The sequence below is a fragment of the Schistocerca nitens genome, chromosome 1 (genome assembly GCF_023898315.1).
Source record: "Schistocerca nitens isolate TAMUIC-IGC-003100 chromosome 1, iqSchNite1.1, whole genome shotgun sequence".
Classification (NCBI taxonomy): Eukaryota; Metazoa; Arthropoda; class Insecta; order Orthoptera; family Acrididae; genus Schistocerca; species Schistocerca nitens.
Window position 1 is genome coordinate 454,753,700 of NC_064614.1, and position 144,179 is coordinate 454,897,878.

Here is a 144,179-nt window from a genome sequence, read left to right on the forward strand (position 1 = left end):
ATCAACAACACATGGCAGTGAAAAAAGTATTTGCACAAGCTTATTATGTTTAGAAAAAACAATTATTTAGAGTAGCATCTTAAGGCAAAAGTTTGGTATTCTAATGCACTATCAGTTTGACAGTAGGAAGATGTGGTCCAATTGGTTCAGCGTGCTTAAAGCTCTAAAGAAAGACTACAAGAAAGTGAACAATGTTCATCCAGTGAAATATTTATTAATACAGACAATAAAGTAATTCATACATAATTTTATTTGTTTAGTTAAAAACATAAATGTTATTTTACAATGTGGAATTGTGCAACAGCAACAAAGTTACATCAGGTACATTATAGTTGAGCAAATTTTAACAGTCACGACACTTTCAATTCTGAATACCATTTTTCCATTACAATAATGAACATTTTTAACCATCAAATGTTCAGATTTCTTAAGCAGTGTGGTGTGGTCAACACATTTGCACACTCAAAAATAATACTTCTTAGCAAATATTAATAAAATAGATAAAAAAATTCAAAATGAGAGATTAGGCACTGGCATTGAACGTGAGATCATATATGGTTCACTGAATAACTTAAATATGGAAAAAGAAAGTACTCCATAAGTATCACTGCAGATTACAATCTTGGATGGATTTTTTCCAGGAGTTTGTACTATTAAGGAAATTTACTAATGCATAATTAGAAGTTTCTGTAATTTAGACATTCCAAAGCAACACTGAAAACTTCTAATGATCATTTGTAAGCCAAAATGTTGCGGAAGTATATCCCAATGAAAAAAATTCACTTTAAAGGAACTTTACTTTTTTTTGTACAATAATACTTAATTTTCAGCATAAGTGATACATAGTACATATAGAAGCTAAGCTATTTTGATGTTGAAAACAAAGTCCATCCCCCCACATAAAAACTGTGCCATAAAATTTTCATACCTCGTTTAAAGTTCCTCCACAGGAGGCACAAACAAGGGACTATATTAAATAAAACTGCAATGGTAAAAAATCACTGCTGAATTTAAGCCAAATGGCAAGAACTGAAGCACAAAACAAATTAAAAATTTGTACTAACATGACACTGTATGAACAGGTGTACATTATTATTTCAGAAATAGTTCACTATACAACATTCTAGTCAGAGTTATGCTTAAAAGGAATAATTCTACTAATTTATTACAATCTCCAATAGTTACAAAACAATTTCTGGCACTACAAGTTAGTTTAATCTTAATAGTAACTAAATGTTGAAAAATATGTACATATTCAGATAGCACTATAAGGAAAATTACAGGTGATGCAAGATTGTTTTTCCAAGACAGTCAGATGCTACTGAAGAACATAAAATATATACAAGCAATAGCACAGAAGAGAGACAGTAGGAAGAAGTATCTGGATAAAATTTATAGTACAATAAACCTTATGTCTTACTGTAACATTCCCGTTAAAAACTTAAGATATTCCAGATTGCAGTTGCATTCCGCAGTTACTAAATGTTCATTTATCACAGACGATTGAGGTATTTGAAGCCCCCTGAAACAAATAAACTCCTTCAAGAACAGATATATTTTTTTAATGAAAAATGATTCTGATTAAAACATCCACTGAAAGTATTAGAAAAATGAACTGCAAGCTTTTAATATACAATGAAAATTAGAAGTCATTAAACATGGCAATTATCACTTGCCACTGTCAACATTGTTTATATATTGCAAGTGCAGTTTTGAATATTGTTCATTTTCAAGCAAAACTCAACTGCAAATACGCACATAAAAACAATCACCTTTCCAAAATTTAAGCTAGTATGGACAGTATCCAGGGCTCTAAGATCAATATAAAATTATGTCAAAACTGCAATATCATTTTCATTGTAAAGTCTGCTTGATAGTTTCATTTAAACATACGAAAAATGGTGTCACAGTAAACTCTGTTAAAATAAACTACTTTGCACTTCATAATGTACTGCCACTTTTTCCATGTTGGAGTGTGATCAGCCTAAAATTACTCCACTTAGTGTCTTTAAGCAATCTTTGACTAGAAGGATAACAACCCATTTACTGCTTTCAGCCCCCCCCCCCCCCCCCTCCAAACGCACTCCCTTAATTTAAGTAGTAGTACCAGCAGCAGCAAACTTCCAGGGTAGCCTAATCCAGAAGATTTTACTTTTCAAAGCCCTTTCAGATCATAATCTTCCATCAATAGGAAGCACAAATAAAAATTGGTGACTTACTTCCACAAGGGGAAGCAGCAGTTATTAGAGAGATAAACTGTGTCAAAACATTTTGTTGCAGTAGTTAAAAGTGAGGGCTGTAATCCTATCACTAAGTAATTACTCATAGGATTAGCAAGTAAGGACTATTGAATGTTAGTGAGACCGTATGAATATTTACCAAACATATATAAAATAACACGTACGACGTGATGTACATCAAAACTTGACTATTAATGAGAAGAGACTGGGCACTGAATAAACCTGACAAGCCTATTACCTTACATTTTGCTCTCCACAACTGTTTCTTTTAGGAATCCAAATTCATCAGAATAAAATGTGTCTACAGATTTGGATACATTACAGTTTCTACAGCCTCCTTAAACATAACTGGGCATGGTGAATTTAAATGTCACAAAGACCAACTCAAAACAACATTTTTAACTGTCTGAAATCACTATAGTAAGACCACAAGTAATATTCTAATTCTCTACAAGTTCCATACTTACGCTCAAAGTAACAGCTTCCGCAGATTCCTGCGACTGGCGGCACTACCAATACCGTTTCTCATTCTTCTGCAGTGGCTTTGCAACACTGGCAATACTGCTCTACAAGGTTTACCCATATGAGGAGCAGAGTGACAGTGTATGCAGAATTCAAACAAGCAGCCAGGCCTTGAGCAGCGTCCATACCCCTCAGAGCTACTTATGTGAGATGGCAACGAGCATCGAGGGCAGGGCATTAAGTGTTCTCCTTGACTTAGCTTTCCACCCTCCTACAATTATAATCAAATATTTTTATGTTAGATTAATACAAATTATTGCATGGCACATTATCATATTTAGTATATTTATTACTATTTGGCGCAAAGTTAGCACAGTATTGTCAGTTTCAAGTTAAATTTTTTGGAACTTTAATCTGCAATTGCTTAGCTAGAACTTCAATGTTGGGCTTGTCACATCAAACAGTGAGCAGATACAGAAAATTGAACATACACATTTGAGTCCAACAACAATTAGAGAAGTAGAAGTACTGAGATCAAGAGAGTGGAATGAATGTTGTCATTCTATATTAACCCCTTTAAACCCCGAGTTATCTTCTATTTTATATTTTGACAGAAACTTAAAATCCCGAATATACTCTGGCAACTTAAGAATATACCTCCGGAAAAACAAAACCTTGCTTATATCTGTCTCAGGAGGAATAAGTAAGTGTTCAGCCTATGGAGAGCTTTCGGTCCTGCATTTGTAGCCTGGCTTTTGTGTTTTGGTTGATGTGGTTGCCATTAAATACCGTCTTTACTGTGGGCAACTTTGGATACTTGAAAACAAAACACACATCTTCAGCTTCTTTCTTGTTTGTTGTTTATCCTTATGGGCAAGGCTGGCTGTAGTGATCCTGAGTTTGACACTGAAATTAGCAACTCAAAGTGAAGAAGAATGTGATTTTACTTCACTAATGATGAAGTGACAACAGTTGATCAATGGTGTGACAAGTGCTCACTATTGGTACGAGATAAAAACACCCACTGTGCTCCAGGCAGCTACTCTAAGATTTATGTTCACAAGAAGCCATTGTGAAATATGTGGTCAGATTTCAGAGCTGCACAGCAACTAAAAGATGACTTCAAGTTTCAGGATATTTTAGACCAAGCCATATGCACAATTATACTAGGGATTTTATTAAAGCCAATATGCAAAAATTTGTAGTTCATTGTTTTGAGCTTTAAAAGCTCATCTCTCTACATTTGTATGTAATGTCATTCAATAATTAAAAAATATTTTTGGAGCATAATTTGAAAAAAATTAATGTTAATGGGTTGAAGAAAGCTTAGCTCTGAGCATAACCAGCTCTCCAGACAAAGCTCAAATGTTCAGGAAATAAACTTAGCATAAGCAAACTACTATTTGCAAACTTTTTTACTATACATTACATTTAATTAGAAAACTTTGTTTATTTATCATTCCTGTCGGTGATGCTCCACGACATCACCACTTCAATTAAGTCACAATCACAAAACCTCTTAGCTTTTAATTGCAGTGCCCTTACTGAGAAAACAGTGTTTTTTAGAATTAACTAGGAGAGCACGGTATTATACATGCATCATATATTAACTGTAAGTGACCAGCAGTAAGGCTAGACATCAAACAAAAATCAAAGGTTGATTCTTGGTTTGGCAAAAATATGAAACCATCACATTAACTAAAATGGATTGATATTTCATAAACCAAACATATTCTTCAAGATCTCAAATTGTACACGATGAACCTGGAGGAAAGTTACATGCTTTGAGGGTGATAATGAGTCCAAACAAAAAGCTTAATATGGATATATGCCCTATTCCGAATTGTTTCTGAGATAGAACACATCACTTTTGTACACTTTTTCCCTTTCTGCAACCTCTAGTGAAAACTTGTTGCAGCACAAAATTACACACACACACACACACACACACACACACACACGCGCGCACGCACGCACGAGAGAGAGAGAGAGAGAGAGAGAGAGAGAGAGAGAGAGAGAGAGAGAGAGAGAGAGAGATCCTACACCACCAATGTACACTGTAAACAATGACAACAGAAAATAAATAATTTACATTAAATGTATTTTATCTTGGTAACAATTCAGAGTAGGGCTTATGGATATGAGGTTTTTATTTAGAATCACTAATACTATTACCCCTGCAACCAAGAAACTTTCCTCTTTACTCGCCCTGTATCTGGTGAAACAGATTATAAAGATAAACCATCTTTTTGGAACATGAACTTGGAACTGCACTTTTGTGAACAGTTAATTATATCTGAGATATTCGATTCAGCCACTGTTACAACAAAATTAAATTCTTTTAGAGACTTACACATTATGTAATTAAGGCCTGTCAAGTTCAACATCACAATACAAACAAAACCCAGAGAAATAAAAGAACTTAAAAATACGGTGTACTAGAACAGAATTGAAGAACAACTTCGTAAATTATATAAACTAAACAATGCAAGTTTAAAACAACATTTTGTTTGCTAAATGAAATTTAAAACCTGCTATAAAATGCAAGTGCATTTTATTAACAGCATGAGAGGAATACTGAACTGCCCATTTCACATTGTAAAGCATCAGAGATTGAAATTTAGCCTATTATGAAGTGTACAATGCCCAGCGAATATTGTATCATACAATACTGCTTCTGGATTAGTATTCTGTGATACATATTTGGCTACCCAGGGTAAAGACTATAGTTACAATTAGTAGTGTTTAATATAAGCATTGCTGTTGGCTATTGTTTCACATGTAAACATTATCTCATTTTGAAACTGCAAGCAGTAGTAATAATAATAATAATAATAATAATAATAATAATAAAACTACTGGCAGCAACCAATCAACAACTCAACCAATTACTAAAGATAACAGAAGGATTCAGCAATGATATAAGTATGGCTTTTGGAACAGACAAATGTAAGAAAAATAGCATAGTCAAGGGAAAACACACTAAACAAGAAGATTACATATTGGATAACCACAGCGACTGCATAGAAGCGATGGAAAAAACGGATGCCTATAAATATCTAGGATACAGACAAAAAATAGGAATAGATAATACAAATATTAAAGAAGAACTAAAAGAAAAATATAGACAAAGACTAACAAAAATACTGAAAACAGAATTGACAGCAAGAAACAAGACCAAAGCTATAAATACTTATGCCATACCAATATTGACCTACTCATTTGGAGTAGTGAAATGGAGTAACACAGACCTAGAAGCACTCAATACACTTACACGATCACAATGCCATAAATATAGAATACATCACATACATTCAGCAACAGAAAGATTCACATTAAGCAGAAAGGAAGGAGGAAGGGGATTTATCGATATAAAAAACCTACATTATGGACAGGTAGACAATTTAAGAAAATTCTTTATAGAACGAGCAGAAACTAGCAAAATACACAAAGCAATCACTCATATAAATACATCGGCTACACCACTACAATTTCATAACCACCTCTACAACCCTTTAGACCACATAACATCAACAGATACGAAGAAAGTAAATTGGAAAAAGAAAACACTTCATGGCAAGCACCCGAATCATCTAACACAGCCACACATCGATCAAGACGCATCCAACACATGGCTAAGAAAAGGCAATATATACAGTGAGACAGAAGGATTCATGATTGCAATACAGGATCAAACAATAAACACCAGGTATTACAGCAAGCATATTATTAAAGATCCCAATACCACAACAGATAAATGCAGACTTTGTAAACAACAAATAGAAACAGTAGATCACATCACAAGCGGATGTACAATACTAGCAAATACAGAATACCCCAGAAGACATGACAATGTCGCAAAAATAATACATCAACAGCTTGCCTTACAACATAAACTTATAAAACAACACGTTCCTACATACAAGTATGCACCACAAAATGTACTGGAGAATGATGAATACAAATTATACTGGAACAGAACCATTATAACAGATAAAACAACGCCACATAACAAACCTGACATCATACTCACCAATAAAAAGAAGAAATTAACACAATTAATCGAAATATCCATACCCAATACAACAAATATACAAAAGAAAACAGGAGAAAAAATTGAAAAATACATCCAACTGGCTGAGGAAGTCAAAGACATGTGGCATCAGGATAAAGTTGACATCATACCAATTATACTATCAACTACAGGAGTCATACCACACAATATCCACCAATACATCAATGCAATACAGCTACATCCAAACATATATATACAATTACAGAAATCCGTAATTATTGATACATGTTCAATTACCCGAAAGTTCCTAAATGCAATATAACATGTACCGTACAGCAAAAAGGAAGTGACGCTTGATAAAGGTCCGCGTCACTCCATTCTTAACCAGACTTAAAAAAAGTCTGAGAAAGTAAAGAAATAATAATAATAATACCCGTGGAGGCCCGGGAAAAGAATAGGCCTCCGGTATGTTCTGCCAGTCGTAAAAGGCGACGAAAAGAACAAACCACTAATAGGGCTAACCCCCTTTAGTGTGATTAGTTGGTTCAGGACAGAACTAAAGAAGCCTCGGACAAGCGCCGTCATGGTCGGGGACGACGCTTTAACCCTATGCCCGCCCACAATGGTAACGACACTGCTAGCCAACTGGAAAATGATTTAAATCCAAATAGCGGTGTTTTGCAGGATATGCTTCCTGCAACCACCCTAGAAGGAAAATAAAGACAGAGGATGAGATGGTCAGATGAAGTTAATCGACACCTCATGTTCTGTTATTACCAAGCAACAAACCTAGGAACCAACACAACTGGATACAGATCACAAGTATACACAACATTTATTACCAGATACCCAGAATTAAAATTTTTAACAGAACAATGACTAGCTGATCAGATCCGTGTAATAATCAAAAATAACAGGATACCCCAGTCAGAATTAGAAAACATCAAACAACAAGTACAATAAATACTGGAACAAAATAATGTGCAATCAGAAGAACAAGAAAATACAGTAATGGACTCAAACATCCCAGAGCAAACAAACAAAGAACAACACGCATCAATTAAACAATCACAGGAAAACGAAATCTTAAGACAGCCACCAGAACAAGCACAAATAGAACACGAAGTGACACACATGTTAGATATAGAAGAAAAATTTCAGCTGACATATATAAAATACAAAGACACAAATACAGACATTAGACCATTCTTGCATAGACCGCCAAATAACCCACAAGTTGAAACAACAATAAAAACTGTCAACACAATCATACACAACAAAATAAATGAAAATACAACTATGGAAGAGTTACAACTACTGGTTTATGTAGGAGCACTCACTACACTAAATATACACACTAGACAGAGATCAGAAACAACCAACACACAGAAGAAACCCACAAAACCAGTATGGCAACACAGGCTACAGATCAGAATAGAAAAACTGAGAAAAGACATCGGACAGCTAACACAATTTATAAGAAATGAAATCTCAGACAAAAAACGAAAAATGTTAGGTAAAATCTCACAACAAGAAGCGATAGAGCAATTAGATGAAAAGAAGCAGAAATTACAAGCATTGGCCAAACGACTTAGAAGATACAAAAAAAGTGAAAATAGAAGGAAACAAAACCAAACATTCAACACAAACCAAAAGAAATTTTACCAGACAATAGATAACACACACATTAAAATAGACAATCCACCAAACATAAGACATGGAACACTTCTGGAGCAACATATGGTCAAACCCGGTACAACATAACAGGCTTGCACGGTGGATACAAGCAGAAACAGACACATACAAAATGATACCACAAATGCCTGAAGTGATAATTTTGCAACATGAAGTCACCCAAGCAATTAATTCTACTCACAATTGGAAAGCCCCTGGAAAAGATAAAATAGCAAATTTCTGGCTAAAGAAGTTCACCTCAACACATTCACATCTAACTAAATTATTTAACAGTTACATTGCAGACCCATACACATTCCCTGATACCCTTACACATGGAATAACTTATCTGAAACCTAAAGATCAAGCAGACACAGCAAACCCAGCTAAATATCGCCCCATAACATGCCTACCAACAATATACAAAATATTAACTTCAGTCATTACACAGAAATTAATGACACATACAACACAGAACAAAATTATAAATGAAGAACAAAAAGGATGCTGCAAAGGAGCAAGAGGATGTAAAGAGCAACTGATAATAGATACAGAGGTGACATATCAAGCTAAAACTAAACAAAGGTCGCTGCACTATGCATTCATTGATTACCTAAAAGCTTTTGATAGTGTACCCCACTCATGGTTGCTACAAATATTGGAAATATATAAAGTAGATCCTAAATTGATACAGTTCCTAAACATAGTAATGAAAAATTGGAAAACCACACTTAATATCCAAACAAATTCAAAAAATATCACATCACAGCCAATACAGATTAAGCGTGGAATATACCAAGGAGACTCATTAAGTCCTTTCTGGTTCTGCCTTGCTCTGAACCCACTATCCAACATGCTAAATAATACAAATTATGGATACAATATTACTGGAACATACCCACACAAAATCACACATTTGCTATACATGGATGATCTAAAACTACTCGCAGCAACAAATCGACAACTCAACCAATTACTAAAGATAACAGAAGTATTCAGCAATGATATAAATATGGCTTTTGGATCAGACAAATGTACAAAAAATAGCATAGTCAAGAGAAAACACACTAAACAAGATGATTACATATTGGATAACCACAGTGACTGCATAGAAGCAATGGAAAAAACAGATGCCTATAAATATCTACGATACAGACAAAAAATAGGAATAGGTAATACAAATATTAAAGAAGAACTAAAAGAAAAATATAGACAAAGACTAACAAAAATACTGAAAACAGAATTGACAGCAAGAAACAAGACAAAAGCTATAAATACTTATGCTACACCAATATTGACCTACTCATTTGGAGAAGTGAAATGGAGTAACACAGACCTAGAAGCACTAAATACACTTACACGTTCACAATGCCACAAATATAGAATACATCACATACATTCAGCAACAGAAAGATTCACATTAAGCAGAAAGGAAGGAGGAAGGGGATTCATCGACATAAAAAACCTACATTATGGACAGGTAGACAATTTAAGAAAATTCTTTCTAGAACGAGCAGAAACTAGCAAAATACACAAAGCAATCACTCATATAAATACATCTACTGCAATTTCATAACCACTTCTACAGCCCTTTAGATCACATAACATCAACAGATACGAAGAAAGTAAATTGGAAAAAGAAACCCTTCGTCTAGTCAGGTGGTGCCACAAATTTCTTTTCCTCCTCATTTCTAATTAGTGCCTCTGCATTAGTACCCATCTAATATCCAGTATTCTTCTGTAGCACCACATTTCAAAGGCTTGTGTTCTTTTCTTGTCTAATCTTTGTATCGTCTATATTTCACTTCCATACAAATACTTACAGAAAAGACTTTCTAACACTCAACATTAAATTTCTATTCTTCAGAAACACTTCTTGCTATTGCCAGTCTTCATTATATATCTTCTCTACTTTGGCCATCAGTAATTTTACTGCCTGAACAGTGAAACTATTTTACTACTTTTAGCATTTTGTTTCATAAACTGATTCCCACAGCATCACCTGATTTAATTTGACTACATTCCATTATCCTTGTTTTGCTTTTGTTGATGTTCATTTTATACCCACCTTTCAAGACAATGTCCATTTTTTCAGCTGCTCTTCAAAGCCCTTTGCTCTTTCTGACAGAATTACAAGCTCATTGGCAGACCTCAGTTCTTCTCCCTGAACTTTATTTCCATCTCCAAATTTTTCTTTTGTTTCCTTTAATGCTCACTCAGTGTACAGATTTAATAACATCAGGGGTAGGCCGCAACCTTGTCTCACTCCCTGCTCTATCACTTCTTCCGCTTTATACCCCTCCACTCATTAACTGCTCTCTGTACAAACTGTAAATAGCCTTTCGCTCACTAAGTCATAGGATTAAGTACTGCCTCATGTGAGCTCACATTCCACAGGAATCCGAACTGATCTTACCCAAGGTCCACTTCTAATCATTTTTTCCATCATTCTGTAAGGAATTCGTGTTAGTATTTTGCAACCACGACTTATTACACTGACAGTTTAATAATATTCAAACCTATTGGCAACTGCTTTCTTTGGAATTGGAATTATTACATTCTTCAAGAAATCTGAGGGTATTTTGCCTGTCTCACACATATTGCATATCAAATGGAAGATGTTTTGTCATGGCTAGCTCTCCCAAGGCTATCAGTAGGTCTGGCAGAATTTTTTTCTACTCCCAGGGCCTCGTTTTGACTTAGGTCTTTCAATGTGCTGTCCAATTATTCTTACAATATTGTATCTCCCATCTCCTCTTCATCTACATCCTCTTCCATTTCTATAACATGCCTGCAAAGTTCATATCCATTGTGTAGACACTCTGCTTTTCAGCTTTCCCTTCTTTGCTTATGACTGATTTTCCATATGAGCTCTTGCTATCCATATAGCTTCTTCTCTTTTCTCCAAAGGCTTATTTAATTTTCTTGTAGGCAGTATCAATCTGAAACTTTCTGGCAGATTAAAACTGTGTGACAGACCGACTCAAAATCGGGAGCTTTGCCTTCCGCAGGCAAGTGCTCTACCGTCTGAGCTTCCCAAGCATGACTCATGACCTGTCCCTACAGTTTTAATTAAAGTTCACAGGAGAGCTTCTGGGAAGCCTAGCAGAATTAAAGGTTTGGGATTGGGTTGTGAGACATGCTTGGGTGGCTCAGTTGGTAGAGCACTTACCTGTGAAAGGCAAGGATCCTAGTTCGAGTCTTCATCTGGCACACAATTTTAAATGTGCCAGGAAGTTTCATATCAGCGCAAATTCCACTGCAAAACGAAAATTTCATTCTGGAGTATTTATTTGTCCCTAGTGACGTATGCCTCTAAAGCCTTAGATTTGTCCTCTAGCCATTCCTGCTTAGCCATTTTCCACTTCCTGTCAATCTAATTTTTTGGACATTTTTATTCCCTTCCACTTGTTTCATTTACTACATACTTATATTTTCTCCTTTCATCAAATAAATTTAATATCACCTGTGTTATCCAAGAATTTCACTAGGCTTTGTCTTTTTACCTGTTTGAGCCTATGCTGCCTTCGTACTTAATCTCTTGAAGAGTCTTCCACTCTTGTTCTTTCAACTTATCGAAGTCCCATCTCCTTAATTTCCTACCCTTTTTGCAGTTTCTGTATTTTTAATCTAGAGTTCATAACTAATAACTTGTGGTCAGAATCAAAATCTGCCACTGGAAATGTCTTTCAATTTAAAATTTTATTCTGAAATCTCTGTTTTAGCATTATATAATCAGTCAGAAACTTTCCACTGTCTCCAGGTCACTTCCACATACACAACTTTCTTTCATGAGTTAAACCAAGTGTTAGTCATGATTAAACCCTGCTCTGTGCAAAATTCTAAGTGGCTTTCTCTTTCATTCCTTATCACCAGTCCATATTCACCTACTACTTTTCCTTCTCTTCCTTTTCCTACTATTGAATTCCAGTTCCCCCGACTATTAAATTGTCTTCTCCATTAATTATTTGAATAATTCCTTTTATCGCATCATACATTTCTTCAATCTCTTCGTCTGCAAAGCTAGTTGGCATATAAATTTCCTATTGTGGTATAGTCTGTCTGTAAACTCAAGAGCAAGCAGCGCTTTTGGTGGGGAAGTGGCCTTTCCCGGAGGAATGCTGCCACCGGACTACAGGGGCACCCCTAAATCTGTTGCCTGTTACCTGTCTAGCGGTGTAGATCTGAGTGCAGTGATATACGTCGTTTCTGTTCGTGGTATCAGTTGCCAGTGTCAGTTAACTTTGTATACTTACTGATATACTTCGATACCTGGACGTGATGGATAATCATCTAGCATTGCAAGAAAATGTGCAGAATACGAAGAAGAGGAGGTATATGCTAAGCAACGAGCGTTCGATCGTCTCTAAGGTTAGTACAGTGTATGTTAAAGAGGCGACGCAAAAAGAATTGTTGGCTAATATTACCAATCCCAATCAAAAGGTTGCAATTTATGAAAACGTCGGCCTCGCCCAGTGGGACGCATAATGAAGGAACGTGAAAATAAGCCGCATGGTTTACTGGTATCGCCACGAAGGAGATCTAATAATTTTGGAAGGAAACCCATTGTGGAGATCTAATAATTTTGGAAGGAAACCCATTGTTATAGACAGTTTCAAGATCACGTAAAACCTTTGATGCTTATGGAACACTAAATCTCTCTCTCTCTCTCTCTCTCTCTCTCTCTCTCTGCCACTATTCACCTGATTCTACGACATATTGCTGAAAACATGTGCGCAATAGCTATTATAAACACTGCTGAAATTTCCTTCGAAACAAAGCCCAACTCTGGACTTCTAAGCAGAAAGCTTGACATGCGAGGTGCGTTTACACATTAATTTTTATTTTTGGTAAGAACTTTGTTAATCTACAGCAACGTTACACTCTTCAAAATAATCCACATTACATACTATACACTTATGCCAGTGCATTTCCCAGTCCCCGAAACACTTTAGGAACTGTTTCTTCGGGATAGTTTACACGTCTTTTAACTGTGCATTTTTAATCTCATCCATACTTGTAAAACCACTGCCCTTTAAGACCTGCTTTGAAATGTTTCTACCACTTGTATGCCCTTTGTTTTTCATAACAGGCTCACCAAAAGCAATATTTAACAATTCTAAAAATTTCACACACTTTATTCCCTTCTTACAACAAAATTTAATACAGATTCTCTCATCTATTTTTATAGAAAACAAATAATCTTTGATGCTAGCAAAACACATGTAACCTTTTTGACAGATCACAACAGAGTGAATACCCAATATGCATAACATTGTACACATACTTTTGAGACATGTTTACGAAGACAGTGACAAAAAGTAGAGCAAATCTGACTACAACACACAAAATTATAAATTTCTGCTTACTTTTTAAACACTCTCCATGTTGCAAGAATTGTTAAGTTTCAATACAGTCCTTCAAAGAAAACTTCTACCTTTCAGTAGAAACACAAAGTAAGAACAAGCCTTAAATTCTACAGATTGATTGCATTACATGGGGTTCGTATTACGAATAGTAATGGAGGAACATACATTTGCATGAACAGGCATTCGGTTCTGTTTGTAGTAGAATCCTGATTTCCGTTCTTATGTTAATATTTTTACTCTATAATGTTGTGTTTCGGAAGAACATATCATGTTTTGTATTCTTTATGGACTTAATGCATTTGTCTAAAAATAAACGCAGCATAGACGTATCTGTACACAGCGTCGCCACAGGTTTAAAGCGCGCGTCGCGGCAGAGCCGGCACAACATTGCGAAACGGCCTGTAGAAGCACCTTGTGACGTAGCTGGGTTGGCAGAGTGGGGACTCGCTCGCTCGCTCTTCAGTTTACCGATAGACTGAAGGTGTGGGCTTTGTATCTATCTTTGCTACAATAAAGCATTCATTCACTATGTTGTTCACAGCCGATTGCACACATTCCTATTTTCTTATTCATTATTAAACCTATTCCTGCATTACCATTATTTGATTTCGTATTTATAACCCTGAATTCACCTGACCAGAAGCCCTGCTCCTGCTGCCACTAAACTCCATTAATTCCCACTTAAAAGAACCATTACAGCTTAGTACTGACATGTTACAAGAGTATATAATCATTACAGACAATTCTTTGTTGTGGTCAAATGCTGTACAATTACCTGATCACATGAATATCTTTAAACATACTGATGTAGTTGCCCAAACTTTTGTTACATTTCAGAATAAAAACTTTTACATACACAATGTGATACAGACACACACATGGGAGTAATTATTTCATTAAGCACTTGTTATAATCAATAGAAGCATTTCTTTTCAGTTATTGTTGAGTGCAATGTATTAAATATGTTTTGTATGTTTAACATGCACTGTTTTATCAGAAGTATCCATACACCTATTACGTGACATTAATACAATTATTATGGGGTGTGTCAACCCTCCACCTTTGTGACGGCTAGAAATTTACTAAGAACACTGTAAAGTGAGGTGTCAATGTATAGAGGAATAGCACTCCATTCTTTCTGAGCCAAAAGCACAGTAGATAATGATGTAAGATGTATAGTACGATTCATTACTCCACAGAATTCTTTTTCAGACATCCACTGCCCATCATTCTTTACACCCCCTGAAGCATCGCTTAGCATTTACCTCAACGAGAAGCTGCTCAACCACTGCGCCCCATTCTTTTTAACTCCCTACACACATCCAGTGTGTGCTGAACTAGTCGTAGCACTTTGGAACTCCTGAGTGATTCCTTCCACCAAAGTCATCCAATATTTTAACCCCCCCCCCCCCTTTACAGAAGGTCTTCCTGGTCTTAATCTACCTGTGGTTGTTCCTTTACCTTCACAATAACGTGAACAGTCAATTTTCACAGCTTTAGAAAAGTTTAAATGTTCTTGTTAAATTTTTTACTCAGGTAATATCCAATAATTAGCCCATGTTTGAAGTCACTGAGCTCTCTTGACTGGCCTGTCCTGCTGTCATTGCTTCTCAGCTAACAACACAATACTTCTCCTCACCTCCAATTACACTGGCAGGTTTGCTTCTCATGACCTCCAGTGATCAATTTCACTTTAAATACGGGTGTCCAGGTACTTTTGATAAGATAGTGTATAGCAATAAACGATCATCATCCTATTTATTTTGTAATAGAGGAGGCACTTTGAAAAATACATGGTTCAATGTTTTTCTTTCAAACTATTTTCTCTTATTCAGTTTATTAATACATAATGAGTGATATACAAATTTCAGAAGTTATTAAAAGACTTTTTCGGATTGAAACTTATTGTGTATTTAGTCATCAATATTTTGAATGTAAAAATGCATTAAGTTTCGCTAAAAATATTTTCTTTAAAATGAAATTATGAACTTGCTGTGTAAAGACCATTAATGCATAAAATTTGTACACAGATACAGGTTAATTTTATTAAAATTAATATACCCAGTTTGAAACATTTTTTACTGGAGTTAAGACAGTTTTTTCCCCAGTGATATTTTGTTTATAAAATTATGCGCAATAGAAAGCATTATAAATCTGAAAATAATTTAAAAAACAAAAATTTTTATAAAATTAAAATACATTGTAGTAACTTGCAAACCTATTTACTTTTGTCAAGATTCATGTCCCAATAAGAATATTGTAGAGAGAGAGAGAGAGAGAGAGAGAGAGAGAGAGAGAGAGAGAGAGAGAGAGAGAGAGAGAGAGAGAGAGAGGGGGGGGGGGGGGGGGGAGGGGGGGGGGGAGTTTATTTTTCGAGAAGGTCTGGACACCATCTGCAGTCTTATGTTCAGTAACTTCCAAGTTCTGTTCAATTGAAATCTATCTATGTCAATATATCACTCTCAGTTTTGTAATATGTTGCGTTGAATCTATCTAATATTTTTCTGATGTGTAAACATAATGCACAGTGCTGTGAGAAATGTCAGAAAAATTGACTGGCAGACAAGTGTTTCAATTATTACAAAAACAAATCTGCCCTGTAGACATCAACATGAAAGGGGAAAAAAAGGCAAGTAAATATTTTATAATTTGTAATTATTTCTTCCCGTTTGTAATTACTCAATGCAAGGCTGGAATTATAATTAATCACAAATAAATCTACGTTGATTATTGTTAAACTCTATGGTTACTGCTGTTTGGGAAGACAGATATCCCAATTGTATTTGCTCATTCGGGTTGAAGTATGAATGAATCTAGTCTAGGAAGGAATATTGCAACTTCTACTGTTTACAGTCAGCACATTCATCACTCACCTCTGCCGCATAAATTGATTGTTCCATTTCCGCAAACAATAAAGAGAAATTTTATTATACTGCAGAACATTTTTTTAGTTTTATTAATTACCAGTTGACCTAGTTATCACAGACAACTTTTTCAATATTGTTTCAAGAAACTTTAATTATGTAGCCACACTACATTTTCATGTTCCAAATAGGTATCAAAAACACATACACTCACTGAATGTTACAGCATGAATACAATACTAACCTTATAAAAAAGGTGAAAACGCACTTTGCTCGGACTGACAGGTGGACTAACTGGCTCTTTTTTACGAGGTGATGGCATACAGAGATTCTGCAGCTCGGAGCAGGCTCCACGCCTTAAGTATCTTCTACTGTGTTGTTGTGCCTTTACATAAGGACTGTACTGTGGCGAATAAATACACTACATTACATTACAGTTCTGCCAACAAATTTCAAGTGTTATTAACAACTAAGACACTCAACAAACTAACCAGAAATGTACAAGGGGCAATCACAAGGAGAGAAATGGAAAAGAAAGAAAATTTTATCATTTCAAAAGTAATTGGTGTAATTGTTAATACGTTTATCCTACTGTGGGACAAAACAATCAATGCCACATGGAAAAATGTTTGCAGTTGCCTACAGAACCACAATTGTACCCAGGTGTGCACCTCTGCGAATTGACGGCAATGAGTGCATTTCTTCAGGGCTCCAAAATATTGAAACCATATGGGGACAGAATAGGTTGCATTGAGGGTGTGTCAGGGCTTTTCACCACAATTTCTGCAGTTTAGTCTGAAAAACTGCAGCAGGCCTGCCCTGCGACAGAATTATGCCGTCTGTCAACTTTCCTGTGTGTTTGGGTGTTAGGGCACACTTCAATTTAGGCAAATTGTCTACATACCACTGTGCATTAATTGTGGTACCATGTTCCAGAAAGTCAATGAACAGCAGACCCTTGCAGTTAAAGAAAAATGTCACTACAAGTTTCCCCAGAGCTGGCGAGCCTGTTTCGACTATGCTGCAGATGTGTCAATGGGAAACCCTTACACATTGTCCATACAGTCCTGATCTCTCCCCACGTGATTTCCGTATTTTTGGAGCAAAGACATTTGTGCCCATCAGTTTGCTTCAGACAAGGAGGTGCAAACCTGGGTATGAATGTGGTTCTGTAGACAACCACAAACATTCTCCCATGAAGGCATTTACCATCTTGTCTCACAGTGGGACAGATGTATTAACAGTTATGGTGATTGGTTACTTTTCAAACAACGATCAGTTTACTAACTTTTTCCATCTGTCTCATTTTAATCTGACTGGTCCTTGTAATTCATTATGTTATTTAATGATCTGCAGTAGCTAAAATGTCTGACGAGGGGAAAAAAAAGTGTTACCATGTATTACATATTTGCAATCAGGCACTTTAAAAACAAATGTCTAAGAAATACTGGAGCTATTGATCAACAACTGTACAGTAAAATGAAGTAAACCTATGAGCTACAAAGAATAACCGAGTTGGTATCTAATATAATCTCTGAATTAGATTCAATCAAAAATCGTAAATGACCAAGCTTGCAACATACAGGGTAAACATCACCTTTAACACAATGCACAAAACTGACACAATGCTCTCTCTCTCTCTCTCTCTCTCTCTCTCTCTCTCTCTCTCTTTTTCTTTTAACTTAGCAAACTGTGCAACTGACAGCAGTTAATGGATTACAAGGTCCAAAGGAAATACTAATTGATTGGACCCATCCTCTACAATATTTCAAAATGCCACAATATTCCCCTAAATAAAACTTGCCATTAGAAAATAAACTTCCAAATAAGAAAGGTCATTTTGATTATATGTTTTCCAGTTCCTAGCCAATTATATAATTCCATTATTTTAACATCCGATCCAATTCTTTCCTTAAGGTGCTCCAAGAGGTCTTGTGTGTGTTCACTACCTAGACTCCAACAGAAGTGTTTTAGGTACAACACCCTTACTTAAAAGTGTACAATGAAGTGTAGGATGGAGTAACAAAAATACGGACAGGGTTGCTACTCACCATATAAAAGACATGCTGAGTCGTAGACAAGCACAATGAAAAATACAGTTACAATATTAAAGCTTTTGGACAAAGTGCTCCTCCTGCAGTAGACAACTCCAACACATGGCCATGTCTCCAAGTGCTTTAGTCTAGTCTAGGTTCTAGTACCCCCAGACATCTGCTCCCCCATCTCGCCCTTGCGTACAGGTGTCTTTTCTACTGCAGAAGAAAGACTGTTCAAAAGTAGCTGTGTCTGCCATTGCCACTGTCGGGTGATGATGATGATTTTGTGGGGCACTCAACTGCGAAGTCATCAGCACCTGTACAAAGTCCCTATCTTTACACAGACCAATATAGTCACTTCCACGAGTGACAATGAAATAAGGAGGACAACACAAACACCAAGTCCCCGGGCAGAGAAAAATCTCAACTCAGCTGGGAATCTAACCCAGGACCCTGTGATTCAGAGGTAGCAACGCTAGCCACCAGACCACGAGCTGCGGACTCCTTGTCATTGTGCCTTCCTGCAACTCAATGCCTCTAAGTATTTCCACATTATTGTTACTGTTAACCGAGTCTGATGCCCTACATTTTATTGCTCAAACCAACACTTAACACAAAAGACGCTGAACAAGGAAAAATTTGCAATTAAGATACTATATACATTTGTGATGCCAAGAAATAATGACATAGCTGCATTGCCTGGGATTTCATTTCCTGGTTATCTCCACTCATGCTCTGTTGTTGGAGAGACGTCTGAGGAAAACACATCAAAGTTTTTAATAGTCGTATGCACTGTTAGAGCAAATGTTCAGTTATTGACAAATCAGACTATGCAACATGGCAGTGTCAACAGTGACTGCACAAAGTTGGCATGATCCAGAAAATGATCCTTCAAAAGACTCTATACCCATTAGAGATACTAAAATTTAAATATTGTTCAACAACACAAAATGTGGCATCTTCCCCTCCCTCCCCCTTTTTCCATGTTTTCCCTCCAGCCTTGACATTCTGGTAGTGCAAATGGAACAATATCACAAAGAATGCACTTGCTGCCCCCCCCCTCCCTCCCACGCAACATATCAGCTCCCCCCCCCCTCCCCCCCCCCCCCCAAAAAAAAGTCTCTCTCCTAATTTGTCCTTGCTGCACAAACCTACCTCCCATACTCAACTGTTGTTCTACATTCAGCCAACTTTTTTTTCCCCACTTCATGAATTTACCATCTTTCCAATATTTCATTACCATTTCATGCCTTCAAATGTAATATGTGACTTCTTTCTAGTCGTTAGCATATCAACAAGCAATTATTGAAAATTGCACACACCCCTTCTCCTTGTGTTTAATCTTATTTTTTTTTCTTTTTTTTCCTACTCAGTAAATGTCCAGGTTCCTGAAAATTGTCCATTCTCATGTTACTGTCAGGTTTTATTACAAGCTTGTGGGACAAATATTACTTATAGGTGTTTTCTGACCTGAATCTTGTTTGTGTATTTTCACTCTAATTTCTCCCAGTGTACCAGTTTATACATCATATTGCAATCCAGTCAGTGCCCAACATTATCTGAATAATGCTGTTTTTCTTCAGAGATTCAATGACATTTATAGTGCCACAGTCATCTATTATTCACACAATTCCACATTTTCTGCAGTACATGTACAGATCAGTAACTACGGTATCCTAAAAGAATTTCTGTAGAGGGTGTTTCGTTACTGTATGCTAACCACCCATGATCACATTATTTTGGACCATTAATTATCAACAGCAATTTTTGAAGAATGTTAAATATAACCACTCACCTACAGTGGACTGACATGCAGAGCATAGAAAGATGTAACTGTAGCAACAAGAGTATAGGTTTTGGTGTCAGTTGTTGCATATGCATGTGCATGTGAAGCTAGTGTGAATTGTTTTCTACTATGCATTTCTATGCCACACTTACCAGTCCGCTGTAGGCAAGTGGCTGCGTTTCCATGATGTTACATGTTGTTCCATCCAGGAATTTCCATTACTGCTTAACTTTAAATGTATTTATTCAATAATAAAGTGGGAACTAGATGCAATAAAGCAACATAAAATGCCATGCTGGTAAATGTTCGCAAGAGAAGTTATCATTAAACAAGGCATTGCCAAGACTATATACCTTCACACACTGGTTGAGCTCCCAACCTAAATTAATTTAGAATTTCACTGCTGTGAAGTTTCTGGAAATTCACAAAACATTAGGAAGTATTATACAAAAAGAAATCATAGTAAGCGCTAACCCTCAGTGTAAACATAGCAATCACATATTTAATGTGATATCTGTCATTGAATAGTTAAGTCACACTCTGGAGAGAGTGTACACTAAACTGTTTGGATGATACAAGGTACCAGAGTTTCAAGAATTCTGATAGAGTATTCACATAACCAGAGGTACTGTCTTCATAAAACTTCATTGTATTTACCCCTTTCCATCCAGAGCGAAAACATTTTAAGCCTTTATCTGAACTGTACCCATTTCCATACATTATGAGCTGCAGGATCAATTAAAGACACTAACAAATTCTCATGATAGATGTTATACATATTTGTAGTCACTTTTTCAACAAACTACCAAGTGGCACTTATTGCCTCTGTTCAGACATCTTATACATGTTAAGTGAAACATTCCCAGTTTAAATTAATGCAGGAATTGCCTTAAACTAACAAAATGCATGAAAATAAATTGCTTTTCTCCCAGGGATGCATGCCTCTGTCTTATTCTTGAATTTTGATATTAATTCTGATTCTCTCTCTCTCTCTCTCTCTCTCTCTCTCTCTCTCTCTCTCTCTCTCTCTCTCTCTCTCTCTCTCACACACACACACACACACACACACACACACACACACACACACACACACACACACAGACAGAGAGAGAGAGAGAGAGAGAGACAGAGAGAGACACACACACACACACACACACACACACACACACACACACACACACACACAACACAGAGAGAGAGAGAGAGAGAGAGAGAGAGAGAGAGAGAGAGAGAGAGAGACAGAGAGAGACACCACACACACACACACACACACACACACAGACAGGCAGACACAGACAGGCAGACAGACAGACAGGCAGACACACACAGACAGGCAGACAGACAGACAGACACACACAGACAGGCAGACAGACAGACAGACACACACACAGACAGGCAGACAGACAGACAGACACACACACAGACAGGCAGACAGACAGACAGACACACACAGACAGGCAGACAGACAGACAGACACACACAGACAGGCAGACACACACAGACAGGCAGACAGGCAGACAGACAGACAGACACACGCAGACAGGCAGACAGGCAGACAGACAGACAGGCAGACACACACACACACAGACAGGCAGACAGACAGACACACACACACACAGACAGGCAGACAGACAGACAGACACACACACACACACACACAGACAGACACACACACACACACACAGGCAGACAGACACACACACACACACAGACAGGCAGACAGGCAGACAGACACACACAGACAGACAGGCAGACAGGCAGACAGGCAGACAGACAGACAGACAGACAGACAGACACACACAGACAGGCAGACAGACAGACAGGCAGACAGGCAGACAGACAGACACACACAGACACACACACACACACACACAGACAGGCAGACAGACAGACACACACACACAGACAGGCAGACAGGCAGACAGACACACACACACACAGACAGACAGGCAGGCAGGCAGACAGACACACACACAGACAGGCAGGCAGACAGACAGACACACACAGACAGACAGACAGGCAGACAGACAGACACACACAGACAGACAGACAGACAGACAGGCAGACAGACAGACACACACAGACAGACAGACAGGCAGACAGACAGACACACACAGACAGACAGACAGGCAGACAGACAGACAGACAGACAGACACACACAGACAGACAGACAGGCAGACAGACAGACACACACAGACAGACAGACAGACAGGCAGACAGACAGACAGACAGACAGACACACACAGACACAGACAGGCAGACAGACAGACAGACAGACACACACACACACACACACACAGGCAGACAGGCAGACAGACAGACAGACAGACACACACACAGAGAGAGAGAGAGAGAGAGAGAGAGAGAGAGAGAGACAGACAGACAGACAGACAGACACACACACACACACACACACAGAGACAGACAGACAGACAGGCAGGCAGGCAGGCAGACACACACAGACAGGCAGACAGACAGACACACACAGACAGGCAGACAGACAGACACACACAGACAGGCAGACAGACAGACAGACAGACACACACAGACAGACACACACAGACACACACAGACACAGACACAGACACAGACACACAGAGAGAGAGAGAGAGAGAGAGAGAGAGAGAGAGAGAGAGAGAGAGAGAGAGAGAGACACTCTCTCTCTCTCTCTCTCTCTCTCTCTCTCTCTCTCTCTCTCCAGTCTCAGGCAGCTGAAACCACACTGCGAGCAGCAGCATCAGAGCATGATATGGGAGTGGCGACTTGGTGGGGTTAAGGAGGAGACTGGGACAGGGAGGGCGAGGGATAGTGTGGTAGGGGGTGGTGGACAGTGAAGTACTGAAGGTTAGACGGAGGGCAGCATAAAATGATGGAAGTAAAAAGATAGGATGTGATGGTGGAATGATGGCCGTTTAGTGCTGGAATGGGAACATGGAAGGGGACTGGATGAGTGAGGACAGTGACTAACAAAGGTTGAGGCCAGGAAGGTGATGGGAATTAGGATATATTGCAGGGAAGTTCCCACCTGCACAATTCAGAAAAGTTGCTTTTGGTGTGAAGGATCCATATGGCACAGGCTGTGAAGCAGTCACTGAAATGAAGGATGTCATGTTTGGCAGTGTGCTCAGCAACAGGATGATCCACTTCGTTCTTGGCCACAGTGCGTCAGTGGCCACTCATGCCAACAGACAGCTTGTTGGTTGTCATGTCAACATAGAATGCAGCACAGTGGTTGCAGCACAGTGGTTGCAGCTTAGCTTGTAGAATGCATGACTAGTTTCACATCTAGCCCTGCCTTTGATGGGATAGGTGATGTTTGTGACTAGACTGGAGTAGGTAGTGGTGGGAGGATGTATGGGAGAGGTCTCGCATCCAGGTCTATTACAGGGGTAGAAGCCATGAGGTAAGAGGCTGGTTGTAGGGTTTGTGTAAGGACGGACAAGTATTTTGTGTAGGTTCAATGGACGGCGGAATACCACTGTGGGAGGGGTGGGGAGGATAGTGGGCAGTAAATTTCGCATTACAGGGCACAATGAGAGGTAGTCAGAACCCTGACATAGAATGTAATTCAGTTGCTCCAGTCCTGGGTGGTACTGAGTTACAAGGGGAAAGCTCCTCTGTGGCCCGACAGTGGGACTTTGGGAGGTGGTGATGAGCAGTCCCTCTCAAAATATACCAAGGGGGGACACTAAAGCCTTCACAGACTGTCATTATCCTCCCAACCTTGTACAAAAACAAATCTCCCATGCCTTATCTTTCCAGTATCCCATTGCACTGTAGCTGTGTTCCAAGAAACAGTTTTGGAATACACTTTTGCATCAAATGTGCCTAATGATCATTCTGCCCCACCTCCCCCATACATACCGGTACTTCCATAAAAAATTGTTAATGTCTCACAATAGCTTGAATGTTTTATTTATTTCAATGACATCTTTTTAATTTACAGTAACAGGACAAGGTTCATTACCACATTTGTGCATCCAAGATATCTTAATTCTCTGCACTGAAAATACATTTAACAGCAAAATACAACATACACATTAAGAAATTTACAGATGTGACCTATAGGCAAACAACAAATATTTTAGGAACAATTTTTCCAAGGAACACACATGGCTTTTATTTCCCAATTCCCTGTAGAGCTGAATGTGGATGGCATGTGTAAGTTGTATTTTTATTTTATTCTTTGCCAATGAACAACTAGAGCTAGGATACTTTTTTGCACATATGATTCAGGTAATGCTCATTTCACAACAATTCCCACGAGCATAATGTCACAGTGACTGGATGTTCGGTTATTGCTTTGTGCCAACAAAAAATATGAATGTTATTCCTCCTTGATTCACTTGCAGCAATTTAAGCTCTCCTCTTAGGGTTCCACCTATCCACACACTCTGAAATCACCACATATTCAGAAATAAAGAGCCAAATATTAGTGAAAAGGCAGAGTATGAATTATGTTGCTGCTCGTTTCACTCACACCAATTAAAGCTGTACTCTTAGGATTCTGCACAACTGCACCCTTGGAAAGCGCCACACATTCGTAAATAAAGAGCAAAATACACTGAAGTGCCAAAGAAATTGGTATAGGCTTGTGTATTCAAACAGGATTTAAGTGAATTTGAACGTGGTGTTATAGTCGGCGCATGAATGATGGGACTCGGCATCTTCAAGGTAGAGATGAAGTGTGGATTTTCCTGTATCACCATTTCACGAGTTTACTGTGAATATCAGGAATCCGGTAAAACATCAAATTTCTGGCATCGCTGTGGCCGGAAAAAGATCCTGCAAGTACGGGAGCAATGATAACTGAAGAGAATCATTCAACGTGATAAGTGCAGTCCTTTTGCAGATTTCAATGCTGGGCCATCAACAAGTATCAGCACACAAACCACTGAACCAAACATCGATTTGTGCTTTTGGAGCCGAAGGTCCATTCATCACCGACATTGGACTGTTGATGACTGGCAAAATGTTGCCTGGTATGGATGAGTATCATTTCAAATTGTATCAAGCAGATGTGCATGTACGGGCATGGAGACACCCTCATGAATCCATGGACCCTCCATGTCAGCAGGGGATAGTTCAAGCTCATGGAGGCTCTATAATGGTGTGGGGTGAGTGCAGCTGAAATGATACTGGACCCCTGATATGTCTAGATACGACTAGGGATGGAAAGTTGGCTGAAACCAGATGTAAAGAGTAATGAAATTCTAAACTCAGATTGGAATGTATACCGCAGAGACAGACAGGGGGGAGGGGGGGGCGGGGGGAGGCATGTTTATAGAGACAAAAATTGCAATAGTAGCAAAGAAAATTGACGGAGATCCAAAATGTGAAATAATTTGGATGAAGGTCATGGTTAAAGCAGGCTCAAACATGGTAACTGAATGTCTCTATAGGCCCCCTTGCTCAGCAGCTGTTATGGCAGAAGACCTGAAGGAAAATTTGGAAAATATTTCAAGTAGATTTCTCGACCAGGTTATAGTTTTGGGTGGAGATTTTAATTTACCAGATATAGACTGGGAGACTCAAATTTTTATAACGGGTGGCAGGGACAAAGAATCCAGTGACTTTTTTTAAAAAAGGATTATCTGAAAACTACCTTGAGCAGTTAAACAGAGAACCGACTCGTGGCGATAACATATTTGACCTTCTGGTGACAAACAGACCCGAACTATTTGAAACAGTAAATGAAGAACAGGGAATCAGCGATCAAAGCGGTTACAGCATTGGTGATTTCAGCCATAAATAGAAATATTAAAAAAAGGAGGAAGATTTTTCTGTTTAGCAAAAGTGACAAAAAGCAGATTTCAGAGTACTTTATGGTCAACACAAAAGTTTTATCTCAAGTACAGATAGTGTTGAGGATCAGTGGACAAAGTTCAAAACCATCGTACAATATGCATTAGATGAGTGTGTGCCAAGCAAGATCGTAAGAGACGGAAAATAGCCATCATGGTACAACAACCGAGTTAGAAAACTGCTGCGGAAGCAAAGGGAACTTCATAGCAAACATAAATATAGCCAAAGCCTTGCAGACAAACAAAAACTACACGAAGCGAAATGTAGTGTGAAGATGGCATTCGAGAGGTGTTCAATGAATTCTAAAGTAAAGTTCTATGTACTGACTTGGCAGAAAATCCTAAGAAATTTTGATCTTGTGTCAAAGCAGTAGGTGGATCAAAACAAAATGTCCAGACACACTGACCAAAATCATACTGAAACAGATGACAGACTAAAGGCCAAAATACTAAATGTCTTTTCCAAAGCTGTTTCACAGAGGAAGACGGCACTGTAGTACCTTCTCTAGATTGTTACACAGATGACACAATGGTAGATATCGAAACAGATGACAGAGGAATAGAAAAACAATTAAAATCGCTCAAAAGAGGAAAGGCCGCTGGACCTGATGGGATACCAGTTCGAGTGTAGACAGAGTACGCGAAGGAACTTGCCCCCCTTCTTGCAGCGGTGTTCTGTAGGTCTCTAGAAAAGGGCACAGGTCATCCCCATTTTCAAGAAGGGACATCAAACAGATGTGCAGAACTATAGACCTATATCTCTAACATCGATCAGTTTTAGAATTTTAGAACACATATTATGTTCAAGTATAATGACTTTTCTGGAGAATAGAAATCTACTCTGTAGAAATCAGCATGGGTTTCGAAAAAGACGATCGTGTGAAATCCAGCTCGTGCTATTCGTCCACGAGACTCAGAGGGCCATAGACACGGGTTCCCAGGTAGATGCCGTGTTTCTTGACTTCCTCAAGACGTTTGATACAGTTCCCCACAGTCGTTTAATGAAAAAAAAAGTAAGAGCATATGGACTATCAGACCAACAATTGTGTGATTTGATTGAAGAGTTCCTAGACAACAGAACACAGCATGTCATTCTCAATGGAGAGAAGTCTTCTGAAGCAAGAGCGATTTCAGGTGTGCCGCAGGGGAGTGTCGTAGGACCGTTGCTGTTCACTATATATACTACCTTGTGGATAACATCAGAAGTTCACTGAGGCTTTTTGCGGATGATGCTGTAGTATATCGAGAGGTTGTAACAATGGAAAATTGTAATGAAATGCAGGAGGATCTGCAACAAACTGACGCATTGTGCAGGGAATGGCAATTGAATCTCAATGTAGACAAATGTAATGTGCTGCGAATACATAGAAAGATAGATCCCTTATCATTTAGCTACAATATAGCAGGTCAGCAACTGGAAGCAGTTAATTCCATAAATTATCTGGGAGTAGGCATCAGGAGTGATTTAAAATGGAATGACCATATAAAATTAATCGTCGGTAAATCAGATGCCAGACAGATTCATTGGAAGAATCCGAAGGAAATGCAATCCGAAAACAAAGGAAGTAGGTTACAGTATGCTTATTCGCCCACTGCTTGAATACTTCTCAGCAGTGTGGGCTCCGTACCAGATAGGGTTGATAGAAGAGAGAGAGAAGATCCAACGGAGAGCAACGCGCTTCGTTACAGGATCATTTAGTAATAGTGAAAGCGTTACGGAGATGATAGATAAACCCCAGTGGAAGACTCTGCAAGAGAGACGCTCAGTAGGGCCTTTTGTTGAAGTTTCGAGAACATACCTTCACCGAGGAGTCAAGCAGTATATTGCTCCCTCCTACGTGTATCTCGCGAACAGACCGTGACGATAAAATCAGAGATATTAGAGCCCACACAGAGGCATACCGACAACCTTTCTTTCCATGAACAATACGAGACTGGAATAGAAGGGAGAACCGATAGAGGTACTCAAGGTACCCTCCCCACCACACAGAGTATGGCTTGCAGAGTATGGATGTAGATGTAGACTCACAGGTGACACATATGTAAGCGTCTTGCCTGATCACCTGCATCCATTCTTGTCTATTGTGCATTCCAATGGACTTGGGCATTACCAGCAGGACAAGGCGACACCCCAGACGCACGACATCTCACATCTCAGCAGGATTCTTGGTGATTAGGTTAAGTCCATGTGACGTTGTGTTGCAGTGTTTCAACGTACTCATGGGCACCCAGTACAAAATTAGGCAGGAGTATCAGTTTCTTTGGCTCTTCAGTGAATTTGTGATAAGGAAGAATATGAATGTTAATTCTCCTCGTTTCACTTGCAGCAGTTTAAACTATCCTCTTAGGTTCCTCCCAAACCACATACTCTGAAATCACTAAATACTTGTGCACAGCAACACAAAGTATAAAGTCATAAGGTCTTATTCAAAGTGATAGGAAGACCTTATGACTTTGTACTTCCAGTTTCACTCTTTGAAACTAATTCAATTTTCACTATTTTATTTCCACTTTTATTTAATCCCCTTTTACAGTTTATGCATCCATTTTGGTAGTTAACAGAAGGTTTTTTACATAATTGACTTTTTGCAACTTTAATAGGAGACCCTCTCTTGTAAAACCCATCACATCCCCGCAACTATCCTTCCTCCTGCCTTCTTTGCCTACTCAATTCCCCCTTCCCCAATTCGTTTTATAATTTCACTATTTTAACTGTTTACATTTTACATACCCATTTTTCTATACTAGTAATGTTTCAAACAGAATTTTTACATAATTATACAGTCCATAATTTAAGCACAATCACTCTTTTTAAACTCTTGGCATCCTCACCACCTACTCCGTGCTTCCTTTCCCGCTCTCCAACCAACCTCACTTCATTTCTCTTCCCTCCCCACTCTCTCCTCTCAGACCTCATATATATAATTGTCTCTTGTGACAGCATGTAGAATGTGGACAGCATGTTATGTCCAATCCCTACGAGTCTTTGGAAATTAGGCAGAAAGTAAGTAAATTCAACATGGAAGACTATATTGCATGAATAAATATGTCAGGAAATAAAATAGCAGGTACTAAATATATTGTTAGGAATAATTATAGAACACCCCCCCTCCCAATTAAGTAATTGCAAACCTTAGCTTACCTCTTTATTTTCTTTCAGCTGAATTTTTGCACGAAGGTAAATTTGGCGACGTCGATTTGCCTGCTTGTCATTTTTACAGATGTTACGCCATGTGTGTGAAACTGCAGCTACTGCTACAAGGTCTTCAGGCCGTAGGAACTGTAAAATCCTTGACACTACTGGCCGATAACTGGCCAGTGCAGCCAACACATCTACACGAGGTTTGCCCAATTTACTGCTCCATGAATATGGTACAGTTGACTTACTTATTATACTTGACTCATATAGTGACTCGTTTTCATTGCCACAATGTGTAAAGAAGCACTTTGGAAACGACTGTTCACATGGATTTAAATCTATTTTTTCTGGTGTCTGGGAGTCAGAAATGCCAGAAGCAGTTTGTAATGAAATACTTCTATCAGAAGTCGGCGTAGAATACTGAGATGATTTTAAGAAAGAATAACTTTTACTTCCTGCCAATCTTGGCAAGTTATCTTCTCTGCAAGAAGCTGCCAGCAGCTTGTTTTGCAGAGAGACTGATTCTTTACAGCAACCAATATCATTGAGCAAAACTGAATCACAATGAGCTCCCTCAGTCTTCTGTAAACAGTCCAATTGTCCATTAGTATAGCAGTTCTGCTGGAAGGCTGCTGTTGATGGTATTATGTTATGGCAGTAGCCAACTGGGGACCTACTGTTATATGGACTGCTGCAACTACTCCGTCTCAAGCGGACACAGTTACTTTCTGACCCTGAGCTCCCTGGGTTACTCAAGTAACCACTATCATCTGGAAAATATTGACTGGTATTTGGGGTACCAACTTCCTCGCCATTCCATGGTGATGAGCAGCTGTCCATCTGAAAAAAATAAATTGGATACATTCACTGTTTGATTATCAGTGTAGCTGCGAAAGTCAAGGACAAACAAATATAAAAATTTGCCATTTTGTGTCCTGTAAGATAAATGTGACAAGTCAATCAAAGTGTTTTTATAGCTTTTTTTAGTTATAGGGGACAAAGCTGGTCAATGCCTAAAAAGATATTGTTCAAATGTTGCAACAAATGCTGAAATGACTTTGAAAATGTGGAATTTAACACAGCCATTAAACTGAATTTACGAATGCAGGATTCAGAATGTAATTTTTTATTTACGGGTAGCATCAAAAACATTTCTTCGTAAATTCTATTCAACATACTGCATTTCAAAAATTTTGATGTGAAGTATTAATTACTTGTAAACAACATGTCAAAAATTAGTATCTGGACTAAATTTAAGGAGTAAGCTATGGTACCAAAGATTGGAAATGAATATTCCAAGCAGTATGAGCTCTTTAATGAGCAATGCATAAGAGGCATGTAATTATGTTTGGACATTTTGGGGAGAGGAGGGGGGGGGGGGGGGGGGGGGAGAGAGAGAGAGAGAGAGAGAGAGAGAGAGAGAGAGAGAGAGAGAGAGAGAGAGAGACACTTTGTGTGTGTTACTAATTAAATACTGACAAAAATGCCATTTTTCTGAATCTTATCTGTACCAAATACAAATACAATGTGATATACAACTATAGAAATTTAGTTTAGAACACTAAACACAGTATTACAACGAGTTCAATCATTTGAGATAAAACCTAAGTTTGAAGCCGATTTCCCATACAGGAATTAATCCACTTACCCGAATCTAAAATTGAGAGCAGGTTTTTGACATGGTTAGACACAGTTTAGAGATCTATACTGTACGTGAAATTCAGAAGAGTTTTTCAGTGATTTTTCTTAGTGATATAAACTTTAAATCAATTTACACACATGTATTCAACTGTTTAGAATTCAAACAAATAAGCTTGAACCAGGCTAATATCAAGTCTACTTGCAACTTTTGTCAATATAAGAACATCGTTATCGGAGATGTATGTCGCACATACATTTCTGAAGGGACACTTACACACTTCTTTTTTAAATATCTAGTTCTGTCAGTATCTAATTTCAGAGGAACAAACTGGGCAGTTGGCTATCACCACTATTTTAAATACTTTTCCAGTATTACAGACACAAAATTCAACATTTCCAACTTCAAAAATCACGCCATTAAAATTCTCATAATCACATTAGTGTAATGCGTAGATGTACTAATGGAGGACTGTTCTCATATCAGATGTCAATGAAGCAAAATGCTAGTTTAGCATACAACAGATTGTTGTAAAATTATGACCATATTATAATTTTTTACTTCAATCCAAATTTTTCATTCTTCACCTTTTGCAATTTGTTAATACGGGGAGCAATTCTCACTGCTGTTGGCACAACTTCTGAATTCTCACATTATCTTGTAAATATCACAATCAATACGATCAAAGCTCTGTTTCAGTCTCAGAAACCTGAGACTGCATTTAGGAACTTGCAACAAACTTTTCTCAAAATAGAGACTGAATCTGTGGTACAATGTTTCCTTTTTATTAACAAAATTGTTTACACACCGAGAGTAAAAAAAATCTATAGGACACATTTTCTCAGTACTATGGAAAATTTGGTGTTAAGGTGGAGTTAGCTACACAGCAACACCGTAAAAACTGAACTACAGTTTGTTTATAGTTTTATCAACAAGTCCAAATGTTACAAGTCTTTCCCCTATCAATGCCCACCATCATTCCATACCACACCAGAACACTATATGACAATATTAAACAAATTATTAATCCCTACAGCAGCAGGACTCAAATTGATGTCACTGAACTGAAAATTAAAAGACATTGGCAGCCAATGACCGAGTAAGATTCAATCCAGACACACATACCACCAAGATTATTTTGCAGATGCGCGCGCGCATATCAGATTCAAGTGTGTTGCAGCCAGAAGTTTTTTGATCAGTCAGGAAATTCATAACACTAAAAGCAACAAGGCTAAAAACATAACAAACGTCTTTTGTATCATCAATAATAAAAGCAGGATGAAGGAAATTAGCAAGTGGGTGCCTCCCGAGGCTCTGCGCGCGCGCGCGTGTACACACACACACACACACACACACACACACACACACACACACACACACACACAAAGAAAAATAATTGTATGACAAGGAACTCACAAATGTGGGAAAGTTTAATGTGCATGTTGCACTCTTAGTAAAGCAATGTTGCTTATACATGGAAGCCCCAGAACCTATCAACAATAATAAAGTCCCAAGTTGCATGTGAACTAAGTGGGCACAATGGTACAACTAACAAATTAAAGGAAGATTCTACAACCAGCTGCTCTGCAAACTACAATCTCAGGCAACTCATGACAAAAGGAATCCATATCTTTCAAGTACAACAGTTTAAAGTCTCCTTCAATTCTTGGAATGGAAGGTCAAAATATTCTTTGTAAACTGTACACAAAATAAAACAAACTGGGAAAGAATAAACCTGATCAGGATGTTGGATGTACTCTACTTTGACAATTTTCAATATTTGACATAAATAATAAAGAACAATCTTCAATCAAAATGACATTTGTAGAAGGAAGTTCAGCTGTATAAAGTTTGCTGCTAAAGCAGCACCATTAGCTGAAAATGAGGAGGAAATAGTAACTTCAGAGATTAGCAGAGCTGTAAATATAGTATGAATACAGAAATAATGTGCCAGGACGATCAATTCATGTTTGGAACGTAACTAACAGTTAGGCTAGCAGAGAAATAACATTTTGCAATGGCTCTAACTACAATTCCAAAGGATTAGTGAAATACTATTTAAAACAGGCATTGCCAAGACTATAGACATCAACGATTGAGCAGAACAGACTTTGCCACCTATATAACTTCTTCCCCAATCTAACAGTGGGCCCTCAAGGACAAACATCCCAATTCAACTATGAACTTAAAATCTCTACAGGTTTCAAGTTCAATTTACCCCAGGTTCATATACTCAAGTTCCCTTCAGAACATGCTACTATTCTCATCTTAGTCTTACATTACCCATAATGCTTGTTTACATTGGATTCATTTACAACAGTCCTCCATACAGGTAGTAGTAGTAGTAGTAGTAGTAGTAGTAGTAGTAGTAGTTCCTTCCACATTAGAGGCTTCATAGCCTCTGTACCTGCAGTTTTAAAAGTTCTTCTCTAAATACCCCAAACACCACTTTCCATTGTTAAGAAAATTTTTGTCTAAATACACTGAAGGACCCTTTCAATTTAATTACCAGAACCAGCAGCAACATTTTATCTATTCACTTACATCCTCCACTCAGAAAATGTTTCATTTGTAAGAAAGGAAGATTAAATCTCAATATTAAGTCACTGGAAGTGAACATTGACAAAAGGGAATGGCAGACCTGTAGGCCCTCAATTACAGGACAAGTTAGGGGAGGACCATCACATTGAGTTGATTGGGAGGGGAGAGAGGGGGGGAGGTGTCAGCGATCAAACAAGGTCATCAGTCCCTTGATTCAAGTGTGTTGCAGCCAGAAGTTTTTTGATCAGTCAGGAAATTCATAACACTAAAAGCAACAAGGCTAAAAACATAAATGTCTTTTGTATCATCAATAATAAAAGCAGGATGAAGGAAATAAGGAAATTAGCAAGTGGGTGCCTCCCGAGGCTCTGCGTACAACAGGAAATGTCCCACCCATAGCTCTCCCACCCCTGATCCATTACAGTCAAGAGCACCCACTATTCACACCCATCAGGGAAGTGGCAGGCAGTATGAAGTTAAGCTGCTGGAGGAAGAGCCAAAAGCAAGCTCCAGGAGGTTACAGAAGAGGGATACACCCCATACTGGCGATCACGAGAGTCACTTAAGAAGAAGGCATACGAATGGTGGCCATGCATGGCACACAAACGGCATACGTATCTGCTGGGGACAAAATCACGGCAATACGACAGCAGCAGCTCGGCAGCTTCAGCATACAGACTCAACTGGCTAGTGTAAAAGGCACCAGTGGCTGAATGGATGCTCGATGGTGGATTGTACTGAGATGGTGTTCGAGAGACGGACATGCAATTGCATAAACTGAACAGTGTACTTTTGAATGGATAAGGTACCGATACAAACAGATGAGGGAGGTCCTATCTGCTCCCCACCACAAAATACAAATGAGGACACATAAGGCATCAACAGAATAGAAGGAGTGACCCCATGAGGAAACTCTTCAGTTTCAGTTTGAAAGCACGTGGATTATTGCTAAGATTTTTGAATTCGAGTGGTAGATTATTGAAAACGGATGCAGCAGTATACTGCACATCTTTCTGTACAAGACTCAAGGAAGTCCGATCCAAATGCAGGTTTGATTTCTGATTAGTCCTAACTGAGTGAAAGCTGCTTATTCTTGGGAATAAGCTAATACTGTTAACAGGAAATGACAGTAAGGAATATATATATATTGAGAGGCCAATGTCAAAATACCCAGCTTGCGAACAGGGTTCGTTAAGAGGTTCATGAACTTACACCACTTATTGCCCGAATTGCCTGTTTCTGAGCCAAAAATATCGTTTTAGAATGGGAAGAGTTACCCCAAAATACAATAGTAGACAACATAAGTGAACTAAAATAAGCAAAGTAAACTCATTTCAGAAACCATTCAAATACTAAAAATGGCAGCATTAAGTTTTTGAATAAGATCCTGAGTGTGGGCTTTCCACAACAGTTTACAATCTATCTGAACAGCTAGAAATTTGAACTGTGAAATTAAAACATCAGGTATTGTTGAATTGTATCTTAGAAATTGTAAAAACAGAGTCTTACTGTGATTTAGCAATAGTTTCTTTTCTATAAGACATTAACTTATGTCATGAACTGCACTATTTCAAACTGGGCCAATGTTACACACAACATCTTTTACTACCAAGCTAGTGTCATCAGCAGACAGAAATATTTTAGAGTTACCCATAATGCTAGTGAGCATATCATTTATATAAATAAGGAACAGGAGTGTACCCAACACTGAAACCCCCCCACGTGACTGTATCCCACTCAGATCCCACATCACATTGTTAATAATGACCTTTTCTGTCTGTTGCCAAAAATTAAGAGGTGAACCAATTGTGAGCTACTCCTTGTATTCCATCTTGGTCCACCTCCATGGTGTACACCTAGGCCACAGATTCTTCTGGACCTTTCGCATGGCCCTAAAGCTCTCCGCTATTGCTTCGTCTCTATTCTTGACATGTACTCAGGCCATGAGAAGTGGTTTACACCGACGACTCGATGGCTGAAGGTCTCTTAGACTTTGCATACGTTCATGGAGGACATATGGAACAGCACTCCTTGCCAGATGGCTGCAGTGTTTTCACTGCAGGGCTGACAGCCATATCTCGTGCTCTTGAGCACATCTGCTCATGCCCGGGCAAGTCAGTTTCTTCTCTGTACTGACTCCTTGAGCAGCCTACAAGCTATCTACCAGTGCTACCCTCTCCATCCTTTGGTAGCATGCATTCAGGAGTCCATTTACACCTTGGAATGGTCCCATTGTTCAGTGGTGTTTGTGTGGACCCCAGGACATGTCAGAATCCCAGGCAACGAACTTATCAACAGGCTGGCCAAACACTCTACGCCGAGACCGCTTCTGGAGATGGACATCTTTGAAACTGACTTGCGTTCTGTCTTGCGCTGCAGCGTTTTTTGGCTTTGGGAGACAGAATGGCATAACAGTACACACAACAAACTGTGTGTCATTAAGGAGACTATGACAGTGTGGAAGTGTTCCATGCAGTCCTCTCGTAGGGAATCAGTTGTACTCTACTGGCTCTGCATTCGCCATACATGCCTAAAGCATGGTTACCCGCCTCGGTGTCGCTGTGGCTCACCAATGACGGTTGTCCACCTCTTGCTGGATGCCCACTTTTAGCTCCTCTGCAGCAGACTTAACTTTCCCAGCACCCTACCTTCGGTGTTGGGTGATAATGCCTCAACAGCAGCTTTAGTTTTATGTTTCATTCGTGAGGATGGATTTTATCATTTGATTAAAGTGTCAGCGCATGTCCTTTGTCCCTCTGTATCCTCCACCCAGTTCTTTTAGGGAGGAGGTTTTAATGTGTTGCAGAATTGCTGGCTGCTCCTTTTTATTCTCATGGTCAGCCAGCCATGGTAATCTGCTCTCTTGTTTTGATCTCTTCTACATGTTTATTGCATCTCTCTGTGGTTTTCTAGTCTGATTTTGGCCACTTTAGTGTTTGTTGCCCTTCTGTCATTCTTGTGCTTTTCTCCTTTCTTCCTGCTGTGTTTTGTATGTCTTGATTATTTTACTCCCACCCTTGTGGAATTATTTTAATCGGAACAAGGGACCAATGACCTAGCAGTTTGGTCCCTCCTCACCTCTTTTAAACCAAAACCAACCAACCAAAATCAACCATTGATTTGCTGGGTATGGGCTTGGGGACCCTGGCGTTCCTGAGCTGGGGACTGGTAAGCACTGCCTGTCCCAGCACTAAGACCTGGGCATGCTTCAGCGACCACCGCATGTCAGTGGAACATTGTGTCTCAGGGAACGGGGATCTTGCCTTGACCACCCAGATCGCGAGAATGGGATAAACCTCTATAAAAAAACCTCAGTCCCAAGGTGTGCTGCATGATGATGGGACGCATGACTGTTGAGGTGGAACAGTCGTTAGCAAGCAACCTCTGGGGAACCTGCCGCACCTCAGTTTTATAACACCTACTCAGGCATGTGGGGCTCCATAGCTGCTTATGGAACCGAGGTGGAACCCTCGAAATCATCATCTCCTACCAGTGGGAGTATTCACACCCATTCATCCAAGAAAATTAGGGAGGCTAGTCCTCCTGATAATAAGAATACTTTGGACTGCAGTAACAGCTCATGGAATCATGAACAACAATGAGTTTATGGTGATAAAGAGGAAGGAGTGGACATTTGAAAAAGTGTACCACTTTTATATCCACAATGGTTTGGAAGGCCTTGCTGGAACATTAAAATCTATACAACGATTGTGTAATAGCTCATTGTTCGTCGAAACAAACAGGTCAAAGTATGTACACCTTCTTAAGAAATTGCAGGAACTGGGTAACTATATCATTGTTGAGATGCACACCTCTCAACTGCAGTAAGGGCACTGTCACATGCTGAGATATGATGGACACAGCAGAACTGAAGCAAGAATGGGCATCCCAGGAAATAAACCTATTTATCTGTAACAGAAATATTTTTACTACGAATTGACTTCATATCATGGATCTTGTGCTGCTGACCAGACACTTTCTTCACAACTGACCATATAGTTTTCATTTTATCCTGTGAATTAGCTATTCTATTTGCATACCACATACTCTTTGCCTTCCTAATAACATTTTTAAGCACCTTACAGTACTGCTTGTAATGGTCTACACTAGCTTGAGTGTGACTATTTCTAATATTTTGATATAATTCCCACTTTGTTCTACATGATATCCTTACCCCACTATTCAGTCACCCGGGCTGCCTATTATTGCTAGTGCCCGATTTAGAATTTTCTAATTTTTTTTATTTATTTATTGTTCCATGGGACCAAATTAAGGAGAAGTCTCCATGGTCATGGAATGAGTCAGTACATGAAATTATAACATAATATTAGAAACAGATAAAATGAAATATAAAAAAACATATTCAGGTGACAAGTCTTAAGTTTAAATAAAGAAAATCTACATCTACATGACTACTCTGCAATTCACATTTAAGTGCTTGGCAGAGGGTTCGTCGAACCACAATCATACTATCTCTCTACCATTCCACTCCCGAACAGCGCGCGGGAAAAACGAACACCTAAACCTTTCTGTTCGAGCTCTGATTTCTATTATTTTATTTTGATGATCATTCCTACTTATGTAGGTTGGGCTCAACAAAATATTTTCACATTTGGAAGAGTAAGTTGGTGACCGAAATTTCGTAAATAGATCTCGCTGCGACGAAAGTCTTTGCTGTAATGACTTCCATCCCAATTCGCGTATCTTATCTGCCACACTCTCTCCCCTACTACGTGATAATACAAAATGAGCTGCCCTTTTTCGCACCCTTTCGATGTCGTCCGTCAATCCCACCTGGTAAGGATCCCACACCGCGCAGCAATATTCTAACGGAGGACGAACGGGTGTAGTGTAAGCTGTTTCTTTAGTGGACTTGTTGCATCTTCGAAGTGTCCTGCCAATGAAACGCAATCATTGGCTCGCCTTCCCCACAATATTATCTATGTGGTCTTTCCAACTGAAGTTGTTCGTAATTTTTACACCCAGGTACTTAGTTGAAGTGACAGCCTTGAGAATTTTACTATTTATCGAGTAATCGAATTCCAACAGATTTCTTTTGGAACTCATGTGGATCACCTCACACTTTTCATTATTTCGCGTCAACTGCCACCTGCCACCTGCCACACCATACAGCAATCTTTTCTAAACCGCTTTGCAACTGATACTGGTCTTCAGATAACCTTACTAGACGGTAAATTACAGCATCATCTGCAAACAACCTAAGAGAACTGCTCAGATTGTCACCCAGGTCACTTATATAGATCAGGAACAGCAGAGGTCCCAGGACGCTTCCCTGGGGAACACCTGATATCATTTCAGTTTTACTCGATGATTTGCTGTCTATTACTACGAACTGCGACCTTCCCGACAGGAAATCACAAATCCAGTCGCACAACTGAGACGATACCCCATAAGCCTGCAGCTTGATTAGAAGTCGCTTGTGAGGAACAGTGTCAAAAGCTTTCCGGAAATCTAGAAATACGGAATCAACTTGAGATCCCCTGTCGATAGCAGCCATTACTTCGTGCGAATAAAGAGCTAGCTGCGTTGCACAAGAACGATGTTTTCTGAAACCATGCTGATTACGTATCAATAGATCGTTCCCTTCGAAGTGATTCATAATGTTTGAATACAGTATATGCTCCAAAACCCTACTGCAAACCGACGTCAATGATATAGGTCTGTAGTTCGATGGATTACTCTTACTACCCTTCTTAAACACTGGTGCGACCTGCGCAATTTTCCAATCTGTAGGTACAGATATAAGATGAACATCAACAAAAGCAAAACGAGGATAATGGAATGTACTCAAATTAAATCGGGTGATGCTGAGGGAATTAGATTAGGAAATGAGACACTTAAAGTAGTAAAGGAGTTTTGCTATTTAGGGAGTAAAATAACTGATGATGGTCGAAGTAGAGAGGATATAAAATGTAGACTGGCAATGGCAAGGAAATCATTTCTGAAGAAGAGAAATTTGTTAACATCGAGTATAGATTTAAGTGTCAGGAAGTCGTTTCTGAAAGTATTTGTATGGAGTGTAGCCATGTATGGAAGTGAAACATGGACGATAACTAGTATGGACAAGAAGAGAACAGAAGCTTTCGAAATGTGGTGCTACAGAAGAATGCTGAAGATAAGGTGGGTAGATCACTTAACTAATGAGGAGGTATTGAATAGGATTGGGGAGAAGAGAAGTTTGTGGCACAACTTGACTAGAAGAAGGGATCGGTTGGTAGGACATGTCCTGAGGCATCAAGGGATCACAAATTTAGCATTGGAGGGCAGCGTGGAGGGTAAAAATCGTAGAGGGAGACCAAGAGATGGATACACTAAGCAGATTCAGAAGGATGTAGGCTGCAGTAGGTACTGGGAGATGAAGAAGCTTGCACAGGATAGAGTAGCATGGAGGGCTGCATCAAACCAGTCTCAGGACTGAAGACCACAACAACAACAACAACAACAACAACAACAGGTACAGATCTATCGGTGAGCGAGCGGTTGTATATGATTGTTAAGTAGGGAGCTATTGTATCAGCGTAATCCGAAATAAACCTAATTGGAATACAATCTGGACCTGAAGACTTGCCCGTATCAAGCGATTTGAGTTGTTTCGCAATCCGTAAGGTATCTACTTCTAAGAAACTCATGCTAGCAGCTGTTCGTGTTTCAAATTCTGGAATATTCCATTCATCTTCCCTGGTGAAGGAATTTCGGAAAACTGCGGTCAATAACTCCGCTTTAGCGGCACAGTCGTCGGTAACAGTACGATCGGCACTGCGCAGCGAAGGTATTGACTGCGTCTTGCCGCTTGTGTACTTTACATACGACCAGAATTCCTTCGGTTTTTCTACCAAATTTCGAGACAATGTTTCGTTGTGGAACCTATTAAAGGCATCTCGCATTGAAGTCCGTGCCAAATTCCGCGCGTCTGTAAATTTTAGCCAATCTTCGGGATTTTGCATTCTTCTGAACTTCGCATGCTTTTTCCGTTGCCTCTGCAACAGAGTTCGGACCTGTTTTGTGTACCACGGGGGATCAGTTCCACCTCTTACCAATTTATGAGGTATGAATCTCTCAGTTGCTGTTGCTACTATATCTTTGAATTTGAGCCACATCTCGTCTACATCTGCATAGTCAGTTCGGAAGGAATGGAGATTGTCTCTTAGGAAGGCTTCTAGTGACACTTTATCCGCTTTTTTAAATAAAATTATTTTGCGTTTGTTTCTGGTGGATTTGGAAGAAACGGTATTGAGCCTAGCTACAACGACCTTGTGATCACTGATCCCTGTATCAGTCATGATGCTCTGTATCAGCTCTGGATTGTTTGTGGCTAAGAGGTCAAGTGTGTTTTCGCAACCATTTACAATTCGCGTGGGTTCGTGGACTAACTGCTCGAAATAATTTTCGGAGAAAGCATTTAGGACAATCTCTGAAGATGTTTTCTGCCTACCACCGGTTTTGAACAAGTATTTTTGCCAACATATCGAGGGAAGGTTGAAGTCCCCACCAACTATAACCGTATGAGTGGGGTATTTACTTGTTACAAGACTCAAATTTTCTCTGAACTGTTCTGCAACTATATCATCGGAGTCTGGGGGTCGGTAGAAGGAACCAATTATTAACTTAGTTCGGCTGTTAAGTATAACCTCCACCCATACCAATTCGCACGGAGTATCTACTTCAACTTCACTACAAGATAAACCACTACTGACAAACACAAACACTCCACCACCAATTCTGCCTAATCTATCTTTCCTGAACACTGTCTGAGACTACGTAAAAATTTCTGCAGAACTTATTTCAGGCTTTAGCCAGCTTTCTGTACCTGTAATGATTTCAGCTTCTGAGCTTTCTATTAGCGCTTGAAGCTCAGGGACTTTCCCAGCACAACTAAAACAATTTACAACTACAATTCCGACTGTTCCTTGATCCAAGAACGTCCTTTATTCCATGCACCCTTTGAGATTGCAGCCCACCCTCTACTTTTTTCGAGGCCTTCTAACCTAAAAAACCGCCCAGTCCACACCACACAGCCTCCGCTACCCGTGTAGCCGCCAGCTGAGTGTAGTGAACTCCTGACCTATTCAGCGGAACCCGAAACCCCACCACCCTATGGCGCAAGTCAAGGAATCTGCAGCCAACACGGTCGCAAAACCGTCTGAGCCTCTGATTCATACCCTCCACCCGGCTCTGCACCAAAGGTCCGCAGTCGGTTCTGTCAACGATGCTGCAGATGGTGAGCTCTGCCTTCATCTCGTAAGTAAGACCGGCAGCCTTCACCAAATCAGATAGCCGCTGGAATCCAGAGAGAATTTCCTCAGATCCAAAGCGACACACGCCATTAGTGCCGACATGTGCCACCACCTGCAGCTGGCTGCACCCTGTGCTCTTCATGGCATCCGGAAGGACCCTTTCCACATCAGGAATGACTCCACCCGGAATGCACACTGGATTTCTTCCCCTCCTTAGCCGCCATATCCCTAAGGGGCCCCATTACGCACCTAACATTGGAGCTTCCAACTACCAATAAGCCCACCCTCTGTGATTGCCCGGACCTTGAAGACTGAGAATCATCCTCTGAAACAGGGCAGGCAGCTGCATCTGACTCAGCCAGAGACAGTGCCTGAAACCTGTTTGTCAGACGCACCGGGGAGGCTTTCTGATCAGCCTCCGGGGACGTCTTTCGCTGCCTGCCACGCCTTGGAATCAACAATGTAACAGTGAAATTTGCTTAATTTTTTAGCTCTTCCAGGAGCTCCTCGACAGAATAGAAGGAGTGAGCCATGAGGAAACTCTTCAGTTTACACTTAAAAGCTTTTGGGCTACTGCTAAGATTTTTGAGTTCTTGTGGTAGCTTATTGAAAATGGATGCAGCAGAATAGTGCGCTCCTTTCTGCACAAGAGTCAAGGAAGTGCAATCCACATACAGATTGGATTTCTGCCTAGTATTAACTGAGTGAAAGCTGCTAACTCTTGGGAATAGGCTAATATTGCTAACAACAACGACATTAAAGAAAATATATACTGTGAGGGCAATGTCAGAATTCCCAGACTATTGAATAGGGGTCGACAAGAGGTTCTCGAACTTACACCACATATAGCTCAAACAGCCCGGTTTTGAGCCAAAATTACCCTTTTTTAATCAGAAGAATTACCCCAAACATAAGCGTATGAAAATATGCGAAGTAGACTACTTCTCGTGTCGAAGTGTCACTTATTTCAGATACTGTTCTAGTGGTAAATAAAGCAGCATTTAGTTTCTGAACAAGATCCTGGACATGAGCTTTCCACAACAGCTTACTATCTATCCGAACACCTAGGGACTTGAACTGTTCTGTATCGCTTATAATATGCCCATTCTGTCTGATCAAAATATCGGTTCTTGTTGAATTGTGAGTTAGAAACTGTAAAAACTGAGTCTTACTGTGATTTAGCATCAAATTATTTTCCACAAGCCACGAACTTATTTCATGAACTACATTATTTGATAATGTTTCAATATTACACACAAGATCCTTCACTACCAAGCTGGTGTCATCAGCAAACAGAAATATTTTTGAATCACCTGTAATACTAGAAAGCATATCATTTATATAAATAAGAAATACCAGTGGCCCCAGCACCGACCCTTGGGGAACGCCCCACTTAACAGAGCCCCATTGGGACTGAACACCACTACCACTCTCAATATTGCGGATAATTACCTTCTGTTTTCTGTTCTTAAAGTAAGAGGCGAACCAATTGTAAGCTACTCCCCTTACTCCATAATGGTCCAACTTCTGCAGTAATATTTTGTGGTCAACACAGTCAAAAGCCTTCGTTAAATCAAAGAAAACACTTAGCGTTCGCAACCTTTTATTTAATCCGTCCAAAACCTCACAGAGAAAAGAAAATATAGCATTATCAGTTGTTAAACCATTTCTAAAACCAAACTGAACATTTGACAGCAAATTATGTGAATTTAAATGCTCCAGTAACCTTGTACATACAACCTTCTCGATAACTTTAGCAAACACCGATGGCATAGAAATAGGTCTAAAATTGTCAACATTATCAATGTCTCCCTTTTTATAAAGTGGCTTCACTACCGAGTACTTTAATTGGTCAGGAAACTGACCACTCCTAAAGGAAAAGTTACAGATATGGCTAAGTACTGGGTTAACCTACATAGAACAATACTTCAGTATTCTGCTAGATACCCCGTCATATCCATGAGAGTTCTTGGTCTTTAGTGATTTAATTATTAACTCAATCTCCCTCTTGTCAGTATCATGGAGGAGCATTTTAGGTAACAGTCTCAGAACACTTTTTTCTAGGAGCGCTATATGATTCCCTGTTGGGACTAGGTTACTATTTAGTTCACCTGCTATATTCAGAAAGTGATTATTAAATACTGTACATATATGCAACTTATCAGTAACACGGACATTCCCACTACGCACTGATTCTATATCCTCGACCTGTCTCTGCAGACCAGCCACTTCCTTTACGACTGACCATATGGTTTTAATTTTATCCTGAGACTTAGCTATTCTATCTGTATACCACATACTTTTTGCCTTCCTAATAACATTTTTAAGCACCTTACAATACTGTTTGTAACGGGCTGCTGCATTTAGATTTTGACTGCTTCTAACGTTTTGATATAATTGCCACTTTGTTCTACAAGATATTCTTATCCATCTAGTCAGCCACCCAGGCTGCCTGTTTGTGCTAGTACCCTGTTTTGAACGTTCTTACGGAAAGCAACTTTCAAAGAGCACGAGAAAAGTCTTGAGGAAAGCATTATATTTATCATCTACTGTATCAGCACTATAAACATCTTGCCACTCTTGTTCCTTGATAAGGTTTACAAAGGTCTCTACAGCAACTGGATCAGCTTTCCTAAGCAGCTGATGACTATATTTAACACGCGTTGCGGTACAAAAATCTTTTAGAGTTAAAATTTGTGGATCATGATCTGAAAGGCCTTTCACCTTTTTGCTAACAGAATGCCATTCTAGTAATGAGAACTGAACAAAAATATTGTCTATGGTTGTTCTACTGTTCCCTTGCACTCTCGTTGGAAATAATACCGTTTGCATAAGATTATATGAATTAAGGAGTTCTATCAGCATCCTCTACCTTGCACAATCACCTATACAATTAATATTGAAATCACCACATATAACTAACTTTTTGTATTTGCTATAAAGTGAACCAAGAACCTCCTCTAGCTTTAGCAAAAATGTTGTGAAATCTGAGTCTGGGGATCTATAAATAACAACAGTTAGAAGTTTAACTCCACGAAATTTAACCACACCTGCACAACATTCAAACACCTTTTCAGTGCAGTACTTTGAAACATCAATGGACTCAAATGGGATGCTGTTTTTCACATACATGGCTACTCCCCCACACCGCAAAGAGCTCCTCGAAAAGCTGCCAGCCAACATGTATCCTGGTAAAGGAAGCCTCTGAATTATCTCCTTATTTAAGAAGTGTTCAGATATACCAATAATTTCAGAGTCAACATCTATAAGCAGCTCACTAACTTTATCTTTAATACCTTGTATATTTTGATGAAATATACTAATTCCCTCATTACTCTGATACCTAAGCTTTGTCAAAAGTGGTTCCTTTGTTAGAGAGACTTCCCTTGAGCAGGAATGGAAAGCAATCTCAAGGGTCATGAGAATGTGTTAAGAAGAGCATTATATTTGGCATCTATGTTATCAGCACTATAAACATCCTGCCACTCTTGTTCCTTGACGAGGTTTAAAAACTCCCTAATGCTGTTGGATTAACTTTCCTACATAGCTTGTAATTATATGTGACAAAAGCCTTTTAGTGTTAAAATTTGTGCATCATGGTCTGAAAGGCCATTCACCCTTTTACTAACAGAATGCCCATCTAGTAATGAAGAATGAATAGAAATATTGTCTATGACTGTGCTACTGTTCCCCTGCACCTAGTGGAAAAAAACACAGCTGCATCAGATCATATGAATTTAGAGGAGATCTACCAACATCCTTTTTCTTGCACTATCATTTACAAAATTTGTATTGAAGTCGCCACATATAACTAACGTCTGATACTTCCTATAAAGTTAATGAAAAACCATCTTTAGCTTGAGCAGAAATTCTCTGAAGTCAGAGTCAGGGGACCTATAAACAACAACAAATAGAAGTTTAGCTTCACTAAATTCAACTGACCCTGCACACATTCAAATTCCTATTCAGTGCAGTGCCGTGATATGTCTGTGGACTCAAATGCAATACTCCACTCCGCAAGGAACTCCTTGAAAAACAGCCAGCTAATCTGTATCCTGGTAAAGGATGCATTCGAATTGTCAAATTATTTAAGTGGTGCTCCGATATACTAATAATTTCAGAGTCAACATCTATAAGCAGTTCACCAACTTTACCTCTAATACCTCTTATTACCTTTTGATGAAACATGCCAATTCCTTCTCTACTCTGAAACATGACATGCTCTGAAGGTTAGCCCTTAGTCATTTGGGGACTGCATACAGCGGGGCCGCCAAGTAAGACACGAGGGAGGATACAGAAAATTTCCCTTCCAGCTTTAGCCCCAGGAATCTTTTAGTTTCAATGAACAGTAGAGCAACTGGCCCGAGATGTGAAGACAGTGGAAGAAACCAATTGCACCACAAGAAATTCATAAAGACAGTTTTGTCAGTGGAAAAGTGAAAGCCTTTGTCAATGCTCCACGAGTAAAGACGATCGAGACATTGCTGAAGATATTGTTCAGGAGACAAGCCTGTGGAGAACAGCAGTAGATGGCAATATCGTCAACAAAAAGGAGCTGGAGATGTCCAGAGGGGGATTGGCCTTTATAGGTTTAATGACGATAGAAAAGAGGAACGATGCTCAGGACGGAACCCTGAGGCACACCATTTTCCTGAACAACAGTGACAGACAAGGCAGAACCCACACGTGTGTTGCCATCTAGCATCTTAAAAATTCCCTAAGGAAACGGGGCATGCAGCCCTAGAAGCCTCACGTGTAAAGAGTACGGAGGACGCCAGTCCTCCAGCAGGTATTGTAAGCTATCTCCCAATCATAAAACATGACCACAGTCCGGTGTTTCTGCAGAAGACCATTTATGACATGGGTTGACAAGGTGACAAGATGGTCAACTGCAGAAAGGCATGCTCTAAATCCACACTGTGCAGTGGTTAGTAAATTGCAAGACTTGAGCCACCATACCAGCCAGGCATGAATCATAAGTTCCATCACCTTGCAAACACAGCTTGTGAGATAAATGCAGCGATAATGAGAAGGAAGGCGTTTGCCCTTGGCAGGCTTGGGTACTGGTATGACAGTGGCTTCATTCAAGCATTGGGGAAACTTGCTCTCTGCCCAGATACAATTTTGTGTGTGAAGGAGAAAGTGCTTGCCCACAAGAGAAAAGTTCTGTAACATCTGAATGTTAACATCGTCCATGCCTGGGGCGGAGAATCGGGTGATTTAAGAGCATGATCTAGCTTCCTCATATGAGAAAGGTATCGTCGAGCCTCCTCCACTTGTTTCCGATGGAGGAAGGCAGGGTGATAGTGGGTAGAGCCAGAAATCTCTGCAAAATAGAGGCCCAAGATGTTGGAGATAGCAGTAGGGTTCACTACGATATCATCAGCTACTGTCAGGCCAGAAATTTGGATATGGACCTTGGACCCAGACAGCCACTGGAGGTTGGCCCACACGACAGAAGAGGGAGGGGAACTGTTAAAAGAACTAGTAAAGGAAATCCAGATAGCTTTTCTGCTATCCTGGAGAATGCGACGACACTGTGCTGCAACTGTTTGTGACGAATGCAGTTTGCCATTGTCAGTTGACTGTTAAAAACGCAGAGAGCCAGTCTCTGCGTACGAATGGCATCGCAGCACATCACAGTCCACCAAGGGACTCGGAAAAAGTGTGGCAAAGAGGAAGTGTGAGGAATGGAACGTTCTGCAGTGGTAAGGATAAAATTTGTAAGATATCCTAACTAGTCATCGCAAAAGAGGAAATGTTGTTCATCGAAGGTCGCCAGTGAGGAGTATAGCCTCCAGTCGGCCTTAGAAAGCTGCTATCTGAGAGAGAGAGAGAGAGAGAGAGAGAGAGAGAGAGAGAGAGAGAGAGAGAGAGAGAGAGTGTGTGTGTGTGTGTGTGTGTGTGTGTGTGTGTGTGTGTGTGTGTGTAGGTGTGGTTAGTAGTCAGTAATCCGATGGCACACGGGAAATGATCACTTGAGTACATGTCAGGGAGAACGAATCTCTCGAGGTGATGGGCAAGCTGGGCGGTACAGAAGGAGAGGCCCAAATGGGAATAGGTGAGAGGAGTCTGACAAGAACGTGGCTGCTCCTGTGTTAAGCACATGAGATTCAATTGTTTGTGAAGGTCAGCCAAAAGGGCACCTCTCTGACAGGTTCTGGGTGAACCTCAAAGGGGATTGTGGACCAAGCAACAGAAAGGGGGGGAAGGAGTTGCCAATAAGCTTGAGGAAGTCTGCCCTGGTGACACCGAATGACAGAGGGATGCAAACTGTACGAAGGGAAAAGGTCAAGTGAGGAAGGAAAAGGCTGACTGCAACAGTTTCAAGCCAGGTAATCGGGGAGATAGTCGACTATGAACATTATCTCACATGAGAAGCATGACTCCCCCTTGAGATAGAACGCTGTCCTCGGAGGGAGGTCAAAGCGGTCATGAGGACGCAATTTTGTTTCCTACAGGCAGAGTGCAAGAGGATGCTGCGATGGAGGAATGTAGGAAGTCTTCATGGGAGTATTTCTTGTCATTTCACGCCTGCCTGTTCTGTAGCATGTGACAGAGTGCAGAATAAGAGGAAACAAGTGTTGAATTTCCAGTAGGCAATTGCAATGGCTTCTGTGGCTAGAGTCCGGGGTAGACATATAGAAGCTGAGGAGAGGTCATGCCACCAGGTCAGTGGTTGTCATCGACGAGGATGGGGTAACATCCATAAAAACTGGGTCCGATTTGGGATGAGGAGGGGGCGGCAAAGAGCTCCGGGAAGCTGAGGAAGCCTCATCTTTTGACTTGCGCTGCTGCTGCTTCTCGTTTGGAGGGAGGGAAGGAGGAGGCATTATCAGTAACGAAATAAATGGCAACAATGTCAGGATCGGGCAGACAGCAAGTGACTTTGCTGCCGTCTGAGTGTGGGTCCCTCATCCGACCCAAGGTTGCAGGCTTCCTATCCTGAGAATGCTGGGGAGGGGTGTTCTGACAGGTAGCCCCATCTGTAGCAGGAGCCAGAGAAGAGGATGTCTTCCCTGGCCGAATAGGAGGAGGAGGAGGAGGAGGAGGAGGAGGAGCGGTACTTGAGAGGATGGGATCGAAGCCACTGAGGAAAAGGAAGGAAAGGGGGGTAAGGTGGGCGTTACGAGGGGGTGGAGGAGGGAGAGACATAATGGAGGCAAAGGAAGAGGAGAGATTCACAGGGTGAAATCTGTCTAACTTCTTCTGGGCCTCAAAGTAGCCGAGACTGTCATTCATCTTTAGTTCCTGAATTCTTTTTTCCTTCAGATACACTGGATACTCCAGTTGTGAGCAAGAATGGAGACCAGAGCAGTTTGCACAGTTAGGTGGTGGAATGCAAGGGCTCCCCACATGAAGAGGGCTGTCCGTCACCACAGATGGGAGTGGTATTGCAGCACAAGGACATGTGGCTGAACTTGAGGCAACGAAAGAAACGCATGGGAGGTGGAAAGTATGGTTTCAGATTACATCAGCAGACTATTACTTTGACCTTCTTGGGCAGAGTATCAGTCTCCGATGCCAGGATGAAAATGCAAGTGTCTGCATGATGGTCCTTTGGGGCTCTCTGGACACACCAGACAAAATGAACGCCACTTTGTTCCAGATTAGGACTAAGTTAACCATTGGACTGGAGGAGAAGGTCCTTACGGAAAATTACACTCTGTGTCATATTGAGTGACTTGAGGAGCAATAGTCATAAGGAAATTTTCTACATGGACGCAGGCAAAAAAGGGACGCCGACTGATCGGCATGAGGGAGCCGAATCTCATCTTTATTGATCGGCATGAGGGAGCCGAATCTCATCTTTCGTAACAACTCAACTTGTCCTCAATATGTTCCACAAAGAAAAGGGGTCTGGTGGTAGCAAAAATCTCCCCGTCAGTCTTGGTACAGACCAGGAACTGTGGTAAGGGTTTCAATCCAAGAAGGTGGGCCCAGGCAGGAACAGTAACCAAGACAAAACTATTTCGAGGAAGAGACACGGCTTTAGAAGAGCGGCTAGAGAGTTTAACACATTTCATGTGCCAAACATCTGCCCTAGTACTATCCGCTCCAAACAGGGGCTTGCCTCTTTTTTTTGGTGGGGTTTAAGGGCGCTCAACTACTGAGGTCATTAGTGCCCAGTCACTGTTGCTAGAGCACATGGAATCTAGCAAAACTCAATGGGATGGGGGGACACCAGAAAGACCTGACAAAGATGCAGATAAAATAAGTAAAAAGGTTAGATGTCTTTGGACAAGCCAGTCAAAGTTATAAAACGCAGAACACGAGCAGCTGCTCGAGCGTCATCAGCTAAAATATCTGGCAAAGTAGACGGCAGGGACACAACACGAGATTGACTAAAGCGGGGACACGCCAATAAAACATGGCGCACTGTTAATGCATGACCACAAGGGCACTGCGGGGCTGGGTCACCGGAGAGCAGGTAGCGGTGGCTAAACTGGCAATGCCCAATCCGCAACCTGGTCAGAAGGACCTCCTCTCGCCGAGATGGTCGGGAGGAGGTTATCCAAGCAGTTGGGAGCGGTTTTACCGCCCAGAGCTTGTTTCCTTGGAGGGATGACCAAGCATCCCACCACAACGACACAAGCCTCTTACAAACATCCCCACGAACGTCAGATGACGGGACACAATGGGTGGCTGGCCGAGGCAGGACTACTGCAGCCTTGGCTGCAGCATCCGCAGCCTCATTCCCAGGCACTCCTACATGTCTGGGAACCCACAGAAAGCTGACAGGAGAACCATTATCAGCGAAAGAATGGAGGGACTGCTGTATCCGTTGAATCAAGAGATGGACCGGATAGGGAGCTCCAAGGCTCTGAAGAGCACTGAGTGAGTCAGAGCAGAGGACATACGATGAATGGCGGTGGCGGCAGGCATACTGAACGGCCTGATGGAGAGCAAAAAGCTCAGCCGTAAAGCTCGAACATTGGTCGAGGAGCCGGTATTTAAAGGTGGCAGCCCCGACGACAAAGGCACAGCCGACACCATCGTCAGTTTTGGAGCCATCGGTGTAAATAAAGGTGTGACTGGCAAGTCGAGCACGAAGTTCGACAAACCGTGAGCAATACACTGCAGCTGGAGTACCCTCCTTCGGGAGTGAGCTGAGGTCGAGATAAATATGAACCGGGCCAAGCAGACGAGTAGACGAAGCTCCCATAATCCAGCTTTGATCGTACTATGGACCGATACAAGCGAAGCAGGACAGTGGGATCCGCTCCCCAAGATGAACCACTAAGAACTCTGACGACATTAAGGGAACGTGTACAATGGGCCGCCAAATAAGAGACATGAGGAGACCAACACAGTTTCCTGTCCAACGTGAGCCCTAGAAACTTAGTTGTTTCCACGAATGGGAGAACAACGGGACCGAGATGTAAGGATGGCGGAAGGAACGCTTTATATCGCCAAAAGTTGATACAAACCGTCTTCTCTTCAGAGAACCGGAAGCCATTTGCCACGGTCCATGAGTATAGGCTGTCTAGACAACTCTGAAGGCAGCGCTCCAGGAGGCATGTTCTCTGGGCACTGCAGTAGGTCGCGAAGTCATCGACAAAGAGAGAGCCTGAGACATTAGGTGGAATGCAATCCATAATTGGATTGATCGCGATGGCAAAAAGGGCTACGCTCAAGACGGAGCACTGAGGCACTCCGTTCTCCTGGAGGAAGACGTCGGACAATACAGAACCCCAGAATGAGATTTTCACTCTGCAGCGGAGTGTGTGCTAATATGAAACTTCCTGGCAGATTAAAACTGTGTGCCCGACCAAGACTCGAACTCGGGACCTTTGCCTTTCGCGGGCAAGTGCTCTACCACTGAGCTACCAAAGCACGACTCACGACCGGTACTCACAGCTTTACTTCTGCCAGTACCTCGTCTCCTACCCTCCAAACTTTACAGAAGCTTCTGTAAAGTTTGGAAGGTAGGAGACGAGGTACTGGCAGAAGTAAAGCTGTGAGTACCGGTCGTGACTCGTGCTTCGGTAGCTCAGTGGTAGAGCACTTGCCCGCGAAAGGCAAAGGTCCCGAGTTCGAGTCTCGGTCGGGCACACAGTTTTAATCTGCCAGGAAGTTTAATACGGAACCCACACGTACCCTAAACTTTCGATCCGTTAAAAAGGAATCAATAAAAAAGGGCAGGCGACCGCGTAGACACCACCTGTGCATAGTGCGGAGGATACCTCCTCTCCAACAGGTATCATAAGCCTTCTCCAAATCAAAGAACACGGCTACCGTTTGGCGCCTTCGCAAAAAGTTGTTCATGATGAATGTCGACAAGGTCACAAGGTGGTCAACAGCGGAGCGGCGGCGACGAAATCCGCATTGGACATTAGTAAGTAGCCGTCGAGATTCAAGAAGCCAAACTAACCGAGCATGAACCATGCGCTCCATCACCTTACAGACACAGCTTGTAAGAGAAATGGGGCGGTAACTAGAAGGAAGGTGTCTATCCTTCCCGGGTTTGGGTATAGGAACAACGACAGCGTCACGCCAACGCATGGGGACCTGACCGTCGGTCCAGACGCGATTGTAAGTACGAAGAAGGAAGCTTTTGCCCGCCGGAGAAAGGTGGGCCAGCATCTGAACGTGAATGGCATCTGGCCCCGGAGCAGAGGACCGGGACAGTGCAAGCGCACGTTCGAGTTCCCGCATAGTAAAGGGGGCATTATAAGGTTCCAGATTCAGGGAGTGGAAGGAAGGTCGCCGTGCCTCTTCTGCCTCTTTCCTGGGAAGGAAGGCAGGGTGATAATGGGCGGAGCTTGAAACCTCCGCGAAAAACCGGCCGAAGGCGTTGGAGACAGCCACAGGATCAACGAGGACCGCATTACCTGAGGTCAGGCCAGGTACGGAGGAGTAGGCCTTAATGCCCGACAGCCGGCGCACACCACCCCAGACAACAGAAGAGGCAGTAAAACTGTTAAAGGAGCTGGTGAAAGAGGCCCAACAAGCTTTTTTGCTGTCTTTGATGACTCTACGGGATTGCGCTCTGAGTCGTTTGCATCCAACACAATTCGCCAACGTAGGATGGCGGCGAAAGGTGCATAAAGCACGTCGCCGAGCACGGATAGCGTCCCTACAAGCCTCGTTCCACCAGGGGACGGAAACGCGACGTGAAGAAGAGGTAGTACGAGGAATGGAACGTTCGGCAGCATTGATGATAACAGCCGTGAGGTATTCGACCTGACTTTCACAACTGAGAAAATCGTGGTCCGGAAAGGTCGCCAGGGAGGAGTAAAGTCCCCAGTCAGCTTTCGGTATGTTCCAGCTCGAAGGACGTGGGGATGGGGTGTGGTGCAGGAGACGAACGACACAGGGGAAGTGGTCGCTCGAATAGGTGTCAGAAAGGACATACCACTCGAACCGATGGGCAAGAGTGGTAGAACAGATCGAGAGGTCCAAGTGGGAGTAGGTATGAGTAGAGTCCGAGGGAAAGTCGGGGCGCCAGTATTGAGGCAGACAAGATTGAGATGGTTGAAGACATCCGCCAAGTGTGAGCCTCTTTGACAGGATGCAGGAGAGCCCCAAAGGGGATGATGGGCATTGAAGTCGCCAAACACTAAAAACAGCGGAGGAAGCTGAACAATCAGATGCATCATGTCAGCCCGACTAACTGCGAACGACGATGGAGTGTAGATGGTACAAACTGAAAAAGTAAAAGCAGAAAGAGTAATACGGACAGCTATTGCTTGGAGTGAGGTGGTCAATGGGATGGGATGGTAATAGACATCGTCCCGAACGAGCAACATGACCCCACCATGAGCTGGGATACCGTCCACAGGGGTGAGGTCATACCGCTCCGAGGTATAGTGGTTAAAGGCAATACGGTCAGTCGGGCGCAACTTGGTTTCCTGGAGACCAAGGACGAGCGGACAGTGCAGGCGGAGGAGCAGTTGTAATTCCTCCCGATTAGATCGAATACCTCTTATGTCCCAATGTAACAAGACCATCGCTAGCCAAAAAGGGGGGGAACGAGACGGGGGAAGAGCTGGTCACCTTGACGGCCGCGGAGGGCCAGGTTTCGAGGGAACATCGCTACAACCGGCGGGAGGCGGATCCTGTTCCATCGAGTCGTCGCCAGCTGCGGCCGCTGTCCTAGGTTGCGTAGGAGGGGCAGCATCATTTGCCGAAGAGAGGCCAGCTGAGCACCTGGCAGCAGAGCGTCCCGGCGAAACTGAGGACGGCCGGGAGCAGCGACTCAGGGATGGAGCGTCAGACGAAACACGCCGGGGTGTAGAGGGGGATAGAGACTTCTTCTTGGAGGCCTTCTTGGAAGGCCGAGGAGGCACAGGGATGGTGGGCTGGACCCGAAGAAGGTCCTCACGCGCGGGGTCCGTTTTGGAACGCCGGACCTCGGAAGCTGGGGTCCGGAACGTTTCCCCTATGGACGCCTGAGAAGAGGATCGCTATTCGGGGGGAAGGGGGGGGGGGGGAAGGGTGGCCCCTGGGGCAGAGGGGGCGGGGGCCACGGGGGAGGAGGATTTGGAAGGGAGGGATTTGGGAGGCGGAGGCAGAGACCCCGGATGGGGGGAAGAGGCGGAGGGGGGACAGGATAGGGGTGAGGATACCGCGGAAGGAGTGGACACAACTGAGGCAAACGAAGTGGTCAACGGCACGGGATGGAGGTGGTCATACTTCTTCCTGGCCTCAGAATAAGAGAGCCGATCCAAAGTTTTGAGTTCTTGTATCTTCTTCTCCTGATATGTGGGGCAGTCTGATGATCTAGGCGAGTGGATGCCAGGACAATTAAGGCACCGAGGTGGTGGGGTGCATGTATGTTCCTCACGAAGAGGACGTCCACAATCGCCACAAAGGGGCTCAGCCTCACACCGTGACGACATGTGCCCAAAGCGCCAACACCGAAAACAGCGCATAGGAGGCGGGATGTAAGGTCGCACGTCGCACCGGTAGCACATCACCTTTACCTTCTCCGGGAGAACGTCCCCCTCAAAGGCGAGGATAAAGGCCCCGGTGTCGATGCAACGGTCTTTGGGGCCGCGCTGGACTCGCCGGATGAAATGCACGCCTCGGCGCTCCAGGTTGGCCCTGAGCTCCTCATCAGATTGTAGCAGGAGGTCACGATGAAAAATAACCCCCTGTGTCCTATTTAGTGCTAGATGCAGGACAATGGACACTGGGATGTCCCCTAGGCAGTCGCACACCTGGAGCGCCGCCGACTGTGTGGCGGAGGTGGTCTTTATAAGAACGGACCCCGAACGCATCTTACTGAGAGCCTCGATTTCCCCGAAGATGTCCTCAATGTGCTGAACAAAGAACATGGGCTTGGAGGTGGCGAACGTCCCCCCATCGGTTCGAGAACAGACCAAATAGCGGGGAAAGTACTTCGCCCCATGACGGCGGGCCTGTCCCTCCTCCCAGGGAGTGGCCAAGGGGGAAAGGGCAGGAGAACCAGAACTAGGAACAGTACCTTTCCTTTTGAAAGACTCTGCCACAGAGTGACCTGATACGTGTTGACGTTTCATCTGCGAAACGTCTGCCCCGATACCACCCACTCCGACCAGGGGCTCTCCCCACGGGCGCCACCCAGCCTCAGCAAGGGCCACCTGGCAGGATGACAGTTGCCGGGAGTCCTGATGTCCCAAGGAGACGGGCATCTACTCCTTGGCCGACTTGGGGAGGGTGCAGTTCAGGTATCGGCAGTACGATCCCTGTGTTGTCAGGGGGCTACAACCTAGAGGGTACATGACGACCCCACCACAACGGGCTGGCTACCGTGCTGGATTTCTGGTGCCATGGAAAGTCCATCATGATCATAGGTGCAGATGGGGACGCACTATGGGCGTAACTTGTACAACCCATCAGGCGTTTAGGCCCAATTTGAGGAATAATGGGTATGGTTACAACGCCGGTACAATGCTGAGTGCCAAGGTCTTAGTACACCACGTAAGGCGTCCTTCCCCAAAAGGCTCGTACTTCTGTAGAATTTTGAAAAATGGAGGTCAAACCCCAAGGGGGACCATCACATGGAAGCCCGAAACAGTTGAAACTCTTTTTAGTCGCCTCTTACGACAGGCAGGAATACCTCGGGCCTATTCTTACCCCAGACCCGCAGGGGGTGGGGCTTGCCTCATAGGCGCCACCCAGCCACAGCAATGGCTGCCTGACAGGACAGTCTTTGCCAGAAGATCCGATTTCCTAACAAGATGGGCAACCACTCTGAGGATAGCACAAGGCGCTCACAGTGCAAGTACCAGCAGTATGGACCCTGTGGTGTCAGGGGGCTCAACTAGATTGGTAGATAACAGCCCCCACCACATGGACTGATTACCGAGCTGGTGACCTAACAAGGAGGTGGAAAGGCTATGGTGGGGAGAGAGGGGAAGGGGGTGAAAGGGAGAGGGAGGAAAGAAGAGGGGAGAGGAACCCAAGCCGAAGATGCTTCAGAGGGAATCCTTCTCCATCTGGCTCACATTATAGCTTTCAAATTTAGAAATGGAGATCAAACCCCTGAGGGGTCCCAAAGAAAGAAAAGCCAAAAAGAAGAAAGAAAAGCAAACCAAACAAAATTACAAGACAAAGCAGAGAAGAAAGGAAGATAGCCAAGTCAACATAAAGAACACCATAGATGGAAAGGAATGGGGCAAAGGGAAAGGAATAATGACAAGGAAGGGGAAGGTAAAGCAACCTGGAAAAGAATAAAGACTGCAATAGCTCAGGGACCCGTGTGCACCACAGGTGTACCCAACAAATACCTTGAGTGCCCTGGGGGCCTTTATCAGACAAGTGGCACTCCATACAAGCAGCAGAAAATGCTAAGTGGAGGGGGGAAATGTTGGATTAATGTGGTCAATTCATAATTCAGTGGCCTACTTGGAGATCGGTAAACACTGCAAATGGTAATTGCTGAGGTAATTTGCACCTGCACCACTATCCATTCACTGATGACATCTGTGCGAAACAAAGTACAGACCCCTCCCGATGCCCTCTCAGGAACAGCACGGTTTCAACAGAATGCACTTTAACCATGGCAATCATTGAAATGGGTTTCTTGGAGGAAAATGCAAACCACAGGAGAGGAAGTAAGGTGTTTTAGTTCCAGCAGGTGACTGAAGTACCAATTACAGTTCCAATTAATGATCACCCGATTGGTGACCTGGATAATCAGTCACTTCCTGTCACCAGTGGGCATGGAACCACATCCATTGGCCCACAATCTGACTGCATGGAGAGATCTAGAGTATCTGGGAGCACCAGAGAAGCCTTGCCCCAATTATGTTATATTGCATTTAGGAACTTTCGGGTAATTGAACATGTATCAATAATTACAGATTTCTGTAGTTGTATATATATAAGTTTGGATGTAGCTGTATTGCATTGATGTACTGGTGGATATTGTGTGGTATGACTCCTGTAGTTGATAGTATAATTGGTATAATGTCAACTTTATCCTGATGCCCCATGTCCTTGACTTCCTCAGCCAGTTGGATGTATTTATCAATTTTTTCTCCTGTTTTCTTTTGTATATTTGTTGTATTGGGTATGGATATTTTGATTAGTTGTGTTAATTTCTTCTTTTTATTGGTGAGTATGATGTCAGGTTTGTTATGTGGTGTTGTTTTATCTGTTATAATGGTTCTGTTCCAGTATAATTTGTATTCATCATTCGCCAGTGCATTTTGTGGTGCATACTTGTATGTGGGAACGTGTTGTTTTATAAGTTTATGTTGTAAGGCAAGCTGTTGATGTATTATTTTTGCTACATTGTCATGTCTTCTGGGGTATTCTGTATTTGCTAGTATTGTACATCCGCTTGTGATCTGATCTACTGTTTCTATTTGTTGTTTGCAAAGTCTGTATTTATCTGTTGTGGTATTGGGATCTTTAATAATATGCTTGCTGTAATATCTGGTGTTTATTGTTTGATCCTGTATTGCAATCATGAATCCTTCCGTCTCACTGTATATACGAGGTGTGGCTAGAAAAAAACCGAACTAGTACTGGTGAAACAATAAAACAAATGCAATAAGGCTGAAAGTCGCGTGGCCTGTCACGTGACTCTCGATCCGCCTACTGCTCGAGTTTCATCTGCCTCCTGCACTCAGTCTGCCCGTGGCGTCTGTTTTAAGTAGTTGACGTTTTGTCTGTGCGTCGGAAAATGTTGAGTGTACAGAAAGAACAGCGTGTTAACATCAAATTTTGTTTCAAACTAGTAAAATCTGCAAGTGAAACTTTTGTAATGTTACAACAAGTGTACGGCGATGATTGTTTATCGCGAACACAAGTGTTTGAGTGGTTTAATCGATTTAAAGATGGCCGCGAAGACACCAGTGATGACACTCGCACTGGCAGACCATTGTCAGCAAAAACTGATGCAAACATTGAAAAAATTGGTAAACTAGTTCGAAAAGATCGCCGTTTAACAATCAGAGCAGTGTCTGAGTTAACAGGAGTTGACAAGGAAAGTGTTAGGCAGATTCTTCATGAAAGTTTCAACATGAACAAAGTCATGGATCCTTCACCAAGACAATGCCCCAGCTCACAGTGTGTTGTCAGTGAAGACGTTTTTGGCAAAACACAACACTCCCATCTTAGATCATCCACCCTACTCACCTAATTTGGCCCCCTGTGACTTTTTTCTTTTCCCTAAAGTCAAGTCAGCTTTGAAAGGAACTAGATTTGAGACTGTTGAAGCAGTAAAAGAAAAAGCGACGGAAGTAATGTATGGACTTACCGAAAACGATCTGCAGCATTGCTATGAACAGTGGAAAATTCGTATGGAGCGGTGTAGAGACCGAGGAGGAGAGTACATTGAAGGAGATAACATGAAATTGTAAATAAATGTTTTTTCCAGCATCAGTCCGTTTTTTTTTCTAGCCGCACCTCGTATTGCCTTTTCTTAGCCACGTGTTGGATGCGTCTTGATCGATGTGTGGCTGTGTAAGATGGTACGGGTGCTTGCCATGGAGTGTTTTCTATTTCCAATTTACTTTCTTCGTATCTGTTGATGTTATGTGATCTAAAGGGCTGTAGAAGTGGTTATGAAATTGCAGTAGATGTATTTATATGAGTGATTGCTTTGTGTATTTTGCTAGTTTCTGCTCGTTCTAGAAAGAATTTTCTTAAATTGTCTACCTGTCCATAATGTAGGTTTTTTATATCGATAAATCCCCTTCCTCCTTCCTTTCTGCTTAATGTGAATCTTTCTGTTGCTGAATGTATGTGATGTATTCTATATTTGTGGCATTGTGAACGTGTAAGTGTATTTAGTGCTTCTAGGTCTGTGTTACTCCATTTCACTACTCCAAATGAGTAGGTCAATATTGGTGTAGCATAAGTATTTATAGCTTTTGTCTTGTTTCTTGCTGTCAATTCTGTTTTCAGTATTTTTGTTAGTCTTTGTCTATATTTTTCTTTTAGTTCTTCTTTAATATTTGTATTATCTATTCCTATCTTTTGTCTGTATCCTAAGTATTTATAGGCATCTGTTTTTTCCATCGCTTCTATGGAGTCACTGTGGTTATTCAATATGTAATCTTCTTGTTTAGTGTGTTTTCCCTTGACTATGCTATTTTTCTTACATTTGTCTGTTCCAAAAGCCATATTTATATCATTGCTGAATACTTCTGTTATCTTTAGTAATTGGTTGAGTTGTTGATTGGTTGCTGCGAGTAGTTTTAGATCATCCATGTATAGCAAATGTGTGATTTTGTGTGGGTATGTTCCAGTAATATTATATCCATAATTTGTATTATTTAGCATGTTGGATAGTGGGTTCAGAGCACGACAGAACCAGAAAGGACTTAATGAACCTCCTTGGCATATTCCACACTTAATCTGTATTGGCTGTGATGTGATATTATCTGAATTTGTTTGGATATTAAGTGTGGTTTTCCAGTTTTTCATTACTATGTTTAGAAACTATCAATTTAGGATCTACTTTGTATATTTCCAATATCTGTAGTAACCATGAGTGGGGTACACTATCAAAAGCTTTTTGGTAATCAATGTATGCGTAGTGTAGCGACCTTTGTTTAGTTTTAGCTTGATATGTCACCTCTGCATCTATTATCAGTTGCTCTTTACATCCTCTTGCTCCTTTGCAGCAGCCTTTTTGTTCTTCATTTATAATTTTGTTCTGTGTTGTATGTGTCATTAATTTCTGTGTAATGACTGAAGTTAATATTTTGTATATTGTTGGTAGGCATGTTATGGGGCGATATTTAGCTGGGTTTGCTGTGTCTGCTTGATCTTTAGGTTTCAGATAAGTTATTCCATGTGTAAGGGTATCAGGGAATGTGTATGGGTCTGCAATGTAACTGTTAAATAATTTAGTTAGATGTGAATGTGTTGAGGTGAACTTCTTTAGCCAGAAATTTGCTATTTTATCATTTCCAGGGGCTTTCCAATTGTGCGTAGAATTAATTGCTCGGGTGACTTCATGTTGCAAAATTATCACTTCAGGCATTTGTGGTATCACCTTGTATGAGCCTGTTTCTGCTTGTATCCACCGTGCAAGCCTGTTATGTTGTACCGGGTTTGACCATATGTTGCTCCAGAAGTGTTCCATGTCTTATGTTTGGTGGATTGTCTATTTTAATGTGTGTGTTATCTATTGTCTGGTAAAATTTCTTTTGCTTTGTGTTGAATGTTTGGTTTTGTTTCCTTCTATTTTCACTTTTTTTGTATCTTCTAAGTCGTTTGGTCAATGCTTGTAATTTCTGCTCGTTTTCATCTAATTGCTCTATCACTTCTTGTTGTGAGATTTTACCTAACCTTTTTCGTTTTTTTTTTCTGACATTTCATTTCTTATAAATTGTGTTAGCTGTCCGATGTCTTTTCTCAGTTTTTCTATTCTGAACTGTAGCCTGTGTTGCCATACTGGTTTTGTGGGTTTCTTCTGTGTGTTGGTTGGTTCTGATCTCTGCCTAGTGTGTATATTTAGTGTAGTGAGTGCTCCTACATAAACCAGTAGTTGTAACTCTTCCATAGTTGTGTATTCATTTATTTTGTTGTGTATGATTGTGTTGATAGTTTTTATTGTTGTTTCGACTTGTGGGCTATTTGGTGGTCTATGCAAGAATGGTCTAATGTCTGTATTTGTGTCTTTGTATTCTATATATGTCAACTGAAATTTTTCTTCTATATCTAACATGTGTGTCACTTCGTGTTCTATTTGTGCTTGTTCTGGTGGCTGTCTTAAGAATTCGTTTTCCTGTGATTGTTTAATTGATGCGTGTTGTTCTTTGTTTGTTTGCCTGGGATGTTTGAGTCCATTACTGTATTTTCTTCTTCTTCTTCTTCTTCTTCTTCAGTCCAGCGGTTCCTGCGGACTATGGGAGGCACCAACTTGGACACTGAAAGTACAGAGAGGAAATTTTGGATAAAAATCGAGCAGGCCCCGGAGACCTCACTCATATAAAGTGGCACGGATGTGATGTCGCCAGGTTGTGTCTCTAGCTTTTCATAAATAAAAGAAGATGGAAACCAGGTGTTGCCGTCTGGGAAAGGCTGTTTGGATGGCAGACTCGAGTGGAATTAGATGGTCAGTGTTAGAGTGACCCTCGTAGAAACCGCCCTGGCATGGAGCCAGTAGACCACGTCACTCCAGGACCCAACACAACCACCAACTTAGCATACGTTCTAACAGCTTATAAAGAACATTGGTGAGACTGATGGGTCGATAGCTACCCACATCAAGTGGGTATTTGCCAGGTTTGAGCACTGGAATAATGGTGCTCTCTTGCCATTGCAATGGAAAGACGCCTTTGCGCCAGATCCGGTTGAAGATGACAAGGATATGTCACTTGTAGTCGGACGAGAGATGTCTGATCATCTGACTGTGGATCTGATCTGGCCCAAGAACTGTGTCGAGGCAATGTGAAAGGACTCTGAGGAGCTCCCACCCTGTAAATGGAGCACTATAGAGTTCACTGTGACGTTCAGTGAGTGAGAGGGCTTTCCTATCCATCCACCATTTAAGGGTACAAAATGCTGGGGAATAATTCTCCGATGCAGAGGCTCGAGCATAGTGCTCAGCAATTGCATTTGCATCGGTAGGTAACGCCATGGATGTTAATGCCAGTGACACCTGTCAGGGTCTGGTACCCACAAACATGTCTGATGATCGCCCAGACTCGGGAAGGTGACATATGGCACCGAACGGTCAAAACGTACGTCTCCCAATATTCCTGTTTCCATCTTTTTATTAGGTGGCGGACGCAGGCACAAAGCTGTTTGGTACCATGAGGGGGAAAATTCAATGGTGACAGCAGAGGTGAAAGATTCCCAGTCTGTCCTGTTTGAAGCCCATCTTGGTAGACATCTGGGGGAATGGCACTGGGGACTGACAGGAAGATGGGAAAGTGGTCACTACCACAGAAGTCATCATGGGCTGTCCAGTGGACAGATGGGAGAAGTCCTGGGCTGCAGAAGGATAAATCAATGGCCAAGTAAGTGCCACGAGCAACACTGAAATTGTGTAGGTGCACCAGTATTTAAGAGACACAGGTCGAGTTGAGACAGGAAAGTTAACACACCATCTGGAGGAAGGTATACAGTACAGAGAGAGTTGTTTCCTGCGCCATCCTTATCCTGACAGTCGCAGAGGGCAGGGATCCGCAGTATTGAGAACCAAGTTTCCTGGAGGGCAATGCAGAAAGCATGTGTAAAGCTTAACAGTTGCCGTAGCTGAGCCAGGTGGTGGGAAAACCCGCAGCAATTCCACTTTAGGGTGACGTTATCATGAGGCTGGGAAGGCATGAAGCACACAAGGAGGCAGGTTACACCTCAGGGTCACCTGCTGACACCGACTGACTATTTGTATCCATTCCTATTGCGGGTGACACATCAGTGAGATCCAAGTCCTCAGGGGATGCTGAGATCGCCACCTCAGCCGCAGGTGCAGAATTGGTAGGAAGTGGTGGTGTTTGAACCACCAGAGGGTCCTTTTTCTTAGCAGACTTCTTTGTTTGCTTGCCCCCTCACTTCTCTTTAGGGGCTTGCTGGGAGGACTTCTCTGCAGAAGCTTCAGACACAGAGGAAGACTGTAAAGCTCTCGTCCAGCAGCTTTTGGCTCCTTTAGCCACTGGCGAGTGTCTGCTGTGGCATCAGTGGAGACCTTGGGAGAAAGGGTCCCACCCCTTCCACATGATAGGAGCTAAAGGAGGCTGGGGGGGGGGGGGGCGCCTTGTTCCTGAAGTAAGTTGGTTGGTTGGTTGGTTGGTTTGGGGCATTAAAGGGACCAGACTGCGACGGTCATCGGTCCCTTTTTCCAAAAACTTAAAACCACCCAAAGAGAATAAAAACGAACAGCAGGAAAGACGTCAGACGACACAGGACAAGAAATACTCCTACAGAGATCAGACAAAACAAATTAAAATCACACAGAGTGTGACGGTGGTTGGCCGACCATAGAGATAAAAAGGAAAAGCCAACCACCGAGAACACATTAAAAACTCAGCGTAAAATCATAGGCCAATGGCCAGAATCAACACAAAAGAACAGAACAAACACTCAGAGTAAACGATAAAAACCCCCTGCCCGAATAAAACGTAAAACTAAGCCAGCCATAACAGGGTCATCAGATAAAAGGGCAGGGAGCGTATCAGGCAGCGCAAATGTCTGCCTGACCACAGCTAAAAGGGGGCAGGCCAACAAAGTGTGGGCCACTGTCAAAGCCGCCCCGCAGCGACGTAGAGGAGGGTCCTCCCGGTGCAGTAAATAACTGTGTGTCAGCCGGGAGTGGCCAATGCGGAGCCGACAAAGGACGACTGAGTCCCTGCGGTTGGCTCGCACGGATGACCACCACACAGTCGTCGTCTCCTTAATGGCACGGAGTTTATTGGGCGTGATCCGAAAGCGCCATTCAGCGTCCCAAAGCGCAAAAACTTTTCGGCAGAGGACTGCCCGCAAATCAGTCTCTGGGAGGCCAACATCCAGAGATGGTTTACTCGTGGCCTCTTTCGCCAGGCGGTCAACATGTTCATTGCCAGGGATACCGACACGACCGCGGGTCCACACAAAGACCACAGAGCAGCCGCAACGGGCAAGAGTATGCAGGGACTCTTGGATAGCCATCACCAGACGAGAACGAGGGAAACACTGGTCGAGAGCTCGTAAACCGCTCAGGGAATCGCTACAGATAACGAAGGACTCACCTGAGCAGGAGCGGATATACTCTAGGGCACGAAAGATGGCAACCAGCTCAGCAGTGTAAACGCTGCAGCCATCATGCAAGGAACGTTGTTCGGAATGGTCCCCTAGAGTGAGCACATACCCGACACGACCAGCAACCATTGAACCGTCAGTGTAAACAATGCCAGAACCCTGATACATGGCCAGGATGGAATAAAAGCGGCGGCGGAAGGCCTCTGGAGGGACTGAGTCCTTCGGGCCCTGTGCCAAGTCGAGCCGAAGGCAAGGGTGAAGAACACACCATGGGGGTGTATGCAAAGTGGCCCGGAAAGGAGGTGGAACAGTGAAAACCCGAAGCCCGGAGAGAAGCTCCTTGACGCGGACCGCGATTGTACAACCAGACCGGGGCCAACGTTCTGGCAGATGGACGACCGATCGCGGGAACAGGAGACAATAGTTTGGATGCCCGGGCAAGCTTAAAACATGGGCAGCATAAGTGGCCAGCAAACGTTGGCACCGTAACCACAGGGGAGGGACACCTGCCTCCACTAGTATGCTGTCCACAGGGCTGGTGCGGAAAGCACCAGTGGCAAGCCGTATGCCGCTGTGTAGGATTGGGTCCAGTACCCGCAGCACAGATGGGGATGCTGAGCCATAAGCCAGGCTCCCATAATCCAGACGAGACTGAATTAATGCCTGGTAGAGCCGTATCAGGGTAGATCGGTCGGCGCCCCAGCGGGTGTGGCTCAAGCATCTAGGAGCATTTAGATGCCGCCAACACGCCTGTTTAAGGTGCCGAATCTGAGGCAGCCAAGTCAGCCGGGCATCAAAAACTACACCCAAAAACCTGTGGGTCTCCACCACAACAAGGAGTTCGTCGGAAAGATAAAGCCGCGGATCAGGATAGACTGTTTGGCGCCAGCAGAAATGCATAACGCGGGTCTTGGCAGCCGAAAACAGAATACCATGCGCTACAGCCCAAGACTGCGCCTTGCAGATAGCACCCTGTAGCTGACGTTCAACAGCTTCAATGCCAGTAGAGCTGTAGCAAAGGCAGAAGTCGTCAGCATACAGGGAAGCGGAGACAGAACTTCCCACGGCCGCAGCGAACCCGTTAATGGCTATTAAAAACAGGCAGACACTTAAAACAGAACCCTGTGGCACACCGTTCTCCTGGACGTGGGAGGAACTATACGAGGCCGCGACTTGCACGCGGAAGGTACGATACGACAGAAAATTACGCATAAAAATCGGCAGAGGACCCCCATCCATGAAGCGTAGAAAGGATGTGATGACGCCATGTCGTATCGTACGCCTTCCGCATGTCGAAAAAGACAGCGACCAGGTGCTGACGGCGGGCAAAGGCAGTACGGATGGCCAACTCCAGGCTCACCAGATTGTCGGTGGCGGAGCGGCCTTTACGGAACCCACCCTGAGACAGAGCCAGAAGGCCCCGAGACTCCAGTACCCGATTCAAGCGCCGGCTCACCATCCGTTCAAGCAACTTGCAAAGAACGTTGGTGAGGCTACTGAATGGAGCATTAAAAGATTCTGTGTGGTGGGTGCAAAACGAAAGGCTCCGACGTTCCATCCGCTCTTTAATGGAGCGGAAGGCCAGTGGGTAATTGGAAGAATTGGAACTAAGAGCAAAATGCTCTGCCAAGCTGTTGGCAATTTCGCCGGAGTCTGTACAAACTGCTCCATTCAGTTAGAGCGCAGGGACGCTGACAGGGGTCCGATAGCCATAGAGGCGTTGGATCTTGGCCCAGACCTGCGATGGAGAGACATGGAGGCCAATGGTGGACACATACCACTCCCAGCACTCCTGCTTGCTTTGGCGGATAAGGCGGCGGGCCCGCGCACGCAGCCGTTTGAAGGTGATGAGGTGTTCAATGCACGGATGTCGCTTGTGACACTGTAGTGCCCGCCGGCGATCTTTAATCGCTGCAGCGATCTCAGGCGACCACCAAGGCACAGTCCGCCGCCGAGGGGATCCAGAGGAACGGGGAATGGCAGACTCGGCGGCAGTAACGATGCTGGTGGTGACCGATTGAACCACCGCATCAATGTCATCATTAGAGAGAAGCTCAATAGCGGCAGTGGAGGAGAACAAGTCCCAGTCAGCCTTATTCATAGCCCATCTGCTAGGGCACCCAGAAGAGTGACGGTGTGGGTTTTTTTTTTTTTTTTTTTTTGGGTTTAAGGGCGCTCAACTACTGAGGTCATTAGTGCCCAGTCACAATTGTTAGAGCACATAGAATCTAGTAAAACTCGGGGGGGGGGGGGGGGGGACACCAGAAAGTTCTTACAAAGATGCAGATAAAATAAGTGAAGCAGTTAGATGTCTTTGGACAAGCCAGTCAAAGTAATGAAACGAATAACACGAGCAGCTGCTCGAGCGTCATCAGCTAAAATATCCTGTAAAGTAGATGGCAGACACAGAACAACATGAGATTGATAAAACGGGGACACGACAATAAAACATGGCGCACTGTTAATGCATGACCACAAGGGCACTGCGGGGCTGGGTCACCAGAGGGCAGGTAGCGGTGGCTAAACCGGCAATGCCCAATCCGCAACCTGGTCAGAAGGACCTCTTCTCGCCGAGATGGTCGGGAGGAGGTTGTCCAAGCAGTTGGGAACGGTTTTACTGCCCGGAGCTTGTTTTCTTGAAGTGATGACCAAGTATCCCACCACAAAGAAACAAGCCTCTTACAAACAACCCCCCTAATGTCAGATGACGGGACACAATGGGAGGCTGGCCGAGGCAGGAGGACTGCAGCCTTGGCTGCAGCATCAGCAGCCTCATACCCAGCCACTCCCACAAGGCCGGGAACCCACAGAAAGCTGACAGGAGAGCCATCAGCAGCAGAAGAATGGAGGGACTGCTGGATCCGTTGCACCAAGGGATGGACCGGATATGGAGTTCCAAGGCTCTGAAGAGCACTGAGTGAATCAGAGCAGAGTACATACAAAGAATGGCGGTGGCGGCGGGCATACTGAACGGCCTGATGGAGAGCAAAAAGCTCGGCCGTAAAGCTGGAACACTGGTCGAGGAGCCGGTATTTAATTGTGCCGACCCCGACGACAAAGGCACAGCCGACACCGTCGTCAGTTTTGGAGCCATCAGTGTAAATAAAGGTGTGACTGGCAAGTGGCGCACGAAGTTCGACAAACCGTGAGCAATACGCTGCAGCCGGAGTACCCTCCTTCGGGAGTGAGCTGAGGTCGAGATAAATATGAACCGGAGCCTGGAGCCACGGTGGTGTCGGGCTCGCACCCCCTCTGAAGGTGATGTTGTTGTTGTTGTGGTCTTCAGTCCTGAGACTGGTTTGATGCAGCTCTCCATGCTACTCTATCCTCTGCAAGCTTCTTCATCTCCCAGTACCTACTGCAACCTACATCCTTCTGAATCTGCTTAGTGTATTCATCTCTTGGTCTCCACCTACGATTTTTACCCTCCACACTGCCCTCCAATACTAAATTGGTGATCCCTTGATGCCTCAGAACATGTCCTACCAACCGATCCCTTCTTCTAGTCAAGTTGTGCCACAAATTTCTCTTCTCCCCAATCCTATTCAATACTTCCTCATTAGTTATGTGATCTACCCATCTAATCTTCAGCATTTTTCTGTAGCACCACATTTCGAAAGCTTCTCTTCTCTTCTTGTCCAAACTATTTACCGTCCATGTTTCACTTCCATACATGGCTACACTCCATACAAATACTTTCATAAATGACTTACTGACACTTAAATCTATACTCGATGTATAGGGATAGGGAGGGCAAAATACAATTGTCAAAGCAGGCGACAAAAGCGGACTCCAGGGGGCAGCAGGGCAGACACATACAACCCATACTGACGGTCGAGAGAATCGGCGAAGGACTGATAAGAGGGGTGGTCGGGCATTGACAACAGCTGGCAGGCATACCGACAAAGCAGTACGTCGCGCTGGTAGGTCAATGGTAATTCGGCAGCTTCAGCGTAAAGACTCTCGACGGGACAAGCGTAGAATGCTCCGGTCGCAAGACATAACCCCCAATGGTGGATGGAGTTGAGACGGCGTAAGAGCGATGGCCGAGCAGACGAGTAGACGATGCTCCCATAATCCAGCTTTGATCGGACTATGGACCGATACAAGCGAAGCAGGACAGTGCGATCCGCTCCCCAAGATGAACCACTAAGAACATTAAGGGAACATGTACAACGGGCAGCCAAATAAGAGACGTGCGGAGACCAACAAAGTTTCCTGTCCAGTGCGAGCCCTAGAAACTTAGTTGTTTCCACGAATGGGAGAACAACGGGACCGAGATGTAAGGATGGCGGGAGGAACGCTTTATATCGCCGAAAGTTGATACAAACCGTCTTCTCTTCAGAGAACCGGAAGCCATTTGTCACGCTCCATGAGTAGAGGCTGTCCAGACAATGCTGAAGGCAGCGCTCCAGGAGGCATGTTCTCTGTGCACTGCAGTAGATCGTGAAGTCATCGACAAAAAGAGAGCCTGAGACATTAGGTGGAATGCAATCCATAATTGGATTGATCACTATGGCAAAAAGGGCTAAGGTCAAGCCGGAGCCCTGAGGCACTCCGTTCTGCTGGAGGAAGACGTCGGACAATACGGAACCCACACGTACCCTAAGCTTTCGATCTGTTAAAAAGGAAAGAATAAAAAGGGGCAGGCGACCGCGGAGACACCACCTGCGCATAGTGCGGAGGATACCTCCTCTCCAACAGGTATCATAAGCCTTCTCCAAATCAAAGAACACAGCTACCGTTTGGCGCTTTCGCAAAACGTTGTTCATGATGAATGTCGACAAGGTCACAAGGTGGTCAACAGCGAAGCGGCGGCGACGAAAGCCGCATTGAACATTAGTAAGTAGCCGTCGAGATTAAGGAATCCAAACTAACCGAGCGTTAACCATGCGCTCCATCACCTTACAGACACAGCTTGTAAGAGAAATGAGGCGGTAACTAGAAGGAAGGTGTCTATCCTTCCCGGGTTTGGTTATAGGAACAACGACGGCGTCACGCCAACGCATGGGGACCTGACCTTCGGTCCATACGCGATTGTAGGTACGAAGAAAGAAGCTTTTGCCTGCCGGAGAAAGGTGGGCCAGCATCTGAACGTGAATGGCATCTGGCCCCGGAGCAGAGGACCGGGACAGTGCAAGCGCACGTTCGAGTTCCCGCATAATAAAGGGGGCATTATAAGGTTCCAGATTCAGCGAGTGGAAGGAAGGTCGCTGTGCCTCTTCTGCCTCTTTCCTGGGAAGGAAGGCAGGGTGATAATGGGCGGAGCTTGAAACCTCCGCGAAAAACCGGCCGAAGGCGTTGGAGACATCCACAGGATCAACAAGGACCTCATCACCTGATGTCAGGCCAGGTACCAAGGAGTGGGCCTTAATGCCCGACAGCCGGCGCACGCCACCCCAGACAACAGAAGAGGCAGTAAAACTGTTAAAGGAGCTGGTGAAAGAGGCCCAACAAGCTTTTGTGCTGTCTTTGATGACTCTACGGCATTGCACTCTGAGTCATTTGTATCCAATATAATTCGCCAACGTAGGATGGCGGCGAAATGTGCGTAACGCACGTCGTCGAGCACGGATAGCATTTCTACAAGCCTCATTCCACCAGGGGACGGAAACGCGACGTGAAGAAGAGGTAGTACGAGGAATGGAATGTTCGGCAGCATTGATGATAACAGCCATGAGGTATTCGACCTGACTGTCACAACTGAGAAAATCGTGGTCCGGAAAGGTCGCCAGGGAGGAGTAAAGTCCCCAGTCAGCTTTCGGTATGTTCCAGCTCGAAGGACGTGGGGATGGGGTGTGGTGCAGGAGACGAACGACACAGGGGAAGTGGTCGCTCGAATAGGTGTCAGAAAGGACATACCACTCGAACTGACGGGCAAGAGTGGTAGAACAGATCGAGAGGTCCAAGTGGGAGTAGGTATGAGTAGAGTCCGAGAGGAAAGTCGGGGCGCCAGTATTGAGGCAGACAAGATTGAGATGGTTGAAGACATCCGCCAAGAGGAAGCCTCTCTGACAGGATGCAGGAGAGCCCCAAAGGGGATGATGGGCACTGAAGTCGCCAAACACTAAAAACAGCGGAGGAAGCTGAACAATCAGGTGCATCATGTCAGCCCGACTAACTGCGGACGACGATGGAGTGTAGACGGTACAAACGGAAAAAGTAAAGGCAGAAAGAGTAATACGGACAGCTATTGCTTGGAGTGAGGTGGTCAATGGGATGGGATGGTAATAGACATCGTCCCGAACGAGCAACATGACCCCACCATGAGCTGGGATACCGTCCACAGGGGTGAGGTCATACCGCTCCAAGGTATAGTGGTTAAAGGCAATACGGTCAGTCGGGCACAACTTGGTTTCCTGGAGACCAAGGACGAGCGGACAGTGCAGGCGGAGGAGCAGTTGTAATTCCTCCCGATTAGATCGAATACCTCTTATGTTCCAATGTAACAAGGCCATCGCTAGTCAAATAGTTGGGGGAACGAGACGGGGGAAGAGCTGGTCACCTCGACGGCCGCGGAGGGCCAGGTTGCGAGGGAACAACGCTACAACCGGCGGGAGGCGGATCCTGTTCCATCGAGTCGTCGCCAGCGGCGGCCGCTGTCCCTGGTTGTACAGGAGGGGCATCATCATTTGCCGACGAGAGGCCAGCTGTGCGCCTGGGAGCAGAGCGTCCCGGCAAAACTGAGGACGGCCGGGAGCAGCGACTCATGGATGGAGCGTCAGACGAAATGCGCCGGGGTGGAGAGGGGATAGAGACTTCTTCTTGGAGGCCTTCTTGGAAGGCCGAGGAGGCACAGGGATGGTGGGCTGGATCCGAAGAAGGTCCTCACGCGCGGGGTCCGTTTTGGAACGCCAGACCTCGGAAGCGCGGGTCCGGAACGTTTCCCCGATGGATGCCTGAGAAGAGGATCACTTCTGTGATGGCGGGGGGAGAGGAGGAGGAGGAAGGGTGGCCCCTGGGGCAGAGGGGGCGGGGGCCACGGGGGAGGAGGATTTGGAAGGGAGGGATTTGGGAGGCGGAGGCAGAGCCCCCTGATGGGCAGAGGAGGTGGAGGGGGGACAGGATAGGGGTGAGGATACCGCGGAAGGAGTAGACACAACTGAGGCAAACGAAGTGGTCAACGGCACGGGATGGAGGCGGTCATACTTCTTCCTGGCCTCAGAATAAGAGAGCCGATCCAAAGTTTTGAGTTCTTGAATCTTCTTCTCCTTCTTATATGCAGGGCAGTCTAAGGATCTAGGCGAGTGGATGCCAGGACAATTAACGCACCGAGGTGGTGGGGTGCATGTATGTTCCTCACGAAGAGGACGTCCACAATCGCCAGAAAGGGGCTCAGCCTCACACCGTGACAACATGTGCCCAAAGCGCAAACACCGAAAGCAGCGCATAGGAGGCGGGACGTAAGGTCGCACGTCGCACCGGTAGCACATCACCTTTACTTTCTCTGGGAGAACGTCCCCCTCAAAGGCGAGGATAAAGGCCCCGGTGTCGATGCAACGGTCTTTGGGGCCGCGCTGGACTCGCCGGACGAAATGCACGCCTTGGCACTCCAGGTTGGCCCTGAGCTCCTCATCAGATTGTAGCAGGAGGTCACGATGAAAAATAACCCCCTGTGTCCTATTTAGTGCCAGATGCGGGACAATGGACACTGAGATGTCCCCTAGGCGGTCGCACGCCTGAAGCGCCGCCGACTGTGTGGCGGAGGTGGTCTTGATAAGAACGGACCCTGAACGCATCTTGCTGAGAGCCTCTATTTCCCCGAAGATGTCCTCCATGTGCTGAACAAAGAACATGGGCTTGGAGGTGGCGAACGTCCCCCTCATCGGTTCGAGAACAGACCAAATAGCGGGGGAAGTACTTCGCCCCAAGCCGGCGGGCCTGTCCCTCCTCCCAGGGAGTGGCCAAGGGGGAAAGGGCAGGAGAACCAGAATTAGAAACGGTACCTTTTCTTTTGAAAGACTCGGCCGCAGAGCGACCTGATACGTGTTGATGTTTCATCTGCGAAACGTCCGCCCCGATACCACCCACTCCGACCAGGGGCTCGCCCCACGGGCGCCACCCAGCCTCAGCAAGGGCCACCTGGCAGGATGACCGTTGCCGGGAGTCCTGATGCCCCAAGGAGACGGGCATCTACTCCTTGGCCGACGTGGGGAGGGTGCAGTTCAGGTATCGGCAGTACGATCCCTGTGTTGTCAGGGGGCTACAACCTAGAGGGTACATGACGACCCCACCACAACGGGCTGGCTACTGTGCTGGATTTCTGGTGCCATGGAAAGTCCATCATGATCATAGGTGCAGATGGGGACGCACTATGGGCGTAACTTGTACAACCCATCAGGCGTTTAGGTCCAATTTGAGGAATAATGGGTATGGTTACAACGCCGGTACAATGCTGAGTGCCAAGGTCTTAGTGCACTTAGGACCAGTGGTACACCACGTAAGGTGTCCTTCCCCAAAAGGCTCGTACTTCTGTAGAATTTTGAAAAATGGAGGTCAAACACCAAGGGGGACCATCACATGGAAGGCCGAAACGGTTGAAACTCCTTTTAGTCGCCTCTTACGACAGGCAGGAATACCTCGGGCCTATTCTTACCCCGGACCTGCAGGGGGAAAGCTGTGGTAGTGACAGAAAGATCAGAAAGTGGTCACTACCACACAGGTCGTCATGCACACTCCATTGGACAGACGGTAAGAGGCTAGGGCTACAGATTGAAAGGTCAATGGCGGAGTATGTGCCGTGCGCCACACCTAAGTGTGTGAAGGCACCATCATTTAAAATCGAGAGATCGAGCTGCGACAATAAATGCTGAATGGTGGCGCCTCGACCTGTTGCCACTGACCCACCCCACAGAGGGTTATGGGCATTGAAGTCGCCCAATAGCAAGAAAGGTGGCGGCAATTGGGCTATCAGCGCAGCCAGGACATGCTGCGAGACATCACCATCCGGTGGAAGGTAAAGACTGCAGACGGTAACAGCCTGTGGCGTCCACACCCGAACAGCGACAGCCTCTAAAGGTGTTTGGAGAGGGACAGACTCACTGTACAGAGTGTGAAGGACATAGAGGCAGACGCCACCAGACACCCTTTCATACGCTGCCCGGTTCTTATAACAACCCCGATAGCCACGGAGGGTGGGGGTTCGCATTGCTGGAAACCAAGTTTCCTGAAGAGCAATGCAGAAGAAAGGGTGAAGGCTGATAAGTTGGCGGAGCTCAGCTAGATGGTGGAAGAAGCCGCTGCAGTTCCACTGGAGGATGGTATTGTCCATTGCGGAGAAAGGCGTGACGGGACTGGGAAGGCAGATTACGCCGCTGAGTCACCTGCTGCCTCCGATGGAGCACCCGTGCAAGTGCTATCCATTGCGTCTGAGGGATCGGCGAGATCGAGCTCCTCAACGGACGCAAGGATCTCCACCTCATCCTCAGACGCAGAGCTTTTAGGTAGTGGTGGAGTAGGTGCCACCGCAGGTGTCTTGGACTTACGGGTCTTCAAAGTCATTTTCTCTCGCTGTTCCTTTGGTTGCCGTTGTTGAGAGGGCTTATTGGAGTCAGTCTCCGGGACAGAAGAGGATCGCGAAGCCCGTCGACCAGCGACCTGTGGCTTCTTCAGCCAATGGTTGGTGTCTGCTGTGCCGCTGGTAGGAACCTGGGAAGGGAGTGACCCAAGGGATCCCTTCCGAGTGAGAGAAGCCGAAGAAGACTTACGCTTCTCCGGCTTAGAAGTGGGGACTAGTGTCCCCGGTGGTTTAGTGGGTGCTGCTCCCGAGGTAGATGGTGTGGGAGCAACAGCAAGAGAAGGGGCCCCCATCGTCAAGGGGGCAGGTGAGGTCCTCTGACTGAGAGCTGACTGTGTATCTTGCAGCTGAAGCAGCTGGAGCAGGAGTGACAGTGGAGGCGTAAGATGACATCATGCGCACGGGATGTAGCCGTTCAAATTTCCGCTTAGCCTCAGTGTAAGTCAGTCGGTCCAGGATCTTATATTCCATGATTTTGCGTTCTTTCTGTAAGATACTGCAGTCCGGCGAGCAAGGGGAATGAGGCTCTCCACAGTTGACACAGACTGGAGGCGGAGCACATGGAGTATCGGGATGAGATGGGCGTCCACAATCTCGACATGCGAGGCTAGAAGTACAGCGAGAGGACATGTGACCGAACTTCCAGCACTTAAAGCACCGCATCGGGGGAGGGATATAGGGTTTGACATCACACCGGTAGACCATCACCTTGACCTTCTCTGGTAAGGTATCACCTTCGAAGGCCAAGATGAAGGCACCGGTAGCTACCTGATTGTCCCTCGGACCCCGATGAACACGCCGCACGAAATGTACACCTCGGCACTCTAAATTGGCGCGCAGCTCGTCAGACTGCAAAAGGAGGTCCCTATGGAAAATAACACCCTGGACCATATTTAATCTCTTATGTGGGGTGATGGTAATGTGAACATCCCCCAACTTGTCACAAGCAAGTAACCTGCGTGACTGGGCAGAGGATGCCGTTTTTATCAAAACTGACCCAGAGCGCATTTTGGACAAGCCCTCCACCTCCCCAAACTTGTCCTCTAAATGCTCTACAAAGAACTGAGGCTTCACGGATAGAAACGAGTCACCATCAGCTCTGGTACAGACGAGATACCTGGGCGAATACACGTCACTGTCATTCATTGCCTTTCGTTCCTCCCATGGTGTGGCCAGGGATGGGAACGATTTGGGGTCATAAACGTTAGCTTTAAAATGAGCCCTCGAACGCTTAGAGACTGCTGGTGGCTGGCCTCCAGCGAGAGATGATGTACCACGCTTCATTGCGGGTCATCCGCCCTGATGCCACCTACTCCGACCAAGGGCCCTCCCCACGGGCACCACCCAGCCGCAGCAATAGCCACCTGGCAGGATGGCCATTGCCGGGAGTCCTGATGCCCCAGGGAGATGGGCATCTACTCCTTGGCATACGTGGGGAGTTAACGGCGCAGGCATCAGTAGAGCGATCCCTGTGTTGTCAGGGGGCTACAACCAACAGGGTACATGGCGGCCACACCACAACGGACTGGCTACCGTGCTGGATCTTACAAGGAAACCTCCCCATCGCACCCCCCTCAGATTTAGTTATAAGTTGGCACAGTGGATAGGCCTTGAAAAACCGAACACAGATCAATTGAGAAAACAGGAAGAAGTGTGGAACTGTGAAAAAATAAGCAAAATATACAAACTGAGTAGTTCATGGGAAGATAGGCAATATCAAGGACACAGAGACCACAGGAGGGCCGTGGTCTCGTGGTAACGTGAGCAGCTGCGGAACGAAAGGTCCTTGGTTCAAATCTTACATCGAGTGAAAACTTTAATTTTTTATTTTCAGTGTATGTGACAAACTCTTATGTTTTCATCACTTTTTTGGGAGTGATTATCACATCCACAAGAAAACCTAAATCGGGCAAGGTAGAAGAATCTTTTTACCCATTCGCCAAGTGTACAAGTTAGGTGGGTCGACAACATATTCCTGTCATGTGACGCACATGCCGTCACCAGTGTCGTATAGAATATATCAGATGTGTTTTCCTGTGGAGGAATCGGTTGACCTATGACCTTGTGATCAAATGTTTTCGGTTCTGATTGGAGAGGCACGTACTTTCATCTACTAATTGCACGGTTTTGCGATGTGGTCGCAAAACACAGACACTAAACTTATTACAGTGAACAGAGACGTCAATGAACGAACGGTCAGATAATAACTATGCAAAAATAAATAAAGTAAAATTTTCACTCATGGGAAGACTTGAACCAAGGACCTCTCTTCCTGCAGCTGCTCACACTACCACGGGACCACGGCACTGCTGAGCTTACGTCCTCCTTGATGTTGCCTATATGTCCCATGGACTACTCAGTTTGTATATTTTGCTTATTTTTTCACAGTTCTACACAACTTATTCCTGTTTTCTCAATTGATCTGTGTTCAGTTTATCAAGGCCTATCCACTGTGCCAAGTTATAACTAAATCTGAGGGGGGTGCGATGGGGAGGTTCCCTTGTTAGGTGCAAAAATGTCCAAGGTCGTCGTCGCAGTTAAAAGCAACACTGCAGAGTGCAGCGTGGTAATCGCACCCAGGGACGTATCCTCGCCCAAGAGATGGAAAACAAGCGGGACACCATTGCAACGACGAAAAAGCCGGCTAAAGGTCTCAATGCACGACGGATACAGTGCACCATGTAAGGCACCCTTCCCCAATTGGCTCGCTCTTCGGAATAATTTAGAAAGATGGAGGTCAAACCCGAGAGGGGACCATCACATAAGGCCGAAACATTTGAGACTCCTTTTAGTCGCCTCTTACGACAGGCAGGAATACCGCGGGCCTATTCTAACCCCCGAACCCGCAGGGGGGCCTGAAGTAAGTACTTTGGGAGCAATGAAAGGAGATTTTCCCCTTACCACCAAGAGGAAAGATGTATTCTGGACTCCCGGAGGGCCCACTATTGGTGGCACAGACACAGAGTGTGGTACGACAGGTACTTGTGACAGCAATGGTAATGTAGCTGCAGCATATGTGGACGCCAACCAAAGAACGTGTAAACTTTCAAATTTACGTTTAGCCTCTCGGTAAGTCACCCGGTCCAGGGTCTTGTACTCGACGATTTTCCGCTCCTTTTGGAGTACTGTGCAGTCTGGCACGCAGGGAGAGTGCTGCTCTCCACAGTTGATACAAGTGGAAGGAGGTGCACATGGAGGATCTGGATGCAATGTATGTCTGCAGTCTCGACATGTGGCACTGGAAGTGCAGCGGGAAGACATGTGCCTGAATTTCCAACACTTAAAGCACTTCATAGAGGGAGGGACATATGGTTTAATGTCACAGTGGTAAGCCATCATCTTGATCTTTTCAGGCAACGAATCACCCTAATAGGCCAAGATGAAGGCACTGGTAGCAACCCTTTTGTGTTTGGGTCCCCAGTAAACACGCCAGATGAGATGAACACTCTGTCGCTCTAGATTGGCGCAGAACTCATCATCAGACTGCAAGAGGAGGTCGCAATGGAAAATAATCCCCTGGAACATGTTGAGGCTTTTATGGGGAGCGATGGAAACAGGAATATCACCCAGCCTGTCATAAGCAAGTAACACTCTGGATTGGGCTGGAGATGCTGTCTGAATCAAGACTGCACCGCTTCTCATCTGTAACAGTGCTGTCACCTCCCCAAACTCATCCTGAAGATGATCAACAACAAACTGAGGCTTCCTAGGTAGAAAGGAGTTGCCGTCCATTCGGCTACAGACTAAATACCAAGGCGAATATGTCTTTCTTCTTTCTGTAACCCTATGTTCATCCCATGGTGTAGCAAGGGAGGGAAACGATTTAGAGTCATATCTGTCAGCATTGCATTCTATCTTGCCCTTCTTAGAGACTGCTGGCGCCGTCTAGTCACCAGCAAGAGGTGACTTAGTCTGCTTCAATGCGAGTCATCCGCCTTGATGCCATCCACTTCAATCAGGGGCTCTCCCCACAGGTGCCACCCAGCCACAGCAAAGGCCACCTGGCATGGTGGCCATTGCCGGGAGTCCTGATGCCCCAGGAAGACAGTCATCTACTCCTTGGCATATGCGGGGAGTTTACAACTCAGGCATCAGCAGTGCGATCCCTATGTTGTCAGGGGGCTACCACCAACTGGGTACACAACTACCCCACCACAACAGATTGGCTACCATGCTGGATGCTGGGCACAGAGAAATCCAATATTGTCATAGGGGCGAAAGAGGACAGGAGACAACAGAAGAAGATGACATACCCCAGAAAGTGTCCTCATCCAAATAGTTGAATTGCAGGTGGAGATGCAAAGCCATGACTAAAGGTTCAGGAGATCGAATCTGAGGGAATTATGTAAAACTCTTGCACCACGTAAGGCATCCTTACCCATATGGCCAGCACTTCTGTAGAATTTCGAAAGTGGCAGGTCAAACCGTAAAACGGGACCTGAACTTGTAGGGCTGAGAAGTGTGTGACTCCTTTTAGTCACCTCTTACGACAGGCAGGGGTACATCGGGCCTATTCTAACCCCCGGACCCGCAGGCGGTGGTTGGTTTGGAGAGTAAAGGGACAAAACTACAGGGTTATCAGTCCCTTTTTCCTCATGCAAACACGTCTTGAGTTAAAACCATACCCAAAAGGAGCTTGGGAAAGTAAAAAGGTGTAAAACTAACTGGGAACCACATTGAAAGACCGAATGAAAGAAGCAAACCAAAAGGGGAATATGTGCACTAAAAGCAAAAAGGGTGGAGGGTATTAAAATAATATGGCAGATGGGCTGGGCTGGCTGATTGCAAGAATAAAAAAAAAGGATGAACCACTTGAGGAAAAAGATGGATAACTGTGTATTAGAAAGTACTCCCAGACACTTAATATATAATGCAGAAAATAAAAGCAAAGTGGGGCAAAACCAAAGACTGTGTTACACCCGTCGTCTTTTACCCATGAAGTCATCAAGATGGACACCCCCTATTCAAGCTTATGACATCACTCATCAGTCCAGTAAACGAAGGAAAGTTACGGGCGACAAATCATGTAGCCAAAAATTTCTGTACAGTACTAGGAGAAAGTATCATGAACAACCCACTAAAAAATCCCTACCAGTGGGGTACGAATGTGGGGATAGATGGTTGGCACCTGATGGTCACCATGTTTTTCTTTCATAACTTTAGAACCACAGCTTCTAACGAAAACCTTTTCCAATACAAAATTAAACTACATCACGTTTCTTACAAAAAATATTAGTTTCTACTCTAATACTAATGGTTTCCACATTGCAGGAGATGGAAAACAGCTATTAACTTATTAAGACTTTGCAACTAAACGATTTATTCCCCCATTTAGCCTAATTGGTCTTTGTTGTGTGGGCACACACAAAGACAAACAACACAAAAAATTTAACTGCAGACATGAAATTTGCAGGACAACCGCAAGAATTGGGGGTTCTGGATGGGGACAGTCCCAACACTGAAGATGCAACAGAACAAATATTAATGTAAAAATCAAGCAAACAAAATCATCAGGAAAACAATAAAACCACAGTTATAAAAAATAGCAATTGACCTATACAGTTCAAACAAAATCCACGATACCATGCACCCAGCCACACATCGAAAACCCAGTACTGGAAATTTCACTCGAGTTACAAAGATCAAACTAAATCCACAACATTACAAAACCACACGCAACTCTCAGTATGGAATCTAACACTTCATTTGACCTATGTAGCCAAAACTAAGTCCACAATACCACAAAGCCAAAATTCACTAATACTGAAAACCTCAACTCACCATTATAGGTAAAAAAAACACCTCAATAGCTATCAATCACTATCCAACGTAATTTTTAACAACACAACCAAAAATTGACAAAAATTACATTAATACCAATTCTGATATACAAGAAGCACACAGTTATGTACTAACACAAATACTATATATAGTATAATAAAATATAAAACCATAAAATTATATTTACCAACCAAAGTGAGCCACCAAATAAATCTGACAACAGCAAAATTAATATGTCATCAACACAATCTCTCTAATTGCCAGCTGTTATACCGGAGCCAAGGTAGCCCCTGAGGGCCGGCAACCCATATATCACCACTGAGAAGGGGGAGTTGTCTATGCCCAAGGCATACCCAAAACCACCATGGTAAACACCGGCTATTTACATACAAGATAATGGAAACAGACATTTCGAGCACTACTTCCTGCAGGAAGTATCACTACACCGAAACATGATTGGCTGGAGACGGATATTTAGGGGCTAGGACCAGGTCAGAAGTTCAGTTCATGCCGGATGCCAACCTCGTGTACTATGACCGCAGAAGATTATGTCTTGTCTCTGAATTGGACTGTTACTAGTGTGCGAGTTTGTTGCCACAAACCTTTGTGGAAAAATTAGAAGAGAACTTTTGTTTGCCTCAATTAGGAGACATTTTTCGTTATTGTTACCTTTCGTTTGTATGTTCAGTCATCAACCTTGTGAACTAACATCAATAAAAGTTGTGTTTGTGAAAATTGCGAATTGTCAGTCACAACACAAGTGGCGACAAGTTGGTGCCTGCATGTGTCTTCCTCATGGCTGAAGTTGTCCTTCAGCAGCTGGTCAAAAGTGTGCACGACTTACAAGGTTTTCAACAGTTTTGCAAGAACACTCAGCATACACAGGAACGGTTATTTACGGAACTCTTGCAAAACCGCCCGGTTCCACCATCCCCGCCTTTTCCCGCTTTGAACGAGGATGCTGAAGACTGGGAAAAAGACGAGAAGCGGCTCCAGCAGCATTTTCAAATCCACCAGGTTGTCTAAGTGTATGTTCTCTTGACGAAGCTCCAACCTCAACCTCTGTATTCTTTGACTTTCTCCCAGATTTGTGAGGTTCTCACAGCTTACTAACGAAGACTGTTCCACGTGCTGGCTGCCCATGTTGATTTTTACCAGTGTTGCAAGAAGGCTGGCTAATCCTATCACCAGCGGGCAGCAGAACTGCAAGGTCTCAACAGGAAATGTCACTAACACATGAGTTTCCAAAGAATCCTACGCGGACAAGATGGTCCGCGACCACCCCAACAAGGCCACCCGTGACGTGGCTTTCCGGCGCGACTCCCTCAGACCCGACGATCCTACTCTGGACCGGATCATTGATCTAGCATTCAAGTATTAAGAGTCTACGGCAGCCGACAAGCGTTTGGAATCCTGGGCAGAAGTGGCGGCCCTCCACGACCACGACACCTCTGAGCCTGTCGCATCACTAGCGGAGGTCGAAGACGTTGCCGCCGTCCATTCCAATGACCGGCGCAGGCCATCTTGTTCTGCACAGCGTCAACAGGGCAGCTGCCCTGTCCAGGAATTTGCGCCCTTGGATGACTCCGCTGGTCCGGCGCGGACCGTCAGAGCACGAACGCCCCTGTGCCCTCGCGAGTGCCGCCAGCCCCTCCGGCTGCCGTCATGCCCAGGATGCTTTAAGAACCATGCATGGGAAGACTGCCCTGACAGGTGGGCATTTTGTGCAGTGTGTACCCGTAACGGACATGTCAGCTTAGTCTGCTGATCTCGACAGCCCCCTCCTCTTACGGCCAATGACAATTGGGGGCCTATACCCATGGATGTCAACCAGGTGCAGTCTTCGGGATCTTCCAAGCTGATGATCAACATTCAGGTCAATGGTCAGCCGCTGCAGATGCAGGTGGATAATGGAGCAGCGGTCTCACTGATCAACTATTCATATTATGCGAAGACTGGAGCACCCCCCTGGCACACCCACCTTGGCACCTCCTTACTTACAATAAGCAAGCAATTGCCCTCTTGGGTCAGTTCACAGCTTCCATTTTGTATAAGTCGGTTCACCGGGAAGTTACCTTCCTTGTGGTCAACAATGCAGTCATGGCAGATCTCTTCGGGTTGGATGCCTTCCGGGCCTTTGGCTTCGCCCTCGACGACAATGTTCATCTGGTGTCTTCCCAGGTTCCGTTCCCAGCAGTCGATACCTCGTTCACGGAATTCCAGGACCTCTTCTTGCTGGGTGTTGGCTGTGCTCAAGATTTTCATGCGTCGCTCCAGCTGAAACCGTCTGCCCGCCCGAAGTACTTCCGGGCCCGGCAGGTTCCCCATGCCCTCCAGCAGCCTCAATCAAGAAATGGACCATCTCACCATGGAGGGAGTCATCGCTCTGGTCCGTTGCAGTTCGTGGGCGACACCCTTGGTTGTCCTCAGGAGACCAGATGGATGTCTTAGAGTTTGTGGTGACTTCAAGGCTAAGCTTAACCCTCAGCTACAGGTTGAAGACTATCCCCACCCACATCCCAAGGACCTGTTCTCCAAGCTCGCAGGGAGACAATTTTTTTTCGAAGATCGATTTTGCCGAGGCCTACCTACAAATACCTTTCGATGAGCCTTCTGCTCACTTGGCCGTCGTCAACACCTTGTTTGAGCTGTTCCGGTTGAACCGCCTCGTGTATGGCATCGCTAGTGCACCGGCCACCTTTCAGCGTTACTTGGAACAGCTCTTGAGGGATGTGTCAGGTTGTATCAACTACCTCGATGACATCGTCACCGGCCGTGTCACGGATGAACATCTCAGTCATCTGCAACAATTGCTCCTGCACCTGCAGGTCTAAAATGCAACCTTGCTAAATGCTCTTTTTTTCTCCAACCTGATATCTCCTACCTAGGTCACATCATGTCCCGCAATGGCATATCATCTACCTCCTTCCACATCGTCACTATAACGGCCCTTCCTCATCTTTCCTGGGTAAAACTGCTTACTATCGAAAGTTCATTCCCTCCGCTGCCCACGTTACGGCACACCTCCATCACCTATACCGAAAGAACGTGCCTTTTCATTGGTCCCCGACTTATGAATCGGCTTTCCAAAGTTTAAAGTGGAGGTTCCACTCTGCGTAGTGTCTCATACCACATAATCCCTCTCTTCCTCTCCTCTTGGCTATGGACACCTCCCACTATGGTGTTGGAGCTGTACTTTTGCACCATCTACACGATTGATCAGAACGCCCGGAGGCGTACATATCTAAATCCCTTACAGAGGCCCAAAGCAAATATTCAAAAATTGAGAAGGAGGCCCTAGACATCGTGTTTGCCTGTACCAAATTCGTCCCGTACCTCTATGGTAGGTATTTTCGCTTAATCACTGACCAGAAGCCCCCTCGTGGTCGATTAGTCAGACCTCCTCATTTTTCAGGTCGATAACAACATACAGGATGCGTTAGCTGAATTCCCAGTCACAGCTGAGAGGGTGGCCGCAATGACGACCGCCAATCTGCTCCTCCAACTGGTGTGCCGCTATGTTCTTCCCCCGCTCCGCACCCAGGCTGACTTCCGATTCTTCTTCTCCATCTGCCATCAACTGGTGGCCATCAACAGCATGCTCCTCCATGCGGAAAATGACGCCACTTCACGAGTCATTGTACCAACTTCCCTGCGGTCCCGGATTCTCCACGTTTTACATCAAAGTCACTGGGGTATTGCCTGAATGAAAACCCTCACACGTCACCATGTCTTCTGGGTAGACATGACAGCGGACATGGAACGCATGGTTCGGGGTTATCGGCAGTGTACCCAGGCCCTTCCCACACCGCGCCGGTCCTTCCAATCCTGGCTGGCTGCTTCCCTCCCATGGAAATGCATCCATGTGGATTTTGCAGGACCTTTCCTCAGCGCTTACTGGTTATTCGTCACGGATGCCTACCCCCACTTCGCTTTCATTATCCGATGCTCCTCTATCACCACAGAGAATACCATCATGGCCCTGTCTAAAATATTTTCCTTTGAAGGCCTTCCCGTCACTTTGATATTAGGCAACGGCCCGCAATTTCGCAGTCAAGAGTTCGCCAAATTCTGCCACGATAATGGTATCCACCACGTCTCTACCCCTCCTTTCCATCCCCAATCCAATGAAGAGGCGGAGCGCCTTGTTCACACTTTTCAAACTAAGATGAAGTACACGGAGGACCGTTCCCCAGTAGAAACTCTTACATTATCTCTCAATACCTACAAGGCCACGCCGGTGGGTGACAAGAGTCCAGCCGAACTGCTCCATGTTCGCCACCCTCGGACCCTGCTCCATCTCCTCCTGCCGCAGGTCGGACCCCGGGCCCTGCCAGGCGCTTCCCGATATTCATCTGGCTCCAAGATGTGGGCTCGCGGTTTCAGGCCCTGTCCCAGCTGGCTTCCAGGGATCGTTACCCGGCCCCATGGCCGACAACTGTTTGATGTAAGCTGGACGACAGGGTGCTTTCGCGTCACCGCAACGAACTGCGTCCTTGTTTCCTCGAGCAACTGCAGCCCCAAACGCTGGCCCCCCCCCCCCTCTCTCCCCCCCTCCCAATCGCCAGTCCCTTCCTTGGGGCCTATGTTGTGCCCTCTCCTCAGTTGCTGGATGATCTTCCCAGAGGTAACCACCAAATCCCGGCTGCTAGTCCCGCGCTGTCGCATACTCCAGACCCGAGACAGCCCCAGAATCTTCCCCTGAGCCCACTTCCCGGCCTCTCTTCGGTGCCGCAGACATCCCCATGCCGCTTGCCCAGCCCAACGTCACCTCGCAAGAGCCACCGCTGCGGCATTCCAGCTGCCTCGCACGGAAAGCGTCACCCTGCTCTCCGGTGGCCGGGTTCCACCGACTCCTTCAGGAGGACTTAGCTGCAGATCAGACTACAGCACCGAGCTATATTGGCACACACTCCCCTGCAGTCACCCGTACCGCACCAGCTTTTCCAAGGGGGGAGGAGTGTTATACCGGAGCCAAGGTAGCCCCTGAGGGCCGGCAACCCATATAACATCACTGAGGAGGGGGTTGTCTATGCCCAAGGCGTACCCAAAAGCATCATGGTAAACACCAGCTATTTACATACAAGATAATGGAAACAGACATTCTGAGCACCACTTCCTGCAGGGGGAGCTCGAGCCACAGACTACAGGAAACAAATGTAGCACACACAATGACTTTTGCAACAAGAACAATGATGATGTTCCCCCACAACAGAGCTTGAAGCCAGGCAGACACTACAGAAATTAAAACATAGCAAGTGAACAGCTGTAGATGAGATCTGAGTCCCTGCTCTGCAAGGTTTGCATACAAGCCCATTAACTAAATAAATGAGTCCTTTAGCTCAAGTACATTTTCAGAGTACCTAAAGCATGCACTAGGATTGGACTGATGGGTTAAGGGGCTCAAACTAAGAGGTCATCAGTCCCTTCAACCTACATGTATCAAGCTGAGAAGTGTACACAGAAGAAAAATCCTGGTGAAGCTGACAGTAAATGAGAATCAAGAAAACCAAGAGATAGAATCAAGGAGGTGACTCACCAACACTCTACGTGTGGCCTCACTAAATGAAGTTAATGCGCAGAGATAGTGGACACTAGAGGCCAGTTTTACTACTGTTTGCATTTCCAAAGATAACGGAATCGATCTTTAAGGATGACTAATGAGTTACATCAATAATTACAGCCTTTTTAACGAAGCACAGATTTCTTTCTGAAGTGGGAAAATTATAGTATGTCCCATTGCAGAGTTCACGAAAGTGGTACTTTCAACTCTTGATGAAGATGACTGTAACGGGCATACTCTGACTTGTCCAAGGTTTTTGACAATGTTGACCATGAAATACCAAACAAGCTAGAAGCCCTAGTTGTAGGAGGAACAGTGAACAAGAAGTTTCAATCTTACCTGGGAAACAGGGCGAGTGTTCATACATCTGCTAATGACAAATTTTCAGCAAAACAACTGTCAGACAAGAAACACATAAACGTGTGTTTCTCATGATAGTTCATTGGGTCCAGTGATTTTATTATACTGGGTGTCTCTCCCGAGAGTAGTCAGGTGCATTTTCTCTGGTGTTTCAGCAGATATTTGTAATTTTGTTTTTTGCATTGTGTAGCTGGGGTCAGCCCAAACAATTACTGCTTGCAAGATCTTTCATGCGACACCACATGTGAACAGAAAGCATCTCTTCCCCATTAATAAAGAAAGAAAAAAAAGAGAAAGAAAAGTATTTTTAAATCAGAATTTTACATGCCCATTTAATAGGGCAAGCCCAGATTAGTCTACTCTGTTATTTGTTTTATCAATATGTATTAACAGTGACAGTAAAACAAGAAGAATAAATAGAAATCCAGCAGCGACTCAGCAGGGCTGCATGCTTAGCGGGAGCAGTCAGCACAGGGCAGAGCATTGCTGGAATAACTGTTATTCTTAGAGTCTTACTTTCCCTGTTAATGCATATTGACAAAACAAATATTGCACTAAACTAATCTGCAACCACTATTGAATGGGCAGGTAAAATTCCGCTTTAAAAATAATTGCATTTGTAATGGGAAATGAACTGACACTTCCCATCAACAGTGGCCATTGCATGAAAGACATGATGAGTACTGTTTATCTGGGCTGACACCACCTACACAATGCTAAAACAAAATTGGAAATATCTACCAAAACGCCAGAGCAAATGTGACCAACAACTCTTAGGGGAGAGACCCTATATATCAATCATTTCCCAGACAGTGTAAGACATGGACGAAAAGTTCCCTTTGCTGGTGACATCAATACCATAGTTACTAATAAAACGTCAGAATATATATTAAAGAAAGCAAAGTAAACTCTCAGATGTTTACTATTGGACAGTATGTAGTAAATTAAATGCAACACGTGAAAGAACACCCCCTCATGTACACTAATTTCTTAGCTATGGGCTTCTTTTCTGAGGATCAAGGCACAAATCATGGAAACAACTTTTGAACTGCAGTGAAAGACCACAAGAATAATAAATACCAGTAGTAGTCAAGATCGCATTGTAGTTAATTATTTAAAAAAAACTGGGTATTCTTACTGCACCAAGTGAGTACATACCAACCAACCTGTTACTAACAAGGGAACCTCCCCTTCGCATCCCCCTCAGATTTAGTTATAAGTTGGCACAGTGGATAGGCCTTGAAAAACTGAACACAGATCAATCGAGAAAACAGGAAGAAGTAGTGTGGAACTATGAAAAAAATAAGCAAAATATACAAACTGAGTAGTCCATGCAACGATAGGCAACATCAAAGATAATGTGAGCTCAGGAGCGCCAAGGTTCCGTGGTTAGCACAGGCAGCTACGGAACGAGAGGTCCTTGGTTCAAGTCTTCCCTCGATGAAAAATTTTACTTTCTTTATTTTGCGCAAAGTTACGATCTGTCCGTTCGTTCATTTACTTTCTTTATGTTTGCAAAGTTATGATCTGTCCATTCGTTCATTGACGTCTCTGTTCACTGTAATAAGTTTAGTGTCTGTGATTTGCGACCGCATTGCAAAACCGTGCAATTAGTAGACGAAAGGACACGCCTCTCCAATGGGAACCGAAAACATTTCATCGCAAGGTCATAGGTCAACCGATTCCTCCACAGGAAAACACGTCTGATATATTCTATATGACACTGGAGACGGCATGTGCGTCACATGACAGGAATATGTTGTCGACCCACCTAACTTGTACACTTAGCGAATGGGTAAAAAGATTCTTCTACCTTGCCCGAGTTTGGTTTTCTTGTGGATGTGATAATCATAAATTAAATGAATTACGTTAAAGTTTTCACTCGAGGTACGAATTGAACCAAGGACCTCACATTCCGCAGTTGCGCACGCTAACCACTGAACCACGGCGCTCTTAAGCTTGTACTGTCCTTTATGTTGCGTATCTTGCGCATGGACTACTCAGTTTGTATATTTTGCTTATTTTTTCATAGATCCACACAACTTCTTCCTGTTTTCTCGATTTATCTGTGTTTTTCAAGGCCTATCCACTGTGCCAACTAATAACTAAATCTGAGGAGGGTGCGATGGGGAGGTTCCCTTGTAAGTATTTCATTGATATTTGTATATGCAACCATGGAACAATAGCAACTTTGGACTTAAATTTATCGCAGAAAAACAAATCTCTAAACAGTATTTTCTACCTGGAATAACATTTTATGTTAAACTGCCACAGGAAGTGAACAAGATTATTAAAACACATCTGTTTAAAAAGGCAGTTAAAACCTGCTTTATAAGCAGTGCATTCCACACATCAAAGATTACATAAAGGATTCCGAATATTGGATAATAGTGAAAGATAATAGCAACACCTTCTCACAAGTGGTATCTTCTCATTCTCCAGAGTTCAACATCTCACCATCATGGGGCAATGTTGACTCAGTTTTTCAGGAGGACTGAGTGGAGGACATGAAGGAAGAGTGGCGAGTTTAACACCGGGAGTTTGTTTTCAGAATGGACTGAAGTCAGTTTTCTATGTGAACTGGAGTTAGTGCAAGGTATAAAGCAGCAAATTTATGGTTCTGGTGTCACCAGCAGGAATCCTTGATGTGTGCAGCAATGAGTAAAACTGCACATATACCAAAGAAGAGTGCACAATTAGGACCCACTGAAGAGATCAGTGCAGTTGTTAAGACAAAGACTCCATATTCAGGAAGTGAAGCCTGCTCTGTCCAGCCACCCAAATTTATGTTTTCCGCCTCGTTACCCAAATTGTTAGTCACTGCATATGGTGTGGAATGACCCGGATTCAATTCCTGATACCTCCTCAGATTTTTTTTTTTTTTCTCTCCTCCTGAAATAGGAAGGTCTGCTACAGGGTCCACTCAGCCTTCTTCTTCTTCTTCAGTCCTGAGACTGGTTTGATGCAGCTGTCCATGCTACTCTATCCTGTGCAAGCTTCTTCATCTCCCAGTACCTACTGCAACCTACATCCTTCTGAATCTGCTTGGTGTATTCATCTCTTGGTCTCCCTCTACTATTTACCCTCCATGCTGCCCTCCAATACTAAATTTGTGATCCCTTGATGCCTCAGAACATGTCCTACCAACCAATCCCTTCTCCTAGTCAAGTTGTGCCACAAACTTTCCTTCTCCCCAATCCTATTCAACACTTCCTCATTAGTTATGTGATCTAATCTTCAGCATTCTTCTGTAGCACCACATTCCGAAAGCTTCTATTCTCTTCTTGTCCAAACTATTTATCGTCCATGTTTCACTTCCATACATGGCTACACTCCATACAAATACTTTCAGAAATGACTTACTGACACTTAAATCTATACTCGATGTTAACAAATTTCTCTCCTTCAGAAACTCTTTCCTTCCCATTGCCAGTCTACATTTTATATCCTCTTTACTTCGACCATCATCAGTTATTTTTCTCCCCAAATAGCAAAACTCCTTTACTGCTTTAAGTGTCTCATTTTCTAATCTAATTCCCTCAGCATCACCCGATTTAATTCGATTACATTCCATTATCCTCGTTTTGCTTTTGTTGATGTTCATCTTATATCCTCTTTTCAAGACACTGTCCATTCCGTTCAACTGCTCTTCCAAGTCCTTTGCTGTCTCTGACAGAATTACAATGTCATCGGCTAACCTCAACGTTTTTATTTCTTCTCCATGGATTTTAATACCTACTCCGAATTTTTCTTTTGTTTCCTTTACTGCTTGCGCAATATACAGATTTAATAACATCGGGGACAGGCTACAACCCTGTCTCCTCCCTCCCCAACCACTGTTTCCCTTTCATGCCCCTCAACTCATAGCTGCCATTTGGTTTCTATACAAATTATAAATAGCCTTTCGCTCCCTGTATTTTACTCCTGCTACCTTCAGAATTTGAAAAAGAGTATTCCAGTCAACATTGTCAAAAGCTATCTCCAAGTCTACAAATGTTAGAAACGTACGTTTGCCTTTTCTTAATCTAGCTTCTAAGATAAGTCGTAGGGTCAGTATTGCCTCACGTGTTCCAATATTTCTACAGAATCCAAACTGATCTTCCCCAAGGTCGGCTTCTACTAGTTTTTCCATTCGTCTGTAAAGAATTCGCGTTAGTATTTTGCAGCTGTGGCTTATTAAACTGATAGTTCGGTAATTTTCTCATCTGTCAACACCTGCTTTCTTTGGGATTGGAATTATTACATTCTTCTTGAATGTCTGAGGGTATTTTGCCTGTCTCATACATCTTGCTCACCAGATGGTAGAGTTTTGTCAGGACTGGCTCTCCCAAGGCCATCAGTAGTTCTAATTGAATGTCGTCTACTCCTGGGGCCTTGTTTCGACTCAGGTCTTTCAGTTCCCCGTCAAACTCTTCATGCAGTATTGTATCTCCCATTTCATCTTCATCTACATCCTCTTCCATTTCCCTAATATTGTCCTCAAGTACATCACCCTTGTATAGACCCTCTATATACTCCTTCCTCCTTTCCCTTCTTTGCTTAGAACTGGGTTTCCATCTGAGCTCTTGATATTCATACAAGTGGTTCTTCTTTTCTCCAAAGGTCTAAATACGCAGTATCTATCTTACCCCTAGTGAGATAAGCCTGTACATTCTTACATTTATCCTCTAGCCATCCGTGCTTAGCCATTTTGCACTTCCTGTCAACCTCATTTTTGAGACGCATGTATTCCTTTTTGCCTGCTTCATTTACTGCATTTTTATATTTTCTCCTTTCATCAATTAAATTCAATATTTCTTCTGTTACCCAAGGATTTCTACTAGCCCTCGTCTTTTTACCTACTTGATCCTCTGCTGCCTTCACTACTTCATCCCTCAAAGCTACCTATTCTTCTTCTACTGTATTTCTTTCCCCCATTTGTGACAATTGTTCCCTTACGCTCTCCCTGAAACTCTGTAGAACTTCTGGTTTAGTCAGTTTATCTAGGTCCCATCTCTTTAATTCCCCACCTTTTTGCAGTTTCTTCAGTTTTAATCTACAGTTCATAACCAATAGATTGTGGTCAGAGTCCACATCTGCCCCTGGAAATGTCTTAAAATTGAAAACCTGGTTCCTAAATCTGTCTTACCATTATATAATCTATCTGAAATCTGTCAGTATCTCCAGGCTTCTTCCATGTATACAACCTTCTTTTATGATTTACGTTTCCTTCTCTCCCTTTTCCTACTACCGAATTCCAGTCACCCATGACTATTAAATTTTCGTCACCCTTCACTATCTGAATAATTTCTTTTATTTCATCATACATTTCTTCAATTTCTTCGTCATCTGCAGAGCTAGTTGGCATATAAACTTGTACTACTGTAGTAGGCATGGGCTTCATGTCTATCTTGGCCACAATAATGCGATCACTATGCTGTTTGTAATAGCTTACCCGCATTCCTATTTTTTTATTCATTATTAAACCTACTCCTGCATTATCCCTATTTGACTTTGTATTTATAACCCTGTATTCGCCTGACCAGAAGTCTTGTTCCTCCTGCCACCGAACTTCACTAATTCCCACTGTATCTAACTTTAACCTATCCATTTCCCTTTTTAAATTTTCTAACCTACCTGTCCTATTAAGGGATCGGACATTCCACGCTCCGATCCGTAGAACGCCAGTTTTCTTTCTCCTGATAACGATATCCTCTTGATTAGTCCCCGCCCAGATATCCGAATGGGGGACTATTTTACCTACGGAATATTTTACCCAAGAGGACTCCATCATCATTAACCATACATTAAGCATATTTATATATTCAGTGCATCTATATATTTTAGCTATTTACTTTCACTGGCTATATAAATGATCTGGCAGACAGGATAAGCAGCGGTCTACCATGTATACTGATGATGCTGTGGTGCATGGGAAGGTATTGTTGAGTGATTGTAGGACACAAGATGACTTAGGCAAAATTTCTTTGGTGTGATAAATTGCAGCTATATCTAAATGTACAAAAAAATTTAAGTCAATTCAAATGAGTAAGAGAAACAAACTTGTAATGTACAGCATTAGAAGTGCGCAGTTTGATACAACCACATCATTTAAATATATGGGCATAACATTTCAAAGCAATGTGGAATGGAATGAGCATGGAAGGGTTATGGTAGGGAAGGCGAATGATTGATTTCCATTTATTGGGAGAATTTTTTTGAAAGTGTGGCTCATCTCAAAGGAGACTACTTATAGGACACTAGAGCAACCCATTATTGAGTATTGTTAGAGTGTTTGGGATCCACACTATGTCTGACTGAAGGAAGACATCAAAGCAATGCAGAGGCAGGCTGCTACTTTTGTTACCGTCAGGTCTGGACAACACAGAAGTATTATGGTGATGCTTTGTGAACTCAAATAGCAATCACCAGAGGGAAAGTGAAATGCTTTTCGAGGAACATTGCTGAGAAAGTTTAGAGAACTGGCATTTGAGGCTGACAGTAATGATTCTACTGCTGCCAATGTACAGTTTCACAAAAGGACCGTGAAGATAAGATTAGAGAGATTGGGGCTCATTCTGAGGCACATAGACAGTCATATTTTCATTGCTCTATTTGCAAGTGGAACAGGAAAGAAAAACTGCACCACAAGATGATTAGGAATGGAAAAGACTAGGAGTGGTGCAAGGCACCCTCTGCCACGCACAAAACTGTTGATTTGTGGAGTATGTATGTAGACGCAAATGTGAAATCCTTTACCACAGCAAGATGATCCCTGGCTGCATGGAAGTAGGCAGTGGCCTATTTATAAGAAACACCCATAACAACAGCCTGAAGTGATTTAAGGCAATCATGGAAAACTTAAATCTGGGCGATTATACAAGGAGCTGAACACCAATTCTGAAGGTCAAATTTCTCTAACGCAGTACCACTTTGTCCAGTATCTAACTTTGCAGAGACAGTTGTTCCACAAATCCACTAAACAATATGAGGATACACTGCACGTTAATATTTTCAGAAATTTGTTGTAGCTAAAATATTTTCCAATGTTATAAACATTCCTTCTGTGCTGGAGAAATGCCCTATACCTGTCTCAATATTTCAAATACCAAGACCGTACTGGATGTAGTAATTTTATTAACATAAGTAAGGCCACTGTTTTTTTCTGTTTTCTCATAGGTAGATATGAACAATGCAGGACAAACACTTCTCTGAATCACATCACTAGCAATAACATTTGTTACTCGACAGAATTCTCCTCTCCCTATAACAAATGGAAAAAATACTCTTATAGCAAAATGTTTTCAGATTTTCTTACAAGCCTCTTTCCACCTAAAGCTATGCAGACACTTCCTATGCCCTCTCAAACAAGCCACAGCCACCTCCTCCTGGCACCCTCCCGCTCCCCCGCCAGTTTACACAAACCCACACTAAGTAACCTCTATGCTCCTTTCGTAGCACTCATTAACACCAATTATTTTCACAGGTCCACATTAATGTCAGCTGATCATTGAAGTGTAGCTGAGTAATGGAAGCTTTATATTTTTAGTGTTAACTTTATTTTTTTTATAAAGGTTGTAGTGCCTAACTTGTCTGTTGGTCAAGGGGGGTTGGAAGGTAAAAGTTTACACATTCCCAAGATATTCAAACACAAGATGCAGCACTCGTCATCCACAATTTCATGTATTGCTATGTATCAACATTGTCCAAATTACGCATTTCACCTTTTAATGTCCTTTACTTTTAAACTCTCCCCCAAGCAGTTAAACATGCTACCTATAAAGTAATCACTACAGATATAAAATCTGCCAAGAAATCAATACAAACAAAAAATATCTTGCATCTCACAAAATGTATCAACATACATATGAGCCATTGGCAAATGATACGGCACGTTATATTTTAGATGCTGCTGATGGCAAGCAATATTAGCAAATATATGTAAAAACAATGTTAACGGTACATTACAAACCTTTCATTATACACTCAGTAAAACACTGCAGGCAAAACACTCTGCGTAAAACCGTTTCTAAACGAAGATCCCACAATGTTTGACAGTTAACGGCAACGGTCACAACTGTCACTCGAGAACTTATTGCACAATGCCACTCAGGTAAATGTATTTTGGATGCACGTCAGTATTCTTAGTGTTTTCAATAATATTCACAAAGTAAAAATCATAAAGCGAAATAAACGGTTCGAAAACAGTGGTAAACAGTCTGCGAGCAAAATGCTCACATAGCGGTATCAGAATTCCTTGAGACAGAAAATTATAATCAAGACGCATTTAACATCAGTTAAGAAAGCCGAAAAGTTTTCGAACACCCGGAAAATTGTGATTTTCCTCCGACGTTTAAAAAATGTCTCAATCCGCCCCCGCATGCCAACTATATAAATATTAAAATTGTGAAAAGACTTTCAGTGCGAATAGTTTCTAGTTGTACTTACCATTCCCACTAATGCAATACTCTATCATTTATCCGGTGTGGGTCAAGATAAAGCTGGTCAACAGCAACACAAAACACACTGCACAAGCAAGCTTTTGTATAGGATTTGATTTGAATTTCCAGCCGTATGATAACGATTCCAACAGCCAATCACATTGTTTTTCTATAAAATCTTTGAATGTGCCTCAAGTGTACATGGCTGCCAATACTTAATTTTACTTGCATAACTAACAATGTTTAGTACGTGAACAGCTGATCTAATTTTATTGTGGCTAAATTTTTCGAAGGCCATAAAGGTATTTTTCAAGCGACTGAGGAGTAACTAGTGAAAGACCGTTCTTGTAGAACGCGGTTGTTCTATGTTCTGTGATTGTTGGTAACAGACGCAGGAAGTCGGGTCGTTGTACTGAACAGCTGAACATTTGTACTAGTGTTGAAACCACATGACTGATGTATGAGAAAGTTTGTGTATGACTGCATGAGTATCACTGTGCAAGTCAGTAAGTAGAGTTATTGGGATCGATATTTCTGACATTGTTTTGTGTAGGTGGCCATGGACCAGCCAAAGGAACAAGTTAAAATCCCGATGGTATACACATGTGGGGGTAAGCTTTCTTTCATGAAATTTGAGTGATGTTTGGCGGCTTTTGAACATTCCATTGAAACTGTTACTTTTGTAACTGCAGAATGTCATCATGAAAATGAAATAAGAGCACGCGACCCAATCCGATGTCGAGAATGTGGCTACAGAATTATGTACAAGAAGAGAACAAAAAGATGTATCCTTTTTTTCCCATACTATGTATTGTCTCAGTCATCCCAAACAAAATGAATTTGATTTGATGTGTTATGAACGTATAAAACAGTCAATCAGTGTTATTTCATGCTGAACTACGGGAAATGTCGCGTCGGATAAACAAGAAATGAAATGTTAACGGGCAGGTTTTTTTTTTTTTTTTTTTTTTTTTTTTTTTTTTTTTTTATAGAAAGTTTTATTTATTGGCCCTGAGAATCTAGAACTGTGCAGTGTGCAAAAGATATTGGACTATACATTAATTACAATACACATTCGTTGATTTTTTTTTTCCTGACGTCGTTTCAACAAAAGATAAAATTATACAATATTTTCTTACTCTACACATTTTATAAAAAGTCTTAGGCTAATCGGTGAGGCAGTTTTGTTTTTCTGGGTATTCCCTGACTGTATAGAAGCAGTGTTCGACCAAGTAATCCTTCACAGTTGATTTTAACTTGTTTAAGGCCATTATTATTTTCGTGGATTTGTGTAGTGCATTGTACAATTTGATGCCAGGGTTGGAGCATGGCTTTCTGTAATAGCGCTCTGTTTGTCTGTTGCTCATGTAAATCATTTCTTTGTCTTGTGTGGTAGCTATGTACAGATCCTGATGAATGTTTTGATTTTAGAAGCTTGAATTTTTTGCTGTTTCTTGTGTATTAGTTGGTATGAGAAATATTGTTTTCTGCATGTTCCGATTTTGATGTTATTGGTGTGGGACATTTATGGGTGACCTTTTGTTCGATAAGCTTTTCTGCTACATGTACAAAATTACTGTTAAAATGTATTAGCTACCTCCTTTGGTTTGCAGATAGTGTGCAGATTTTCATTCAACTGAATATTATTAGTTTTTGTTTTGTTACTTTTTTGTTTCTTTATGTACAATATTCCAAACTGCTTCAATTTTATTGGATGCATTTCTTATGTATATGTCATTTTCCAGTATTCTGGCAATTTTTATTACTTTCTTAAGAACTATTTTATAGTTATAATACTTATCAAATTCTGGTGTTGTGTGACATGTTTTTGTAACTCCGTAGAGGAAATCGTTTCTCTGGACATGATTTTTTGATACCTGTAGAGATCAATTTATTTGCGTGAGTTTTGACCTCTTAATTTTTAGTGGAAGTGCTACATCAAAGTGATACTTAATTGTATCCATAAAGATATTGAATTTGTCAGGTGTATTTCCCATAAATTTTCGTCCATGATTCTTTTCTCTCTCTCTCTCTCTCTCTCTCTCTCTCTCCCTCTCCCTCTCCCTCTCCCTCTCCCCCTCCCCCCCCTCTCCCTCCCTCTCTCAATACTCTGATCTTTGTTAAGATCTGGTCTCGTATGTGCTGTCAGTTTGTGGCCCTTATCACATACAGTGTTGTAGCTTATGGTTTGTCCATAGTGGTCTCAAAGTCGTTTTTTTCTGCTTTGTAAAGTTGTTGATTCAAGTTAATAATTATTTGGTCTAGTGTGGATTTTTAGAGCAAGTTTCTGCTATTGTGGAATGTGTTGTGATTTTCAAGTTACAAGAAACCAAGAGATTCAATAGTTCTGTTCTAATTTCATGGGATCTGCTAAAATCTACATTGAAATCACCGCATATGAGGATTATTTATTTATTTTTTTACAGTTTGAATTAATGTTTTTTTTTCCATGTGTCGAAGGAAGTTTGTCTCCATCAGGAGATTTGTAAATGGCATTCTACAGTTGTTTCGTGTGATAATTCTAAGGATGATGTTTCAAAATCCTTTTCACTATTTAGTGTCATTAGTTGTTCTGTATTTTTCTAAGCTATTTCTTTTCTGACAAAGATGCAGTTTACACCATATTGAAGTTGCTTTCTACAAGTGTAGCCTGCCAATTCATAGTTCATGTTCACTGTTTGTGATATATCATCTATTAACCAGCACTCATACAGATATAGCGCAGAAGCATTATTTAATTTCTTTGAAAGCATTATTTCCAATTCTATTGATTTATTGCCCAGAGATGAACATTCTGATGGAACAGCATAAAATTATGAACCGGTTGTTCCCCCCCCCCCCCCCCCCCCCCCCTAGATTACTTCGTTGAGCACTTAATTTCGCTTTACTTTCTGACTTCTGTTTTTTCTAGTACCAGTAGGTGATCTGTTTTACTGGCAGAAACACGTCTAATATTTTTTGTAGTCTTGCGTAAATTATCATCCCCTTCACTAAAAGTCAGTTTCCTTTGTCATGCTGGACAAGGATCTGCCTGTATCCACAATACAGGCGCTCGACAAACAAAGAACTAAGAACGGATGGCCTCTGCCACAGTAAAGGTAAGCCATTTTATTACAGAAGGGATGCAAAGAGAGCAGTCAGTTGTAAGAGAGTTTACAGAGGCAAAATGTGGGAAATTGAATGTAGTCCAATTTAATCAGGTTATACTGAAGGAATTGGGTTAGGAAATTGGATATGTAAATAGAGGATGACTTTTGTTATTTGGGCAGTAAAATAACACAATGGCTAATGTTGAAAGAATATAAGATAAAGTTATGTATAGCAAGAAAAGTGATTCTGAAAGATAGAAATTTGTTAATGTTAAATGTGGATCTAAATTTAAATGTTAGAAGGTGTTTTCTGAACTTACTTGTCGGAGTGAAGGCTTGTACAGAAGTGAAATGTAGATCAGATAGCTAATGAGCTGATACTGACTCAAATTGAGGAGAAAAATTAATAGCACAATGTGAGTAAAAGAAAGAATCTGTTGATATGGCACATATTGAGATATAATGGTATCATCGGTTTGAACATAAAGTGCAGGTAAAATTTGTTAGGAGACTCAGTGGCCTGACTGCAGTAAGCAGGTTCAAATGGATATAGCTTGTAGTAGTTCTGCAGAGGTGGAGAATCTTGCACTGGATAAACAAGCGTGGAGAGTTTTGTCAAAGCAGTCTTTGGATGGGTACCACAACAAGATTTGGGGAAACAAAATTCAAGTTGATATGGTATTTTCGTAATTAATTATGCCGTGACTGACTATACTTCATCGGTTGGCTGTCAGCAATGTTTCAAAAATCAAGCCTAAACTTCAGTGTAATTTTCCAAATTATGCAAATGTGGTGTTCATAGAAAATGTGACTATGGAAGAATGGAACTGAACATTGGGTCACATTCCTGTTGACAAAGGATTGTTTTGAATTTCTCACACTAACAGAGGAGGGTTCGAGAATGTAAAGACATTCTGGATAAAGGATATATTTATCTGGTTTTCACAGATATCTTTCGTAACTAAGTGCTGATGCTTTGCGTGTATAACTCAAAATTAATAAGCTGCTGTAAGAGCAAAAGTTGAAAGAACAGTGGTCAAATTGCTGACAGGTTGGTTTCAGTGTTCACTCCAGCTTTCTAGTAAACTTGCAATGTTGCCTGGACTCTCTTGACATTTTCCCATGATTATACAATTGTGACTGTCAATATTGCATACCAGAACTTTGAAAAGATCTTTACAATAAACTGTACAATGTTGAATGAACTGTTGTGGAATTTCAGTATGTTTCTAGCCCCCCCCCCCCCCTCTCTCTCTCTCTCTCTCTCTCTCTCTCTCTCTCTCTCTCTCTCTCTCACTCTTTTTTAAAAAAAAAAGGTTTCATAGCCAACATACATTGGCGATCGAAGACATAGCAGATTGGTATTCTTTGGTTAAAAACAACAGTTGAGATTGTAGTAATATTTGTTTATTATAATCGGTTTTGGCTTATGTTAGTCATCCTCAGATTTATTTATTTATTTTTTTTTTTTTTGGGGGGGGGGGGGGGCCCTGTGGCTGGTGCTGGTGGCTCCTTGGTATTTCATATTATACTACGATCATACACTATGTTGTCTTTCTTGCTTTGAATTTGCCACAAGTTTGCTTCGGAGTGTACCAGACAACGGGTCCTTGCATGATAAGAACGCCACCGTAGAGCATGTAGTTGAGATATTGCATCCATAATTAGGATCAGCACAAGCAAGTTGTGTTAAGCCTCCATCAATGAAAATAACATACTTCATAGTTCCTTTTATGTACTGAAAAATGTTCCCCCTCTAGTTTACTACTAGATCTGCTTAAGTAGTTAATAGCAAAACCTATATCCGGAACAGATACTGTTGCAAGGTGTAATAGGCTCGTATAACATCTCAGTAGGGTTCAGTCCTTTCCATTGGCTCATCATTAACACGATTTTCATCGTTCTTAAGATTTTCTTTGTACACATAGACGGGTTTACAAAGATTCCCTGTGAACTTGTTCTAATTTCCACCCCAAGATATGACATTTGATTTTGAACTATCCTGTCAAATGTTATTTCAAACTTTTGATTCTGCTTGTTCAGAACTTCAGTAATGCTGTTTGTCCTCCTTCCAAAAACAGGCCTATAATGAACAACAATGGTATACAGTAATGATGGTTCTGCCTTCATTATAGTAGATAGTCAGTGTTAACGAATACTAATTTCTTCAGATAATTTGAGAATTTCTAATTCCATTTCATTGGGGAGCTTGTTTTATGCCATATAAAAACTATTTGTTTCAGGAAATGTATTCGCAATTGTGAGTATGAACTACCTTCGGCTGTATATTGGAATGACAGTAAAGATTTGTGGCAGAATGGAGCTTGAACCCGGATTGCCCACTTGTCCCAAGTGGTCACCCTAACTGCTTTGGTCATCCGAGCACTTATCACAGCCATACTCAAACTTCCACATGTTGTAGTCCATGTGTCAACACTTGCACTAACACATTACTTATATTCCTGTCCCGGAAGGACATTTTCATTGAGTCGAGGCCCTGGTATTGGTGAATAAATATGAAATAACAGTGCCTTTGTTAGTAAGAAGTATTATGCAATGTTTCTTGAGACATGCATGCATCATACTTCTTAATAATGTACACTCTGTTATCTCATACTGTTTGTATCTTCGTTGAATCCATCAGGTTGATTAATGTAGATCTCTTCTTGCAGATCACTTTATAGAAATGCTGCGTTCACATCACAAGTAGATATTTTCACTTCATTTGTAGCTGCAGTCTGATCAGAAATGTGCTACACAATTACAGATTTAGGAATAGTCTAGTGCTTCCTCTTGCTCAAAACTTCTTGTATGAGGAATGTTTTTTTAAGTAAGTACCATTTTGAAATTTAAAAAAAGTCGTACTACTATATCTTTATTTTCACATGAAAGCCTGTACCTTAATCTTTTTTTCTTCACAATTTCCGTCAATATTGAGGCACTTGTCATAACGTTGCACCAGTTTTTGAATACCCTCCTCATTGAAGTCTGCCGCCTGACTTGTTAAACATTGCATCACCACTGTTTTGACTTTGTCATTGTCTTGAAGACGCTGATCGCCCAAGTGTTTCTTCAAGTGCAGGAAGAGATGGTAGTCACTGTGCGCAGGATCGGGGCTGTACGGAGGAGGATTTAGAGTTTCCCATCGAAAAGATGTGATGAGATCTTCGGTCTGATTTACCACATGTGGACAGGCATTGTCTTGCAGCAAAACAATGCCCTTGCTTAACTTCCATGGACTGAAAGTGCTCGGTCACAATGCCATACCAAACGCTACGAGAAACATTAGTAAAGTCATCCTGCAAGGAGGAAATCGTAAAGCATCTGTTTTCTCTCACCTTATTGTCCACTTCCTGCACCAAACTTTCATTAATGACCGAAGGATGCCCACTATGTTGTTCATCATGCACATTTGTGCGGCCACCTTTAAATGCTCTCACCCACTTTCTTACCATTCCATCACTCATAATGTTTTCTCCGTAAACTGCACAGATCTCACAATGAATATCGATCGTGTTTAGGCCTTTAACACTAATAAATCTTATAACAGCCCCTACTTCAGTCGGTGGGAAACAGAATTATCGGAGGCATCTTAAACACTCGGTACACAATGTAAACAAGGAAGAATCAGACTTTAATGGTGTCAGTGCGCAGATTAAGGTGCAGGCTTACTTAAAAAACACGCCTTGTAATTTACTTTTTACACAATACGCAGTGACAGGTTAGAGCTTTATAGTCTTTGGAAGTTCTACAAGATTCTTAAGTTTTCAATTTTATTAGCTAGTTGTGTTCATCAGACATTTCTTTATACTAGTTTTGTCTTTAAAGGCATTTCAAATACAAATGTCACAAATTTTGCCTATCATGTCAAATTTTTCATTAGTACTGCTTTGCACAGGGTGACAGGCTGCCTGAGGTTTTGACAGCAAGACTATTTTGAGCTATGTAATCCTGAAGGTGATGCTCTGCATTCGTTAGTGATATTACAGAGTAAGTCATCAGATATCAGGTGGTTTTTTTTCCTGCCCTCTCTTGTGGAAGTATTTACTATAGTAGCTTCTTTGTCTTTTACTCTTTAGTCAGATATGATGTTATCAGAGCTGACAAATAAGCACAACTTTACGTTCTGACCTCCTTCATACTGTTCACCATGTTTCTCCCTTTTTGTGGTGTACGATTGTTCTTTTGCCGCTCAATATAACTATTTTGTCAACACTGCTTTTAACAATGTAAATATTGCAACTCCATTGTGTGTTTCCTCCTCTTTGAAACACACCAAAGAGGAGGAAACACATAATGGAACTGCCATATTTACGTTGTTAAAAGCAGTGTCTGACGAAACATGGTAAACAATGTGGGGGAGGTCAGAATGCAGAGTTGTAATAAAGTGGTAATGCGACCTCCAGACCAGGTGAGAGGAAATGCAGATCAGCAAATCATCCCTCTGATGATGCCTTAGGACAAGAAAAAGGCTAAATGCATCTGGTGGGATAAATAAATAAAGTGGCAGCAGGAAAAGGCAATTTTATTTACAAAACAAATATTTCTATGCTTGCTGCGGAGGATGGCAACACAGACTGACTTTTTTAATAAGTTTATATTTGATACCAGTACAAATAAAATATTCTCCAGAACTAAATCATAATATACTTATTCATCAAAAACTTCTAATTCAACATTTCCCACTAAAATTCCTTCAAATTTAGTAGCATTACCAGTCACCACTTTCGTACATAGATTTAATTTTAGAAAATTCATTAACCATCTTTTCTAAATGTCACGTGTTGTACGATGCCACAATTTTGGTACCACATTTTCTTGATCATATTGCAAATTTGTCTTTTATATTGGCAATAGATAATCCAACAGTGACTAATGCTGTATGTTTGAATCTTTTTGATTCTCTACTGCTGTGTTGTTCACTTGTCTTGTTTCTGTCTAATGTTGCATTAGGACATTGCCTGGTAAAATGACAATTTTGTTTGCAGTTATTACATTAATAATTTATCTCAATATGCTAAATATTTGCCACATGGTTTATTTCTGTAATGTGTCTGTACAAAATAAAGTATTGAAATTTTTGTCAGTTGCTGCTACATTATCCCATGCAGTTCAGAAGAGGGAAGTTTCAGCGGTACCATTCCAAGAATTTGTGACATAATCCAACCTTCTTTCACAACTTCACCTTCTGCTGCTAAATCTTCCTCATATTCTTGTATTTGCATATAATTTTGAATACCTGAATTAACTATTAACAGAGTAATTTGTTGGCAGTATCCATTAACAAGTTACACAAACTCTTGTACATTACGGTCCACGGAATAGAGAGAAGTGTGTCCATAGCAACACAAAAGATATGTTCACAAGCGAGGCATAAATTCGAATTTCCGCATACCCATTAGAATAAAAATAATAGGTTTTACAGTCCAAAACGTTGTTACAGTAGACAATGGGGAGGCTTTGCCACGGGTTTTGTTGTCACGTCTGCCAGTATTTTGTCTGAAGATATGTGCTCCACAGTGACCTTGGTTTACTATTTTTTCTCTTATAAAGTATTGTCTTGTCTGTATGTTTGGTTCAACTCTTATAGCCAATAGTTTTCGGCAAGTCAGTTGTTGCTTTCATGTCACATAATAGTTTGATAGGGTCCTGTCTAACCTTCAAAGCCGTAGAGCCTCCTGACATGATGTGATCAGGGCCATATATTCTGCCTCAGTCATGGAGAAGGCTACAGCTGGCCGTTTCTTAATCTGCCAGGATGTTACTGCTCCTTGGGATTTAAACAGATATCCAGTTGTTGACTTCCTGTCTTCAGAATCTCCTGCCCAGTCTACATCACAGTAAACTATTATGTGGCAAACATCTGCATTAGAAAACGATAGCTTCACATACTTGGTGCTTTTATTTTGTGAAATTTTTGCACATATTTCAGTTTTTATTTATGCATCTATAAACTTATTTTATACTCCACCATGAATCCTTGCTTCTTCCATCTGCACCACTAGAGAAACATGTTCTTATTCCTAGATGGAAACTTGTCCCACATACTGTTCCTGCATTGTGGTCTGGCTAACGGAATCTCTCCAAATGGCCTTACCATCAAATTAGACATCTCCAGCTGCAGCCCCTCCTTCCACAGTGACCTCAACCTGTTCAGATTCTGCCTGTTCTTAGTGTTCACCAATTTTGTCCTACCAAACATCTTAAATCAGGCACAAATCTCCTTGCAGTACCTCCTTTCCATCCATAAAATTCTCCTGCTTTTCAATCGCAACTTTGTGTATCCCATCTTGCACACTGAAACTCTTGCCCTCATAAAACTTTCAACCTGTTCACCTACTCTGCTTTGCACTAAAATTATCCACCACCTCTATAGCAGCCTCCAGAGCTCTCCTAAATCCACTCATAGCTGACAAACTGTGCCTTCCAGGGCTACTTCATTTACCACACTTTAAGAATCAACCTCCCACCACTCTATAGAATCCACAACTAAACATCCCTGAAACACAGTCACGAACCTTCCCTCCAAAAGCCTTAGTCCCATAGAAGCATCATTTCTTTCCAAAGGCCTTACCTTTTGCCCCACTACCAAATTTGATCATGCTGGACTTGTTAAAGACCTTCTCTTCTTCTCCCAGTCCCTACAGTGGTAAATCTTTTTGCCACCAACCTACCAAACACATTCAATCCAAAACCAGTGTTGTACCCTGCCTGACTCAGTTCAATACTCAATCCAGTTGTGATCCATTCCCATTAGCCCCAAATCATCCCCTCTTAACATTCCAGACTTTCTTAACCTAGAACCTTGCCTCACCATCATTTATCAAGTTCCTCAACATTCAAGATAACATTACATCCACAGAAAGAACCGCATTCCACCACCTAAAAACTGATACTGATTTTATAATATACTACCTGCTGAAAAAGGCTCCACCGCTGTTTTGAACAGCAAGGATTACATGGTGGAAAGGCTCCACCAGCTGTCAGTTGACCAGCTAAAGTCCATAAAACCAACCACACAGGATGCCCAATTGTGCCAGGTTACTGTGCCTCCACTTAGAGAATCTCTGTCTGTTAGACAAATGCCTATTACCTGCAAACTACCCTCCTATTTAAAAGCTACCAACCATTCCCTCCACCAGCTCTCCACAGTTCCTGTTCCTTTACCACACAGTACCCTGCTTGTCACTATTGATGCCACTCCCCTTTACACTAACATCCCTAATGCTCATGGCCTTGCTGCTATTGAACACCATCTTTCCCAATGCCCGGCAGATTCCAAACCTACAACCTCCTGTTTGGTCACTATGACAGACTATACCCTCACCCACAATTACTTCACCTTTTGAAGGTATCACATACAAACAAACCTGTGGTACAGCAATGGGCACCCACATGCCAACCTATTCATGGGCCATCTAGAGAAACCCTTCCTACCACCCAGAATCTCAAACCCCTCAGTAGGTTCAGAATCATTTATGACATCTTAGTGATCCAGATAGAGGGTGAGAGCACCCTATCCACATTCCTCCAGAACCTCAACACCACCTCCATTCGCTTCACCTGGCCCTCCTCAACCCAATAAGCCACCTTCCGCAGTGTTGACCTCCATCTTAAAGGTGGCTACATCAGTACCTCCGTCCACATAAAACCTACTGACAGCCAGCAATACCTCCACTTCAATAGCTGCCACCAGGTCCATACAAAGAAGTCCCTTCCATACAGCCTAGCCATCAATGGCCATCACATTTTTAGTGACAAGCAGTGTCTGTCCAAATATGCCAAGGGTCTCACTGAAGCCTTCGCAGACTGAAATTACCCTCCCAACCGTGTACGGAAACAGATCTCCCGTGCCATATCTATCCAGTCTTCCAACATCTCCTAAAGTCACACTGTCTGGTCACTGAGGAGAAAACTCATGACTCAGTACCACGAAGCACTGAAGCAGCTGACTCACACTTTCCACTAGGGTTTAAACTACCCCTTGTATGCGTGAAATGAGGAATATACACACACTATTCTTCCCACCCTCCCACAGAGGTATTCCACCACATACTATACCGAAACGATATCCCCATCCATCACTACTCCACCCCAGCTCCCAACCCCTTGCCTCATGGCTCATATCCCTGTAATAGACCTAGCTACAAGACCTATCCTATACATCTTCCCACCACCACCCCCACCCTCTCCTCCTCCTTTCCAGTCACAAGCATCAATTATCTCATTAAAGTGAGGGCTACCTGTGAAACCAGTAATGTGACTTACAAGCAAAGTTACAACCATTATGCTTCATTCTGCGTGGGCATGACAGCGAACGAGCTGCCTGTCTGCATGAATGGCCACCAACAAACTGTGGCCAAGAAACAGTTGGACCACCCAGCTATCCAACACAGCGTTCATCACTTCAATGACTGCTTCACAGCCTATGCCATCTGTATCCTCCCAACCAACACCAGCTTTTCTGAATTGCTCGGGTGGGAACTCCCCCTTGTAATGCCCCTGCCTTCAACCTTCATTGGCCACTGTCATTCACTGACTATACCCTTCCCTGCTCCCACTCCAGCACTGCACAGCTGTCTATTCCATCAATGCACTTTTTCCCCCCACTCCCTCCCCCTCCCACATCTCTGCCTTCCCCTGGTCCTGCTGACTGCACCTAGCTGCCCTACCCTGTCCCTTCCATGTCCATGTATGCTCCCACAAGCAGCACTTTACTGTGCTACACTGCTATCCGTCCCCTTTTCCTTGTTTTGTTATCAGTTAGCTCTCAAAATGTGAACGTAGGCCTTGCTTCCAAATATTTTGAGATGTTTGAGATCTAGCTTCTTGTTCGTCCAAGTAGCTTCTGGAGTCTTCTTTTTAGTGCCATAGTCGGTGATATGTTAATTAAGTGGACTGCAGTGGAGACTGCTCTGCCCAGAATTTGGCAAATTTGCTTTTAAGAGCAGACATCTTGCTTCTACTTTTGTACAGTTACGACACACTGCTATTCCATTTTGTTCTGGTGTGTATGGCACTGTAATCTGCTGTCAGATCCCTACTTCTCATAAAAAGTTTTATCACATACACATTCTGTGCCAATACCCGTATGTAGAGTGCAGATCACTTTTCCAGTTTGCCTATCAACTAGATTTTTAAAGTCTTAAATCAGCCATTTCACATGATTTTTATTTCTGAGAGTATATACAGATACTACCCTGGAATTGTCGTCAATTAAGGTAAGGAAGTATTTGGCTCCTCCAGTGGACCTAGTTTTCATGGCCCACACGAATCTGTGTGAACTACACTCCTGGAAATTGAAATAAGAACACCGTGAATTCATTGTCCCAGGAAGGGGAAACTTTATTGACACATTCCTGGGGTCAGATACATCACATGATCACACTGACAGAACCACAGGCACATAGACACAGGCAACAGAGCATGCACAATGTCGGCACCAGTACAGTGTATATCCACCTTTCGCAGCAATGCAGGCTGCTATTCTCCCATGGAGACGATCGTAGAGATGCTGGATGTAGTCCTGTGGAACGGCTTGCCATGCCATTTCCACCTGGCGCCTCAGTTGGACCAGCGTTCGTGCTGGACGTGCAGACCGCGTGAGACGACGCTTCATCCAGTCCCAAACATGCTCAATGGGGGACAGATCCGGAGATCTTGCTGGCCAGGGTAGTTGACTTACACCTTCTAGAGCACGTTGGGTGGCACGGGATACATGCGGACGTGCATTGTCCTGTTGGAACAGCAAGTTCCCTTGCCGGTCTAGGAATGGTAGAACGATGGGTTCGATGACGGTTTGGATGTACCGTACACTATTCAGTGTCCCCTCGACGATCACCAGTGGTGTACGGCCAGTGTAGGAGATCGCTCCCCACACCATGATGCCGGGTGTTGGCCCTGTGTGCCTCGGTCGTATGCAGTCCTGATTGTGGCGCTCACCTGCACGGCGCCAAACACGCATACGACCATCATTGGCACCAAGGCAGAAGCGACTCTCATCGCTGAAGACGACACGTCTCCATTCGTCCCTCCATTCACGCCTGTCGCGACACCACTGGAGGCGGGCTGCACGATGTTGGGGCGTGAGCGGAAGACGGCCTAACGGTGTGCGGGACCGTAGCCCAGCTTCATGGAGACGGTTGCGAATGGTCCTCGCCGATACCCCAGGAGCAACAGTGTCCCTAATTTGCTGGGAAGTGGCGGTGCGGTCCCCTACGGCACTACGTAGGATCCTACGGTCTTGGCGTGCATCCGTGCGTCGCTGCGGTCCGGTCCCAGGTCGACGGGCACGTGCACCTTCCGCCGACCACTGGCGACAACATCGATGTACTGTGGAGACCTCACGCCCCACGTGTTGAGCAATTCGGCGGTACGTCCACCCGGCCTCCCGCATGCCCACTATACGCCCTCGCTCAAAGTCCGTCAACTGCACATACGGTTCACGTCCACGCTGTCGCGGCATGCTACCAGTGTTAAAGACTGCGATGGAGCTCCGTATGCCACGGCAAACTGGCTGACACTGACGGCGGCGGTGCACAAATGCTGCGCAGCTAGCGCCATTCGACGGCCAACACCGCGGTTCCTGGTGTGTCCGCTGTGCCGTGCGTGTGATCATTGCTTGTACAGCCCTCTCGCAGTGTCCGGAGCAAGTATGGTGGGTCTGACACACCGGTGTCAATGTGTTCTTTTTTCCATTTCCAGGAGTGTATGTCAAGAATTTCTGTGGCTCCTGAGCTAGATCTTGAAAAGTCTTATTTGTTTGCCCCCTAAGCAAGTTGCACATGTAGGGTCAACTGCTCCCTCAAATTTCACTAGCAAAGCCTTTGTGAAGTGCATGCGTAGCTTCAGATTGCAGATGACCTAGTCTTTTATATCTCAAGTCAGAGTTATTTGACTGTATTGCTAATGGCTTCAAAAATTTGATCAGTTGATACATACTATTTGCTAATGACAAACTGGCAACCAAATTTTTGGATGCGTCATAAGTACGACAACATTGCCTGTAAATAATATTGAATGAACTTTTCTACTATTTTACTAACAGCTAGTAGATTTGTGTGTAGTTGAGGCACATACAGGAATCCTCTACTTTAACATTGTTTCTTTGTTGCCTGTGAGAACATTTACAAGTGAAGATCCTATGCCTTTTACAGGTAAGTTGCCATTATTTGCTATCACAACTTGCAAGTGTATAACTCTTTTACCAATATTGTTGTTACATGGATATTTAGACACTTATGCTGACACGCGTGAATCTACATATCATTCTGTCCATGTGCATCTTTACCTGCAGCTGCATTTCAAAAAAAGTCTGATAGCTCATTGCCTTGGCCAATGTTTTTTCATAGTTTCTTATCTTTGAGACAATTTTCTCCCAGCTGCATGTACTTGTCACAGCTGTAGCACCATATACATTTTTTCTGAATGTAACATCACCATTCTATCTCTTGTTGACTCACAGAGCAGTGTTGCTTATCAATGGTTTATTACATGCAACATTGATTGTTTCTTGCCACAGTTTATTTTTTATGGAGTCTCCTGTGATTGACAAGTTTGAATTTTCTAAGCTCTTAATCATAGGTTTATATTTGTCTGGTAGACCTGCAAGTAGAATACACCAAATTCATTCTTCTTTAACATCAAAACTCATAAACCATATAATTTTTGTGGAAGTTATCTTCAACATTTATTCTTCAGTTGACGAACAATTTTCTAGTCTGGTTGTCATCTGTGTCTTTGTAAACTTAATCAGTAGAGGTCAGAATATTTGTAGACATGCTTTAGCCTCATGCTTATTTAGCTGTATACATATCTTGTAACTGAACATATAGTGACGGATGGATGGAGTGTGTGATTTTTGCTCTCAATGTGCAAACTTTAGTTACAGCCATTATTTTGCCATACGGAATCCCACAAATGACTGTGTTCTAAATAGTTCGCATAGTGAATTGTCACATGCTATAATTTCTCCTCCCGATCAGTGTCTGTCAGAGGCAGTGATTTGTATTTAGAAAAACCATTGTATTAGCTGCTGCTAATATCCACTAGCGAACCATCTCATATTTTTTAGAATATTATGCTGAATTATACAGCCTGGGCCCATAAGCTGTTAGCAGAGTAATATGCTGACAGTATCTGATTGAAACTATAATATTTATTGTACATATGAAAAAGTTAAACACAGTTACACAAACTCTTGTATAATACAGTCCATGGAATAAAGAACTGTGTTCATAGCAGATTCTCACACTTACCAGTATTGTATTCATAACTGAAGAAATGTCTGTGGAAATCTTCAGTTCAACGATGATAAAAAGTCATCAGCTGCATAATGAAACCTTTATTTGGTTCACTTGACCAGTTTCGACAGTTTAGCCCTTTGCTATAGAGTCAATAAAACAGTGACATCACAAAAAATTAAATGTCAAATTTTACATCACACATAGTATGTCCAAGAAAAGTAAGCCACCAAACTGATCAGTTTGGTGGGTGGTTTTTCTCACGCATACTATGTATGATGTGAAATCTGACAGTTAATTGTTTGTGACTCATCACACGTTTGTACATATCATTATCTGGATTCTTCCCCCAGACACAAGTTTGTCAGAACTTCACAGCTAGGAACTAGCACTACAACATGTCCTTGGTTCTCGCAGCTCACCTGGCCTTAATTTATGTTAATTTCTTCTGGCTCGGCATTTCTTCACATTAACTACTCTTTTCTTCACTCCGTTTTAGTTTTCTACTTCTTCGGTTGTCTTACTTTCCTATTTTTTACTGTCCCCTCCCACCTCTGTTATGTACAATGCACCTAGTGTTTCACTCTTATTAACTCGTGCATGATGTGTAAGCAGTAATCTCTGTCCTGCATATTACCCTGTCTTCTACCTTTAAACTCTCAGGTTTTCAAATCTCATCTGATGTAGTCCTCAACAATCAGTCTCCCTTCACATTCCGTACTGTAAGTCTCCCCTGCCCTGCCGTTCTGGGTGACTTTCCTGAAATCTACCCCGTTTCCTAGCTAGATCTCTTCAGTCCTTCTCCTTCACCCCTCATCCTTCCCCTTCAGACCTTCCTGAAGGAGGAGTTACTGGCTCTGGAAGTTTGCCTAATTACAACCTTCTTTTATGCATGTGCAGATATTTTATCTATGCAATTTAATTAATTATCTAAAACAAAGATGATGTGCCTTACCAAACGAAAGCGCTGGCAATTTAATTAATTGATTTGTTTGTTATGTAACTAGTGGAAACAGTCCATGTTTCTACTGTGAGGGACAGTATCTGCAGTCTCATTACATGAGTTGCATTGCTTCAGGATGGTTCAGACAACAATAAAACACAATCACAGGATCCATATAGTTACACTATAATGGAGCAGAAAACAAGACAGGTGGCCTGTCACAGTGAATATAACTGTGAGTCAAAGTGATATCTCTAGAATATGAAAGAAGTTTCTAGCAATGAGATCAGTTGATGATCATCACAGAAATGGCTGTGGCAGAAAAATAGCAGGACTGATATCTGTGTATAACAGCAAACAGAAACCTTCAACTCAGTACTACAGATCTGTGGTGGCAATTCCAAGCAGCTACAGGAGTGCAGGTGTCAACATAAGCAATACAAAATAGACTCCATGCACAGTGATTATGTGCCAGGAAACCTCTCAAGGCTGCTCCTATAAATCTGAATCAGAGAGGGGCTCGTGTCACTTGGGCACAAAACCACTCTTTGTGGACTAATCAACAATGTGACAAAACACATTTTCCTGATGTGACCCATTTCACTTTCCACCCTGACAGTACTGATATTCTTGTATTGAGCCATATTTATCAAGGCGGTTGTCATGTTTTGGGGTGGAATCATTTATTGCCATAGGACATTTGTGCCAATACATTGAGAATGACTGGTGTGAAGAATCTGGTTGACATCCTTGCACAAATTGTTGATCCATTTGGTGAAAATATTGGAGCGGGATTGATGTTCATGGACATTAATGCATACCCCCATTGGCACAATCTTATTAATGGCATCCTAGTGGAGCATGCAATCAATTGTATGTAATGGCCTACATATTCAACACGTCTCAACTGCTTTGAGAACGTATGAGCCATGGTAGAATGAGCAGTTTGCAGTTGTCCTGTCCCACCAGAGGCCTTTTGGGCATCATAGAGAATGGGATACTATCCTATAGGCTTATCTGATCTGCAGCTTGTCAACGAGTATGCCTAACAGTATTCAAAGATGGCTTCAGTTACTAGGATGATACTATGGTCAAGAAATAGTGCGTTGTGCAAGATGACTGAGAATAAACTGTAGTGTCTGCAGTTGTATCGTTCAGTTTCTTTTTTATTTTGCTTTAGTTTCTTCTGTCTGTTTGTGTTAGTTAAGTGGACATGTTTATCTTCTTATTTTTGTTTTCTTATAACTGTACCTGATAGAACAAAAATTGCTTTATTTCCTATTATGACCAGTACTGACAATGAAGCGATATGCAGCATTTATTTTTACCACTGTACTTCCTCTATTTGCAGCATACTTTGCTGACATTATCCACATACACCACTGAATGTACTATTGAAATTATAACATTATATGACACACAGTTCAGGAGATGAGCTGTCATAAACGTAGAGATGCGTGAAAAACTAGCTTGCGCTTAAAGTGGAGTGCAAATTACCCAAATTGCATTCATTCATTCATTGTTTCATAATGAGGGTACCTAGTGACTTCAAAACTTGAAACATAATCTAAAACCTTTGTTAAACTTTTTCTAACACATTTAACTTCAAATATTCAAAACATTAACCTGTTTGTAATCAGACATTTGAAGCTGGGAGTTCGATTAGAGTTGTTAAAGAATCAGTGGTTTACTGGTTTTTACTATTTCCTGAATGATTATTGTGGCGAAAGTGTGATCTGTTGCCTAGACTGATGCGTAGTTTAGATTGAAAGGTGAATAAAACGTTTTCGGTTTCCAGCCGTGTCAATTCGAATAAAATCCTTAAGCTTTTGATGGCCATCTCCGCCATTGTCGTCAGGAGTTCACTGACTGCCGGGGCTGCTACAGTTTCTTGCTTATATAGGCATGATGACATCAACAGTAGCCAATCAGATCGACCCAATGTGGCGTGCGCACGTAAGTCGACCTGGGCAGCTAGCAGAGCTATTGCCCGTGGCAGCACCGGTAACGTCAGGTAGCGCCAGGGGCAGGCGCCATGTTTGAAACTGCCGCTCCCGCGTCGCGCATCTGTCTTCGCTTTCTTTCGATGTCCAATGCCCGCCCCCATGCCCTGCTGAGTGTGTACCCTTGGTCTCTGTTGAAATTGTTGTTTAAATGAATCTCGGCTGCTGCCTTTACAACAGAGTCCCAATATTTAGAAGCATGAACCAACACCTTTGTATTTTCGAACTGTATTTTATGTCCATTTTCTAGGCAATGCTCCGTTGTGGCCGACTTGTCAAGCTCCCTTTGTTTTATAAGGCGCTTGTGTTCAGTACACCACTCCGCAACTGTGTGAATTGTTTGTCCAATATACATACTGCCACATTCACAGGGTACACCATACACACCGGACACACAAAGAGCAATGTCGTCTTTAACAGGGCGCAACATATCTCGTATCTTGGGGGTGGGCCGGAACACTGGTCTTGGCCCATGTTTCTACAGCAAACGTCCTAACTTACTGCTATTTGCTCCACAGTATGGCAGGAATGCAGTCCGTTTGGCCTCTTCTACTGATTCACCAGGTGTCTTTCATCAGCGGCCCTTGAAAGCATTTGCGATGTCTCTTTTGATGTATCCATTTTCCCTGAAAACATGTTTTAAGTCCTGCAATTCAGACTGTAGGTGGTCGTTGTTAGAGATAATCTTGGCTCTATGAACCAACATGTTCAGGACAGCTTTCTTGTGTACAGGGTGGTGGAAACTATTGGTGTTAAAGTACCGATCAGTGTGTGTTGGTTTCCGGTACACTGAATGACCAAGTTTCTAATTCGAAGAAGCACACAACCAGAGATTCTGTAATCATGGGGATTTTCTTGCAACAAGCCAATCACCATCTCAGTCAACATATACTAAATGTAAACAGAATAAGGTTAAAGATTCTAAGACTTTCCCAGTTGCACCTCAGTTCCTCATGGTATCACGTACTGGAGATTCAGTCCTTTGCTACAATTATCCCATTGATAAATCAGAAAGACACTGCAATTGCCTGCCCTGTGAAATCCTGCTCTAGTTTACGTAATGGCACTTTGCTTTTGGAGACGAATTGTGATTTTCGAGCCGAACAGCTGCTTGCAGCTTCTCTCCTCCATGGTTATCCTGTTCGTGGTAATGCCCATCGAACACTGAATTCTTCAAGGTGTTATTTACACTAGTCTGATCAATGGTCTGACCGAGGGAGAAATCCAAACTTTCTTCTCTGATCAGGCCATCACTGCAGTCCATTGGGAAATGAAAAAGGTTGATGCAATCTTAGTACCTACAAGTACTCTTTCTCAAATTTGATAGGATAGATTTTTCCTTCAATGATCAAAGCAAGCTATGAAGTCATCACACTCCAATCATACATTTCAAACCTGATGCACTGCTACCAGTGTCAACGTTACAGCCACATTTCAATACCCCTTCAGAACACGGCCAGATGTGTTGCTTGTAGTAGGGATGCTCACGAGGGCAATTGCCCATATCCTTCTCCCCACTGTATCAGTTGCAGTGGCAACCATGTAGCGTCATTCTGAGAATGTGACATGTATATCGATGAGTGAGCTGTCCAGGAGATCTGGGTGAAGGAAAAAGTGCCTTACCCTTTCGCTTGCAAGTTGTAGGGTAGTTGAAAGTCCTGTGTTTTACCATCTGGCACTTACAGTACTGCTCTTACTACAGCAGCCTCAAATGTGTAACAAGCCACCACATCTTTGCCTCTGGTGACTAAATCGCCTGCTACACAACCAGCAAGCCAGAAAGGATGGAACAAATACTCCCATGAATACTTTTTACGTCCCTCCAGTCAACAAACATCTTAGTCTTCCTCTGCCAACCAGAAAGGCTCCAAAGAATCAAACAAAATCAAATGTTGTTCTCCTTCACTGACTCGGCAGTCCTCTTCAACAGTGTCGTCATGTGATACCCTCACCCAGCCTACCCGCAAATTTACATCATTGCAACCGCTTTGACCTCCTACATTTCTTTCTGGTATGCTTTGACCTTCCCCCTGAGGACAGTATTTCACCTCGTGGGGCAGTCATTCTGCTCATCCGACATTACATTCATAGTCAAACCATGAACACCCAGCTGCAAGCTGTTGCAGTCCACATTTTTTTCCTCACTTCACCTTTTCTCTTTGTAATGTTCACAACACTCTCATTCGGTGTCACCAGGAAAGACTTTCTCCAGCTTATTGGTCAATTCCCTCTCCACTTTCTGCTGGTCGGTGACTTCAGTGCACACCATCTCCTCTGGGGCTCTTCCAGAGCCTGTCAGAGAGGTGACCTGTTGGCTAACCTTCACAAACAGTGGAACCTCATCTGCCTTAACACACTCCATGCACACTAGTCCCATTTGGACCTATCTTTCTGTACTGCCCAGCTTGCCCATCGTCTTGAGTGGTGTGGTCCGTTCTCTACATGCTCTCAGTTTACAACCATCATCCTACAGTGACGAACTGCATTCATCATAAACAGTTGCATGCACAGTGTTGTCGCGTTCTTCAGGATAGCAAATAAGTTAGCTGGATTTCATTCACTGGTTCTTTTAACAGTTCCACTTCCGTTGTGTGGGCCAACCTCCAACGACTTTCTGGGGTCAAGATCCATTCCCCAATTTCCAGCCTGATGGTAGCTGACTGTGTCATAGTGGACCCTACTGCTATCTCAAACACCTTGGTCCACCATTTTGCGGAGATTTCAAGCTACTCCCACTATCACCCTGCCTTCCTCCATCAGAAACAACTCGTGGCTGCTCGGGCGATACCTTTCTCTTCTCAGAATTGAGTGTGCTACAGTGCTGCCTTTACTATGAGGGAGCTAGATCATGCCCTCACCTCATCCCGATCCTTTGCCCCAGGGCCAGATAATGTTCACATTCAGATGTTGCAGCAACTTTTTCTTGCGGGCAAGCACACTCTGCTTCGTATGTACAATTGCATCTGGGCAGAGGGCAAGTTTCCCAGGTGCTGGTGTGAAGCCACTGTAATACCCATACCTAAGCTCGGTAAGGACAAACATTTTGCGTCCAGCTACTGCCCCATTTCTCTCACCAGCTGTGTTTGCAAGGTGTTGGAATATATGATTCATGCCCAGGTGGTATGGTGGCTCGAGTCTCGCAAATTTACTAACCACTGTACAGTGTGGATTTCGAGCACGTAGGTCTGCAGTTGATGACCTCGTCACTTTGTCCACCCATGTCATGAACTTTTTTCTGTGGAAATCCCAAACTGCAGCCATGTTTTTTGATTTGGGGAAAGCCTAAGACACCTGCTGGAGGACTGGTATCGTCCGTACTCCCTAAACGTGGGCTGCATGCCCCATTTCCTTCAGGAATTTTTAAAAGATTGAGTTTCAAGATACATGTGAGTTCTGTCTCATCGGACACCTTTATCCAGGGAAACGGTATGCCTTAGTGTTCCATTCTGAGTGTTGTCCTCTTTGCTATTGCCATTAACCCTATAATGGTCTGTCTTCTGCCGGGCATATGCAGCTCTCTTTTTGTTGACTATATTGCCATCTATTGCAGTTCTCCATGGACTTGTCTCATTGAACGGTGTCTTCAGCGATGTCTCGATCGCCTTTACTCATTGAGCATTGACAGTGGCTTTCGTTTTTCCACTAACAAAACTGTTTGTATGAATTTCTGGTGGTGCAATTTGTTTCTTCCAGACATCTTGGGCCAGTTGTTCTTCTGTTCGTTGAAACTACAAAATTCCTGGATCTCAAGCTCAATAGGAAACTTTCTTCATCCTCCCACATGTCCTACCTGGCAGCCCACTGTATACAGTCCCTCAGTGGCCTGTGTGTCCTCTGTGGTACTTCCTGGGAAGCAGATCGAACCACTCTCCTCTGTTTGTACCAGTCCCTTGCCTGTTTGACACTATACTGTGGATGTTTCATTTATGCATCTGCATGTCTGTCCCTCTTATGCTGTCATAATACTATCCATTGTTGTGGCATCCGTTTGGCTGCTGGCACCTGTTACACTAGCCCGGTTGAGAGTCTGTATGTATGCAGAAGCTGCCAAACTACCACTGTCCTACCACCATGACTTTCTCCTCAGCAGATGTGTGTGTTTTTTGTCTGCCATGAATGGCCAGTCATCCTGTACCTCCTTCCTTGATGATTCCTTTGATCTCCAGTATGGGGCCTGTCCCTCTTCCCTGTTACCTCCTGGAGTTTGCTTTCGGCTCTTGCTCCAGCAGCTTAACGTCATGGTACCTGCCACTTTCCCGATGGGTGGGAACGCTTCATCTCCTTGGCTTAATGTGGTGGCCCGTGTTCACCTTGTCCTTCATTCACTTCATAAGAACACTACTTCAGGCTCAATCTATCGCCTTCAGTTTCACGACCTTCGCACAGAACTTAATGATAGTACCTTTGCATCTGATGGCTCTCAGGCTGACCGTGGTGTTGGGTCTGCGTTCATCATTGGCACTGAAGATTTTCAGTATCTGCTTCCAGAATGCTGCTCAGTATTTACAGCAGAGGTCTTCGTCCTGTATTAGGCCATGCAGATATCTGGTGACACGAGTTTTTTCAGTTGTCATCTGCTTAGACTCTGTGCACTTCAGAGCCTCTGTGTGCTGTACACAGTCCAGCCCTTAGTGCAGTGGCTCTCAGAAAGCTTCCATTTGCTCATTCTTGAGGGAGCCATTGTGATGTTTATGTGGGTTACTGATCATGTCAGTCTGACAGGAAACAAGGCTAATGGTGCTGCTGCAAAGGCTGCAGTAGTCTTACCTCTGCGTGCTAATTCTTCCATTCCTTCCAATGTTGCCATTTGTCACCAGGTGGTGTCATTTTTGTATCACCACTGGTCTTCCTTTCGTGGGAACAATCTCTTGGGAATTAAAACTCTCCCAGCAGCTTGGCAGACCACCTCTCGCCGCAAGGAGATCATCCGAGTATTGGGTGTTGTGATTTTTGCCATTGCCATTTGTTAAGTGGCGATCCCCCACCACTTGTCATTAACCTTTGACAGTTCACCATTTCCTCACACAATGCCCTTTTTTTAACTACTCACATTCTAATGTATGTTTGCCGTTTTAGTGAACGACATCCAGGCTATCACCCATGTTTTATTTTTTATTCGTTTTAGCAATATGGCTAAGGACATTTTATCTTCAGTTCGGCACCTCTGTTGTCTCTACAGCATATTTTACGGACCTATCTCCAAGAGAAAGTCCTTGTTCCTAGCTCTTTCTCCTCCCTTTGATTAGGCTTAACGTGTAGGCATTTTTAACTCCTTTTTCATATCAGCAGAGGTTCTTACATGGGCATATGACCTTAATTGATTTTGTGCCCTAAAACTCAAACACTAACAATTCATTGTGTGCTCACTCATGTTTAATCATAGTTTCTAATCGGTGACCATTGATCCGCATTTTTCTGACTTCTTATTGCATTATTGTTAACCTTATTTTTAAAAAGAACTCTTATAATAGTATGAGCAAATTTTAGTTTTATATGGTTATGTGATTGAATGTTAATAAGATACTGATTGTCATACAATTGGATTCTCTTAGTACAAATAATAGCCATTGTCGTGAAAAATGAGGTTACTATGTGCTGTTGGTCATGGACCTATAAAGGGCACTCTCCCTCTCCCGTTCTCTTTGCCTACTAGTGTGCGGATGTTGGTTTGTCGGGTGGGTAAGTACAAGAGTGGGTGTGGTATAAATCCATTAGCGGCCGACCATGTTCTACAAAACAGCTCATCTCTGAGTAAGATAATTGTCTTTACGTGTGTGGTGATTATTTTTAAATGGGACCTTTCCATGGTCCTATTGTGGCCATTGTTGGGTTTTCATTTGACTGCCCCTTATAATTACCACTTAATAAATGTGTATTTCATTGAAAGGCTGTCAAGAACATCAGTTTGTAAATCAGTATTCTGACAAAGAAAAAAATTACTTGATAAATCTGTAACAGTGTAGGACCAGGAAAGGTAACTAATTAAAATTTGTTAAAATTTCTGTAAACATGACTTGAGTAACATACCATGATTTATTACAATTTGAAAAATTAATTTACTTGAATTAATGTGGTCAACAGAGTAATTTCCTTAACAAGAACAGTAGTTGTTTTCGATGCCAGATGAATGATGAATACTCTACAAAACTACTACTGTGTATAATTGTTCTAAATGCTTGTATATTCTGTTCAGAGTAAGATTCCAAGTGGTAATGTTCATTGTTATGTCTAAAAAACTGTTACTAAAGTAAACTCTGGCAATTTGACTTGGCATATTTGTTATATTGTATATAAGTATTGTAAATGTGAAATAAATAATAAAAATTATTCTGGAGTAACCATGTTTTACTTTTGTAAATAATTTAGGACTAAAGGTAGCAACTCATGAGATGTTAGAAGTGTTGAGTAAAAGACTGAAAGCTTTTGAACAAATTAGAACTAATGTGCCCCCACCACACACACACACACACACACACACACACACACACACACACACACACCTTGGTAGCTACATTGTGCCAGCTGAACACAAAATGCTGCAACTGCAGTTTGGCAGGTAGACAGGGTTGAAGGGTAGTAGAGTGGAGTAGGTAAAGGGAGGAAACAGCTAGAGAGAGAGAGAGAGCTGGGGAAGGGTGGCTGATGACTTGAGGGGAGGCAGCGGGTGTAAAAGATAAAAAGTGGGAGGTAGAAGAAGCAGGTGTGCAGACAGGTATGTGACATGCAGGCATCGCATCTGGTGAAGTCGTGCTGCACATGAGGACGACCACCAGAGGAGTGTATGACACAACAAATGAAGGGGAGACTGTGGGGTAGAAGGGCTGGGTGCAAAGGGTTACGAGGAGGATTATTGGAATGAAGAATGTGTTGCAAGGATAACTTGTATCTATGGAGTACAGAGAAGCTGGTGCTGGGAGGTGAGGGGGGGGGGGCGTATAGGATCCAGATGGCACTGGTTGTGAAACAGCCATTGAAATTGTCCATGCTATGCTCAACAGCAAATTCCACCAATGGGTTGCCACGTCTGCTGTTCGTCACATTTTGGCAGTGGGCATTCACTCAGGTGGACGGTTGGTGATAATGCCCACATAAAATACTGTACAGGAATGGCAGCATAGTTGATATATGATGTGGCTGTACTTGCAGATGGCCCTATCCCTGATGGGATAGGATAAGCTGTATTTGTAATTGGTTCTTCATGGTTGTTGGAGGATTAGGAATGTGTGAGAATATGGAATGGCAAACCTAGTTGTGGACTAGTTTTGGGGAATAGTGCCTGTCTGTGAACATCGTGAAACCTTCAGCATACTGGGCAAATGAATTGTCAGCAGGTGGCCAGACTTGGTGCGAGCAACTTCTTGGTGTGGAGTGGGCTCTGTATGAACATAAGCATGAGTGTAGCCAATTAGAGAATTGTAAGTCAACATCCAGGATGGTGGCACATGGTCTTGAGGGATCCAGGGTGAAGCGAATGGGAGAGAAGGCTGTGAGGGAATAAGGATAGGTTACCTTGGCCCAGGGTTCACATCATCAATCTAGCAGACAAGGGATTTGGTGTTTTTGGAGCCTATGGAGGTTTCCTCTGGATGGCCCATAAACAGTTTGGCACAGGAGGGTGCATAAAGTGCCCATGGCTGTGCTACAGATGTATTTATCTGCCCTTTAAAGGTGAATTAGTTATATGTGAAGACGTAATTAGTAAGATGCGTTATACATTCAGACAATTACATTCTCATACATAACTACTTCAACTTGAAGAAAGAGAACATCTCATTTGTAAAACCTTTATTTGTGATGATCAGTTTTGATAAAGAGTTACTATTGTCTGATCTCAGTACAGATCAATATATGCAGCCATTGCATATGCACTCCGTATCTTAATTAATGGGACAGTTGACATAAGATGTATTGGCATGTCAAAACTGGCATGTACAATATGTTCAAAGTTAAAACCAGTGTTTAATACACCTTGTGAAAGATTCTGTAGTCTCCTGCTACAGATCAGAGTACATCATTGATGATGCAAGAGTACCACTGAACCAAGTTCAGCAACTAAACCATATTCTTCACCAGGGATTTGACTACCTATTGTAGTGCCCAGAAGTGAGGGACATTGTAGCTACAATCTTTCCCACCCCTCGTCAAGTGATATTCTGCCATCACCCAACCTACGCAACATCCTTATTCCACACACATTGCCACCTCCTTGCCACACGTATCATCAGTCCGTGGAAAACCCAGGATCACGATCTGTCAGATTCACACACCCTGCTCTGGTCCTGTCATGGGTACATTCTATCATGTGAAAGCAGCCGTGTCATATACCAGCTTTTCTGCCATTTCTATACAGCATTTTATGTCTGTATGACCACTACCAAACCGTGGCCAAGAGCGGACCCGGCGGTGCAGTTGCGGAGCAACAAATGAAAAATTTCAGTGGCTGCTTCACAAACCATGTTATCTGGAACACACACACCAAAGCACCAGCTCCTCTGAACTACATAGATGGAAGTTATCCTTGCAACATATCCTTTGATTCACTAATGCTTGTGGGATCAATCTTCACTAACCTGCTGCACCCACACCCCCTTTCCCAATCTCCCATTCCTCTATTATCACTCACTCCCAATTAAATTGCCCCTGCCGTCGTCATTGTGTGCTGCATGCACTCAACAGTTCCAATGCTTGCTTGTCACATCCTTATCCTGTCCACCTGTTGCCTCTCCCTCCTAGATTCCTATCTTGTACAGTTTCTGCCTCCCTCAGTCATCAGCAACTGTTCCGTAACCCTCCCTTCCTCTCTTTTGTCCACATCCGCTCAACCCAACACAACCCCTCCTTTCATTGTGGCTTTGAATTTCCCATATATTTGTTGTATTTTTGTTTGTGAAAATTCTTAACAATATTTATTACATATCTTAGTGTCTATTTACACATTGCTCTTAGCACACGACAATAACCTGCAGAGTGTTGAGTGGACTGCTCAGCCTTACTACCCCCATCTTGCTGCTGCCTGTTCCACAGAACTAAAGGCAAATCTGCATCCATGCGTTGGGAATACAATGAAATGCATGTACAGATGTTTTCCCCATTGTTAAAGATATGCTTAGTACACAGAATACTGATCACACTTCAGGTATGATTCACCTATTGACATGTAATGGATCATGTCCCAAACATGTCAACTCTGAGAGATGGAAGACAGTAACAGTTTGCAATTGCAGAGAAAAAAGTTTAACTAATCATGTGACTCTTCCATTTCACATACCACTGATCCTTTCATAAAACATTTTTCAGTCTAGTTAACTGATTTCCATTGCAGTCTCAATGAATTTTGTAAATACTGTATTCTGAAGCTCTTCATCATTGTTGGAATGTAAACAGGCATAAACATTGTATTTGCTTGAATTTTAAAGCAAACAGCTTTAGTTATATTTGAAGTGTTTAACGTAATATTGTCCAAACATGTTAGTAACTTCTGAATCTGCTTAATCTTAGAGTAATTTGAGTTTTCATGTGAAACACTGTTTGCACAATTGGAATTTTATGTTTGTGTGAATTAATTTCATAAATCAGTAATACAATGGAAAATCCAGGTTGAAATAACAACAATGTAGGAAAAGATGGATTGCTACTTACTGTAAAGACAACATGCTAAGTTGCAGACAGGCACAATTAAGACACTTACATGTAATCTTTCAGCCACAGCCTTTGACAGAAAAAGAAACAGGAATACACACCATTCATTCACACAAGCAGGCACACCCTCTCTCTCTCTCTCTCTCTCTCTCTCTCTCTCTCTCTCTCTCTCTCTCTCTCTCTCTCTCGCGCGCGCGCACACACACACACACACACACACACACGACTGCAAAGTCTTGCAGCTCGGACAAACATTCTGGCCTGAGCTGCCGGAGTTGGCAGTTTTGTGTGTGTGATGTGTGCCTGCTCGTGTGAATGAATAAGATAACAAGGGGCAGTGTTGCATGATAATATGTATCACAGTTGTGGCACCATCTACTGGAACATGTGTGAAATTTCGCCAAGAATTTTCTGATGAAAGAAAAGAGTGATTTAGAAAAAGTGCAAAAACAAGTCATCCACAGTGAAACAGTTCTACTTTAATCAATATGAGATTTGACTGTGTTTTAAATGAGAAGTTAGAAATAGGTATTAAGAATAAAAAATAACATTTGAATAATGCAGTGTCAAAACAGAAGCTGGACTCTTGACTAGTGTATGTGGATTCTGGCAACGTGACAATCTAAAAAAGAAAGTTGATTTCATAACAATTATGAATGGAAGAATATTTTAAATTTTGTGATAAATAATTTTAATAAAATGAATTAAATGTTAAGTATAAATGACAAGTTGTGACCAAATGTGGTTGGCCACAGTTTTGACCAGTGTAGTGGTCACGTGACTAATGGAGCTGAGAGCATGCAGGGATGTTTTCGTGGTTTTTGCTGGTAGACACTGATCGGGTAAGGTCATTTAGGTGTCAAAATGCCTCTCGGGTACGTGAACTGAGTATGGGATTTTAGAAGTCTGTTTTGGCATTAGGACTGAAATACCAGTAGCCGGTTGCCTTACAAGTACTAGGTAATATCTTTTTTTGGATTCGCATATATGTAATTTGCCTGCAGACTACTTTCCATGCACATGACCAATTCAGTTTGTACTTTGAATCGTATTGATGAATATTCAAATGTGAACTCTTGTCATTACGTAAATTGTTTTCAAAAGTGCTAATGTGTTTGTTTTCCATAATCCACTGAGATTCATTGGCCACTTGATAAACTTAAATCTGTTCATTAGGGTATAAATGCAATGGTGGACAACCACTCCCCTCAGCAGACAAGCCATCTGCTAATTTTATGTTGTTCACTTGCCCTTTAGTGGGAAAGTAGTGTTGATTCCTATTACTGGAGTTTGAAAGGCACGCCATCAACCAGCCCACACCTTGGCTGACACCACAGTCAGCCTATGCCCTTGCCTGAGTCTTCTTCCCCTCACTTGTCCCAGATAGTTTCAGTATCGCCGATGCATCGTCCATATCGTTGCCTGCTCGATGTGTCCATCAACAGTGGACATCGCAGTAGCCACAAGTACCAGCATCAGTTGCGTTACATAACTTGTGTTGCTAGTCATCAGCTGTGGCCGATCAGATTACACTGTTCTTCAACTCAGATAGTGAAAAACTAGTTGGAAGAATGGAATCAAAAATTGATGATCTAAAGTCTTAAATTGGTGATAGTATAAAATCTGAATTTGAGGATTTAAAAGCTGAATTTGCTGATAAAATAGATGAAGTGTCTAGTGGGTTTGATAATGTGGTATCAGTGTCTGAGGAAGTAATAATGATGAATAATTCTTGTGACAAAATTGGAGAATGTAACCTGGGAGAGGATAAAACAGACAGTGAGAAACTTAAAATCAGTAATGGCGAAGTAGTCTGAAATTAATGACAAAACAGATGAAGTCTGTGGAGAATTATATCACACAAAGGACAAGATTATTGAATTTGATGATAATATTGAGAGTGATATTAAAGGTGCAAAAAACTGTTCAGAAATTGAAGAAGTAGGAGTGAAAACTGTGCAAAGTGATTTTGGGGTTGTTGAGGTACAAATAGAGGAAAGAGCACAGCATGAATTGCAAAAAAATGCAGAACTGAAATACTGGCATGTAAACAAATCTAGAGAGACCATAAAAAGTAACACTGAAAGGTTAAGAAAGAAAGTGAACAATATTGAAAGAGAGATTCAGTTTAAGGGATGTCATGTTTAGTGAAGTAATTGGTGACCAGTGCCATAAGTGGAGTTTGACAAGGGACATAGGAAGCATAATTCTGCAGAATTTTTCAGTAGTGTATTTACATTTTGTGGCATGCAGTTGCAGCTCTAGAGGCTATAAAGCTAAGTACTGACAAAGTTATTTATGCACTGTTATACAATTATTAAATTTAATAGTTTTCAGCAGTGTTTCATGCTGTTTTTGATGAAATAACGATATAATGAACTTTTGGAAAGATTCGCTTGCTGTGTTTTTAGTGTTTTCTGTGCGTTGAAGTCGTTTAGTAAATTTGGTGCTTAAGTTTTCAGCTGTATTTTCTTATTGTTTGTAGTGAAGTAGTTCACTAAAACTTTCATTTAGTGTTTTAACTTCATTCAGTGTTCCAGTGACTACTTGAATTTTTGGTTTTAGCTAATAATTTTGTGAAGTTTTGTTGGTATTAGTATTAGTTGTGGTTTAGTAGTACTAATACAAGTAGTTGCTTTCTTAGTCGAGAGAGAATTTCGACACTGCTATTGTTAGTTCTATAAATAGTTCTACTGGTGTAGCTGAACTTAGGTAACTTAGATGTATAGTTTTTTTCAGTAACTGTAAAATTTTACCATGAGTGACAAGTGTGGGCTCTGTTCGTAGATTTGTGAGTAGTGGGTTACAGTGTAGGATTTATTCAAAACATTTTCACTGGAGGGGGGGGGGGGATGCAATGGAGAAGCCAGTGGGCATTCTAGTGAGATCCTCTTCTGGGAATGCAGAATCTGTAGTAGAAATAAGTTGATAGAAGAGCAGGAGCATAAGATCTGTACCCTTCAGGTGCAGTTACAACACGCAGAGAAGGAACTAGATAGGTTGAAGAGGGTGTAGGGTGCTGGGGAATGGGAACTGGCAGTTGGCATGAAGACAACTAGGAGGAGGAGGAAGAGTAGGAGTAGGTATTCAGATAGTTATACTTTGCGTATATGTAAGAGATTTGACCAACTGTCAAGAGTTGAGTGGAGAGGAGCCTCTTGTAGGTGTAGGGAACATGCAGCAGTTCTCAGAAGTTAGGAGGCCTAGGTCAGTTGCAAAGTCTAACAGAAAGAAGGTGGTTCTGCTACTAGGCAGTTTGCACGGTAGAGGTATGGACCAGCAGTTGCAGGGATTGTTGGGGATTGAGAACCGGGTCACCACCATTGTGAAGCCTAGTGCAGGATTGGCTCAGGTGACTGACAACACAGAGGAGTTATGTAGGAATTTTACGAAGGAGACCATGTAATGATAGTGGATGGAGCAGGGAACAGTCTTGATAGAGATGGGGAATATGATGTAGGTGGTGACTTGATAAAGATAGCTACTTAAACTGGTCACACTAATGTGCATTTTGTGCAACTGTTTCACCGTGATGACCAGCCTCATCTTAATGCAGCTGTTAGGCGCATTAACATGGGGCTGGAGAAGGCTCTGATGGCAGAGGACATGGGTCACATTTCAGTAGTGCCAACTGAGTCTACCAGTAGATCGGCTTTCACTAGCCATGGCCTGCACCTCAATAGATGTGGGAAGGGGAGGCTGGCAAAGCTTATAGGTGACTGTGTAGTGGGTGGTGGTTGGGTAACTCATGGAAAAATTCATGTAGTTGTTGGTGTCGGAGCTGCACCTTTTCTTATATTGAAGTCAGCTAACAGGTATACCTGCTTAAAGGAAGTTCCTCTAACTAAGGGCTCACTTTCAGAGAACGCCATGTTCACAAGCAGAGAAGGAATTAGCATATTTCATCAAAATATAAGAGGTATTAGAGATAAAGTTAGTGAACTGCTTATAGATGTTGACTCTGAAATTATTGGTATATCAGAGCACCACTTAAATAATTTGACAATTCGAAGGCATCCTTTACCAGGATACAGATTAGCTGGCTGTTTTTTAAGGAGTTCCTTGGGGAGTGGAGTATTGCATTTGAGTCCATAGACATATCAAGGCACTGCACTGAATAGGTATTTGGATGTTGTGTAGGGGCAGTTGAATTTAGTGAAGCAAACTTCTAATTGTTGTTGTTTATAGGTCCCCTGACTCTGACTTCAGAGAATTTCTGCTCAAGCTAAAGATGGTTCTTGACTCACTTTATAGGAAGTATCAGACGTTAGTTATATGTGGTGACTTCAATACAAATTTTGTAAATGATAGTGCAAGAAAAAGGATGTTGGTAGATCTCCTCTAAATTCATATGATCTGATGCAGCTGTGTTTTTTTCCAACTAGGGTGCAGGGGAACAGTAGCACAGCCATAGACAATATTTCTATTCATTCTTCATTACTAGATGGGCATTCTGTTAGTAAAAGGGTGAATGGCCTTTCAGACCATGATGCACAAATTTTAACACTAAAAGGCTTTTGTCACATATAATTACAAGCTATGTAGGAAAGTTAATCCAACAGCATTAGAGAGTTTTTTAAACCTCGTCAAGGAACAAGAGTGGCAGGATGTTCATAGTGCCGATAACATAAATGCCAAATACAATGCTTTCCTTAACACATTCTCATGCACTTTGAGAGTTGCTTTCCATTAGAACATTCTAAATGGGGCACTAGCAATAATAGGCAGCCCGGGTGGCTGACTAGTGGGATAAGGATATCATGTAGAACAAAGCAGGAATTATATCAAAATATTAGAAGTAGTCACACTCAAGCTAGTGTAGCCCATTACAAGCAGTACTGTAAGATGCTTAAAAATGTTATTAGGAAGGCAAAGAGTGTGTGGTATGCAAATAGAATAGCTAATTCACAGGATAAAATGAAAACTATATGGTCAGTTGTGAAGAAAGTGTCTGGTCAGCAGCATAAGATCGACGATATGAAGTCAGTTCGTAGTCAACATATTTGTGTTACTGATAAATCAGATCTATGTACAGTATTTAACAATCATTTTCTGAGCATTGCTGGTGGATTAAATAAAAATTTAGTTTCTACAGGGAGTCATATAACCTGTTGGCAAATGCCTTTCAGAGACTGATTTCTGAAATACTCCTTCATGATACAGACAAGGGGAGATTGAGACAATAGTTGAATTACTGAAGACTAAGTATTGTCATGGATATGGTGGAACGCCTAGCAGAATATTAAAGTCCCGTGCTGCACATGTTTTGTATTTAGCCATATTTGTAATTTTTCCTTTAGGAATGATCAGTTTCCTGGATGATTGAAGTACTCAGTAGTAAAGCCACTTTATAAAAATGGAGAAAGGGATAATGTAGGCAATTTTAGACCTATTTCTATGCCATTAGTGTTTGCTAAAGTAATTGAAAATGCTGTGTATGTGGGATAATTGATCATTTTATATCACACAATTTGCTATCAAATGTACAGTTCGCCTTTAGAAGTGGTTTAACAACTGAAAATGCTATATTCTCTTTTCTCTGTGAGGTACTGAATGGGTTAAACAAAGGGTTTCAAATGCTAGGCATATTTTTTGATTTAATTAAGGTGTTTGATTGTGTTGACCACAAAATATTGCTCCAGAATTTGGACCTTGATGGACTATGGGGAGTAGCTCACAATTGGTTCACCTCTTACTTTGGCAACAGACAGGAAAAGGTCATTATCCACAATGTTGAGAATGGCTGACATGGGGACTGAGTGGGGTACACTCAAGTGGGGTGGGGAGGGGAGGGGGTGTCCCAGGGATCAGTGTTGGGGCCACTCCTGTTCCTTATTTATGTAAATGAGATGCCCTCTAGTATTATGGATAACATTAAAATATTTGTGTTTGTTGATGACACTAGCTTGGTGGTAAAAGATGTTGTGTGTAACAATGGATCGGTTTCAAATAGTGCAGCTCATGACATAAGTTCATGGCTTGTAGAAAATAAACTAATGCTAAATCACAGTAAGACTCAGTTTTTACAGTTTCTAACACACAATTCAACAAAACCTGATGCTTTAATTTCACAGAATGGGCATATGATTAGTGAAACTGAACAGTTCAAATTTCTAGAGTTCAGATAGATAGTAAACTGTCATGGAAAGCCCACATTCAGGACCTTGTCCAAAGACTTAATGCTGCTATTTTTACTGATTGAATGGTATCTGGAGAGAGTGTTCGTTTGACACGAAAATTAGTCTACCTTGCTTATTTTCATTTGCTTATGTCGATGGTATTATATTTTGGGGTAACTTCCAGTTCTAAAAGAATATTTTTGGCTCAGAAACGGACGGGTCAGGCAATAAGTGGTGTAAGTTCACAAAGAGCCTGGGTATTTTGACATTGGCCTATTCTCTACTGTCATTTCCTGTTAACAGTATTAGCTTATTCCCAAGAATAAACAGCCTTCACTCAGTTAATACTCAACAGAAATTAAACCTGTGTTTGGATTGGACTTCCTTGAGTCTTGTGCAGAAAGATGTGCAGTATACTGCTGCATCCATTTTCAATAAGGTACAACAAGAATTCAAAAATCTTAGCAGTAATCCACATGCTTTCAAATTGAAATTTTAGAGTTTCCTCGTGGATCACTTCTATTCTGTCGAGGAGTTCCTTGAAAAATTAAGCCGATCCATAGTGTATTGATGATTGTGTTTACTTGAACCGGAAAAAAGTTAAGCCATAAGTTCAAGTAATGCTGTTGGATTAACTTTCCTACATAGCTTGTAATTATATGTGACAAAAGCCTTTTAGTGTTAAAATTTGTGCATCATGGTCTGAAAGGCCATTCACCCTTTTACTAACAGAATGCCCATCTAGTAATGAAGAATGAATAGAAATATTGTCTATGGCTGTGCTACTGTTCCCCTGCACCCTAGTTGGAAAAAAACACAGCTGCATCAGATCATATGAATTTAGAGGAGATCTACCAACATCCTTTTTCTTGCACTATCATTTACAAAATTTGTATTGAAGTCACCACATATAACTAACGTCTGATACTTCCTATAAAGTGAGTCAAGAACCATCTTTAGCTTGAGCAGAAATTCTCTGAAGTCAGAGTCAGGGGACCTATAAACAACAACAATTAGAAGTTTGCTTCACTAAATTCAACTGCCCCTACACAACATCCAAATACCTATTCAGTGCAGTGCCTTGATATGTCTATGGACTCAAATGCAATACTCCACTCCCCAAGGAAGTCAATCATCACGTCTTTCACCACAGCAGGTAAAGCTGGAAGCGTCTACAAACATGATTGCAAGGGATGGAACCATGTGGGGGAGTGGAAATTATTCATCTTCTCGAAGGCGGTCAGCTGTGAATGTTCTGAAGGAGAGAGAGGAGGTCCCACTGCTTATGCTTGCCAATGAGTAGACAGCTCTGTCATCAGTGCCTTCCATCTTATTTTTGATGAAGCAGTGTTACGTCTCGTGAAGAAATACACGGAATAAAATGCTCGAAAAGTACTAAAAAGCAATGACTGGACTGTGTCACTTCAGGTACTGAAGAAACTGATATCCATCATGTATGCTCTGCGTGTATTGTGCACAAAGGTATGTCTGTGGATGATCTCTGGTCACACTTTTCAGGGCCTGCTTTTATCAAGGACATTATGCCAAGGGACAGATTTCAGGAGCTTCTCAGATTTCACTGTTTTGATGAAAAATCAACCTGGGCTGAATGCCTGGCAGCCAACAAATTCACTCATGTATCTGAAATTTGGGGAATGTTAATTGAATACAATATTCGCACTTACCGCCCAGGAGAAAATATAACCATTGACTAGCAACTGTTACCTCACAAAGCAAGATGCAGGTTTACTCGATTCATGTCCAACAAACCAGACAAATACGGTGTCAAATTCTGCTTGGCTGTTGATGTAATGACAGAGTATATATATAATGCTTTCCCATATCTCGGCAAAGAAGATACGCATAGAGAGAAACAACCACTTGGCGAGTACATCGTTCTGCTTCTCATGGAGCCATTTGTAAAGCAAGGAAGAAATGTGACCACAAACAACTCCTTTATGTCTCTTCACCTTGCTAAAAAAAACTCAAGGAAAAGAAAAGTTCATTAATTGGTACAATGAATAAGATCTGCAGTGAAATCTCCGATGAGGTAAGGAAGCCAAATGCTGAAATACACTCCACCACAATACTGCACAATAGTGGCAACACAGACTGCATCTGGACTTTATACCAAGGAAAGAAGAATAAAAATTTCATTCTTCTGAGTACAGTGCATGTTGAAGTAGCATTAAGAAAGGAAGAAAAGATAAAACCTGAAACTGTAACGTTCTACAATGCAACAAAGTACGGGATGGATGTGGTTGATCAAATGACCAGTAAATATACCACGAAGATTGCATATGGGAGATGACCTATGCATGTCTTCTACAACATACTGGACATGGCGGCAATAAATGCACAGGTAATCTATAATATAGTAACGAACAAGAAAATGGAAAGGAAGACGTTCATACTTCAACTGGCAAATCAACTGAAGGGAACGAAAGAGCAAGAACATCAGACAATGGAAGAGGATATGGGACTGAAATCGCCTAGAAAGCAGAGGAAGTGCCAAATCAGCATCTGCAAAGGCAAAAAAACCAGCAAAAACTGTGTAAAGTGCCACAAAGTTGTGTGCGGAAAATGTGCGCGTAAAACAGAAATCACCTATGCTAAGTGCGTCTAGCAGCTTCAAATGACTTGAGTGAAAAGTAATACAGAGCCGTTTGTAAAATGTGTGAGAGTAAAATGGACACAAATATCCTAAATGTGTCTAGAAGGTTGTATGAATAGTTAATAAATTTGTATGATACATTGTTGTTCAAATAAATTAGTGATAATTATTTATAATTGTAAATAACTGTTGTGATTACTAGAAATAAAGTATGGATTAACAAACACTAAAAAAAGTACTTGTTCAAGTCAAATATGAATATATTTTATGTGGGGTCAAAATGACCCCTTTCCACCGTTTTAGGAATGTCAAACTCCACCGTTCTAGTGTTAATTGTGCCTGTCAGCAACTTAGTGTCATCTTTGCAGTAAGTATCACGCTATCTTTTCCTACAGTGTTTATAATTCTATACAGTAATTCAAATCAACACCAAGCTTTATTCCTTAATAAACTGTTCAGCTTTATGTAACTTTAATTATAATTCATAAAAAGTAGGTAATCAGCAATGTATGTACTTAAATTTTCTTTATCGTTTGTTTATGTAAGGCGCATGGTTGGATGCACAAGGAAACAGTTTTGGAGCAGCTTTCATTATGTCAATTTTCCACTAATTTTTGCTGTATGGGAACGGGATGCATATAGAGGTATACTGAACAAACTGTCCCACAAATATCTGCACATAAGTATATATATTTACATTAGTTGGACAAATATACACGACACAAGATACAAATGCAGACTCAATGAATTAACATGGCGGCTCGGATGAGCGATCTAAAGTCCAAAGATTATGTCGTTCATGGTCGATATGACCTATCAACACGCGCCCCCCCCCCCCCCCCTCCCGTAGTACAGAGTACAACAGTTGAGTCTTGGGGGAGACAGTGTGGGCATTGATGCTGTTGGTGGTCGTACGAGATGGTAGACACACGACCAGGACCTCCACTTTGACCAGGGCAGGGTGCGGAGATGGAGCGACGGAAGGCCAGCCTGTGAGCAGACGGGCGGAACGGGAACGACAGATCGGAGGGGGGGGGGGGGGGGGTAGGGTTGTAGGTGTGGCAAGCCCAGATGCTAACTGAGCCATCCAGCAAGACGCAGGCGCGAATTGTCGTCGGGTCGCACTCACAAGGGAGAGTGTGGCTATGCGCAACACTGAAGTTCAATTGGTCATTGGGTGGTGAGGCCGCGGTGCCTATGAGTAGGATGAGAACTCGGTCATCTAGAGTTACGACTGAAATATTGTCCACACAGTGTGGGGCACATTGCAGAGCAGCGTGACTATAGGAGAGGGTGTCTCCATAATCGCAGCGAAACCCACACACGGGGTGGAGGTTGACATATCTGAGAAACCTGCAAATGGTGACGGGGAGGCGTTGGGTGAGAAAATCGGCGTAGTGGCCCCGAGGAGAGACGTTGTCGGACTCCAGGGGCAGGAGAGTAGGCAGGAGAATCTGACTGAGCCATCAGAGGGACATTGGGGTCCACGAATGCTGGTTTGAGTCGGTGTAACGAAAAAGTTTGTGGACAGTCTTTGACGATGATGTCGAAAGTTGTATCGCCCTGCCGAAGGACTTTAAAGGGGCCGAGATAAGGTGGGTTCAGAGGTTTTCGGACCGAATCGAGGTTGCTCAAAATGTCCAGTGGGGAGTGGGTGATAGGTGGATACAGGCATGCATGTTTGAAGTGAGTGCGCACGCAACTTACGAAATATGGGGGGTGGGGGGGGGGGGGAGGGAATCTTCAGGTAGCTGAGGCTGAATGAGTTCCCCTGGTAGGACGGGGTTCTCCCCGAAGACAAATTGTGAGATAGTTCCACGTAAGTCAGGCTTGAAAGTTGAGTGGAGGCCGAGGAGCACCCATGGAAGTGCTTCAGACCAGAGGCAGTCGTGGCATATGAGGTCCGTTTTCAGAGTGCAGTGCCACCGTTCTACTAACCTGTTGCTTTGTGGGTGGTAGGCTGTGGTATGAATTTTCTTTATGCCACAGATGTTAGGTAAAATGGTGAACAGGGAAGACTCAAACTGATGACCCTGGTCGATGGTGATGGTGGTTGGACAACCGAACCTAGCAATCCATGAGTAGACGAAACTTTTGGTCACAGTCTCGTCCGTGGTGTTAGGTAATGGAACTGTCTCTACCCAGTGGGCCATGTGATCGATTGTGGATAGAATATATCTGTGACCCTCCGACGGTGGAAGAGGACCGATAAGATCGATATGTACATGACGAAATCGTCCTGGGCGATGTCTAACTTGCCCAGTGGTGGGGTGGGGAGGTGGCTGATTTTGTTGCGTTGACTTGGGGATGCAGCTGCTACCCAAGTCTGACAGTCTTGTTTTATATTTTTCCAAACAAAATGCTCAGAGATGAGCCTTGTAGTGGTGTGAACACCAGGGTGAGCGAGGTTAAGCAGCGCATCGAGGGTCTGCTGGCCCAGGGGGGTTTGGAGCAATGGGCGTAAGGTACCGTTAGAAGAGTCGCACCACAACTTCTCCACAACGCCAGGGAATTTAGCGTTGTTAAACACAAGGGATGTTTGAGGGTCCTCGAGAAGAGCTTGAAATTCCTTGTCGGAGTCTTGTAGGGCAGCCACATTGGATAAGTCAATGATGCGCGAAACAATATTGATCTGTGAGAAAAAATCTGCAGCAATGTTGTCTGCACCTTTGATGTAGCAAACGTTAGTTGTGAATTGGGAGACTAGATCAAAGTGGCGGAAACACCGAGGGGGTGGGTCTTCAGGGGGATTGCAGAAAGCATCTGCGCGTGGTTTGTGATCTGTGAGGATGAAGAACGAGTGACCCTCCACGTCGGGGTGGAAGTGTTTGATGGCCTTGTGGACCGCAAGGAGTTCTCTATCGAAAGCGGAGTATTTCTTCTGGGCTGTTGGTAGTTTCTTAGAGAAGAAATGAAGAGAGGAAACCGTGTCTGCTTTACGTTGCTGTAGTACCACTCCCACCGCGATGTCAGTGGCGTCTGTAGTGATGATGAACTCGGCCGAGGGGTCGGGGTGGGCGTCACGGTGTGAGCTAAAGAAGTCTTTAGTGCATTGAAGCCCTCCAGCATATGTGCAGTCCAGCGACCGGGTTTGAGTCCTGAAGTCTGTTTACCTGACAGTGACTCTGTCAGTGGCGCCTGCATGATGGCCGAAGAGGGCAGGTGACAACGGTAGTTATTTACTTTGCCCAGGAAATGTCAGAGTTCTTTGTAAGTAGCCACAGGGGGGGGGGGGGGCAGTGATGTGATGGACTGCACATGTAGGAGGCTGTATTCTGTCGGTGGGGACGGTGTAACCAAAGAAAGTGACGGAAGGCTGACGCAATTGGAATTTGTCTTTGTTGACCTCGACGCCGTTGGAGTTCACGGTCTGAAGGACCTTGGTTAAATGATTTTCATGTTCCTCAGCTGACTTTCTGAAAATGAGTATGCGAAGCAAAACTCGAACTGTCATAAAATGGAGTCAATGAAACGTTGCCACATTTGTGCCATATTTTTCAGGCCGAATGGCATGAAGTTGTATTGGAAGAAACCAAGCGGCGTAATAATAGCTGTTTTAGGGATGTCTTCTGGTGCTAAGAGTATCTGGTGGTAGGCACGTTTACAGTCAATAACACTGAAGAGTGTAGCACCCGATAAAATATTAGTGAAATAATTTATGTTAGGCACGGGGTAATTGTCCATGATGGTACGAGCATTTAAACGTCTGTAACCGCTGCACATTTGGAAAGAACCGTCATGTTTGAGGACGAGGTGAATCAGTGAAGACAAGTTGCTGTCTGACAGTTGCAGGATACCTGCCTCCAAAAGTTCGTTAATTTGCTGCTGGGCCTCACGCAACTTAATAGGGTTGAGGCGTCTAACCTTGTGCCTAATAGGAGGGCCGACAGTGGTAACTATCTTGTGTGTCATTCCGTCATACGGAAGAAACCGAGAACTGCACACTAGACTGATCATTGTCGTGTCATGAAGTTTTTTACGAATAGGGCGCGATGAGGAGTAGCTGTTAGCGTGAGTGGGAAAGGGCAGCCTGAAAGTCACATGCCTAGTACATGAGCATGGCGTGCACTTGATTGGAGAGGGCTGCGCGCGGAGTGGTTTGGAATGTGATGTGACTGTTTGCTGTCAACTGGCATTGGCGTCGCGTGTGGAACAGCAATGGCCACTGAGTCACATGACTGGCGAGCAAGAGGGGGAATGTTTGGCAACACATGGGGTGGCTTCCTGCACGGTGGGCGTGGTCGTATCATGCGCCCGACTGTCATTAGAAGCATTGTTTGAAACACATGGCACTGAACGTGGCAAGAGTGTTTGGGGTGCGGAGTCTACCGGATGCGAATCATCACCCACGATTAATATTTTTGGACTAACCTGATGAGTGTCCAAGCTGGTGGCGGTCAGAGAAGCTCGATTAGGTGGCGGAACTGTGGACTGCAGTTTCAGCAGCGAGGTACGAGCCGCGTCGAGCTTATTGTAAGTGTGTGCTATGTGTTGTTTCAGCTCATTGTTTTCCCTGTGGAGTTGTGCCGCTGAGTCGTATTCTGACAGTAGATTAGTGACACACATCACTATGTCGCTTGTGAGGACGGAGCACTCGCATACTAACTCACATGTCGTGAGGGAAACAGAGCGTGGAACATAAGTGCAGGAACACAGAATCTGAGTGTTAGTGGGATGGTGAAGCACTGAGCCCCGAACTATGTTTGGAGAGAGTTTGTAATGGGACAAAAAATCCACACTGAGAATTGGTTCATCGATGTTGGCAATGTAGATAGTCCACGGAAAACACAGAGAATGAGATAAGTACACCGTAACTTTGGCAGAGCCTGATGTTTGTGATGTTGATGCGTTGACAGCTCGTAGAAGTGACTTCGTCGGTGAAAAGACAGAGGGAGCCATCGATTTAGGTATAATAGACACGTCAGCACCAGTGTTGACTAGGAAAATGAGCCGTGACGAAATGTTAGTCACGTGCAAACAGCAGCTCGTCCGGGCGGACGAGCGGGCGGAAAGCAGTGTATGAGGATGCCTGTGAAGTTCCCCGCAGGACTCAGCGTCTTTTAGGTCCTGTGGTTTGGATGCTGGCAAGGTAACTGGCACTTCTTAGCATTATCACCGAAAACCTTGTGGTACCAGCAGTATGGATAAGCCAGATGTGGTGGTGGTGGTGGTGGTGGTGGTGGTGGTGGTGACTGTGGCAGCGGAGGAGGCTTGTCTTCGTCGATTCATTCTAGCATGTATACCAACATGTGTGGGCAATCCTGGAGTGCTCGGACGGTGGAGAGAGCGAGCGGATGCTGCCAGGTGATGTAGAAGGCGCAGAGGCGGAGCGAGCCCTGCCTCTGCCAGCGGGCGGCCAATAAGGGGGAGTAGTTGTGCCAACTAGCGGTGAGTGGTGAGCTAGCTGGCAATGAATACAGTTGGTCTGCGATTCGGAGACAAGAGCCGATTGACTCTAAGGAGTGTGGTAGCAGGTGGATATGTAGGTCAGTAAGCAGCTTGACAGACCACACCGCCCACAGTGTGACGTCCGGCATGGTATGCTCATTCACAAGTAACCAAAGGCTGCGCCAGAGTTGTGATGGGGATGGGGTTCGGTCACCCCCCCCCCCCCCCTCCTGGTGTTCCTCGTACAAGATCTGATTATTTTTTAATTCTTGTGGTGAACAGGCAAGGCATACTATGATCATCTTCTTTTCGAACTCATATTTCGGTGGAGGTGGTGGCAAAAGGAGTAGATTGCAAATTAAGTCCAAATGATCATGCAGGTGCGTGACAAGGTACAGGAATTTAGAGTTGTCATCAGACACGTGATGCAACTCAAAAAGATGCTTGACAAGCGTAAACCATGACACTAGGTTGTCCTCATATAAAGGTGGCATCTTTGGCAGATGACCTGGAGGAACCGGGGGGGGGGGGGGGGGTGAAGGCGATTTCGGTGTCTCTTGGAAAACCAGCTGGTCTATGGCGGGAGAGGCTATACACCAGGCTGGGGCGGTGGGTTGCATTGTCCTTGATGTGTCGCAAAAACATGACACGGTCAGTACTGTGGGAATGAGCAGTTGCGCAATAGACGTTTGGGTCCCGTAAACTGGGCCGTAGGCTACAGGCACTGATTTGTATTGAACCACCCTGGAAGTAATGCAGAAGATCAGTTGAGCGGCCGGAACCGGGGCCCCCCTGCAAGTGTGGAGGGGGGGGGGGGGGGTGGTAACTCGTGTGAACAAAATTTATGTTCTTCGCGCATGTCGGACTATACCTGACAGGTGGAACTTGTGGGAAGTCGCATCATTGTGGTAAGACGCCATTGGAAGGCGAAACACCGAATGATGCACTCGAATCAACGTGGTCGAAAACTTGAACAACAGGTCTGGGGGCTGAGCATGGAGAATTGTGCGCACTAAAATATTCTTGATTAGTTTGCCAACGAGGCAAAACCGGAACAAGTTGCGGTTGATAGTGGCCGGGTGCGTTTTGCGATAATGGCGGCACTGCACACAGCACGACAGTGACTGTTGTTGCAGCCCGTTGAGAGTTAAAGTACGTGTGCAAATGTAGATCGCTTTGAGCATTACACAATGGATTGGTATACACAGTTCTGAATATTATTCACTTCACATGTTGGCGAGCACAGTCCAGCGACACGAAATCCGAGTCCATTGTTTGTGTTAGCGATGTAGCACTCAACCGTAGTAGAGCGACAAAGTTTGAGGTTAACGTGGCTGGAGATCGCACGCGCGCGCACACACACACACACACACACACACACACACACACACACACACACACACACACACACACACACACACACACACACACACACACAAGCAGACATTTGTCTTTCTGCTCCCGGGATTGGAATGACTCCTTACCCTCTCCCTTAAAACCCACATCCTTTCGTCTTTCCCTCTCCTTCCCTCTTTTCTGATGAAGCAACCGTGGGTTGCGAAAGCTTGAAATTTGTGTGTGTGTTTGTGTTTATTATTATTTCTATCAACGTACCAACGCTTTAGTTTGGTAAGTTACATCATATATATAATTAAATTATACACGCTGTAATAAAATAGGAGTTTTAAGAGCTGAGACAGGTCAGAACAATCAAAATAGGACCAAAAAGACAAATTTGTAATCCAAAATGCATAATAAGAACTAATTAAACTTTTTACACATTTGGAACTTTGATACTAACCATCAATGTAGATGCATGCAGGAGTAACTTATGAAATATAAGTAGGATAACTGGCTGAATTGGGAAGTGAATAATGCTACAAAAATTTTCACTAGTAGCTGTAGTGAGATGTGGGCCCCAGCTATCTTCTAGATTCTGTATGGTGGTGGGCAGCCAACAAGCCACCATACAGAAACTAGAACCTAAACAGACCCGAAACACACTCATGAACTTTTCCTCCAAAAGCCTTAGCTCCACAGAAGTATCAGTTGTTTCCAAAGGCCTCATCTTTTTGTCCCACTACCAAATTCAATCATGCAGGACTTATCAAAGACCTTCTCTCCTTCTCCTGGTCCCTACAGTGGAACACTTTTTCGCCACCAAATCTACCAATCAGAATCAACCCAACAGCAATGTTGAACCCTGCCTGACTCAGCTCACTCCTCCATCCAACCGTAATCCACCCCCACTGCCCCCAAATTACCACCTGTTAACTTTCCAGAATTTCTTGATCTCAAACCTTGTCTCACCATCATTTCCAAAATTCCTCAACATGCAAACACATTAAATCCACAGAAAGAAACACAATCCACCACCTAAAAGCTGATCGTGAGCTTCTAATCTTACCTGCTGACAAAGGCTACACCGCTGTTATTTTGAACTGCAAGAATTACATGGGAGAAAGACTCCACCAGCTGTCGTCAAAATCCTGCCACAGTGATGCCATTCAAGAAATCCAACAGGATCTCCAGTCTTTCCTCAAATCCTTAGACCCATCCTAGAAACTCTCCTCAGAGTTCATGTCTCTCCTCACACTGCACTCCTACTTTTTATATATTTCGTGAAGTACATAAACCCAGCAACCCAGAATGCCCCATTGTGTCCAGTTACTGTACCCCAACTGAGAGAACCTATCCCATCAAAGGCAGTGAAACCAGTCACCTGATCTACAAGCTTAGCTGCAACCACTGTCCTGCATTCTATATGGACATGACTCCCAACAGGACATCTGTCTGCATGATTGGCCACCGACAAACTGTGGCCAAGAAACAGCTGGACCACCCTATTGCTAAGCACACCACCCAAAGGGACGGTCTTCATTTTAATGACTGCTTCACAGCCTATGTCATCTGGATCCTTCCCACCAATACCAGATTTTCTGAACTGCAGAGTTGGGAACTCACCTCATGATACATCCTAGATTCTCATAACTCTCGTGGCCACACCCTTTGTTAGTCACTGTCCTTATCAGTCTAGCTCCTTCCCTGTTCCCTTTCCAGCACTACACAGCTCTCTACCGAGCGAGGTGGCGTAGTGGTTAGCACACTGGGCTCGCATTCGGGAGGACGACGGTTCAATCCCGTCTCCGGCCATCCTGATTTAGGTTTTCCGTGATTTCCCTAAATCGTTTCAGGCAAATGCCGGGATGGTTCCTTTGAAAGGGCACGGCCGATTTCCTTTCCAATCCTTCCCTAACCCGAGCTTGCGCTCCGTCTCTAATGACCTCGTTGTCGGCGGGACGTTAAACACTAACCACCACCACCACCACCACCACCACAGCTCTCTATTCCACCAACACACCCTCAGTTTTTTTTACTTCGTCCTCTTGCACTATCCCCCCCTCCCCATCTGCCTCTCACCCCCTGCACTCCCCGCCCTCTGTTTAACCTCCAAACTGCACCTAGCTGCCCTATTCTCCTCCACCTCGGCCCTGTACACTCCCACAAGCAGCACTTTACTGTTCCCCACTCCTACTTGCTATCCCTCTCCCTCCCCATCCCACCTTCCTCCATGTCCCCACTACCCAGTTGCCTCTCCCATCATGCGCTGCTGCTCGCCGTCTGGCGTCAACAGCCAGAGACTGTGGTCCTGTTTGTGAGAGTTACATTTGCAAGTGTGTATGTTGTAGATTTTTGATGAAGGCCTTATTGGCTGAAAGCTCACTTTCTCACATCTTTTTGTTCTGCCACTGCATTTCTGCTGTATGGTGAGTAGCAACTATCCTACTCATAATACTGAAGAGTAATGCACAGAAAATTCTCTCTAAGAGAGGATTGAAAGGCTTTATCTTTACGTTATTTATTGAATGAACTTTTCATTCCCTTCTTTTCTTATAATATAATTTATGCTGTACTATGAAGCCTGGTGATGATTTTTCTAGTAATTATTTGATGATTTGTATCCGTGTGGTAGTTTGCTCATTTAATGCTTTCTTCTGTGTTACAGCATTTACAAGGAAACATGATTTTTTATACTAATATAATAGAGGGAAACATTCCACGTGGGAAAAATATATCTAAAAACAAAGATGATGTGACTTACCGAACGAAAGCGCTGGCAGGTCGATAGACACACAAACACACACACAAAATTCAAGCTTTCGCAACAAACTGTTGCCTCATCAGGAAAGAGGGGAAGGAGAGGGAAAGAAGAAAGGATGTGGGTTTTAAGGGAGAGGGTAAGGAGTCATTCCAATCCCGGGAGCGGAAAGACTTACCTTAGGGGGGAAAAAAGGACAGGTATACACTCGCGCGCGCCCACACACACACACACACACACACACACACACACACACACACACATCTTTAAATGTGTGTGTGTGTGTGTGTGTGTGTGTGTGTGTGTGTGTGTGTGTGTGTGTGTGGGCGCGCGCGCGCATACCTGTCCTTTTTTCCCCCTAAGGTAAGTCTTTCCGCTCCCAGGATTGGAATGACTCCTTACCCTCTCCCTTAAAACCCACATCCTTTCGTCTTTCCCTCTCCTTCCCCTCCTTCCCCTCTTTCCTGATGAGGCAACAGTTTGTTGCGAAAGCTTGAATTTTGTGTGTGTGTTTGTGTGTCTATCGACCTGCCAGCGCTTTCGTTCGGTAAGTCACATCATCTTTGTTTTTTGATTTTTTATACTGATTGATATACTGACTGTGGTATGTAGTGGTTAGTATAAGGAATTGTGTGACTTCACGATGGCTTGATGATCTGATAACTGTGCTATGTTTCATATTTTGGTAGGGTTTAAACTTATGGGGATATTGATAGCAACAAACGTAGCTGGCAAGTGAAGGGAGGTTTATCTTTGGACACAGCAAAGACTTCAGTGCTTTCTGTGTCATGATTCAATGTGGACATATTGTAGTATGCTTTAAAACACCCAAGCAACTATTGTAACCTGTTCTTCAAATACTAACAAACATATCTCACAGTGCTTCAAGTCAAACAGACAATGTACGAAGGAGAATGAAATGAACATAACACTGGCAATATTCCAGATTTGCATAAAAGCATCAAAGATAATACATTTGATTATAAATGTACTATCTTTGACATTACTTTGCCTATTTGACTTGAAGAACTGATAATATAATGTAAATGGATAAATAAAAAATCTGCTCACCAAGTGGCAGCAGGGGAACACACATACACACAAAGGATTTGACGTTCACAAGCTTTCACAGACAGTGGCTCCTTCTGGAAGAAGAGTTGAAGGGGAAGGAAGAGGGGTGAAGAAACAGGACTGGAGTCGCCAAATGTGGGGTCTTGCCCACTCATCTCGTACAGGGTGCCTAAGGGATGCTGCATTCTCGGAATGCTGTACAACAATTCAAATAAATAATTATTTCTATAAAGCAGATTTGACAATACTTAACCTGAATGTGCAAAATGTTGTCGCAAGTGATGGGCGACATGCAATATAATTCAGAGTCCTTGCTATACACAATGTTCAGACAAGCAACAGATATGGATCATGACAATCTGGCATTGTAGCACTCTCTGCTGGCCGTGCTAATACTCTACGAATAAAGTCCACTAATGTCCGGCTGAGACTGACAGCAGCAGTGCTTACATTCACTTCTTGCAGAGGTCACTCCTGTCGTGGCACAATCCTTGTCAGCAGGCTATTGGATGATGTCACCTCACCATCTCCTCTGGTCTTGTGTTCTTCCTCTTTGTTCCGGCACTTGTGGTTATGCCAGAACAACTGCACTGGATGAGATTTGAAAATCCGAGAGCTTAAATGTTGAAGGAAGACAAGGTAATATGCAAGACACTACTAAAACATGGTGTCGAGTTAATAAGAGTGAAAAACTAAGTGCATTGTAAGTAACAGAGGGACAGTGAAAAATAGACAAGTCAGAAAACAAAAGATGTAGAAAACTAAAATGGAGTGAAGAAAGAGTAGGTACTGCGAATAAATGCTGAAATGAAAGGAATTAACACCAGGTGGGTGACGAGAACAGAGGACATTTTGTAGTGCTAGTTCCCAACTGTGGAGTTCTGAGAAAATGGTGTCTGGGGGAAGAACCCAGATGGCGCATGTGGTGAAACAGGCACAGAGTCGTGTTGTACAGAACGCTCTGCAACAGAATATTGTTTGTTGACTGTATACACCCTCTGCCTATGTCCATTCATCCTGACTGATAACTATATGGTAGTCGTGCCGATGTAAAAGGCCAGACAGCGTTTAAATAACAGCTGGTATATGACGTGTGTCATTTCACAGGTGGCTCTCCCTTTGATAGTATATGTTTTGCGTGTTACAGAACTGGAATAGGTTGTGGTAGGAGAGTGCTTAGGGCAAGTCTTGCAGTGGGAACGGTCACAGGGGCAGGAGCCATAGGGTAGGGAGATGGGTGCAGAATGAGCATAGGGTCTGACAAGGATATTGTGAAGATTCGAAGGGTGACGAAAAGCTGTTCTTGGTGTTGTGGCCCAAACCTCAGACAGAATGGATCTCATTTCAGGGCACGATTTTAGGAAATTATGGCCTTGTCGAAGTAGCTGATTGATACATTCGAGACCAGGATGATACTGGGTGACAAGTGGGGTGCTCCTCCATTTCTTCTCACAAAAACTTAGTTTCCCAATCAAAATGGTCAGCTTTAGACTGAGAACTCCTGGCAGTTTATGAAGCACTGAAGTACTTCCACAAAGATGTCGATGGATGTCATGTTATAGTATATGCAGACCACAAACCATCATGGATGCCATGTGATACTCATCATAAGATGTCAGCCCTCTCAGTACTGACACCTGACCTTATCGCCAAATACATGACAGACATATGTCATCTACGAGGTGCAGACAATCTCATCGCAGACCACTTAGTACTCTCTCCCTCCGCTTCAGAAGGTAACCTTGTGAGAAGCTAGATACCGACCAATGCAATGATGTGAGAATTACAGAAGTGATGCATAATGACACTACCAGACTATGTATCTAACCACACACCGCCCTGAGAACTGACACCAATCCTCTGCAATGTGTGTCTTAGCAAAGTTCAGCCACTGTGCTGCTAACAATGCAATGAGAAATTTTTGACCAACTCCACAGTCTCGTCCATCCCAATGTTGGTCCCATAGTCCATCTCATAATGGAACACTTTGTATTGCCCATCAGCAAGCAGGACTGTCACACATGGGCACAAGGATGCGCTTGGCACCAACACAGTAAAGCTGGCAGACATGCACAGCCTCAGTCGGGCTAATTTGAAATCCCAGTGGTTCTCTTCCACCATGTTCACGATGACATTGTTAGCCCTCTCCTGTAGTCAGAGAGGTTCAGATACACTATTTGATCAAAAGTATCCAGACACCCCCAAAACATATTAGCTGCATTGTGCTCTTTCCTGCTGCCAGGTATTTCATATCAGTGATGTCAGTAGTCATTATACATTATGAGAGAGCAGAATGGGGTGCTCCACGAAACTCACGGACTTTGAATGTGGTCAAGTGATTGGGCGTCACTTGTGTCATACATCTGTATGAGAGATTTCCACACTCTTTAAACATCCCTAGGTCCACTGTTTCCAATGTGATAGTGAAGTGGAAATGTGACGGGACATGTACAGTACAAAAGCGTACAGCCCGACCGTGTCTGCTGGCTGACAGTTGAAGAGAGACGTAATGTGTAATAGGCAGACATCTATCCAGACCATCACACAGGAATTCCAAACTGCATCAGGATCCACTGTAAGTACTATGACAGTTAGGCAAGAGGTGAGAAAACTTTGATTTCATGGTCGAGTGGCTGCTCATAAGCCACCGTCACACTGGTAGATGCAAAACGATGCCTCGCTTGGTGTAAGGAGCTTAAACATTGGATGATTGAACAGTAGAAAAATATTGTGTGGCATGAAGAATCACAATACACAGTGTGGCAATCCGATGGCAAGTGTGGGTATCGCGAATACCCGGTGAACGTCATCTGCTAGAATGTGTAGTACCAGCAATAAAATTCGGAGGCGGTGGTTTTATGGCGTGGTCGTGTTCTTCATGGAGGGGGCTTGCAACCCTTGTTGTTTTGTGTGGCACTATCACAGCACAGGCCTACATTGATGTTCTAAGCATCTTACTCCTTCCCACTGTTGAAGAGCAATTGGGAAATGGCGATTGCATCTTTCAACACGATCGAGCACCTGTTCATAATTCACCTCCTGTGGCAGAGTGCTTACATGACAATAACATCACTGTAATGGACTGGCCTGCACAGAATATTGACGTGAATCCTACAGAACACCTTTGGGATGTTTTGGAACGTCGACTTCATACCATGTCTCACTACCTGACATCGATACCTCTCCTCAGTGCAGCACACCATGAAGAATGGGCTGCCATTCCCCAAGAAACCTTCCACAACATGATTGAATATATGCCTGCAAGAGCGGAAGCTGTCATCAAGGCTAAGGGTGGGCCAACACCATATTGAATTCCAGCATTACCGATGGAGGGCGTCACGAACTTGTAAGTCATTTTCAGCCAGGTGTCCGGAT

At 43.1% G+C, this 144,179-nt stretch overlaps 1 protein-coding gene across 3 annotated transcripts; it reads right to left on the reverse strand.

Annotated features, from left to right (window-relative positions):
- Positions 1-260: 260 nt before the first annotated feature.
- On the reverse strand, positions 261-93,739 carry LOC126235978 (uncharacterized). Of its 3 annotated transcripts, none has more exons than XM_049944958.1 (5): positions 93,605-93,739; positions 29,394-30,230; positions 16,869-17,027; positions 2,708-2,973; positions 261-1,522 (listed from the first exon to the last, which is right to left on the reverse strand). In XM_049944958.1, exons 1-4 carry the CDS (start codon positions 93,605-93,607, stop codon positions 2,710-2,712), a joined length of 1,263 nt encoding a protein of 420 aa, XP_049800915.1. In that variant the 5' UTR covers positions 93,608-93,739; the 3' UTR covers positions 261-1,522; positions 2,708-2,709. The 3 variants fall into 3 exon arrangements, with proteins under 3 accessions (XP_049800915.1, XP_049800924.1, XP_049800933.1); XM_049944967.1 differs by lacking the exon at positions 93,605-93,739 and adding an exon at positions 93,129-93,245; XM_049944976.1 differs by lacking the exon at positions 16,869-17,027.
- Positions 93,740-144,179: the final 50,440 nt, after the last annotated feature.

What these genes read in the sequence shown, in the direction of transcription:
- LOC126235978 (XM_049944958.1), bottom strand. An exon ending in AGCTGAAAGAAAATAAAGAG is followed by an intron (nt 17,028 to 29,393) that starts GTAAGCTAAGGT and finishes TATTCGCCACAG; the next exon opens with TACAGTCCTTATGTAAAGGC. An exon ending in GTTTTCACCTTTTTTATAAG is followed by an intron (nt 2,974 to 16,868) that starts GTTAGTATTGTA and finishes TTATAATTGTAG; the next exon opens with GAGGGTGGAAAGCTAAGTCA.